Source organism: Mchenga conophoros, linkage group LG22 (genome assembly GCF_057382185.1).
Source record: "Mchenga conophoros isolate Kocher_MC1m ecotype Shallow Benthic linkage group LG22, M_conophoros_male_GT1.1, whole genome shotgun sequence".
Taxonomy (NCBI): domain Eukaryota; kingdom Metazoa; phylum Chordata; class Actinopteri; order Cichliformes; family Cichlidae; genus Mchenga; species Mchenga conophoros.
In genome coordinates, this window is record NC_140546.1 from 21,638,226 (window position 1) to 21,741,079 (window position 102,854).

Sequence of the window (102,854 nt, forward strand, 5' to 3'; positions counted from 1 at the left end):
CAGAAACCATGGTAACTGTAGGAGTGATGATGTCACTAGAGGATCCCCAAGTAGAGAGAGGGAGAGAAATGGGGAGGAAAAAAAGACAATGAAACAAACAAGGGAGAAGTGAGGCAGGCCTGCTGGAGAACTATGCAATATCTATGCAGAGGAGGAGGGAGGGATGGAAATGAGTGTGTGAAACAGTGAGGGGAATACAGACGGGAGGCAAGGAATAGGCTGGTATGGGAGAAGTAATGAATTGGGTATAAAGCAGGGAAGCAAATACAAAGGAGTTTTATTTTTGTTTTGTTTTTTTTAGGTGGGGATGAGCCAGTGAAGGAGTGGAGGGCAGCTAAAGGTGGCAGAGAGGGAGAGGCAGGGATGAAGGCTAACAAAGGTTGACATTTGTGCATAAGAGGATAAATGAGGACATTAATGTTGCAGGAGGAACTGCTGGGTGCTTAAGCCTGTGCTTGTGTGTTTGTGTTCAGCAGTATTTAAATGAGGCAGACTGTTTGTGGGTTAACGGAGCTCCTTAGGCACAGTGTGGACGCCTCTTTTTGTGGGTAGCAAGTTATCAGATGAAAATCATGTCCTCCTAACTGTTTGACTGTTGTTTAGTGTGTATCTTCAGAGGCCTGTAGTCCTTCTCTGCTCCATATCTGCCATGTAATTGACAACAGCAGAAAAAAACCAAAACAGGCTTTTGTTTGAAACACTGACAAGAAGCAGCGATGCTTCACAGGATCCGCTGCAACAATTGCGGATGCGCACAGCATCGATTTCTTTTTCCTAATTGCAACGCTGCACTGCCCTCCCACTGTCTGACATGTGTAACATGCAGGAGCTGGCCATCATTTAGCTATAAAACAGTACAAAGTGATGACGCAGTTTGTGGCAATAGCTATAGCATACCACGGCTTGTAGGTCTGTAAGACAGCGGCAGGTTCTTTGAAATGGTAATGATATCGTTTGAAAGTCCTGCTCTGTGGAGCCTGCACATCATCTGGCTTTTGTGGGGGTGGACAAGAGGAGAGCAGAGCGGGGAGGGAAAGAAAAAGGGTGGGGTGGTCTTTGCCTGTCAAAGCAGCAGAGCAGAAAGAGAAGACGATGAAGTCCGGCCAGGATTGGGAAGCCGCGGTCTCCCCTGACTTTCACAAGACTCTTCCTTCACCTGAGGAGGTGTGCTGGACTGTAAACTGCTTGTTTATGCAGAGCTTTGCCTGTGAAACAAGACCAGGCTGTTTTTCACATGGTAAGCAGTCCAATAAGTCAGCAACCCTATTAAAACTATATTAGAATTTATGTATTAAAAAAGACCTCCAGTATATGATTATGTATTTTGAATAGTCAATAAATATGCCCGGACTGTGTTGCAAAAAAAATAACATCCACACTATTACACCAACTCCAGCCTGAACCAGTCGTACGAGGCGGGATGGATCCATGCTTTCATCCATGCTCTGACCCTAACATCTGAACATTTCAGCAGAAATCGAGACTCATCAGACCAAACAATGGTTTTCCAGTCTCCTGTTAAGTTCTGGCGAGCCCGTGTGTATTGTAGGTTCAGTTTCTTGTTCTAAGGTGACAGGAGTGACACCCAGTGTGATCTTCTGCTGCCGTAACCTGTCATCTTCAAGTCGATGTGTTGTGCATCCAGAGACGTACTTTGGCTGTAACAAGTGGTTATTTTAGTTCCAATCTGCTTGAGGTAATCTGGCCATTCTCCTCTGACTCCTGATATAAAGAGGGCATAGAACTGCCACTCGATGGGTATTTTCTCTTTCATAGATCATTCTCAAGAATTCTCACTCACAAGAAAGCACTTTAAAAATGACTTGGACCTGAATTTATTGAGATTTACTGCTAAACTACGACTTAGCATATGAGTAGAAAATGTGACCTTAAAAAAAGACAGAGAAAAAAAGACAGCCAAGCCCTGAAAACTTGTCAGTAAATAATGCGATTGGCCTCGGGCTGCAGCGAAATAATTCCACGAGTGATATTTCTACAAGTTTGTTTGATTCATCCCAGAAAACTGTGGGAAAGTTGCACTGTTAGGTTTTGAGAGGGCATGCATAACCAAAAATCACTTGGGACCAAAAATAGTAATTCATTCAAATCAGAATAGTTTCTATAATTGACTAGCGCTGAAAGAGTCGTTGACCGTGCATGTAACTTTGACTAATGAAGAAATTGTGCTCAATTCCACTTTGCTAATCAGGACTTTTGCCTTTATTTGGACTCGATTCAAGACTTATTATTCAACGACTCTCTTAAAACAGCGTACAGGAGTGTAGCTATCGCTGGGGAGAAAAGCGCAAGTTTGCAAATGTAGATATTTAAGTGCTCTGACCAGCCACGCTCACCAGTTTTCTTGCCTGTGTAACAATCCTGAATCTGATCTCAAAATGCAAATCTATTAGTTAATTAAAGAGCTGAGTTTTGGCTGAATCTAAACATTTCGGGGAAATTACTTGGAGAGTGTGTGAGAGGTTTGGCCTGCTACTTTGACCCGGGTCTGACATGATGGATCTCCTGCTCTACTTCTGCTGGCTCAACACATGAGAGATCTGATTTCCATTAGTAAAGAGGGCACACGCACATACACACACAGCCTCTCCTTGTATACACACCTAAAGTGACCATCACTATCTCTTTTGCACAAACACACACACAAACACACACTTTTAATGCCTCCTTAGCGAGCAAAGATTCCCTCTCCTAGACTGGTCAGCACTTATGTTGTTGCCTCCTTGCCGAGTTTACACACAAACTCCGGGTCTGACCTGCATCTTAACAACACGCACGCACAAAGGCGCATGTGTGTGGTGGCGTGCGCCGCGCAATATGAATTATTGAGTGTGTTATTTGAGGGACAGCTGGCTCTTGAGCACATTAAGTGCCTCAGTTAGACAGCCAGTTACAGCAGTCTACAGTGACAGCAGTGAAGAGTCACTAAACAGAAGTGAAGAGGGGAAAGAAAGAATGCTAATGCAATTTCACACCGGCTTGTATCAGCAGGCAATTATAAAAGTGTTTATATAAGCTCTCGCGTCAGGGATAAAACAAATGAATCTTTTAAACAGAAACGGAGCAGTAAAATCATTTTCTAATAGTCTAGCTACCATCCTAGTCTGCAAATACATGCATCTAAATGACATTTGAACTTTACAGAGGAAATCATCTGAGCAATGTATCATGGACGCCTTGGCACATTTACTGAGAGAAAACTGCACCAGTTGCTCAGCCTACATTTGGCAGCGTCGTGCAGAACTTCTAAATATAAATATTTGTATATATGTTGTTAATTATAATTTGATCCAATAAGAATTGATGGCTAAATGTGGAAAGAGAGACGCACCCTGCTAGTAATTTCACATGCACAATTATCGCCGCACATCCCTTTAAGCCGCTCTGCTGGTGGTCCTGCTGGTGCGGGCCCCTCCCAGTTGTGCACACCTGGGTCTCAGGGGTGTGTGTGTGTGATGATTCCCACCCGTGTAGGTAAATTTGGGTTCCTTCCTTCCAGCACCACTGGGTGAGAGCAGGGTGCATCCTTTGTATCCCCGCCTTCCCTCTTCACAGGTGTTCCTATCCTGCTTTTAGATGTGATCGTGTGTGTGTGTGTGTGTGTGTGTGTTGCAGTTATGATCCCACAAAGCAGTGTTTATAACTGCCTTTCACCATTCCTTGCTTAGTTTCCCTCAATTCTTTTTAAGGATTCATGGAGGAATGATGGAGACAGAAGGGAAGAGTGGAGAGAGATTTTGGTACTCTGTGTCAACATGTAGCAAAGGGAATACGCCGACAGCCTCAGCATTTTGTGGGCCATCGGTTAAAACCTTAGCAGTGTGCTCGACCACTCAAAATGCAGTATCCTAAGAAAGTTTAAGTTGAGAAACCAGTTACATAAAAGTAAAACTTTGAATTTAATTATTAATTAGATTCTCCTTTATGCTGATTTTGTTAGTGTTCATTAAATAAATATTTACATTTACAGCTCGTCTACAGTTCTGAAACGGCAAAATGTCTTGCTGCGTCTCAAGGACTGAGATAAACGCAGAACAAGAAGATGCAGTAGTTTTAACTTAAGTGGAAACTTTTGATGAAACATCAATATCCACAGATCACAGGAAAGAGATTTACAGAGACATGTGGGAAAAGAAAAGGGTGGGTGGGGGGGGGGGGGGGGTTGCACAGTTCTGCAGTACTATATATATATTACTACTATATACTATATTATACTATACTATACTATACTATATACATGGTATTCAAAAAATATAAGCTGCATTCAAAAAACATCAAATGTCCAAATATACAATTGGGAAAAAAAATTATGCTTCACCCATCCGGTTCTTCCTTTTACAGCAAAGTGAAAATCTAAACTCCAACATTAGGGTCACAAACTGTGAGTGGTTGCCCGGATACAGGAGATGACTTATCGTCAAAGCATTCAGCCTTTTGCCTCGCTTTTCACATATAGGTAAGTGGTTCGTTAGCCCATTCCCTGTTAAAATGTCTGACATCATCCTGTACATTTCACAGCCACTGCAGGTACCCTAAATGTGTGCACTTCTGTGGGGCTTAAATGAGCCATGTTGAGACTGGGAGGTAAATGTCAGCGGTTTTCAGCCGGAAACCTTCGCCACAAGAATGTGACCACGGGATGTCGAGTAAATCAATATGAAAGCCGAGGGAGAGGGCTGAGAGCGGGGGGAGGGACGTTACTGCAAAATTATCACTGCAAAACCAAAGAAAATGAGAAGGGGAAGCGGAGACTGATGAAGGAAGTGAAAGTTGATTTTCAGAGGTTAATTTAACTTCTTTCCTGACTTTGAGGTTAATCTGTGACATTATACTGTGCGTGTAGGTGTGTAGATGTGTAAGTGCCCTAAAGGACAAGGCTGCTGATAACTCACGACTTTGTTATCCCATGAAAAGCAAACAAACCCAGCAATATGTCAGACTATTTTCTCTGGGGACTATTTTCTGGGAACATTTTGTACATTGTGAGTATAATAGACTGTATATAAAAGGTGGATGTAGCTACTGTGATGTCACGCATTAGTCGGTCTGTGGATGCACACTTTCAATCCTTCACTTTAGCTTCATGGCCTTTGGCATCTTGTTTTTTTTCTGAAAACAAAAGTAAGCATATTCACAGAGAGAGGGTTGAGCGTTAAGTTAACAGCTAACTATAGCCTGTATATAAAAGATGGATGTAGCTTCGGGGTCTGAAAAGCCTTTTAAGCTATGGTGGAAGTGCCTTAAACAGCCATTCTTCCCAACAGCTGGCAGGGATATTTTCTCTGGTTCCAAGTCCTATGATTTATGACTTAAGTTACCAATTTACTGATATGGTGGTGCGGTGGTTAGCACAGCAGGAAAGTCCTGGTTTTATACACATTTTTGTCCAAAGACATGCATATAGGTTAACTAGTGATTCTAAATGAATGGATGATGTGTGTGTTAATTTCAAACAAGGTGATGTCATTAGAGTGAAAACAGATGACATAACAGGGTATGCATTAGTGCGGGTCTGACTTGCAAAGTCACCACCACACGGTCTGCTCTCAGTTCATCAGTCAGATCCACTCCACTGCTTGTGAGGAGCGGTTTCAAAACATCAAGATGCCGATGGCCAACCCGCTCAGCTAGAGCTTTAAAAACAGACAAATGAGGGATGCTGTGTTGGCTATGTGCATTTTTTTTTTAAATATACAGTCCATGCAGCATTACCTGTGTGCATCCATAGACTGCAGTGGTGCATGTACAGATACACAGACTAGCGAGTCACTGCCAACATAAAGTAATGAAAACAAAAACAAAACAAAACTGAGCACTGACTTCTTGGAGGGTTTGTTACAGTTCACCACACAAAAAATCCTGTTATCTGTTGTATAAATTGCATTAAAACTGCCCCCCCAGAAAAGCACCACCATATTTTAATAGTCACTTTCATCCATTTGATGATACTTCATGCCGTCAGGATTTAACTGTAATGAACGACTGTCACCCAGCGTAACAATGAAACTCATCAGCTGTGTGCGCGTGTTTGGCTTGTCCTCACGCAAAGAACACGAAAACATAATTTTATTGGCAGTTTGTGCTGCTCAGATTTCTGTCATCACCCCCTAACAGTGTGGAGATGAAGAGGATTTCATGTGTGTGTGTGTGTGTGTGTGTGTGTGTGTGTGTGTGTGTGTGTGTGTGTGTTGCTCAGAGCATCAAATGAACTGCATGGCTGGACACCACATGGATAGTTTAAATGGGAACCTTTTTATTTTTTTACAATTTGGATGCAATTACCCTTTATGTGGTCGTTTCTCGGAGAGTACGCACTTCTTTTCTCGCGCACACCCACGAGTGCACACAAAGTGATGACATTTCTTACTCCTGAATAGAAAGCCATTTAACCTGACTCACAAGAAGCCGAAGGACACAAAAGCAATGGCACAAAGCGAGCGGGAGAAAGACTGCGAGTAGGGGGTCTCATAATACAGTGGAAGCTTAACACATTAGAAGGCATCATTTTAGAAACTTTAAAAACAGACGTGCGCCGCTTCTGTTGTGGACGGACAACACATGCAATAACTCTGTGTCTTTGTCCAGATTTGTGATTATTAATGTGCGTCAGTTTTCTGTGAAAATACAGTCACTGCATTGTACTCCTCTAATTATAAAAACCTTCATCTGCAGTGGAGGCATCTCAGGAGACCTGTGTGTGTGTGATAATTCCCACCCGTGTAGGTAAATTTGGGTTCCTTCCTTCCAGCACCACTGGGTGAGAGCAGGGTGCATCCTTTGTATCCCCGCCTTCCCTCTTCACAGGTGTTCCTATCCTGCTTTTAGATGTGATCGTGTGTGTGTGTGTGTGTTGCAGTTATGATCCCACAAAGCAGTGTTTATAACTGCCTTTCACCATTCCTTGCTTAGTTTCCCTCAATTCTTTTTAAGGATTCATGGAGGAATGATGGAGACAGAAGGGAAGAGTGGAGAGAGATTTTGGTACTCTGTGTCAACATGTAGCAAAGGGAATATGCCGACAGCCTCAGCATTTTGTGGGCCATCGGTTAAAACCTTAGCAGTGTGCTCGACCACTCAAAATGCAGTATCCTAAGAAAGTTTAAGTTGAGAAACCAGTTACATAAAAGTAAAACTTTGAATTTAATTATTAATTAGATTCTCCTTTATGCTGATTTTGTTAGTGTTCATTAAATAAATATTTACATTTACAGCTCGTCTACAGTTCTGAAACGGCAAAATGTCTTGCTGCGTCTCAAGGACTGAGATAAACGCAGAACAAGAAGATGTGTTAGTGAGTGTGTACATTACATGCAGAGGGATGAGCAGAGTGGGAGTAAGACAGAGGGACTTACATCTGTTTTGGGTCAGCAAAAATACTTTATAGCCCTACTTAAAGAGGCAGTGATGATGCTGCCAAAAAGCAATACATCCAAGTGGTTCACCCACACACACCCCCGCACACAAAAACACACAATCCACCCTCCCAGTGTGCTGACATATCAACTGATCGGCCCCGCACAGCATTAACTGCAAAGTATCCTATCCTGCACACACCCGGACACACACACACCTGTGCACTATCCTGGCCCTCATCTCCTCTCTTTGCAAAGCCGGAGATCATCAGATATCGCCCCAAAATCTACACGATAACAAGAATCAATTATCACAGCATCGTGTTGAATCAGCACACATTCCTTCGCTCGACACAGAGTGAATGCAAATGGAGATGCAGATCAGCGGTTTCAAAGTGCCAGCGGGTCTTCGGTGGCGGCGGAGCGCGTCGGATTGCGGGGCAAGGCTGCCGCTCGGTGGATCGAGCAGGAGCTGCGTGCACGCAGAGAAGTGGGGCGTGCTGGTTGAGGAGGTTGTGCAAGGTAAAATCTCAGAGGAGTTAACTGTACAGAGATGAGATGAGATGGGTCCCTCAAGTACAACCCCAGTGCTATTTTTCTAAACACGAAATGCTGACGTTTCTTTTGTGTGTGTGTGTGTGTGTGTGTGTAGTCGTAGGTTGTGGACGGAAAACATGAAATCAAACTCTCAGCTCAGCTTGTTACAAAAGAAAAACTGGGGAGCGCTCATGAAGGGCCTGTTGTAAATATTTTATGGACCCTCTCTGTAAGACACAGAGCAAGCTTGAGAGGTTATTTTAAAGGAGTCTTTTCAGTCTGTTCAAGCAGATTGTAATGCTCCCACATCTGGCTTTGACAGCTGACCTTTTAATAGGACAAAAACTGTATAGTGGAAAAAGGTCTCTGATCACTCTTTTGACCTGCACTCTAATCAAGTCATGCAGAGAAATCATTACCAGGCTGACCTTCAACTGTACACCCTGCTAAGATAATAGAATAAGTGTTTGCAGCCAGCCAGATACTTAAGTGTATTGCTGGATTAGAAATGAACCCAGGATTCTCCTCTGAGGTGGGAGATTTGCGGTGTGAATAACTCACACAGTGGCAGGAGGACTGTCTCCTGCACTTGTACCTTTAATAGCTTCACTTTATTATCCTGTAGTGTCTGATTCTGGGGTCATTACTTCCCTAACTCTCATTTCTTAATAAATCATCTTATAGAAGCAATGCAGCTTAAATTAAACATTAAGGAAAATAACAGTAAAATAAGAAAGTTAACTTGACCTGAAACGCAGCGCTATCTGACCTCATATGTTTAAGCCTGTTAGTGCTTGGGTGGGTTCTACCACAACTGTGACCATGCCCGGTACAGACCATACAGTGAGGCCTGGTGTCTCCACTAGAGGTCAGCAAAAACTTGTGAGCTTGTGCTAGGTTCAAAGGTACAGACGTTTTTTGAAGTCATTAAATAGAAAAAAATAGTATTGTACTCATAATCACACATTGATTAATGTGTAAATACGTCTTCCAATAAATTAATGCATTCTCATAAACTTAGAATTACAAACATAATACGCCAAAGGCGATGGAGAAGAGAACTCCCTGCATCTTCAGACTCAAGATATGAAGGATCATACATGTTTTATCAGCAGAGATGGGGTCCTCTTCACCAAGGGAGCAAAAACGTCAAAACAAAAGCGAGCGCGACTGGCATCTGGATGAAATTGAATCTTCTTCCTCCTCATTGCGACCCCTTATTTCCTGAACTTAAGTCAGGGGTCTAACATACAGAAACGTGCATAAACATGTTTATTTCTTCCTGATATTGTCAGAATGACTTATTGTCAGGACATTAGACGTGACCATCTCATTTTTGGACAGCTGACAGTGAACTGGCTAAACAAAAGTTTCTAAGCTAACATTATGCTAATGTAACTAATGTTAAGCGTGAATGTCTTAAAAAATATCACACTTTCTCTCCGTTAAACAGTTTGAATTCATTCATCACATCAAACATCACAATATATGAGAGTTTATTCACTAAGTTCAGCAATTTCAGTTCCACTTCAAAGTAAATTTCACTAACGCTAGCAAACAGCAGCTAACAGCACCTAACGGGGCTAACAGCAGTGCTTAGCCACAGAAAGGTTTAGGATATCCTCAACAACTCAGTATTGGTGTCACCGATCAGAAGTGAGCTTCAGTGACTCATCGACTCATATCAGACTGTTTTCAGTCTTTTACAGCCTCCTTCAAAGTAAATAAAGGTGGATGCTTCTCACCTGGCATATTGACAGCTAAGATAAACAGTGGACTGACAGTCTGTACAGATAGCAAAACTCTCCAGGGCCACTTCCGTCACTTTGCTATCTGAGTACTTTTCAGACCCGTGACCGGCGTTTTTAAGGCGACTCTGGGGTAAACACATAAAATGCGCCGAAATATTTAATTGATATAGATCTGTGTTTTATTCCTGATTGATTGCTAAGTGTCGATAGACTTATGTGTTAAAATATAATGTGTGTGTGTGGCGGGGTGCTGGGTTGTTTTTCTTAACACAAACAGCAGTAGAAATATCCTATCTAAATTTAATGTTTTGATATCTCCTGGCTGACTAAAATATGTTTTTCCTACAGCCACTGTAGCTAGGATTATGCACTAGAATTGAAAGGGGTAAGGAAAAAGACCTCAGTTGTCTGCAAAACTTACTGACATCTAGATATTTAGCACACTGTAACTTTAAAGTTCTATCAACTCCAAATAAAACCATAATATCAGTTTTTTAATTCTTTCACTCATTCTGTGTTTAAATGACCCATGTTCTGAAATATGGTCCAGATCAATGTATCTGACTGTATTCACTTTTAAGGATGAAGAATTAGCCACTCGGTGTTTTATGTGGCGCTAACTTTGAACCTTCAGCATTAACATTTTGGCCCAGTTTGTTCACTTTTGGAGCCTTAAGTAAGCATATTTGGGCAAGTGGTTGCTAGTTTTCAACTAATGCTGGCAAGCTTGATGAGCAAGTCCATCTATGTGGCTGCATGTGGAGTGTATGGATACATTGCACAGATGCAGACGCCTGCTAATTAGAGCTGCTATGTGAAAAAGTAGAATTTTACTCACCATCACTGCAGCACAGACCTCTTGGACCATCTGTACCTCACAGCAATGCAAATTATTTGTCAAATTATTCAGTTAAAAATGTTCCAAACACCACAAATGAGCAGAGGTGAAACCTAGCTGACAGTTCGAGCCTTGTTTGGAACTACTTTGAAGTTCCACTTTCACATCCTTTAGCTTTAATTTATTCCTGGAGTTCAGCTGCATTTAGGCACAACAGAAAGCTATTCAGCAAGGGTTCATTTGAATTTTTCTGTAGAGTTTTCATCATATCTAAATGTAAGGGCAGCTGCTGATATTCTTAAAAGCACATGTGGATGGTTAAGGTCACTCTACTTTAAAGCTGAAATGCAGCTTGTAATAACAGCTGTCTGGCGGTTTGTGGAGGTCAGACTCTTTGGAGTAAAAGACTGCATTAAAGACAGGGAGGAACATGTGAATATGACCATGTAGTCAGTTACTTTCAACCATCCACCTGAGGTATTTCACCATAGCAAAATGCTTTTCTGTCCATGGTTTATGTGATTTTTTTGTATTAGTGTAGAATAACATTGAAGGTTTCCTTGGTAAGAGAAATTCTTCTTATTGTATTTTCACACTCTCACCTTTTAAGTGTCCTTGTAGGAAAAACTCTCAGAAAATCCTAAATACTTCAAGAGCAAATTAAAAAGTGGAAACCGAGGACGTACAAAGGACACACTGTGGGCACCTTGGAGGCTTCTGAAAATTATTCATTCTGTGCCCATTTCTGACAAATAGAAAAAGAAGGAAGAATAACTTCTCTTTCACCTTCTCCATCTGGAACCAGAAGGTGGTCTTCATCCTTGAGAAACATCAGAGTAGAGTAAAGCTGAGTCGCTGCAGCCTGCAGCTGTTAACTGCTGCTGCAGAAGAGGTCACATTGTGGGAAATTGTAATCTGAATCACCTGAAGAAACAAAAGTACTGCTACTGGAGATGATTGGGCTTGCATCCTGAACATTACAGGGTTGTTCACTTAAACAGCTGAAGCCTGTCCCAGCCGGAAAAAGTGCAATACTAAATAAATTTCTAAATTTTAAGGGGAACATCACACTCTCTCGTTCTGTGTTTGTTTTGAAAATGATATAGACAGAATAAAAGTCTTTAAACTGCTATTTAAGTGCTTTTTTTCACTATATACATAACTGTAGTCTAAATCACAAATATGAGCTGGTTTTAATGCATATTTAGATGCATTTTAATACTCTGGTTAAACACATCTTTTTTCTTTTGTCTTTTTTTGTTGTCATTTAAACAAACTGTTCATTTATGTTTTTCTCCTAATCCTGACATAAGCTGTTCTTAATGCATAAAAAAGGCAGTGTCATTACCCTTTATATCTGCCATATGTATTGACTTTAGTTTGTATTATTTTTATTAAAAAACAACAAAAACAACCACAACTTTATTCACAGCACGAGTCTCCTTATGTAAATGTATAATATCAAGAGTGATAACAGTAACCATCCAGTGGTACAAATGCTACTAAGGCTATGTACTGGTTTGCAAACTATCTACTAACTTTCTACTCATGCAGCACCTTAAATATCAGGAAGCTTAACTGGTGTCATATAAATTTCCAGTTATATGCTCTCTTTATGAGCATGGACACCAACACACCACTTCAGAGAACTATATATCCTCTCTCACCCCAGTTTCATTTAAAATAATGTTTAAAAAGTAATATTTTGAATATTTCAAACAATTTCAAATAATTTGAAATATTTTTATACATCAAAGAAATTGTAATTTTTCTGGGGTTCATTCAAAAACATGAGATTTCCCTGACAGGATCATTTTAATTCTCAAACAAATATTTCTGTATTATACCTTCTTAGAGCTTTTTCTCACATTTATAATGTGCATATTATTTAATAATGCAAACTGCACTATTATAATGCACAATATCGGTCTTACTCTTTGAATAACCTCGTTTTATTTTTATTTTATTTTTGTTGTTTATGTAAAACATGTGGCAGTGTCTCAGTATAAGGATCTATCTAACCACTCCCAAAGACCATTCGTTGCAATGTTTGCATTGTCCACAAGGGGGCAGCAGAGTACCTCATATTTCATGAACAGCCACCACACAGAAAGTTTCTCCATCTTCAGAAAACAGTACTGCATGATTTGTTGTATCCTATTTATTAAGGATTAGAAACACTGAAAAAGACACTCAAAACACCTATGAAAACATGAAAAAATACACATCGAATAGCAAAAGATTTGTATAAACCGCTGATAACACTAATACTAAGGCTATGAAACCTTTTATTGACAATATCGTCAGCTGTCGCTGATGTTGGCACCATGCTAAGATAGTGTTGTTCACATATAAGAGTTTATTCTGTGAGCAGAAACCTGAGCCTTGAGATGTTGGGCCTTTTTTTTTTACAGAGAGGTGTGAATATGCAGCTGCAGCAACCATGCAGTGATTTATTGGTGTATTTTTGGTCCATCCATGTTTCAATTTCAGTGAATGTGGTCTGTGCAGGGTTGTCCCAGTTATTTAGTTTCCTAGAACAGGTTTAGGTGCCTTCCTTATCCTAAGGGTATAAAAGTGGGGAAACAGGGTGCAAAGATGGACAGGTGGATGAAAAAACTATAAATAGCTAATTTAAAAAAAAAAAAGTTAGAGACATGATGGACACAGATCACTGGACAGAGTAAATCATGACAGATGTTTGTGCGTTTAAAGGGCTGGACTGAGCAAAGGCCTGGTCAGGAGAGTGGTGGCAGGGATCGGGTACTGACCGGGCAGTACTTCCCCCTGGATGGTGATGGAGGAGGCTGGGTAAGATGTGGTGATGATGGGAATGGGCGGATGTGTCCTCCATAGTACTCTCGCCCAGTCTCTGAGGCCTCAGCTTCCGGATCCTGAGACCGACCTCTGGGCCTGCGTAGCTGAGGGGGAGTGGGTGAGCAGGTGGGCATGCACCGGAAATGAGAGGGAGAGTGGTGGGAAGACATACGGCAGATAGGGGAAGAATAACACCCGGGAGCTGAGTGGCGACTTGGTGATGGATGGCGACCGGGTGAGCGGTGCCGGCCAGGTGAAGAGTGCCTCCCTCTCAGCGGTTCCTTGGTCTGTTTGGGGGATTTGTTTGACTTAGGAACCTTGGATGTCTTAGGTGTATTGGGTGATCTGGGAATGGGATGAGTGGTGGGGTAAGAACTGGATGAGTGAGAGGTGAGGCCTTGGCTGGGAGAGGCAGGGTCTCCATTGTTGGCAATCTTGTAGAGGAAGACATCATACTGAAGGGGCGGGTTGTTCTCTGGGTGAAGCTTGGCCTCTTTGGGGAGAAGCACTTCCAGGCCAATAGTCACTCCATCCTGATGTTGAAATATGGTAAGTGGAGAAGATTGCAACAATGCAGGAAGAGTCATGAAGGCAAAAACATGAAATCAAATTACATTGACAAGCACAGGGGTGACAGTGGGCCCCTGGGATAGCTGAAAGCTACAGTATTGATTTTTAGATTCTTGGTGTAATTAGCTTTTGGGGGAAAATGATGAGAAATACCAAATAACAAATACTGTGCTGATTTACATGTCCGGCAACTACAGAGCAACATTCAATTAATATTCACTCTCAAACTCCTGTGGCTCTTGTTCTCGATAACTCCAGAATAAGATCAGTGTCTGTTTGCTGAAGAAGGATGTAAGAGGCAGTAGCTCCAAAGAGTTACAGACTAGCTAGCTAAGCAGCGAGCTGAGAGACGCTTTGAGCTTCGTGGAGTTAAGGGAAACTGCACAGTTAGGTAATAATTTCCATTAGATACATAATAGAAATATAATGATTATAGCTTAAACTGTAATAAAATTTGGGACTAAGTGGCTATAAATGTTGAGAATTTATTTTAAACTGTTCTGAATATCAATATTCTTTTTCATAATGATGACATATATACTCACTGGCCACTTTATACAGGTACACTGCAGCAGCTCAGTGCATTTATGCATGAAGACAAGGTCTGCTGAGTTTCAAACAGAGCATCAGAATGGGGATGAACAGAAGTTTAAGTGACTTTGAATGTGGCATTGTTTGTTGGTGAACTGGTCTGACTCTTTTACAAACTGATGATTTGCTGGGATTTTCACATACAACCATCCTTGTTGATGTTCTCGGATGTTGGAGGAGAATTGCGACACCGCTTTGAACTTACATGAAGATAAAAGTAATTCAAATAACCACCCGTTACCACCCATTATCTCTGAACTTTATGTTAAAGCTTGAAGCAGGTGGGTCAGCAGAAGACCACACTGGGTGCCACTCCTGTCACCTAAGAACAGGATACTGAAGCTACAATTCAAAGAGCTCACCATTATTGGACAACAGAAGATTAGACCAGCGTTGTCTGGTCTGATGAGTCTTTCTGGTGCGACATTCAGATTAGAGGGTCAAAATTTTGTGTAATCAACATGAAAGCATTGCTCTATCCTGCCTTGAATCAATAGCTGAGGCTGGTGGTGGTGCTGTAACAGTGTGGGAGATTTACTTTTGGTTGCTGACCATGTCCATCCTTGTTATCCTGAAGTGTAACACACCATGTCACAAAGCTCAATCATCTCTAACTGGTTTCTTGAACATGACATGAGTTCGCAAATAGTTGCCACAGTCACCAGATCTGAATACAACAGAGCACCTTAGGGATGCTGTCATTTCAATATGGACCAAAATCTCTGAGAAATGTTTCAGCACCTCGTTGAATCTATACGACGAAGAATTAAAGCAGGGGCTCCAACCTGGCACTAGCAAGGTGTACCTAAAAAACTGTCAGGTGAGTGTATATGATACTTAAAAACACTGCTGTCAGAAGAGGTGTTTAGCGTAGATGAATAAAAATAACTATGGCGAATTACATTCTCATCAGTGTAAGTACAGAGTGGAAGTTGGAATTTGGGGGGTATTCAAACAGGAACATGTGTACTTCTTAATACATGGAAAGTACAGATAAAGGAGCATACTACATCAAAAATTAAAAAAACAAAAGAAAACTCAGAAATCCTGTTTCCCTCTGCCAGTCTGGTTAAAAAGCCTGCGTTAAATTTCTTCATATTGAACAAAACATGTTTCATTTGAACCTTTTATTGCGGTTTCTATTCATTTGAGGGAGCTGTCCATGGTTCTGAATGGGCAATCACTATTGTGTGTGCAGACGGTGCAATCTGTGAGGAGCCTACTGTAGCACAAAAGCAGGGTCAGCCGAGCATTCAGTTATTATTAGCAGGAGAGCAGCTGGGCAGTAGTTAGCTTCATCATAGGCAGACATGCAGAGAAAGAAAGAAAGAAAGAAAGAAAAGAAAAAGAAAGAGCTGGACAGAGAGATACAGTCTGGAGGAAAGCTCACAACAACACACGGGGACAAGCTGGGTAAATTAAAAAGATTTATTCCAACAACCGTGAACTGCAATCCTCCATGTATACCAAAAAAAGTACAAAAGAATAGCAAGGTACATTAAAGCATTATAAATCACACTGAAAATCAAGACACAGCGTGTGTAATATATCTATTGTATATAGTATATCAACTCCGAGCAGTTACTTTGACCTCATGTAATCTAGACATATCCACTTATTAGCAAACATTAATATTTCGCAAATACAGATCCACTTAATTTCCACGTACTTCTTTTTATTTTATTTTTTGTTGCAAATATTATGTTTTCAGACACTTTTCATTGATAACACCAATGCATGCGGGCAGAGAGCGACAGTAAGGCGGGGCAAGCAGAGGTAAGGGGAAGGAGGGGCTGGGGAAATGTGAGAAAAGACAGCAAAGGATTTCATTGGCCAAAGACCAAGGCAGGGCATCAGCAGAAAGGAAAGTCAGTCAATAGTTGGTCCAAGCCAGAGGTTTTAGTCCAGCATAAGGGGCGGATATGAAAGGAAGGAGGAGGCGGCACCACTATGTGATCAGTGTTGGCATGGTAGCCTTGTAAACAAGACTATTGTGCTTTTCAAGTTGTATCTTTAATTCATGTTGTGCTTACTTTTTACATTAGGTCTCATCAGACTGCTAGAAATGCACAGTATGCACTTTGCATGGTGTAAACGATGTTAGCCTCGGCGCTATGTCGTTTGTGTGTGTGTGTGTGAGTGTGTGTGCACACTTTAACAGAAGGTGAAGCTTTATACCAGGTTGTTCTGGAGCATGTTTACCTCGGCTTTTTCCTCCGTGTTGTTAGGAGTGAGGCCGTGGTCGTGGACGGCGGAGGCCGGGCGGTTGTTCTCGTGCTTTGGGGAGTGAGAGTTGAGGATGTTCATAGACCCCTCCTCCTTGGGCTGCGGGGACTTGGCTTGGTTCTCCTGCTTCTGCGGCTCATCCTGCAGAGAAAGTTGGTTACGCTTCACAGATGCTTCATATGCAGAGAAAACGAAATTTTAATGACGAGGTACAAAACTATTCTGGGAAATACAACAACACTTCCATGGTGCCAGTCTTACAACTTACAACTCAAAGCTTTATCCATCTCACATCTGCACCTACAGGCACCTTAAAATCCCCAATTAACCTGACGCACATGTATTTGGACTGTGGGAGGACAATCCAGCATGCAAGGTGAGAACAAAAGCCTCTGGAAACTTCCAAACCAGACTTTTTCTTTGCTGTAAGAGAAAACCTTTACACCAGTGTGCAGCTAATATGCAAGACATGCACAGAGAGACTTACCAGAATGTAGTAAATGTGTTTTATCTAACTTAAATCATCAAGTAATTAGTGGAACCTTAAAAATCTACAAGTTCTTTTTATTTTGGGGGGAATTTGGTGAAACATTTGAACAATTTTGGAAGATTTGCTTTTAAAAAAGTTATGTCAAGTGGTTCCATACAACTCTTTTAGGTAGCTCCTAAGAAACTGTTTAAGTTTATCTGAGTCATTTGCTTGTGAAATACTTGTCTTATGTAGATACATTTTTTTGAGTGCACAGTATTTTGTTGAAAAATCACAAACACACTCAAGTACATTTTTTAAAAAACTATTTTGGTCAGTAAATCCAGCTAAACAGAATTCTTGTAAAATAATAATAGTGAGATTTCCTTTTTAAATTACTCTTTTTACTCTCTTAGCTGTGCAGATATGCATCTTTTACTGCTTGGGAATATAGATATGTGTACACTTTTTCCCCTGGCGAAGGTAAAGTTATGTTGAGGTCTAATAATCATCCTCAGGGGGGTCTATTTTGTGTAAGATTGCACCTTTAATTACAGAACTGAACTTTTACTGTACTGTTGTTTGCAAGAGTGTGCAATCACTTGCTCAGGCAGTCATTTAACAGGGAAAAACTGCTTAGTGTGTGCTGGGGAAAGATCTAATATAGTGGCGCATCGCTGTGCATTACGATTTTGCAGAGACAACTTAATCTGAACTGGCAGAAATACACTGCCAGACTAGGAGAGACAGACATCGCAGAGTAACTGGCCTAACTGAACTTAAAGATGACATTTATAACTGGTTAAAACAAAAAACACACAAAAAACCCTTCCAGAAAACCCTTCCCCTCTTGCTTGCTCGAGATAATCATTCTTGAAAGTCACGGAAAAACCACCACCACCACCTTCACATCCAGGCCTTTATCTAATCAGCTAATCATACCGCAGCATAAAAAAAAAAACCTGTTGGACCTATGACATTTAAAAGAAATTGCAATACAGGACATGTACCTGCAGGGGCTTTTTAACCCCCCGACCTGACATTTAGAGGATCCGGAAGATACCGAAAAGTAGCTATAATCACTACACTGAAATGCCAGCACCGCTCTCAGAGCAGCAGCTTATTTTTTAAAAAAAAAATCCTAATTTGATCACTTCAGGTAGTTCAGCTAAGTGTCGCTAATGGACTGAGAATCAGAATTCATTTCTGCAGATCAAATGTGAAGTCAGCCCCAGAGACTTGTTTTTGTAAGATGCAAATCCATTGTGTTTCGTGTCCGTGTGTCAGGCTCGTAATTGTTCAAGCTATCCATTGATTGGCTTTTCACTAACATCTGAAGGTCAAAGTCACATCAGGCGGTAAGTAGGGCACAATCGATCAGTTTCACTGGCTACTGTTGTACGCAATTCGCCGAACGCCCTTTCACATCAAAACAGGTTCCGAAAATTTAAAGTCGTGCTGTTGCTGTTGATCTCCTACACCCCCTACGCCGTTTAAGTTATTCTCCTATTATATCCGTCTTTATTCACAAGAATCCACACTGAATTTTAAGTATGAATTTACTCATGCATCAGTAACCTTCTCTATTGCCTTAGTAACCCAGCAGGCGATTGATGGATGTAAACAGGGGAACAAACACATCTTCCTGCAAACACAACACCCCCACAACACACACGCACACACACACACACACAAAAGAATTGTGGACAGAAATGAATGCATTACTGCATGCTACAGAATGCACAACCTGTGGAGGGGTACTGGGGACAAAAGAGGAAACCTGCTGCAGGGGGACCCAAAATGGCTGTTTGAGCTGCATGAAGAGCAAGCAGCTGAGACAAAATGGTGGCTCAATTTCCTCAGCGAGCTTCTCAGGAAGCTGCAGAGGCGCAGGTAGGAGAGGCAGCAAATGTATGAACTCGCTGTTTCTCCACACAGCGATGCCTACATATCTGAACAACTGGCTGCAGGACGCCTGGCAGGGTGTGATTAATCATTACAGCTACATGGAATTCAGCTGATACGAGATCAGGTGCGGGAAGAGGTCGTGGAAGTGACAGCTTGCAGCGTATAAAGTGCAAAAGATTTACAGTACTGTGCAAAAGTCTTGAGCCGCATCTCTTTTCTTGATATTTTGCTGAGATAATGAGAAATAGATGTGGCGATTTATTAAAATGTGCAAGTATTCATGCATATAAGGCAAAAAAAGGAGTTTGTATAATTCTACCTTTAATCCACCTTTATTGTTCAACACAGCCTGAACTCTTTTAGTCAAGCGTTCTTGTAATTTCTTTAACTAATCTTCAGAAATAGTTCTCTAGGTTTCTTGAAGGACATTCAAAGCTTTTCTTTGGAAGAGAGTTATTTAGGGAGGCCAATCCATGACTGATAGTTCTTCACCGTGTGTTTGTCTATTTCAGGCATTTACTGCATTGGAAGTGTGGTCATTGTCATGGTAAAAAAAAAAAAATGAAGCTGTTGCCGATCTAATGCTTTCCAGATGGTTTTGCATGATGAATTCTGTGTTTGGAATTTCATCAGTTTTGACAACAATTCCAACACCACTGGCTGAAATTAATATGCAACCCCTGACGGAGCCTCCACCATGATTTACAGATGGCTGTAGACATTGTTGTACCTCTCTACTGACCTACTCTGTACATGCTGATGAAGGTTTGAACCCCCCAAAAAATGCAATTGATCCAACATGATGGGTTTTGTGACAGGCTGCTAGTAACAAAGTGCTCATACAGATACAATTTAAAACTGGTTCTTTGCTAATTGTCTATGTGTTGAATCAGGTGTCTTTTTTACACTTGAATGCCTCTGAAAATGGTCAGATCCAAGGACTGGACTGAAAATGGGTGAAAACGCAGCCAAATGGAAAAACTCTGAATGACCCTCACAAAGCCTGAGGAACTATTGTTCAAGAAAACTTTAAAACACATGGGAATGTCTGGCTACTTGAAACAAAATATAAAGGAGTAATGGGTGGTTCGAGATTTTTGCACAATACTGTAAGTTTCTAGCAGTTTCACAGTTGGGGACTTTAAAGCAAAGCCAGGGAGGAAGACTAATGTAGGCAATGTGGGCATCTCCTTTGTGCTTACCTGGAGCTGATTATAAGAATTTCTGGGTTTATAGTCCCAGGTAAAGCTGGCTGTTGATGGCCTCTGAGGGGAATTGGTCAGGGTGAAAAACATTAAACACAGACATACGCTACATTTTCATCTATGTCTTGATATAACAGGACAACATTATGGTGTGTTTTGGTGTGCCTGCAAACTTCAGATGGCAGTTTAATAACAAGAACAGTGCAGCAGAAACATACAGTAGACTGAATCATCAAGCGAAGCTGGCAGGGAGACAACACAGGAGAGAACACAATGAGGTGGGAAGGGGGAAAAATATATAGAAAAATGAAATAAAACCTAAGAAAAAGGGGGGAAAGGGGCCAAACATGAGGAGAGCTGGGCATACCTGACAGATAATGTTGTCATAGTACGCCAGGTTGTGAGTATGAGCTTGGGGAGCGGGCGGAGGGGTGTCACACAGTTTCCTTACGTTTGGCTGTGAGCCGTCAGCTGTTGTGGAAACTGAGAGGCCGTCCGTCTGTGGCTCGCTGCTCTGTGGGCGGTACTTACTGCAGGATGGCAGAGAGAGAGATTTGTGTGGTAAATATTTGGAGTAATATGGTTGTTTTTTGCATTCATATCTTTAAGAGCTGCATTTTTTCTCCACTACGTATACCAGCTCGCACAAAACACATGTCACTTCTGTGAAAACCAAATAATTTAGCAGACTGACTATAGACTTCCTTTCACATGTGCTCTGCTTTGACTGCCATGTGCTTGTAATAAGGTTGTCACCTCGCTTTGCACCGACCAAACTGTGAGTCACAGCTCTCTTTTCAAAAATATTTTCTCACTTCCCGGTCAAACGCACACACCTGCGTTTGCGAAGGCGCTTGTTCTCGTTCTTGAGGTGGTGCAGCCTCTTGGCAAAGAATACGATGATCATAAAAAGCAGCAGGAGGACCACGGAGGACACGCCCACCACCACGCACAGCACCTGGAACTCGGTGACGGCCCAGTCGCAACGCGCACCTTTGTTCCACACGTAGTCCTGCACATTGCACCTGGATTAAGAAGGAATATAAAGAGACCATATTAATTTATTATTATTAACTTTCTGTCTTTCTTTCTATCCTCAAAATAAAAAAGCCAAATGCCCAAGAAGGTGTGTGCCTGTGTGCCAGAATTATGCCTACAATGTGTAAGTGTAAACTTGTACTCAGAGCTATTGACATGCTGTCCTGAGGTCTTTCCAGCAAAGCAGGGATTTGGCCTGCAGCCTAGCCCCTTAATGAGATCAAAGGATCAGAACACGTGTGTGTGTGTGTGTGTGTGTGCGTGCGTGCGTGCGTGCGTGCGTTTTCCATATTCCTGATCTTTTTCTGTCAAACTACTTACAACTTTTTCACTGCTGTTTGAGCATATGTAAGTGTGTGTGTCCATATGCATGTGTGTGTGTGTGTGTGTGTGTGCATATTACTCAGCAGGTATGATAAGATAAGCAACAGTTTGCCTCCAGGCTTACAGAGAGGCTGCAGGAGAGGGCAGATGGTGCCATCAAGGCGTGAATGAATGCTTGTGCATTTGCATGAGCAGTGTGCGAGCGCGCGAGTTTGTGTGACCTCAGTGTATTGTCATCTTTCTCGTACTTTCTATTTGTGCATGCTGTGTGTCTCTGTCAGCTGCCAGCAGCCTAACAACACACACCCTCTTTTACGCCCTGCCTCCAAAACCCAAAACTGAGATTATCTCTTGGGGACCCTGCTGTGATCTTGACAAACCCTTGTGACACATCAGGCCAGCCTTCTGTTTCTGTGTTTGTGCGTGCGTGTGTGTGTCTGTGTTTCCAGTGTTCATGCTACATCTTTTCAATTGTGTGGGAGAACAAGCATATTGGAAATTATCCCAAGAAGACAAATTAAAAAGGGGAATATTTTAGCACCCAACGACCCTCTCGGGCACCCCTGCTGCCTTGCACATAATGTGCACACACAAATGCCAGTTGCTCACCAAAAAGTCACATCCTGCCTTTAAATTACTATGCATGATGGAAAAAGGAAGACTGTATGATCCTGTGTTTGCATAGCTCTCACCTGCAGAAGGCTCCCATTCCTGGCACTACGGTGCACACCCCTTGATTGAAGCAGAAATTGGGTTTGACGTCACACTGAGATACACACACCCCAGGCCCAGACTGCACAAAGCCCAGCCTGCAGCCACCCTCCCCCATGGCACCTCCTAAGCCTAGCCCCTCATCCTGGTCTTGCCCTGACATGGGAGGAGCTGGTAAGGGTGGCCTGCTGTCCACGTTAGGCTTGACCTTGTCGGGAACAGCAGGAGAACCAGACAGGAGCGGATTCTCATCCTCCATTTCTGCTGGAGGTGACGGGGAGGGTTCGGGTTCTGGGGTTGTATCGACTGCCGAGGGGTCGTCATCATCGGGGGATAGATAGTCGTAAAAATCAGAAAGGGTCCATGATGTAGGGTCGCCTGGCTTCTGCTTTTGGGGCTTGGGGGCTTTTGCCCATCCCAGAGCAGCATCGGAGGGCACGACGTCGGGGGCAGGACTGTGAAACTCCACGGTGATGACGTCATCGGATAAGGGGTTCCCGGGCTGATCTGGACCCCCACCTCCTGCGGTTAGCTCCTCCGCCACAGGTGGGTCCTCCTCTACAAAATCCAAGTGGACGCGCTTATGTGAGTGGTGGTGTTTGGTGGAGCTGAGTGGGAGTTTGGCACCAAACACAAGGCCTGCTCCAATCAGATGGTCTCTCTCTGCTGAGTCATCACTTAGCACCATCCTGGTGTTCAAGGCCTCCTTGTTGACAGATGAATGGTTGTGATGATGGTGGTGTTTGCCAATTGAATGCCTCCCTGTCAATCACACACAACAAGGGTTAAGAGCTCAACTTTTGACTTTTAACTCTGGAAACTGTGAAGCATGCAGTTCATGCTTTCCATTAAAATCTGTAGCCTCTAGACCCAAGCCATCGCAGCAGCCAAAGAAGACATTAAACAGCTGCTTTAAAAGCCTTTTATTGGGTGAACCTACTTTGATGTGTGAAACTGAGGAACCCTGACATATTTACAAATCATAACACCAAAGAATAACAGAAAACTGAATTGTTTTGGCTTTTATTTGCTGTGGTCTTACTCTTCACAAAAAGTACACACAAAGGTTTTTATAGATAGATTTAACCAGTCCGAAGGTGCTGAGTCTAGTTTTGTATGATAAAGACTGAGGCCCAAGGATAAAGTGTGAATGGCTTTGGTAGATCCACTGCAGTCTCCACCACAGCCTTGTGCAGAGGTGCTTTAGAGTTGTATTAGCCTGGTTTTCTAAGAGAATTCACCATCTCCCTGACTATTAACTCCTCTGAGCTTTAAAATATTATTCAATTATAAACCAAAAAATACAAAATCTATTCAGTGTGAGTGAAAGTGTTACTAAAAACTTGGCTCCACTTTCCCTTTGAAAAGCCAACTGATTACTTGTCAAAGAAATGTCAACAAGAGCTGAAGACTGCATGATGTAGGATTAGCGCCTGAGTCATGTGCTCTAGTGACCGAGACCGGGTGAGGATTAGATTAGGGGTTAGAGTTGTAGGTTAGAAGCCGCCTGGCTGGAAACTTCTCTTGCTTTTAGCAGTCTACAGAGAAAGACGCACACTCATAGGCAGAAAGGCGAAGATATCACCAGAAAAGTCTTAAAATCTTCCAGCAGGCAGCAGACTGCTAATTGGCCCCTCACTGCATGCTCATTCTCGGCAGCCACACATAATTAAAACCCACAGAACTCTCTTTTAAATTCAAGCGGAGACACGTATTTCCAAAAGAATTTGGTAACACTGCAAAAAAAATGCACTTGATATCTTGACAAATTTCCACTTGGTGAAATGGTGCAGCTATAAAACGCAGAGTCTCTGTGATTTAAGCCAGCGTGAGCATTATATCACCTCAGTAAATCTGGCAAATAGTTTAAGCAAGATAAGGAAATAACAGGATACTATCAAAGGCAGTTTCAGCCTCCTACTTTTGGGCATCTAGGAATAATAAGTGGGTAAAAAGGAAGGTAGGTGTAGTAATAGCTCAGAGGTTAGGAAAGCAGGCTTTTAGTTTGAAGATTAGAGGCCAGCTGCTGGGATCTCCTCCTGCCTGTGAGATTCAGTTTGGGGTTGGGGGTTTTTTGTACATGATGTCTGACTAGACTAAGGTTATTACACAAAAACTTAATTTAGATATTACAAGATTAATTTGTTTTATTCCATAAAAGTTGGAGTGATTTTTAGAGTGCAGTATGACTGTGTGTGGAGTCCACTTCAGAGCTGTCTTTCTAAAACACAGTGAAACTATAGGGTGGGCACTGGATGTGTGGAAGGTGGGTTGCAGGCTACCCAGTACTACTTCTTCTTTCTAAGTGATTCCCTGGCTCCTGCTAAGAAATTAGAAACAGCACGGTGCTATTTTTCCATTGGCTGAAAAAATTTCACTTTTTGATTGGGTGAGGAGCACACATGCCTGAGTGAGCTCAGCTACTCCCTGTCTGGCATATGATGCTGTGTTCATACATTTAGATTTTCTTTCTTGCCAGGACTCAAATGATACCCCTCCCACACTGAAGACACTCGGGCCAAATTTTAAGGATATCTGTTTAAACTGAAACATTTTTAAAGCATTATTTATACTAAATTGTAACGTTGTCAGCTTGGCATTCATTTGGGCACAGGGAGAGAAATCAAGCCTGACATCTAAACGCAAAAATTCCCCAAATGTGAAATTCACAAATTAGCACATAACAAGGAGGCGCTGCTGATTGCTGCTGGAAACACACCTGACCAAGAACTGTTTGAGCACTTAAAAAAAACACAACATATCGTTTTTACACATATGTTTTACTGCAATTAAACAAACGAGATACCGTAATTTGTTCCCAGAGTTCATAAATGTGTATTTTTTCTGCAGCTGAACAATAACAGGTGAGCTGATGTTTATCATTTTTGTTCTGAGTTAAACTAAAAGCTTTAGCTTTTAAGTTTTAAACAGACATAAAAGAGCACTAAACGAATCCTGAAGCATATCAGAGGATTGTGCAACAGCATTAATGATGTAGAAGTATAACTTTTACAGAATTAAAAAAAAAACACTTTTCTGGATGTAAAGCAAAAAAACTTTTTAAGTGGTTTTCCTGAGATTTTACTGGTGATCCTGTATATAAAGTTTATATGTGTTGGACACAACTAAAGTTAATGTAGATGGTGGTTCAAAGTATTTCTTTCATTAAAGAAAGAAAGAAAGAACTGGCTGCAGTGTTCCCACAGTTCACTACATTTCAAGAAGCCACTTCTTCACACTTTTCCACTGGCTCGTACATCTGCAAATGGCCAAACATGGCTGGGCTGGACAGCTTCTCTCCCACCAGCACCCTGAGATCAACGTGTCCAATGAGATCCCTGCTTTCAGTGTCTGGCACTTCATTCGGGACTAATACAAAAACCATCTGAACGTGCCTCGAGTCACGGAGACTAGCGGTGGCTGAGGAACCATGAGATTCACCTCACACACACATACACACACACACAGTGCAGTTGCCATGGTGAGATGTAAAGAGGTGCCAGGTTGAAAGGAGGAATGGAGCGAGGGAGTTGCAGTGGAAACAGAGAATCTAGTGTTGGTGCTCTCTCTTGTTTTTCGATCAATCAGCCAGGCAGTCACTCTGCGTTTTATGCCAGCTCCATCTCTGGGAAAACTCAGGTGGCAAGGATTGCGATGCCTCACACTTTGGAGGAGAGACAGGCTCCACCGGCTAAATCTGATTACAATGAATTCTGCTTTCATTTAAAGGTTCAGTCTGCCGATTTGTTCTCTGTTGAGATGCGGATGCTGCGTATCCTGTTAGCAGCTGGCAGTCTTCATGGAGATTACAAGAGCAAAGGGGCACAGGAAGAGATTACAAGGGCAAGATGATCAAATTGAATGCACGAGCCCCAGCTTGCTTAGCAGTCTTAGAAACAGTGCGATTTGTGCCTTTAGCTGCCGCTCGGCTCTTAACCTCTGGCATCACACGGAGCATGTCACCATGGTAACAAGTTTTACCTGAGGTCACTGTGATTGGTTGGAGTGCAGACTCCCAGCGGCCTTACCATCAGGGCACAGTGGGAAGGAACCCTGCACACAAGTACATTGTAACCACCTTTGACCACCAATATAAACCTAAAAGATGCTGACTACAGCTATTATTTTCACAGTCAGCAGTCAGGTAAAGGTGCCTACTGAGCAAAACTGCAACATCCAAATGTAAGACTGTATTAATACTTGAGCCTTATTGATTTATTTTACAATCAAACATTCATTTATGATGAAAACCTGCAGCCTCCGCCCATTGATCCGTGGGCATTCAAGATTTTTTTCCTCCTCCCCATCTCTGCGAAGGAAAGAAAATCAAGGAGATGCTGATGATCTGATGTATTCTGACATATTATGAGCTTTCTGGGGCTACGGGGCAGATGGACCTCACATTATGTACTGGATACACAGAAGCACACACATACTCACATGGAGGAACGCTGGGGTTCTGGATTCAGTCCACATTGTTTTACCGGCATGGCCAACAAGAGAAATCTATTCCCGCAGGAATGTTTGTGTGTGTGTGGATTGACTAGCTTTGAGCTCAAAATGATTAGCCAATTAATCAATCAGCTGACTGCAAGAATAATCTCCAGTTTATATTTGATAATTTATTAAAATCAAGTAAAAGTGACAGATTTTTTTGGGGTGTGACTTTGTATCTTATGATGGTAACTCACCACCACATCACCGTTAGACAAAAATACCTTGACTAAAGGCAGCACTGAACTTGTGAACATTTTATAGACTAAATAAATAAAAACCAATGAAGTCAAATTACCCAGTCATGAAAAAAAAACGTATATTATAAAGACATTAGTCTGCTGAAGCAAACCTCTCTGCGTGAGTAAAAGAACGTATTAAATTTGAGCTGAAAATGACGTTATGACAGCAGGTGCTGCATGTTAAGGGACTCTGCAGGAATACTAAAGCAGTAGTGAATCACTTTACTTGTTTCTTCGTTTTATGTGATGAGCAGGTTACTGTTTAGTGAAAAGCAAAATATCTAAAAGATTTGCATCTCCCCAGGCAGCCAGTGAAATAAGAATCCCCTGTAGGCCCCTGCTACTCTTAATTAAACAAATATCCCCTGGCAAGTGGTCTGCGGGCTTTAAACATGGGGGACAGGATGCCAGGCATATATTTACCGGTCAGTAGATTAGATTAGATTAGATTAGATAGAACTTTATTAATCCCTCGGGTGGGTTCCTCTGGGTATGACATAGAGTTAACGCCTCGCTATCCACTGAGGGCGCGAGACAAGGCTGCATGGGGGGGGGGGGGGGGGGGGAATACAGCTGATGCGCGTGCTCGTGTGAACCCCAACGACCCTCTGCGTGCACAACCCACCCTGTTGCTGGGCAGCGACAGCAGTAGCGCTCATTTTTTATATTTCCAGGATTTTTCACATTTCCACCACTCGGGGGGAGCACGCGGGCGCGTGTCTATGCCACACAGATACACAGACAGACACACGCACAGAGCAGGAACCGTCTGTGTCAGATTTGTGTTCCCACAAATCCCAGGGGATGGACAGTAAACGAGAAGGAGGAGAGGGGAGCGGGGTTGGCCTGTCCAGTCGTCTCGCCCCCCACCCCTCCTTCTCCTCAATGTCTAGAGGAATTCAGTCCTTTCAGCACCATGAATGGGCCTCCTGTAGCCCGGCCACGGTGCACCTAATCCCGCCTTTGTCTGGGGAACGCACCGGCACGGCGGGTCGCAGCTGCAGTGCTGAACTGTAAAATGTGTCTGTCGCTGTGATCGTCCACAGACATCTCATTATTTTTCATTAAAAAAAATGTACAGCCGGGTAGTAGATCTTACATCTTTGAATTAACATAATTACAGGCAGGGGGAGGTCCCCCCCCCCCCCTCCTACCCGCCTTTCACACGCTTAATGAACCTGATACTGGCTGAACCCTGCCCACAGCCACTGGTTCAAGTGTCACTAGTGATCAGTACATATAGCAGCCAATAGGATGAGAGACAAAAAATATAAGGTTTATCTGCAGAATGTAGTGATTGGTTGGACTGAGAATCCAATTTTGTTCGTGCTATAAAAATGTGGACATTTGGGCATTTCTAATGGCGAATGGCCAAACTAATCAATGCATTGATAAATGTGTCCTCACAAAACAGAATTACCAAGCAAAGGCTTAATAATCATAATGGATAATGCCAACAGTGCCCACATTTTAAATGGCATCTATATTTCCATGGCGCATGCACGGACAATTGGATTTGTCATTATTTCTAATCTATGCCAAAGCAAGTGTGATTTGGATTCACGCACGTGCGCGTGCTTCCTTACAGAAATAATTAAAGGCAGCACGCACGCACAGGGTGGGACACGGTAGATCCGCGGACTTACCGTGAGCAGACACAGGGAGGATGACCATTGAGATGGTCAGGAGCACCTGCCAGGTCCCCAAACGGCTGTCAGCGCGCGCCATAACGTGGGCTTATTCCCTTGGATACAGTGATGCAAACTCTGGTCCTCGTTTCGCCGGTCAGACCGTGGACTGTACAATAATCCTCACAGAACTTCAGAGCTTGTCTGTTTTCGCCATGTCGCCTTTATCCTTCCAAACGCCTGATCTCTCTCTCAGCTGCAGTGTGTGCGCGCGCGTGCGTGTGTGTCAACTGTTTAACGGCTAGGGTTCGGTTCCATTGTCCCGGGCGGGTGTCCTCTTCTCCACAGCTTTTGCGCGCGTGCCACTCCGTCGACAGCTGAAGCGTCACCGCGAGGAGTTGTAGTAGTAAAATGCGCGCGACCAGCGAAGGGTCTGCAGACTAGATTCTAATGAGACTGGGTCGTCGAACTGATACGCCTTTTCCCAGCTTTTGGTTACACCGGCGAAGAACGCGCGCGCACAGTGCGCCTCGGTGTCAGAGTGCCAGGCCGCACGCGCACAGACAATCACTCGAGCAAATGCTCCCGGTGTCCAGTCTCTCGTGCAGAATGGGGGTGAGTGGGGGATTTAAACAGCGTCTGCTGTCACTGGAAGTCAATATGCTCCAGTTTACGCCACAGCTAATGTGTGTGTGAGCTTCGGTCCAAGAGTCTCTCTCTCTCTCTCTCTCTCTCTCTCTCTCTCTCTCTCCCTCCCCGTGTGGTTTTTATATGTCACCGGGTTATTTGGGCACATAATGCCTTTGGCCAACAGACAGAGAGAGGTTTGCTCTTCTTTAAGAGTGTGCGTTTAGATAATCCTCTTAGTCTTATATTGAGATATAGACTCCAGACAATAGCAGCTGCTGGTGAACAGCCGCCCCCCCCCCCCCAAACACACACACACACTCTGACCAAGCCAACATACCCCCTTTGGATCTCCTAAAGTATGATTTTCATAATCCCTCCCCAATTGTATCGCTTTCCCCCTCTATCTTCCTAAATCAGTTGCTTCCTAAAACAGTGTAATCACTGCTCTGTCACACGAATCCCTTCTCCCATCTCTGTGTCTGCACTACAGTCACCAACAGCTCACGAAATGGCCTGCGGAGGGCAGAGTATCTGCTCTACTCCTAAATGGGATTATGTCAAATACATTATGAAATAATTAGGACCAAATGCTCTGTTCCTAGTGAACAAATTACACTTTTCCTCATTACTCATTAAATCAGGAGTGAATTGATCCCAGCCAACACTGTGCGCTCCCTCCTGCTGTTCACTATCAATTACCCTAAAAAACACTAAAATCTAAAGAGTCCAAACACAATCAGTCTACACTCCTGACAACAGAACAGTAGAGTTTTTTTTTTTGTTTATTTATTTTTATTTATTTATTTTTTTATATGAGATGGTGCTAGCAGGGTGGAGGGACAGCCACACAAGAGGATGACAGAGAAAGAGAGAGACATGAGGATTCAGGGGCTGGACAGAGATGTGTGTGCATAGAAAAGAGGTGAACCTTTGGTGGTGGAAATCGAGAAACAGAAAAATGTTCACAGATGCACTGCCAAACAGAGCAGAACAAAATTGCTTCCGCACCCAACTACTGCCCCTGCAAACACACACACACACACACACACACACACACACACACACACACACACACACACACACACACACACACACACAGAGAGAGAGAGAGAGAGAGAGATAGATAGATAGATAGATAGATAGATAGATAGATAGATAGATAGATAGATAGATAGATAGATAGATAGATAGATAGATAGATAGATAGATCAAAATAAATGTACACAAGCACATGCATGTCATCTTTCAGTTGTCCCTCTTTCTTTGGTGATTGAATTCATTCGACTGTTTGGATATTTGCAGGGAGAGCTGTTTGGGGACCAAAAGGAAAGGAGTGTATTACTGTGCAGGGTGAACAGATGGATCTTACTGAGAAACAGAATGGAAGAATAACACACCTTAGTCGACGCCAAGCTCTGTGCGTGCATGTTGCGTTCGCTCCACGTTGCTTTTTCCATCCTGTTCCTGGGCTGAACAGTGAGGGGTGAACAGGATGTCCAAAACACCCTCCAAGTGCATATTCTGCGTGTCACTGTAGATGCTGCAACAACCAGTCTACACAGGGCGAAGACAAGACTGCTTTTTGAATTGCATCCACACCCATAAAGCCTTGGGCTTGGTAAGTAACAGTGTGTGGTCCTTTCAGTGAAGCAGTGTTTTTGTCCTATAGAAACTCATCTATTCAAAAAAACTGGGACCTTCATTATATTACCAACACCTTTGTCATCCATGTTATGATCTGGCTCAAAGAAGTTTCACAAAGAAGAGGTTTTATTTTAAATTACATAATAAATTTGCTAAAACTGTTGGTACCGACAAGAGCATAATGAAAAAATCTGGTGTGCCTCTCCAAAGTCAGCCTCAGACATGCATTTATCTACGCCACACCAGGTGTGGTCAGTTTAGCCCAGTAACACCTGCAGACTCTTGCACTGCCACTGCAAAGAGAATAGGGGTTTCAGAGGGTTGTAACATCCATAATCCATTAAATTGTATCACGAAAAGAAGAAAGCTCTAACTTTTACCACATTTCCAATGTTTATTGACCTTGACACGGATAGCCAGCTAAGTCATTCAATGCGAAATCAGTAAAATCTGACAGTTCCCACCTGAACTTTGCACACGTTGTGCATTTGTATAAGGCTCACTTGTTTTATTGTACAAAAATCAGCTGACTCTGCAGGGGCTAGGAAGGAGGCACTCATTTGTTTTGCTTGGAACATCCCAGCTCTGTAACCTGAATGCACTAATAACAATGCAGAGATACAGAAACGTGTCTCATGAATACCACCGAACGGGCAGTGAAGGCTGCCCAGCGACATCCTTTAATTGGGTGGCTTTCTTGCTAAGCTGGAGTCCTGGACTTTACATTTTGGCTTGCTTTTCATTTTTTATTTCTCCTTGAGAAACAGCTTATGCCAAATCAAATCACGTCGCATACCCAGGAACTCATTAGCGCCCCTCCTTTTGCTCCAACAAATTGTTCTTCTGATGCATCGTGCTGAGCGTAAGGGGAATAGGAACATGAGGTGAACAAGCTACACATTTTACAGCTCAGTATGCAAAGCTTATAATTTGTGGCCCAGCATAACCGTCACAGTGTGATGAATATTGTTTGAAGGGATAAGAGATAATAAAGGGTAACAACAGGCGTAGTAAATAAAAAAGCACTCACTGACCTGGTTTCTGTGCATAATGATTGGCTTTAAACGACTTCTTAAACAATGTTGTCAAGAATTTATTAGAGATGAGTTTGAATAATATTGGAAAAATGATTTCTATCATGGCATAAACAGTGTACAACCGCTATAACCTTATAGATTTATCAAGATCTATAAAAATATACATACAAACCACTTCTGATGCTCATACTTAGTAACACAGGCCTCTTTCCCGCTGATGCAGTGCAGGTGCCAGTTCTGCCCTGTTGCCTGGCTCTGCCCTAGACTGGTTTTCTTCCTACTTATCAGACAGGACCTTCTCTGTTAGGACTGATAGGTTCTCCTCTAACACTGCTGCCCTGACCTGTGGTGTCCCACAGGGCTCAGTTTTAGGTCCATTACTATTTTCTTTTTATATGCTTCCTTTAGCTAGTATCATTCAATCTTTTAGCAACCTGTCTTATCATTTTTATGCTGATGACATTCAGCTCCATATGTCCTTTAAGCCTCATCAGCTGGATAGGCTGTCCACCCTAGTCCAGTGCTTAACCCAGGTTTCTGATTGGCTTTCAAGCAACTACCTTGTTCTAAATACTAACAAGACCGAGACCATGATCATAGCTCCTCCTGAGCTACATTCTAAAATCAGTCAGGTTCTTGCCTCTTTCTGTCCATCTGTCAAGTCAAATATTCGAAATCTTGGAGTAATATTTGACTCTTCTCTGGGCCTTGACTCTCATGTAAAATCTTTGTCTCGTTCCTGTTTCTATCATTTAAGAAACATATCTAAACTGCGACATATGGTTTCCTCAGCTGAACTGGAAAAACTCATTCATGCATTTGTGTCATCACGCTTAGATTACTGTAATTCCCTGTTTACTAGCTTGGATAAATCATCTCTCTCTCGCCTCCAGACAATACAAAACGCAGCAGCCAGATTACTAACTCGCTCTACCAAGCGTGTTCACATCACTCCCATCTTATATTCTTTACATTGGCTCCCAATAGAGTTTAGAATTCGCTTTAAAATTCTTGTTTTAACATACAGAGCACTAAATGGCCAGGCTCCAGATTACTTATCCAAGCTTCTTTTAAAATACACTGCTGCTCGTCATCTCCGCTCACAGACTCAGAGTCTCTTAGTTGTTCCCCGTACACGATTGAAGACAAAAGGGGACAGAGCCTTTCAGTCTGTTGCACCAAGGCTGTGGAACAGTTTACGACTACAATTACGTTTGCTTGACTCTGTGGATTCTTTTAAAAAACAGTTAAAAACTCTTCTGTTCAAACAAGCCTTTTGTTGATCTACATATTTTATTTTATTTTTTTTACATTATTTACATTTGATTTTTTACATTGTATATAATGTCTATTGATTTTATTGTTTATTTTAATATTTTAATATTTGTGTACAGCGCTTTGTGATTGCCTGTCTGCGAAAAGCGCTTAATAAATAAAGTTTACTTACTTACTTACTTACTTACTAATAATACATAAAGTATTTGTTCGCTTTAGTGTAAATGTTTATGATTTTGAAAGTATGTGGTTCTATGCATTATATGGGTTACATATGAAACTGATGTACAAGGTCATCCTGAGGCTTTTAATTAGGAAGATTCGGTTATACAACATTGCAGTGTTGTTGCTCATCTTGATTTTAGTAGCTTGCCATTTGTGTTGATGTGGCCTGTTTGGGTTCATTGGTGGAGTTCACTTGTTCCCTATTATTGGAATTTTTGTCCTGTATAAAATATTCAAATGAAATTTTATTTAAAAAAAAAAAAGGCATGAGAAAGATTTGAAAGGTTTTTGTTAACACGATCTTTTTGAAACTTTGCTCTCGGTTTCTAGTTTAAAGGGATAACACAGGTGTAGCCTAAAATGAAATTAGGACACCTGATATGTCATATGTTTACAGACTAATAAGCAGTAAGCAAACTACAACTGTCACTAGTTCATGACCAAAGCTATCTACCAAGCAGCTGAAACATTTCTCAGAATAATGCAGTCAATTCAGCTGAGAGTTCAGTCACTTACGTCACTACATGAAGCTATTCTGTGTGTGGATAATAGCCTGCTGCCACAGTCTTAAATCTTTAAATGTTTTGTTTTTACTGCCTTGTGGGAATGCAAGTCTGAATTTATTATTATCTTTTGGTTGTTTTTTATGTTGTCATTTTTGGACAGTTATAGCTCTTACTTTTGGAGGCATGACTGTGGAAGTAGCATGTGAGACAGTTCCAACGTTTGAAGCTGTGGCCGTAACAGCAATAACCTCCCTGGTCTTCCTTGGTTACTGCGAGGTGACTGAAGGCATGAAGAGTGAGTCTACATCTGTACACATTTTTAACCATTTAGTTTAGTTTTTTTTTCTCATTGACCCTCGTATGGGGTCAAAGGGCAGCCTCCCTCTGCCAATACCTTGCTGATCAGTTGTTATTTTCTTATTTTATAGAGTGATGACCTGATGCAGGTGTTAAACTGTAGTTTTCTTTCCCGTCTGCCTGAAAGGCCCTGTGATTTGCTTGTTATAAAATCTCCCCATGTAATCATTTTATCTTATTAGACATTTGAGTGAACATTTATTTAATTCACATAATCCCTCACTGGTGACTTTAGTATGTAGACCTCTTCAACTAATCGCCCAATGGCAGCAGCTCAGTGCATTTAGGCATGCAGACATGGTCAAGATGATCTCCTGAAGTTCAAACTGAGCATCAAAATGAGAAAGAAACTGAACTGAGTATTTCAGAAACTGCTGATCTGCTGGGATTGGGCTGATACGAAGACTATGGTCGCTCAAATAACCACTTGTTGCATACCATGCTATACAGAAGAGCAACTCTGAATGTGCAACATGTTGCACCTTGAAGCAGATGAGCTACAGCAGTAGAAAACCACACTGGGTGCTGCTGCTGTCAGCTAGAAACAGGAAACTGAGGCTATTTAATGTGGTTTATAATGCATTATAAAAACACAGAAAATAGAATTTAAAATTAATTCACTTTTTTTAAAAAATTGTCATGAAATTGTTAATAAAAATCTATGACAAGAAAATCTAAAGCATTAAATTCACCACTGATCTGAGCCTCTGACTCACATTTTTTTACTGGGTCATGACTCAATCAGTTAACTTGAAATGATGAACGTACTCTTTGCCACAGGACAACAATCGTGTCAGTTAACATTAAGAATATTGCTTAAAGAAAAAGGAGAAAATGAGAATATAGAATTTCTTTCTCTTGCTACTTTGTAAAAAAAAAAGATTTAGTCTGTGTGGGTTCTCTCCAGGTACTCCAGCTTCCTCCCACATTGCAAAGACCTACAGTTAGTGGGGTTAAGTTAAGGTCTGGTATAGGCTCCAGACCCACCGCGACCCTGAATAGGATAAGTGGAAGAGGATGGATATATCCTTTATTTAACCAGATAGAAGCCTCACTGAGATTACAAAATTCATTTTTCCAAGAGAGACCTGGCAGCAGAAATTACAAGTATACCACATAACAATATAAAAAGTAAACGAACAAATACACCTGACATATATTACAAATTACAAGGCAAGTGAATGCAAACATCCGACTCCTACGCACTAACAAAACATCGCAAGAGAAACAGCAAAAGCAGTTTCACTGATCGAGAGAATTATTTTCTCTAAATGCAAAGAGAGAAAAAAGGTCGCAGCCACTGCAGTGTTGTTAGAGAACTCCTATAGGCTGCATCATTTCTACCATGCAGATGCCTTTAATTGGAAGAGGACGTGTGCACTTTCTTTATGATACACATGAACACAGAACAGCCATCACTGACTCTCAAAGCTCTGCCAGGATTACGGGACTGTAGAATTCAGGTGATCAGGTTTAATTAATACACACATAATTTGATCCAGCTTTTTCATAATTATCAATCATATAAAAACATGTAACATATTTACCTAAGGGTTCCTGAAAAGGGTATGCATTCACTGGACACTTTAATAGGCACACCTTGCTAATGCCTGGGTTGGACCCGCTTTCACCTTCAGAACTGCTTAAATTCTTCATGGCAGATTCAACAAGGGGCTGGAAACATTCCTCAGGGATTTTGGTTCATGTTTATATGACAACATCACACAGTTGCTGCAGATTTGTTTGCTGCACATCCATAATGTGAGTCTCCTGTTCCACCACATCCACAAGGTGCTCTGTTAAACTGAAATCTGGTGCCTGTGGGGGCCGGTTGAGTGAACTGAACTGATTCTAGAAACCAGCTGAATTAAACTTTGTGATCTATCATATGTACAGTGGGGCAAAAAAGTATTTAGTCAGCCACCGATTGTGCAAGTTCCCCCACCTAAAATGATGACAGAGGTCAGTAATTTGCACCAGAGGTACACTTCAACTGTGAGAGACAGAATGTGAAAAAAAAATCCATGAATCCACATGGTAGGATTTGTAAAGAATTTATTCGTAAATCAGGGTGGAAAATAAGTATTTGGTCAATAACAAAAATACAACTCAATACTTTGTAACATAACCTTTGTTGGCAATAACAGAGGTCAAACGTTTACTATAGGTCTTTACCAGGTTTGCACACACAGTAGCTGGTATTTTGGCCCATTCCTCCATGCAGATCTTCTCGAGAGCAGTGATGTTTTGGGGCTGTCGCCGAGCAACACGGACTTTCAACTCCCGCCACAGATTTTCTGTGGGGTTGAGGTCTGGAGACTGGCTAGGCCACTCCAGGACTTTCAAATGCTTCTTACGGAGACACTCCTTTGTTGCCCGGGCGGTGTGTTTTGGATCATTGTCATGTTGGAAGACCCAGCCTCGTTTCATCTTCAAAGTTCTCACTGATGGAAGGAGGTTTTGGCTCAAAATCTCACGATACATGGCCCCATTCATTCTGTCCTTAACACGGATCAGTCGTCCTGTCCCCTTGGCAGAAAAACAGCCCCATAGCATGATGTTTCCACCCCCATGCTTCACAGTAGGTATGGTGTTCTTGGGATGCAACTCAGTATTCTTCTTCCTCCAAACACGACGAGTTGAGTTTATACCAAAAAGTTCTACTTTGGTTTCATCTGACCACATGACATTCTCCCAATCCTCTGCTGTATCATCCATGTGCTCTCTGGCAAACTTCAGACGGGCCTGGACATGCACTGGCTTCAGCAGCGGAACACGTCTGGCACTGCGGGATTTGATTCCCTGCTGTTGTAGTGTGTTACTGATGGTGACCTTTGTTACTTTGGTCCCAGCTCTCTGCAGGTCATTCACCAGGTCCCCCCGTGTGGTTCTGGGATCTTTGCTCACCGTTCTCATGATCATTTTGACCCCACGGGATGAGATCTTGCGTGGAGCCCCAGATCGAGGGAGATTATCAGTGGTCTTGTATGTCTTCCATTTTCTGATGATTGCTCCCACAGTTGATTTTTTCACACCAAGCTGCTTGCCTATTGTAGATTCACTCTTCCCAGTCTGGTGCAGGTCTACAATACTTTTCCTGGTGTCCTTCGAAAGCTCTTTGGTCTTGGCCATGGCGGAGTTTGGAGTCTGACTGTTTGAGGCTGTGGACAGGTGTCTTTTATACAGATGATGAGTTCAAACAGGTGCCATTCATACAGGTAACGAGTGGGGGACAGAAAAGCTTCTTACAGAAGACATTACAGGTCTGTGAGAGCCAGAGATTTTCCTTGTTTGAGGTGACCAAATACTTATTTTCCACCCTAATTTACGAATAAATTCTTTACAAATCCTACCATGTGGATTCATGGATTTTTTTTCACATTCTGTCTCTCACAGTTGAAGTGTACCTCTGGTGCAAATTACTGACCTCTGTCATCATTTTAGGTGGGGGAACTTGCACAATCGGTGGCTGACTACATCCAGAAATGCATATACTATTATATATTGTACATATATTTATTAGTTTCAGATGTAGCCATTCTTGTATCTTGCTTGTTTACATTATTGTATTTTGCACAACTCTGTTGCTTGTGAAGCTCGCACACAAGAATTTCACTCACATGTGCTGTACCAATGTACCTGCACATGTGATGTGACAATAAAAGTGATTTGATTTGATTTTGATTTGACTAAATACTTTTTTGCCACACTGTAGCTTCAGTTTCCTGTTCTTGTCTGGCAGGAGTGGAACCTGGTGTGGTCTTCTGCTGCTGTAGCCCCTCTGCCTCAAGATTCAACATGTGTATTCAGTGACGCTCTTCTGTATAACTTTGTTGTAGTGAGTAATTTGAACTGCATCCTTCCTGTAAGCTTGAATCAGTCTGGCCATTTTCTTCATTATTACCTCATTATTCAAAGCAGATGAGGCGTTTCCACCCAGAGAACTGCCACTAAATGGAATTTTTTTTTTTTAACTCTAGAGACGGCTGTGTGGGAAGACTACCGCCCCCCCCAAATTCACTTTAAACTTCAGCAGATCCTCTTGACGATTAGGTGTTTGCGTTAACAAGCCATACACATAATGATAATGATTTCAAAGCTCAAATCACAGGCTGTAATTTAATTTGAAATGATATTCTGGCACATGTGTACCACCAACATGCCAATGGATTGGAAGGTGGACCCCTGCAAATAGCACAAAGTCACAAAGAAACCAGCTGAACGAGGATAAAAGCTCAAAACTGTTTCATAAAAAAGAACCTTTAATGAGCAGAGTTCAGTCTACAGATTTCTCAACTCTGACATCAGAGCACAAACAGTTTACAAAGAGTGGATGAGCTGCACTGTTGAACAAATACACATCAACTGTGTCTACCTGTTTGCGAATCCTTCAGTGTTGAAATGAAACTACTGAAGCGTTGCAGAGTTGAATTGTGAGCAGCTGTTCCAGATGCTTGGTTTAGATTGAAAGACGAGTGATGTATTCACACCTGCACGTGCTGTTTTCAGATTAGTTCAGCTGTGACTGGATGATGGAGGACCAGTGGGAGCTGGTGCTATCCCATCAGGTTGTGAGGGTGGGTCTGAGATAGTGACAGAAGAACTTTGTGTCAGTACACTCCGAAATAATATAAAATAATAAATCTAGGACAACAGCGGAAAACACTCACACATGCCATTTGGAGCTCCAGGGTGTCGAGGAGCCATCGTTTGGGCATTTCCTCCTGCAGGCATCATTCGGTTAGGAATGGACTGGCCTAGGGAGGAAAAGGGATTAAAATTCATTGGCAGACTAACAAACAGCACTGAACCGATTTCTGTGACAGTGGATGCACCTTACAATGTGATCATGTTATGGGTTTTATATTAAGAATTGAAGGGTTAACCATATTTATAGACTGATAGGATGCTTTCAGTGTCCATGTTCAGACCTGAATGCTGCATTGTGTAACCCGGCTGCCCCTGCTGCTCCCTCTGCTGGCGAACCTTCATCTCCACCTGCTTCAGCTGCTCAGTGTGGAAAGTCTGTCTTTCCGTCAGCAGCTGTTGCCGCTGCTGCTCTAACTGCATGGGACACGCATATGCACAGGTATTAAATACTGTTTTTGGTTTCTATGTGGACACAAACCTTTCAGAGATCTACTGGAGTGTGGAATTATAGCTCACAAATGAGCAACAAGACATGGAGTAGTTAAGTAAAGTTTCCCTGTATAATAGAAGACATCGTTATCACTCACAGCCTCTTTCTCGCGGTCCATGATGGTTTCAAGTTCTTCGAAGTGTCTCAACTTGATCTCCAGCTTCTTCATCTGGGTCTCCACCAGCAGAGCAACCAGCGACTTGATCTTTCTCTCTTCTACTGCTGCCAAATGCTTCAAATACAGAGTAAAAAAAAGCCAGTGATAGAAGACAACAGTAGTTGGTATAGTGGTTGTAATAGCTAAGAATGTAGCACAGGTAAAACAACCACAGGAAGCGGAGACAAACACTGGGAAGTATACAGTATATTCTTCATATATCCCCAATCAATTATATGCAAAGTGGGAGAGTTTCCTTCAAGTAACCTTCAAGATATTTTACATCTGTTTTGGTTGCTAGGAAACCTGTGGAATAAATGGAGAAAAAAAAAAACCCAAACCCTCCACTTAAGCATTTCTTTAGTTTATATATGCGCGATTGGTTGGATTTTAAGCCAGTGGGTGGGCTTTACCTTGGCCTTCGTGGCAGCCGAGGACAGAGCTGCTGCTGCTGCCGTGGCAACGCTGCCCTCCACCAGCTCCAGCTCCATCACTCTCCTCCCGTCGTCCCCATCCCCCTCCCGCCGGCCTGCGTTCTCGTCGCCATCTCCCCTTACTGAAGCGCACACGAGAAAATTTCGTTATTAGAGCCGCTGATGCGTATATGCATACATACGATGCAAATTCACTGTAGCGCACATATTGATGTACCATCTCTCTCCTCAGCAAGTATATTTTCAGCATTTTCTCTTTTGACTCCCTCCACTTTTGGCAAGCTGGGTTCCACCTGGAGCCCGTCAGTCCTGACAGTAACCTGAAATGCAAACACACGCTCAAGTTAAGCAGCATACTCCACCAGCACACACAATAAACTCTCTGAGCTCCTACTGGTACATTACCTGATGAAGGTTAGAATTTGGCTCCAGTTTTTCTGCATCTACCGCTTCTATAAGATACAAAGCAATGAAATGTTAGATTATGAGAGCACAGTGAGAGAGTAATGTGCAATTTTGCCTTTCTATATTTCAGTATTACCATTCTTTTCTGGCTGGTTCAACATTTCAGAGGCTTTTTCCGTCGATTCCTCCTGCACTTTAGAAAACTCCTCTGAAAGCAGAAAGCAACAGTCACAACACACATTTCCCCTGTTTTGCAAACATTGTGTATACGATATACTATCTCAGAGGTACTTAAAAACTTAGATTACACAGAAATGAACCTTCTTCCCTCTGTAGTCTTACCCAATGCTGCCTTAGCTGCGGCTGATGCCACACGAGGATCCACCACAGATGCCAGAAAGGCCACGGTGCTCATAACAGGGTTCTCTGATTGGCTGAAAGGCACAGGCTGAAATGCCAGTGGACCAAGAGAGGCCGAAGAGTCTTCTAGGTAAGGGTCTTCTATCGGCAGACGGAGGAAGTGGAGGATACATTCGTCCTGCGTTCTGGAGCCCACGTGCTCTGAAACTTTGTTCCAGTCATCTCGGTAAACCTCTAAGGCCTGAGAAACGTAGAGGTGGTAATAGAGAGACCAAGACGAACAAGGCTTAAGGGCTTGGGTAAAAGATCTCATTACATAAAAGATCTCATAAATAAAAAATGCAAAATGCATGTGACGATAAAGTTACTGGTCTTACCTCTAACAGCAAAAGAGTCTCCTGCTCTGTCCACTCTCTTCCTGCGCTCGCTCCTTTAGTCTGAGACAAGTATCACAAATATGACAATAATTTAAGAATAAAGCTTGTATGACACTGTTATAAAACACATTCTGGTCTATTCTATGAGACACAGTGGAAGAGTGTCTCTTTTAAGGAATTTTGAGACTTGCTGTTAAACAAACCTCTCAAATTAAGACGTATCTTCAAGATTCATAACACTCCGCAAAAGTCTTGAGCTACACTTTAATACTTTGCTAGAAAAAATGGGATGTGGATGCAGCGATTTATTAAAACATGTACACATGCATGGAAAAACTGACTTTGTACAATTATGATGAGCTTCGAAGTTTATATTCGGTATGACCACCTTTATTCTTTAACACACCCTGAACAGTGTGTGAATGTGAGAGTGAATGAATAGTGGAATTGTAAAGCACTTTGAATGTCTAGAAAAGCGCTATATAAATGCAATCCATTAACTCTCTTAGGCAGCTTTCTTGCAGTTTCTTTAAGTAGTCTTAAAGAATAATTCTCCAGGCTTCTTGAAGGACGTTTAAAGCTCTTCTTTGGATGTTTGCTGCATTTCATTCTGTTCTCTATCAGGCCTCCACTTGTCCGGTTTGCTCAATTTCTTTAAGGACACACTGCACACCATGCTTTGAAACGCCAATTCATCAGCTAAAAGCTCTTTCAGAATCACCTTGTTAGTGTAAAAACACTATTTTATGCCTGTCAAGCTGTGTTATCTTTAGCATTTTTCACAGATTCGACTAAAGAAATGAGAACAAATTCTGTATTTTTGCGTCAGGCTGCAAGACACAAAGTGCCTGAAGATACTGGTTGTGTCAGACACAACACTGGTTCATCCCATGAGTTTGGTGCCTTTTTATTATTCATATGTCAAGTGGTTTAAGTGCCTTAAAATGCTCTAAAAATAATCAGGTAAGAGGACTGGACTGAAAATTGTTGAAAAAGTATCCACTTTCCAAAGAGAACTTTGGACAGAAAGTCTGGAGAACTATTTCTCAAGACTTGGCACCATGGAAGCACAACATAAAGAAATGAAAACTGGATCAAGACTTGTACTGAGCTGTAGTTGCTCTTTACTGTAAGCACCATTATAAACTATTTTTTTAACTTTTTGTATTAACAGTGTAAGACCTTAGGGTGTTTCTTGGCATAGATGTCAGTACGCAGACCAAAGTTTTGGCAGTCTGAAGGTTTCTCTCTGCTCTTTTCTGGGAAATACAACATGTGCTGTGAAGCTGACACCTGCGGAAATAAGTAAGAGTTTGTCAGAAGATGTTTCACATGACAAAAACTGCGTTTTAAACTTGTCTGTGCTGAGAGCTTTGCGCAACAGCATCACGACAAACCTGTAGCGGTTTGTGTTGCAGGGGGGCCAGCCCAGATGGCGTGTCAGCGAGTACGTTGAAGTGAGGGGTGGGTGGAGGTCCCATAGGGAGAGGCCTGCTCTCTGCATCCACTTGGTAGTTAATCAAACCCCACTGCTCCAAGAATGCATGAACCCTGGACACAAACATTTGTTTCATATTAATTCTAATCTGCTGTAGCTGGAACAGCCCCCATAGCTCAAACACATGTAAATACATTAACAAACTCAACATGTTTTAGACACAAATACTTATTAACTACAGAATCATTAACGACACATATACCACCTACTGCTCCTTTCCAGCATTAACAGATTTCATTTACTAACACATTCACAGATAAACACCTACACACTAAACCTAATTTAGCAGATGCAGCAGACACACATGACAGCAAACACCCACACGCACAAAGTTATACCTTATGAGGGCACAAACGTCTCCAGTCAGGTTGCGTCTACAGGATGTTGAACTGAGGTATTCCTGGGGGTTCAGCCGGTATGTGTCGATCATGAAGTTACGATATGCCAGGTAGCTGCGAAGGTGTAAAGAAAGCTATACTGAGGCCTTCTCGATCATCTGTAATAGCGGTAAAGTCTAAACATCAGCAGTACTCACATTTCAGGAGTTTTTGACTTGTTCTTCCCATTGAAGAATTCAGGGAGTGCACGTTTCTCTATCGAGTGAATGCTGGACAAGATGCACAGGGAGCTTTTAGGTCTTTTGAATAAAATTAAGAGGTTCAGCATACAGGTAAATGCAAATACATATTCTTACCAGTTGTAATTGAACCATGATGTGTAGCTCGGTATTATTATGTGATGTGTTTGTTCTGTGATGTTTTCCTCTCCCTCTGATAGGCGTGGGATCTCTGCTCTTCCATCCTCATCTTCCTAAATAGAGATGAGCAATACACAGAGAAATATTACTTTTTGCAAATCTGGAAACTAAACCCAAAATTCCTACAATTAGAAAAGTTTTAAGTGAGAGAAATGACATCATATTTACCCGTCCTGGGAAATCATCCTCCTGGTCATCTGAAAAAAAGACAGTGGTTACAAGGATGTAAAAAAAACAAAAATCACACATAAACATACGAATGACATATTTAAAAAAATTTATTTTAATGTTTCGAGACTTCTCTGTATGCATTTACGATGGCACAAGCATGCCTACCTAGGTCAGCCATGATCCCTCCTTTCACTGGAGTGTTCTCACTGTCCTTCTTAAGGTTGACTACATAGATCGGATAAGAAAATATTAAACACATTTAAACACTTTAGAGGAAATGTACACATTTTTAATGAGTTTTGGACACTGTCTTCAAGAGTTTCACCATTCTTGGGTAGTATGACCTCCTCCATGTTAGGCACAGGAATCGGGTCTTCCATGTCTTTGGTCAGGTCCTCTTCTGGCTCCTCGTCCTGTTGTCCACGCCTTCTCCTGTGTGTGAGCACACAAATCAACAGTGATACCTTTTGTGACAACCCAAAAGCACAGCCCCGTATTAAAAGAAACACCTATGTCTTACCCTTTCTTTCCTTTCTTCCTGCCTTCAGAGGAGGGAGGGGACGGGGAGCGCCTTCTCTTTTTGGAGGGTGTAGACTTTGGATCCTGTAACAAAAAGTTAAAGGCAGATGGAGAAAAACTAAAAATGGAATAGAGACTATTTTGAAACAAAAGAGCAGGATTTGCAACTTTGTGTCTGACAGCTGTTTTTCATCTGTAGGAGAATTGTCTGAAATGGGAAAAGAAGCGTGTCTGCTTACAATTCTGAGAACAAAAGAATCACACAACAGGATCACACCTGCTTTTTGCAGTTGATTAAACTGTTAAAACGTAAGCATGCATTAATAACAGGGGAACTCCTTCCTAAGCCTACAGACCAGTGCCATTTTTTACTACTTCACACAAACCTGGTCGTCTTGGAGGTGAATACGCTGCCGGAGGATGACTGGCACATTCCTTTCGTCCACACAGTAGTCTTCCTCATTCATCCATTCGTTGAAAACATCCGTGTCCAGAATCCAACCAGCATGGACCTGGAGAACACGCACGCACACACACACACCCACACAAATTGAATATTAATGAGTGATGCATACTTCGGTATCTCATCAAGTGTAAGAAAGGAATACAGAGCATGCTAAATGAATAGGATTCAGTCAGCTGTAAAATTTCTGTAAATTTTTTAGACATTATATAAAATCATCTATTATTTATAGTACGCGTGGTTCCTTAATGTCCCCGCTGACAATCACATTCTGTCTGACAAAGAAAACTGAAGACAAACATCACTCAGTAACTGCAGCAGTAACTAACTCCTGACAGCGTGATGTATGTGGTGCCACACTAACCCTCCAGGGCCTTTCTGGATGTGGCAGCTCTTCAACCTCTCCCTCAACATCACTCGATGACAGCCAACTATCATAACTGTAAGAGACAAGAGACGTTGTCACTTCATGCTGGTCAAGTGTTGTGTGTGTGTTTGTGCTTGCTTTACCTGTCAGGGTGCATGCCCCAGTGTACCAAGACATGCTTGTCTTTCCGCATGACAGGACGCATCCATTCATCTAAAAACAGATGTGTATACAAAATGTATTTAAGCTAAGTGGTAGGCATCATAACATCAGCAAACACATATACACATACAAACTTTAACTAACCTTCCTCTGTCGAGGGAGGGCAGGGGTATATGTGATGACTGGCAAGCGTTCTGTCCTCTGTAACAGTACCCTGCAGGGGGACAAACTGTGAATCAGTAGCACTGAAATCCAACTACTGTATCAGAGCTACATACATTTAGTCTCACTCTGAGCTACAAATAATCTTCTACTTATTTGCAGTACTTTACCTGATGTTTGGTGATGATGCCAGTTAGTCTGCCGACCAGATCCTGATCCAGTGTAGGGTCCAGATATACGACAGGCAATGACATGCAGTTGTTCTGTTGTGACAAATATTCAAGTTCGTGAAGGAACAGTCCTTGGTGTGTATGTGTGTGCAGTTGTGTGTATTGAGATTTGCAGTTTTCACCTGGATCAGTGCTTTTTCAATTGTACCAAACATCTCCACGTTCCTCTCAGTCCTTGATGGATTCTGTAAGTCAAACCTTCGCCTGTGTGAAAATAGGTAGAGAACAAAGAGATATTAAGGACACAGGTGGAAGCAAATGAGATCTGTTAGGGATCATATTAGGAAACTACCCACCAGCCCTGATCAAACTTGAACTTGTAAGCTGTGCCAAGAATGTGGCAGAGTCCATCACCTGGTCGCAAGTCAAGGAAGCACTGTGCCTGTAGAGAAATCAACAAGATTTTCTTGTGGGTTTGGGTCATGGACATGAACAACTTTCATTATTTGGGTGTTGTTGTTGTTTTTAATCCTCTTCACTATTAAGTGTCACGCATACTTAGAGGCAAGCATTTGCTTCCACAGTTTTAAACTCATCAATCAATAATCAGTCTACTACTACTTTAATAGTGAAAGTACACTACAAAGTGAGGCACTTACAGCGACTTACAAGCCAATTCTATCAGGCATTTTAAAGTCACTTGTGACGACAATTAGATAGACAGTGAGAGATAGACTCACAGGCAGCTTGGTGAGTGCAGGGCTGGTAGCTTGTCGGCCAAATGCATCCTCTTGGAACTGGAGAAGCTGCAGGGTGACTGCAGCCAGGACCTGGCAAGATGGGGCATCCGCCAGAACATACTAACAAATAGAGAGGGTTTGAAATTAGATAGGAGTAGAATTTTTATTTATCGTGCCACTCAATACTCTATTATATACACAAGCTTAGGGCTGTATTTACATGTGATACGACTGCGCTAGATTTGCACTTCACGTTTGTATATCTTTCCTTTTGTGCAGGGTCCGCTGACTTAATTTCTCTATATCTAGACAGCCAGTGTGAACACGTAACCGTATGTTTACGCTGTAACCCACTGGGCTTGCTAACAGGGAGGGGGAGCGGCTAGCATCTTGCTTAGCTTCCTGGTCGGCTAACTACCTTTTTGTAGTGCTTCCCGATCCACTGTCTCACCACTTCCAGCTGGGCTAAAGTATCCGGACTCTCCCAAAACCTAGCGGACGGGCTGCTGTCTTTTTTTCGGTGTGCAAATGCACCGGGGGTGGCTTGGCTTGTCCCGGGAATCCCGAGGTTTGTTCCTCCGGACATTGTGATCGTAATAAAACGTAATTATTTTTCAAACGTGAGAACAAAACTGGCTAGCGCCCTCGCTAGCGTTTGCGTTCTCGTGTTCCCTCGCGAGAACGCAAACGCAATTTAGCGTAAGGCTTTTCAAATTAATTAAAATTTAACTGTCATTATTCAGTGTTGTGGCTTTATTTGCGCGTGTTCTTTGCTGATTTTTTATATAGAGGAAAATTAGATATTATCGTGTTTACAGAGGAATACACACGTTTGTTACTAGCCGGGAACTTTATTTTGAAGTACAAGGACGGAACTGCGCAAGACAGAAAAACACTCGAGCAAGTAAAGAGAAGAAAGTGTCATTGGTTAGTAAAACTCGTAAACATTTACTGCTCTACTAAATACGGCTGATTCTGGATGTCATTTGTCGTCAGTTACTCATAGTTTTATGTTGCAATAACTTCCGATGAGTCTTAATTTTCCAGCCGACAGTCTCTGTGTCTCTTACTTCACATTGGAGCGAACTGTGACTCCTGTCATTTTCTGGCAGTTACCTTCCGTTTATTGCACGATTGCACAGAAACTGTCTTTCGTGCATTTTAACCATCGTGAGTACCATTATCTTATACATCATCTCACTCTAGGAACTCGTCCACGCCCTGAGATGTAATGGGTGTCCATGGTCTGACGACCTTTGTAGAGGGGAACAGACACTTCCTACAAGATGTGAAGTTTAGGGACAGTCGGCTCGTTATCGATGGCTGCAGTCTTTATTTCCGCCTGTACTTTAGCCACGGATTGGATCAGCTACACGGAGGGGACTACGATGCCTTTGCTTCCCTGCTCGCCCAGTTCCTCACTGCACTGGCAACCTGTAACATCCAGCCATATGTGGTTCTGGATGGAGGTAAAGATGCTTTATACAAGGCCGTCAAGTTAGGATGTTTCAAGTATGTACTTTTCTAGACATTTAAAAAAGGGGACAGCTTACATTATTTCTTTTTATTCTTTTTCTTTTTTTTTTAAAGTTCTCTGTATTTGGGTACAACATCATCTAATATCTTCAATTTAAGTACTCACCTCATTTAGTAAACATTCCCCTTAATTTCAATAGGACATCTTAACTTCAGTCATCTTTATATTGCTTTTCATTGTAATAACAAATAGGTCTGCTTATTAAATCATTATATCATTGAACTATATTAGATTTTTTTATCCTTTACCTTTTCATGAATGCTTTTGTTGCTTATATCTTTAATCTGCACAAACCTAAAGCAAAAACCACTTTTCACATTAAATAATGCTATAACACCTGCAAACATCTGTTTTCCTATCTTTTTATTATTATTAGGGATGGACCCCAGTAACAAGAAGTTTGATACTCTACGCCAGCGCCTGCAGTCCAAGATAAAAGAGGCAGACAACCTCTCTCACGGCCGCAATGGCTCTGTTCTCCCCATTCTTACAAGAGACGTCTTCATTCAGGTCCTCATCCAGAGTGGAGTCCCGCTCATCCAGTGTCCAGCTGAGGCTGACTGGGAGATTGCGTGCTTGGCACAAGAGTGGAAATGCCCAGTGCTGACAAATGACAGTGACTTTTATATCTTTGACCTTCCAGGTGTGGATAGTCTCTGGACTTTAACACAGATGCAAAATAGCTCTTTGGTGGTAACAGTATTTTGCAGTATGTATTTTCTCATGTGGTATCTATCTCAATTGTTTTCTGATCTTAGGAGGTTATCTGCCATTCCGTTTTTTCCAATGGACCAACCTTAACGGTAAAGCCTCGCAACGCTACATCTTAGCTCGCTGCTACACCACTGCAGGCCTGTGTCGCATGTTCGGGGGCATGAACCCCGAGTTGCTCCCTTTATGTGCTGTTCTGACTGGAAATGACTACGGAACTCCAAAAGATACTGAAACCCTTCTTTCTCTGTTAGATGCAAGTCTGTTAAGGAGAGGTGGCGGCAGGGGTAAAGGTAGATCACCCCCTTCTCGTATTGAAGGCCTCCTTCTTTGGCTGTCCTCTTTTAAAACTGTGACTGAGGCCTTAGAAGAAGTGAGCAGCCTAATGGGGGAGGAAGCTTGTAAGGGCAAAAGAGGGCAGAAGGGTGGTCTCGCATCCAGGCTGCTGGCATGTATGCAGGAGTACCATATCAAGGCTCCGAGCTCTGTGGCCCGCTGGTTTTCTGGAGGTAAGGCATTTCAGGGAGGGCAGACCTCTGGGCCGGCACAGCTGCCGGAGTGCCTGTCGACAGCAGCACTTCAGGGTCGGCTTCCTCCCTTGGTGCTTGATGCTTTGGTGATGCGCAGGGTCCTTCTCATCCCGCAGGTGGAGAACAGTAAACTAGCTAGCAGCCACTGTAGTTCTAGAGCCATTCGGCAGGCTGTATATGGGATATTACTGCACAGATCTCAAGATAATGTAACTGAAGGAAGAGTTGGTGGTACACAGTCAATGAAGGGGCCAGGAGGTGAAATACAAGATATGAGGATGCAAGAAAACAGACAGGGAATGAGAGGTGGGAGAGGGCGAGGAGGAAGGGGGTGTGGAGGTAGGGGTCAGAGCATAAATGCAGCATTCAGCAAGGAACAAGCAGCTGGGTCATCAACAGTCCAGGCTCAGGGCGCTCCCATTTCTGTGGAAGAGTATGATCGCTTGGACCTGAACTTGAAGAAGATGGAAGTGGAGGCAGTCCCACTCAGAAACCATGTACACCTGGCTGGACTTGGTCAGGTAAACATTTTTCAGAATCAGTATTTGTTTTGCATTTGTCTGGAGTTAGAAGTTTTCCACATGATCTGATTGTATTTTTCAATATTTTTGTTCCAGGCTCCTGCAGCAGTCCGACTTGGTGCCCTGTTACAAGTTTTGGGCGTGAACCAGTCAGCCTTAGTTTCCGTTCCTTTCCACCTGCAGCTGCCTGTAGCTGTGACAGGATTCTGGTTTCGAGAGGCCACACCGACACCCTCACAGCCCCAGGTGCAAGCTTTGGTCCTAGGCATGGTTTATGGAGAGGTCTTCTTGAACACACAGCTTGGAGCTATCCACTATCAACACACTGGTTAGTTGGATTGTATCCCTCCTGGTTTCTTCGACATGGTTAAAAAGACTAATATGCCTTAGTAACATGCCAACCTTTCATTTTTCTTGCCATTACCTAAAAGCTTGTATTTGCTTTCAACACTGCAGTCCCGCAGCCAAACTGGGCTCTGGAACATAAAGTGTGTGCAGGGCTGGATCGACAACGTGTGAGACCAGGTGAGAGACGGGGAGTAGATATTGGAATGGCTCACAGTTTCAGCCAATGGCAGGCCTGCCTTTGGAGTGCACTTTGTCTAAATCAGCTACTGCTGCTGCCGCTGCCAGAACCTCATCTCTCATGGTAAGTACTGTATGTCAGGGACATACAGTAAAAGAAAATGGTACTCTGTATGCATTAGAACTAGAGGTGCAACCAACAAACAGGAGCTGGCAAGGAAAAAGAGAATTATCTCTAGATTTACATGTAGAAAGCTTTAATTACATTTGAAGTGAGTTTGGGGTTTTTCTGCTAAGCTTACACAAATGGGATGATAATAATTATATGTGATATCTGTCCACAGTTATACCACGATGGTAAAGAGTATTTTTTTAGAGTACATTTTTGCATCTTTGTTGCCTTGTTCTCACTCCCTCTGTCTCTCAGGTTGTTCAGTGGTACGCTGGTGCACGGCCTCGTCAGGTATCTGAAAGGAGGCCGAAATGCTGAGTCTCTGCTGCCTGGGGGATCTTTGTCTGCGCAGCTCTACTCCTCCCTGCTGAATGCTATGAGGAACTGCAGTTCCAAAGCCACTCACTCATCCTCAGAATCAGGAAGGAGGGGGAGAGGCAGAGGGCAGGGAGGGAGAGGAAGAGGAAGAGGAAGAAGAGGGAGAGGTGGAAGAGGAAGAGGAGCTCAGGGAGGGGGGAGAGATGCTAATGAGATAAACAACCGGTTTGCTCTCCTTATGAGCGAGGAAGAGTCTGATGATGACGATGAGGATTATTGATAGGGAGACAGAAAAATTAACAGATGGATAAAAAACACTTGCTCGGGGGCCAAATTAAGGAAGGCCAGTCAGTGGTCTACAACAGTTGCTCAGGGAAAAATGACAGCTCTTAATGTTTACCACTGTGTATGTTGCACTAATTTAACTTCCTCTAGTCATAATGTTTAATTGTGCATTGCCATCTTGAGTAATGTCTGTAAAGACATACGTTCATATCAGAACATCAGTTTTTCCACAAATTACACAATTTTAGCATCATTATGCATCATGAGCTTTTATCAAAGTAATCTTACTCTAATGAATGCACTTGTTTTCAGCTTCCCAGTTTTATTTACATATTCGAGCACAACATTTAAACAGTTGTCAGTAACATGAGCAGAAAGTTGTATGGCAGCTAATGAAAAAGTCTGGAGCATTTTATAAAATCTTACATTTTCTTCATTTCATTGCAGCTGCCTTATGTTTCACTAACTTGGTGCTCTTATATTTTTAATCATATTTGTATTTGAAAAGGAATGGAAACGTGTTTTGTAAACCATCACATTGAGCTATGTGTTTTAATTGTAACTGCTTATAGCTAAGAATAAAATGTTAACGCTTTCTCTTTAAAGGCACAACACAAAGCTACTGAACAGTAAGATGCTACACTAGTGTTAAATCAGCACACAGCCAAGAGTTAAGTACTTACAGATGCTGTATCTACACTTTGACACAGAATATTTTACAGCCTATAAAAAAATCTAATTTTACAGTGTTTTGTATAAGGACCAAACCAAATAAAATAAAATATAAACCCAGCCAATATTTGACTGGTTTTTCTTTCACAAACTGATTTACACACATTAAATTCAAACAGCAAAAAAGTTACATCGTAACAAGAAAATGACATGTGAATATACAATATGAAATGCTCACACAGCAGTTCAATGGCTAGCACTGTCCCCTCACAGCAAGAAGGTCCTGGGTTTGAATTGACAGGACCTTCCTGTAAGCAGACAAACTACAGAAGTGATAAAAAGATAAGCAAACAGAGTAAACCACATAAACTAAGAAAAACATTAAAAAGCATAAGAACTTTTTTTTTCGATGAATTTGGGAAAACTTCCCGCTGGCCCTTGAAAATTTGCACATGTCCCTCAAATGCTATTTTCTGAGCACTGAAAAAGAAAGAAAAGTGTTTAAAATTACAGTTAGGTCCATAATTTGTTGGATAAAGAAACAATTTATGTACTTTTGCTCCTGCACACCACTACCACCACATAAATCAAATAATCAAGATGTGACTGAGGCTCAAGCCTTCAGGTTTAATTCAGGGGGTTTAACAAAAAGTTTGCATTAACTGTTTTGGTATTGCATTTTTTTTTTTTTTTTGCGCAGTCCCCCATTTTTTTAGAGGTTCAAAAAGTAATTGGACAATTGGCGATCATCTAGTTTCATCACTAGATGAGCCCTGTTCCATTTCAATTTCATGACATGTGACACAGTCATTATATCTAAAGTTGATTCAAAGTCTCAACATTTGTATTTTATAACTCTTCACTGTTTTTACATAATGAGGCCCAAAGAGATGTTCATACTAGTGAAGTATCCAGAAACACCAAAATACACCTATCAGAGAGATGGCAGAAACTTTAGGAGTAAAGTTTCTGCCATCTGCCATTTACGGTAACTAGCATTTGTTGCTGCTGTCACACCTGAAAAAGCATCACTAAAAGACGTTAATTACTTAGGCTGCCATTTTCAGAGGCTCCAATGTATGAAAATGTAAACCCCTCTGAATTATAGCTGCCAGTCTGATCATCTTGATTGTCTAATTCAAAAAATACTGGAGTTATTGTTATGTTGCTGCCATTCACTGAGCAGTAGGTAGAGACAGGTCAACAGTGTGACAGCAGTAGAGTTGTTGGCAGGCTTTTTAACAGGCCTTCAGATGAATATCTAAATCCCAAATTTTAAATCCTACTACCTATCCAGAGAATGGATAGATGAAACTAGTGTCCAGCCCAAAGAATTAGGACATAAAATTTTGGAGTAGCCAAAAGGAAACTGCCTACTTCACTGGTTAAAGAACATAACCACTTTACAGCCTAACCCTTACTATGAGCTCCTTTCTGAAAAACAAGCCCACAGAAATCAGTTGACTGGCTGTCAGAACTGTCGACAAGCATCACAACTCAATATACGAGTACGCTTAAACTACCTCTACTGCTATGAGGATGATGAGGCTGAGGAAGATGATGCGGCAGTGGCTGCAGCATGTGGCTGAGAGTCTATGAGGTCCATGTCTTCGTCTTCGTTGACTCCGCAGGTGTCGACCACACAAATCAGGCAGCTTGTGACGGGAAACGCTCGCACCTTGTTGCAAGTCACCCACCTGAGCGAAGAAGAAAATCAGAATATTTCGATTCAGCGTTTAAACAAGTTACTACTTAACTGTATAGATTTACAGCCTGCGTTGCCCAGGTGACTGAATTGAACAATGTTTTGTGAAGAAATGCAACTCAAATGGTTTGACAGCATGTTTATGAGTATTTTTTTACTAGTATGATTATTAGCTAATACGCTATTACACCTATTAGCAATATATACCCAGCTACAGTAACCACCAAAAACAACTAAGGAATTAATGAATGAAATAGCCAGACCTGAAAATTTAATGAAAATGTCAATGAAGAAGGTGGTCATGCGGTGTTCACATACTACTGATAAAGACTCTTCAGCAGTATCAATCAAATTGTATTATTTGGGTAGTATTCAGTTAATAACCCAACCTGTCAGTATCAGTGTGGTATTCCAGGGCGTGTCCAAGGCGTCCCACTCCTTGGAATCCTGCCAGCACATAGATGATATCACCAACTGCCGCACACTTCACAGTTACACCTCGCCACGGCATAGGTGAAGCGCCACGCCACTCGTTAGTTGCAATATCATAGTATTCAACCGAGTCCAGTCCACCTAGAAACACACACACAGACAGTTGTGCATATGATTGCATATTAGGGCCACTGAAGGTAGGAAAAAAATGACGGGGAGTGGATGGGCGGTATAAAAATCTGGGGGGACGATGAATTACCTATTGCTCCCTGCCCTCCAACAGCATATATCCTGTTGTTTACAACCACCAGTCCGTGGTTCTTCCTGGCCTCTCTCATCCCACATAACTCCCTCCATCTGTGAAAGGCAAAAATTGAGTGGAACAGGCCAATGGCACTTTAAATGGGCACATTAAGAAGCGTTGTATGTTAAATGTTTGTTGACTCACTGTTGCGTGTTGGGGTCGTAGACCTCACAGTTGTTGAGCACTCTGCCAGAGACATTGTTCCCCACCGTTCCTCCACAAACATAAATGAGCCCGTTGGCCTCCACGGATCCATGGCTGCAGCGCGCCATCAGCATACTTGTTTTAATCTGCCATGACTCTGTCCTGGTGTCGTAGCATTCGAAAAGGTCCAGGGCTGAGCTGCCTGTAGGCACATGTTGGTGGTCGGTCAACCGTGAAGAAATCATTATCTATGCTTTAACAAGACATCTTTACTATTTAAATGTTCCTACTTTTTTAGAGAATGTAATAATAGTAGCACAAACCAGCTTACTTTCCCCATCACATGTCTGCATCTCTTTGGGTAGTTGCACAAGATCCCAGAGTCTCTCATTTTTAAATCTTTTCTCCCCTCACTTCATGCTTACCTACTTCTGATCCCCCAGATGTATAGATCTTTCCCTGGGCAGCGCAGGCAGCCAGACTGTCGCGAGGTGTGGGTGGACCCAGCTTGGAGTACCAGCTGTCCTTCAGGACGTTGTAGCAGTCCATACGCTTGATGGGAAAGAGCTGTGAGCCACCCAAAATGTAAACCACATTGTCCCAGAAGATAGCTGTGGCGTCACGGCGCTTTTCAAAGGGGCAGCGGATGTCAGTCCAGCTAGAGTCCTGTATGGAAAACCATTGTAAACATTCCCAAATATGATTTCAACAGACCTGACTAAACTCAAGTCTCATAGAGTGTTTTGTGAACCAAAGAACAGATTAGGTGCCTGTAAAATTAAAACCTTAAAAAAAACAAAAACAAACAATCTTATCTTTAGCTTATTAATTATACTGTAATACTCAAGAGCACATATCTGCACTCCCTTTAATTGTTCTTTGGTGTGATTGCCCCTGTGACTATAACTCATTAGCATTTGCAGCCCGGTACCTTCGGGTTAAAGTAGCGGCAGGACTGAGGCTGTGAGCCGCCAAACAGAGCAATGCGGTAGTCGTGCTTCTTGCGTCGTGGCCGACTGCTCTCTCCCAGGTCTTCACGGTCTTCCAGGGAGAGCAAGTGGTAACGCATCCCACCTTGGAGAAAAGCACTGGTTATTTTGTTTTGTGTGCGTGCTCAAGTAAAGCGAGCAGCCCTTTGAGGTAATGAAATACCCAATATATGTTATACATCTATCTTTTGCTATCATAATAATGTCGAATGTAGATCATTTAGATTAAGATTCAGCACTTCTACGACTCCAGGGCAAGTCTTTCAAGTATTTCACATTTTGTTTTAGAGGGTGTTAGACTTGGATAAAATTGGAGTGAATTTATTTTCCACAATTAATCAAAATGCAATAATCCACAATGACAAAGTAAAAGGAAAGAGTTACGAAATTTCCCATTTACCGAAGTATTCAGATCCCGTATTATGAGCTCTGGTGCAATCTACCTGTTAGTGGTTTATACAGTTTAACTCGTCCCTCTACAACCAATATAATAATTGGACTGGACACAATTACTAAAGACTCACACCCGTCTGAAAACAAAGAGGTGAAGTTGAGTTGAACTTTCCGCAGACCTGTGAGACAGGACTGTGCCAAAGTATAGATCTGGGGATGGATTACAAATATTTTTAAAGCACTAAAAGCAGCCTCAGCCATGCTTAAATTGAAGAAATTTGGAATAACTAACAGGCTTCCTGAGTAATGTGAAACAGAGCGTCTTAGTTAAACAGGTGGCTAAGACCTCAAGAGTAGGCCTGCAGGGAGTTCACCAAAAAGCACCAGATACAGTAAGTGCAGTGTTTTGGGGAAAGAAGTCACTGAGCAACTAACCTTCTGAACAATTCTGCTGAGAAAAATTTGAGAAACTTCCAAAAGCAAGGGCTCTAGGATAATTCCAAGTAGACTGGACCCAAGGGTGCCGCACGAGAAGTCTAAATACTTACATATAAATGAGATATTACTCCTTTAATGCATTTATAAAACATCCTTAAAACCTTTTTTTTGCCAGTGTGAACTGCTTGTGCTTTTTTTGTCCATCGACATGAACGAGACAGTTACCGGTAACTTTGTCTGCTCATTTTGTTCACTTGAAATGTAGAATTTGTACATGCGTGCACGTGTTTTTGACTCTTCCTGCTCACCGATGACCATCTTGAGGCACTGTGGATTGTCCTGGATGAGGGGCTCGGCCTGGACAGTCTTGGAGAGGAATGTTTTGGAAACCAGTGGAAAGCGAACACACCCCAACACCTCCACCATGTACTGCTTTCTGTTACACACATCATACTTCAGCCAGCGCACTGCAGCATCATAAATCTGAGCACAACGCAACAGAAGAACATGTTAACAAATTTTTGGTGACAGACGTCTTCTTTGGCACAAATATATTTAAAGGATGTATACACGCGTACCTGGGCCTCAGCACGGACGGTGAGTTTGTCCTGGTGCAGCAGATGTGTGAGCTGCGCAACATCCAGTTGCAGAAATTCATCCAATTTATAGACTTCAGTGAAGTGAATCTGAAAAAAATCATCTGCAGCCACCTTCAGCTCTGGACAGTCCATGCAGTCTGCAAGGGCTGAAATGCCTACAGGAGAACAGAACAAGAGTAAGTAAATATCATGTGTAACACAAATGGAAGGTCTGTATTTGTATTTGTGCAATCACCTAGGCAGTTTGTTGCATCAATCTGTCCTTTAAGGAATTCCACACACATCCTCTTCACAGGTTCAATCTGATACTGATTGGCTGCATCCAGCAGTGACTGGACATTACTGCTGTTCACGGAGATTCTGACACACACACAAACAAAAAACAAACATGCCTCTCTCAATAAAAATGCTTCTGTTTTTTTTATCTGTAATAATTAATTTGATACACAATTCTTACCTTGCAGTGTAGATAAATTCAATCAGCAGCTCAATAATCTCAGGCTCAGCACTCCTGAGCTCCACCTCGTGGGACATTGACTCCATCATTCTGGCTAGAAGTGAAGAAAATATAACAAACACAAATATAACAAGTGTACTAGCACTATATGACAACATCACTGTCGGTGTGTCAAGATGGGAAGCAGTAATAAATAGATTATGCATAAAAATACATAGTAATCGTTATAGGGGTGGTTATAAACTTTCAGGTTTTGTGCCATCTTTATTGAGAAACACACAATCAATGTAATTACTTAAATAGACTAATTCCTATGTTTGCCTTTATTAGATTAGGAGTGGGCAGATGACACTAAGTAAAATATTCAGTTTTTCTGCAGTGAGGACACAGCCTTTGGGGTGTGGAGATGCAGTACATGCTCGCCTGGCATATACTTTTACATTTAAATTTCTTTCCTTTTGCTCATTCAACTTTTAAAAGCCAAAAACAGGAATCCACAATTCTCATTATTTATGCAACATACATCTGCATCTACTACCTTCTAAAATATAATAAGAAATCACACTCTTGCTCCCCCAATATGCCGCCATTGGTCTTGATTTGTGTTTGTCAGACTTACTGGTGAACATGAGGCTAAAGAAGTGGCTGGCAGCAGCAAGCACCACTCGGTGGGCTGGGAAGTGCTTTCCCTGAACCACCAGGGTCACATCACAGAGAGTACCCTGCAAATCACACGCAGTAATCAGGTGTCAGAACAGAGGAAATGCCTAATGTAAAGCCCTCTTAAAGATATTCAGCCTGGTACTTTTGGTTCGTGTTCCCTCTCTCTCTCCCGCACACACACTCACACCTGTTTTCTCAAATTGTTCATGACTCCCATGATGCTGGACAGTTGCCTGTACTCCTCTTTGGTGGCACACTTTCTCTCGCCCTTCTTTTTTGAGCTTGACGCCTTCTCTGGAGAAGCCATCCCCGTCATGTCAGTCTGACTACTTGACGGAAAACGAAGGAAAAAATGAAGGATTTTGGCACCAACGCTAACAGTATGACTACAGCGTACAGCTGTAGTCTCTTTGTTGTCGCTTAGCTACAGGCAGTTTGCCTGCAAACCCCGACAGCAGCTTGTTGTGAATGTATGAATTTAAAGGCCGACAACTTCACGGCGGCTTCTACATATGGATAAATTAATTTGTCTGCCAGGGGTTAAAAAACAAAACAAATAAGCACAACGTGTTAGCTTAATTGTTCATTCGTGTAGCTAGAACTCAATTTTTTTCTGGTTGTTGTGATGCTCTTCTTCTGCTTCTTCTTTTTCCGTCTTTTTCGCCTTCTTCTGTGGTCTGCACAGAATGTCGTAATGCTGCCCCCTGTAGCCTGGACATAAATTGTATTACAACTCTGAGACCAAGAAGAGTTGTGAAATAAGCCCAGCAGTTCCCTTTGGTTTTCATAAACAGCAGGTGTGAATAAAACATAAAAGTTTCTCTATAGCTCTATAGTACAGTTGGGATACAGCTAATTTCACCTGGATGAATAATATGTCAGTGTCTCCGAGTGACTGTAGAAAAGGCTGTTTCTTACAGTCATCGGTGTCTCCAGAATAGGTGGGACGATATATATAGGTTATAATAGGTTGTGGACTAATTATAATATAGGGGGTTTTTTTTTTAGTCAGGGTGTTTGTTTACTGCACTAGTTATTGCTCTGGTTGGACTTTAGCTGTATATTAACTGTATATTTCTGCGAACTCTGTTATTCAGAACAAAACTGTAGTTTTATATCCTATCGGACAGGCATATCAAAGCTGCTTCAGCTTTGCGGCATGCAAAGCACCGCAAAGCGCATGCGCTGTAGTAGCTCACCTGTCGTTGCACCTGTTGAATTCTTATCTGTACAACAATGTAAAATACAAAACCAGGAAGCTTTTCTTTCCTCGACTCTCATGACGCTGACGTCACGGAGAATGCGGACTACAATTGCCTTGTTAGAAATAAGTGACCTGAAAACAAACTGAGAGGCCACAGAGCCGCAGAAAATGTTCCGTTTATGCTGTTGCTGCTTCTCTGGCGATAACTCCAACAACAATGAGGTATGTGTTTATGCGCTGCACTGGGTTTTATGGTGTCTTTATAAGAGCGTAAAGTGGCTTCCTTAGAGTTTAGCAAGGAAACTATACAGCTTCGCTTCGCTCGATTTTTCCATTGCAAGTAAAATGATGGGATCCTCTTAACTGCCGTAATGTAGCATTACTGGGTCTTCACCTAATAATCTACTTTTGTTGGGGATTTGAAACATAATTATTATAATATTGAAGCTGAGTTTATGATCACATCGTTGCACTGGTACACGTGATCAAATATGCCTAATATTTGTGGCACAAGAAGAAGAAAAGAAAAACACTATGTAAATAAAACCAACTTTCGCTGTTTCAGAGACGGCCTCTCCTGGATTCCCGACGCTCTGAAGTCAATAGTGCTGAATCCGCCAGGCTGAGCCGTTCATCAGCGGACAGCGGCAAGTCATCTCAGACTTTTTTTTAATACTTATAAAAATGACAGATGAATTTGATCCACCTGTTTTTCTTGCTGTGTTACTCGTGCTTTCTTTTTTCTTTTTTTCTACTCAGATGCACAGACTGTGAGACGGATTGGACGGCTGGTGATGAGGCGAGTGTGCGTGCCTGAGCTGGATCAGAGGTTTTTGGAGATGGCTGAGACCTTCAACAAGCAGCAGGAAGGCTACGAGGCCATGGTGCAGCATATAAGAAACCTCCAGCAGAGCTGTGACTGTTCCCATGATGACACCCTTGCTTTTGTTCAGTGTTTGGGGAAGATTAGAGAGGAGCAGGGTGAGTGACACATACTTTTTAACACACGCTTCATGGTAGCTGATGCCTCACTCCCTCCCCCATTTTTTAAAAACTCATGTACTTCCAGAACCAACATACCAGGTCTCTCTTAAGATGAAGGGCTACGACTTCTTCCTCAGTGCGGTTCCTGTGTGGTCTGAGGGCGCAGGTGAGGGGAAACCGCTTCCTCCACGTCTGCAGAGGGCTCAGAACGAACTGAAGGGTGCTTCTGACAGCACCAGGATGACCATTTCAAAGGGGACCACCCTTCAAGAGCTTATCGGCTGGTTGCTCCGTAGCCATGATAAAATGGCTGAGCAAGTGAAGAAGGCAGCAGAAACTTACCAAGAACAAGGGAGACTTAGTGAGAACCTGGAGGAGAACATGAGGGAAGTGAGGAGGGCCAAAGAGTTGTCTCAAGGATACAGACAACAGGCCACGGCAGTTCTCACTGAGGCTGCACAGATAGCAGGGGCTCAACTGTAGTGCACATATCTTTCTAAAAGTTTTGTTTTAACCGACAGCAATGCGGAAGTACAGCATTTCCATGGGTTATCTCCATAAATATCCCCACCAATCGTATCAAGACTGTCATATCTCCTTTTATTATTTGATTATAATAGAAATGTATTCTAACACTTTAAATAGGTTTAAAGTGGTTTTTTTTATTTTGCGTCATTACATTCTGTCATATGTATTGTTAGAGTGGTAGATGCTCATACTTAACCTGGTTTAAGGTTCTAATAATGAACTCTCGATGTGTGTAACTGTGTAAAAGCCAAAAGCTCAAGCTTCAAACTGTGTTAAATATTCCATTTTAGAATTTTTTTTCTTTTAGATTTAGCTTTGATGATGTTCTTCAATGTAAATTGTGAAGACTTTGAATATATCTGTGTATCTACAGTGCATAATGCCATCAAAGGTTTCAGAGAATCTGGACAAATCTCTGTGCACAAGAGACAAGGCTGAAAATCTGAATGCACGGGATTAAACGCACAGTCCTGTCATGGAAATCACTACATGGGCTCATGAAACACTTCTAGAAATTATTGTCTGTAAACATGCGTTGCCATGTCATTCACAAATTTAAGTTAAAGGCGTATCATGCAAAGAAGAAGCCATATGTGAACATGATCAAAAAACCCTGCTGTCTTCCCTGAGGCACTTAACCTGGACTGAGGCAATGTGGTCAGACAAATCAAATCAAAAACAGGAAAGCTCCATCCTCTGGACTAAAGAGACAATTGTTACCAGTGCTCAGTTCAAAAGTCTGCATCTCTGGTGGTATGAGGATGTATGAGTGCTGTGGAATTGGCAACTTGTGCAGTTGAAAATGAGCACTGCAGGTCCCCTTTTCTCGAATACATGTAATTTCCCTAGCCAACATTAGGGGGCAATGCCGCTTCACTTTTATCTAACAACCGCTCATCGTTTCATCCTCATCAGACTTTTAGAAATAGCACCGCAATGACAAAGCTTGTCTGAACTCCAGAATTAAATTTATAAACGTGCCACTACTTTGTGTGTGTGTGTGACTTTTACCAGAATAGGTTCACTGATTTCTGCGAAGCTTTCCCACAACTCTGCCTGGACTCTGCTTTAACAGATTGCGAACTTCATGGCTGGTATGTTTCCCAGACATGACAGAGCTGACATGATATGACATGAAAGCTCACTGCAACAGCAGCTGAAAACTAAACTGGAGGTTTGTCGTGATTGTGCGTGGGATGTTTTACTGTTTCAATATACAGACTTCTATTAACTGATTAAAAACCGCAACTTTCCCACTGTTATTAACCTAAAAGCCCACCAACACATGGTCATATGCCATGTTGATAATTAATTTCCAAAAATCCATTGTTCTAAAGGCTATTGTCACATGGTCATTTATTGTTTACCAGAGAGGGACAGTTTTGGAGCAGTGTTTCTGTCTTTGGCTTTGGATTAATTAGGTGTAAAGTGTGATGTAAAAGAGAAGCAACACCAACACTTCCTTTTTTATGAAAATACTCGGCAAATAAAAAGAACGAGGATCAAATAGAGCAAAATCTTGAATATAGGCCGTGGACCCAATTTTAGTGAAATATAATGGTTAAAAATGGTAACTGGATATTTTTATAGTTTACTCATTAACATTCATATATTTAGTAAATAATCAAAATCGATAATTAATATCCTGCAAACTGTATGTTTTCTTATACATACAAATCTTCATTAATAGCAGATTTGACAAATCACTTGGCTGTCAGAGAGCGGCGACTGACTGGGACAACCTACCGTGATCGTGGAAATTATTAACTTGCGGTCCTCGTGTCTAATTTGATTGGATGGTTTAGTTGGGCGTGCGGCAATTGGATTATATACTTCTCTCTTATTGGCTGAGAAGCCTGGCATTCAGTGTAGAGCGCGTCCTCTTCTCTAAAAGGTAGTCTGAGTGGAGAAAGTAATGAAGATGGAAGGAGGTGATGTTGTTGAATTATTGAGGAGATTTATGGAGTAGCGAAGTGATAGCCGTTTACTCGTCCTAGCGGAACGACGGAGGACGGTGATAGCAGGAAGCTGACAGATAGCATGCCAGTAAGTAAACAGCAACTTCCTCAGTTTGCCTAGAGTCGCCCCTTAGCTGAGCCAGCTAACTAGCTAATCTGTAAGCAACCGTAGTGACAGCTCGAAGTCATTCAGCAAGGCGATATAGAGAGAGTGTGACGGCTCGGGATTAATTTTAGGTCTCTGGCTCATACGGGCTAAAAAATGCTCTGAAGTGAACGGCGGGAGAAAGCTAATGTAATTTTTCCATTGCGCTAACAGTTCACCGGGACAGAAATTCTCGGGTTTTTTTTGTTTTGTTTTTAAAAAAAAAAGAAGGTGTATAACCAGTATTGAGGGTGTGAGACTAGCTGGTTAGCAGCGCCCAGGAACAGGTAGGATCCTACTTAAATCAACTAAATAATATGATATGACACAGCAGGCGGGGGGGCTTTCCAACTTATCATAGTAACGACATATTCTTTGCTACCATTTTGCTTCTGTCCCATCAGTCGTGGAGGCAGACTTTGTACCTGTCTTTATCCTGTTTGGTAGCAGGTGTGTGCACTTGTTATTCCTCAGGTGATTTGTGTTCGTGACAGGGGAAGAGAAACCACCACAGACGGGCATATTGGATAATGCGTTGTTGGGATTTTTCTAATAGCTGTCATGTGATGCAGCTTTTCTCCACACCACTCGTCCTGTTCTGGGGCTTCCTGTATAGGGGGGGGGCTGGTGTGAAGCCACAGAGCCTTGCGAGTACGTGCTCGAAGTACTCGAAGTTTAAAGCTGCTCGTTTTACTTCTCTGTGACCTTCGCAAAAAAAGGCTTCTGCTGTTGTGGCAGTTTTTTGTTTTAGCGTTTAATTCGTTGTTGTCCTTTGCTTACCATATGTGTGTGTGTGTTTACCTTTGACCTTAGGCGGAGGCTGTGCCTAGGGTTTGTTGGTTGGGTGCCCTGTCAGTGTAATGTCGTGTGTGTGTGTGTGTGTGTGTGTGTGTGTGTGTGTGTGTGTGTGTGTGCGCGCGCGCAGACACAAGTTTAGGCTTGTTGATGTGTGGCACCCATGGCTGCAAGTGTCTTAGGGCTCTTAATGCTTTTTGACAATGAAGCACAGCAGGTCATGGAGCAGAAAGATCGTGCAGGCTCTGCTGTCATCTGGCATCATGGACAGTCGTTTGTGCCAGAGGGCTCATGAAATTTCCTGGCAATTTGAGTGGTGAAAACTGTTGCAGTCTCTTCCATTTTTTTTTATTCTGTATCTTTTGCACACACAGGCATGGCATGGGTTAAGCTGTATTTTGTACTTATAAATGCCATTATATGTAGCACTTGAAAATCAAGCTAATTGTATGCAGGAGGCTACAAGTGAGTTGCCTAACTGTAACAGGATGAGCTGAAACAAAGCATGTGGTGGGGAAAGAAAAGGAAGTGTTAAAAATGGAAGGAAAAACAAAACCCTTATTTTAATCACTTGCTGCGGGAGGATGGAGAATTGGAGGGGCAAGATGAGGGATACATCACTAGCTTAGAGGCAAGAGAGGAGAGCGTAGGCTGCTATAAGAGGATTCCTCGCTGTTGGGTCTCTCTCTCTCTCCCTCAGCAGTGAAAACCACACACAGACCACACACTCTGTTGTCATTTCTACTTAGCTATATGTTTGCATGGATGAAAGAAAATAGAAGCAGAAAAACAGACCTCCGCCTATCCCCTTTCCCCCAAAGCTACACGAAACCTCCTATTGAAGAAGACTTTAGGGGGAGAGCAAGGTGGGAGTCAGTGATGCAACAGAGTTAAGGTAGTCCAAATAAAGAAGATGCCAACAGACAGTGTAAAAGAGAAGTGATATAAACTGAAGAGAGATGTCAAAATAAAATGTTAAAGTCTTCTGAATGGTGTAAATTACTCTTAGCGGGAGGTGGGGTCAAACTGTGAGCTCTGGGCATGATGGAGGCTCTTTCCTGTCTTCCCCTTTTTTGACCACAGTTGCACAACACTGCCTTTAACTTTGCTTTTACAAACCACAGTGTAGATTAAAGTAGTTCCTTAATAACTTCTGTTTCTGTTCTTGTTTTTTAGTTCCTCTTTTTGATACTAGTTGCTTAGTATAACAGTTAAAGTGTATCTGAAGTCAGGTGTGGGTAATTTTCTACTGTAGGTTTTATTTTACTTTATTACATTCATTTTTATAGTTGTCTTTCATTCCTTTAGCTTTTCTTCCTTGGTGTAGCAGTGTAAGTAGGATTCTCATTGTTTTGCTAAGCAGCAGTTTCTGTAACTAAACCCTGTACCACAGGAAAAAGCAGCTGGGGCAGCTCAGTCACTCTTAAAACCACCCGCTTCGTCATTCTCTTTTCTTCTCCCTTCCATTTAAACGTCCACTCCCATTGGCCTAAACAACTTCCACCAAAAAAAAAGAAGAAAAAAAAAAGGAGGTTCCGATTCCGAAGTATGTGTGTAATGGGAAATGATGTAATCAACAGGCAGATATGTATACACATGTGTGGGTGTCAGCCTAATTCATTCTCACACTTGGACATGCTTCATCTCTCTCACTCTCTCTGCTCCAGCTCTCCCAGACTGTGTGTGTGTGTGTGTGTGTGTGTGTGTGTGTGTGTGTGTTCCTTTTCTTTTAAATGTGGCTTTTGTATGAAACCATGTGAAGGAAATACTGGGCTATTGTATGTCTGCCTCAGGTGTTGTGCATCAACGCTGTAAGATCATCAAGCTCACAGCAAGGATTAGAAATGTAAACTCAAAGCCTTTGTTTTGAAAGAAGTCCTTGGAAGGAGGAGTCACAAATAAGCTCATTTAGACTGGCAGCCCAGTGTGTGTCCGTGTGTGTGTTTGTTAGTTCAAGACAGTAGTGTAGGTGTAAAAATCACAGGGAATGAGCTGTCAACTTCTGCTAGCTCACAGGAACAGGTTTTGTCAAACCAGACTTTGAATAAACACACTTGCACAGGCACACTTGTACAATCCATGACACATCCTCTGCTGCTTTCTGCCATGTAGCTGGCTCTGTCAGCTTTTTGCATTTCTATGGTTAAACTACTTAACATGTAGGATATTCCTTGAGCTCGTCTAGGTCACAGGGACATAGCTGTGTATGTACCGTATGTGTGACAGTATCCTTCCTTATCTCATGTGTTTCTCAGAGGCTGAGAGGTTGCCAGGGGCAACAAACATCGACCCCTGATGAAATCTCTGCTTTTATAACCCCCACCAAGGAAGTTTGGCAGTTGGCATGACTGAGTAAAATCTAGCTGTTTCTTATGAAGCTTAGTGAGAAAACTTTCACTGGGTATATTATTTTTAGTTAGTCAGTTTGCAAATAATCCATTGCTGTGCCTCCACATTTCCATGTGAGGAAGTATTGTAATGTTGTAATGAGCATTGTTGTCACAGAGTAATATTTTAAATTACTAATGTTAGATCAGAGGTGTCTGCTCTCTGAATGTGCTTCTAGTGCACCCTGGTGTCGCACTTGTCTTGAGTTATTCACCCCTTGAGATTTCTTTCATACCAAATCACAGATGTCACTATCCCGCTTTTAATTTAGTCATTGATTTCTGCTCTATTTATCTTCCTGGACTGCCCATCTGCAACTCTTCTCCCTTTATCTCACATCTACTTCTTTAGCACATCATCGATTTGTTGCTGTTGCTTGTCAAGCCTGCTCTGCCGCCTTATCTTTGACGCTGGTTTATTCATGTGTTTACTGGTCAGCGTGATTGAGTTGCACAGAGAAAACTCATCAGCTACTGCATCATTTTTGTTCAAGGGTGCTCCCTCCAGTTTGTATTGATTTCTGTCTTGATTAGGGAGCCTGTAATGACACAGAGACCACTAACAAGTTAGCCAGACCTAGATGGAAGGTAAACACCTGCTTAATGACATAATTATGCTCAATAGTGTACTCCCAAGACAATTGCATTTCTATTTTCCTCCACCAGATGATTGAGTCTGCCTGCAGTTTGTCAATAGAGGCTAGAAGTCTTTGAAACAGGTTATTATTTCCTGTGTGCATCTCTGTCTCTTGTGGTTTTAACGTAGTTTCAGATTGAGTTATCATTATATCTGTGTGTGTGCGTCACTATAGCATAATATTATATGTTGCTTTGCAATATTATATCAATAAAGGGACATCAAATATCAATATTTTATAAAATAAATAAAATTACTCTAAAAATACCCATCTCATGCCAACCATCCTGAGATAACATTAGCCAAGCAAAGTTGCATTAAGTCAGCTCAGCTGAAAAGTAGGGCTGAACGATTATGGAAAATAATCTAATTGCGATTTTTTTTTGCCCCAATATTGCGATTGCGATGCGATATGCGATTATTTTTTAAGGTCTTTGTCTTCTGTATTATTAAACAAAGACAAGCAATACATCATATAGTATGGCCAATACTATATTACATTAATTTTAAACTGTTCTTTCCTGGAAGACAGACCTCTGTTATGATGACATGAGGTGATGCATGAATTGATGACTGACATTTTTATTTAACTTCTTCAATCACAACAGTATATTTGAACATACACAATAGTTTATTTTTAGCTTACAAACATCTGAGCATAAAGTGCTGACAAGGAACCCTGGTGTAAACATTAAAATGAAAGTCAGTGCAATGTGCAGATTGCAGAAATATACATAAACAAAATCAGTGGCTTTACCACACTCAGTTTTTCGACATCTGTGAACTACTAGACAGTCATTCAATTAAAAAATAATATTAAATAAATAAAACTAATAAATAAAAAATACACACATCTTACTGATCTCTGCAGTCAGTAACATTACACATAAAGTGCAAACATAATAGCAATTGTATAAACACACACACAAACACGCCTTTAAAGTTTAAAGGCGTGAAATTGGACGGTCTAGCCTTCTGATTAGCGTCACCGCTGTCTCGGTGGAGTTTAATAAACTCGGCCGTCTGCTTCTTGCTATCTAAAATATAACCAGACACTGGCGTAAATTCTCGACTGTCTCATACTTCTGTTTAATAAGTTTTCTGTTTGACGTTTAGTCAGCTGTGTGAAAACCAAGGAGGAACCCACCCGGGGGATTAATAAAGTTTTATTTTATCTAATCTAATAACTTTAATCTCAGCCAAACCGATTTACTCACGAACAAACAAAACACTGAAAAAAGCCCAACAATAACATTTTTAGGTTGTCTAAGTGACTTATATATTACGTTTAACCCGAGCAGCGAAACTCCGCGGTGATCTGAAAATGATGTGCCGGGAGTTGTGCCGTTCTCGGCCGCATCAGTAACCCTTGAGCTCCCGGCTAGCTGTCGAGCTGGTGGGTAGCAGACACCTCTGAAAACGTCGAAGCACTTTTGTAAATATGGGATATCTTGATAAACCGAGCAGATATTTGATGTTTACACAACTACTTTCTCGCCTGAAAATATGTTAAAAGTTTATTTTGTGACCCAGAAAGATTAGTATGAGTAATTTTAAAACTTAGTAGCGGCCGCCATTGCTGGAAACTGGAGTTTGGCTGGGCCGCGCTATGAATTCTGGGATATGGTAGTAATTTGGACAGCCTTCGGCGCGTCGCTGTGACGTAATCGGTCTACAAATGCGGCCTCAGGAGGATGCAGCCCATGAATTTGGACATGTCCAGAGTATAATCGCAGCCTTTGCGGTTAGAAAATTGCACTTGATCATGTCGCGATATTATCGCAAATGCGATATATCGTTCAGCCCTACTGAAAAGCCAACACACTTAACTTGACAAAGCTACCTCCTAATTCAGAGCAAGGTAATAGCTGAGTCACATGAGCAAAAGATAAGATGGCAACCTCTTTGCATCTAGAAAAACAATCTTGTCTTTGTTTTTGTTTTTCCCTATATTCTCCGACCTGTTGCAGTTTGTGTTAAGTAAACGGTTACCCAGAGCTTATGAGCGTTTCACATCCACTACCACTTATGATCGCAACTAGGGCAGGGCAATATGGCCAAAAATATTTATCACTATATATATTTGAAAATTTGCGATAATGATATAATTGATGCAAGACAAAATACTTTACAACTCCACAACTTTATTAGTGCAAAAAAAAAACCCATTAATTTATTTTCACTTAAACAAGCAGCTGTTTTTATGTGCATTAAAGCTGTATAAAAATGTAATGGTACAAATACAAATTCCTTGCTGACAGTTTAACCAAAAGGCATTTCCAGTGGAAATGGGCTGACATATCCTGAGCCTAACCATGTATAACAGGGGTGTCAAACTCAAATACACAGTGGGCCAAAATTCAAAACTAGAACAAGGTCGCAGGCTAAAATTAATATTTATTGAAAAATATCTTCCTCCAGATTTAAGAATGAATCTCTTCTTATGGACTCAAACAAGTTTTGCTGAAAAACTGAATGTGGAACAAGCAAAGCTTAATACTAAACAATGTATATATTAGCTGTATAATACCAGTAGGCCAGCTCTAATAGTAATTTGGTATGGCTTCGCGGGCCAAATGTAATTAGGCTGCGGGCCAAATTTGGCCCGCGGGCCAGAGTTTGACACCTATCATGTATAATATCCACAAAAGTTAAAAAGAGGTGCTTTGCAACATGAAACTCCACAGTGCCAAATAAATAAGTCAAATACATATCTTTCGGACCATAAGGTGCACGGGATTATAAGGCGCATTAAGCAAAATAAAGCAGTCAGATAAGTCTACCTTTACTCAACTCATTCTTCTTGCTTCCTCCACTTCTGTACCATTGACTCATTAATGCTGAATTCTCTCACAGCTGCTCTCTTCCCATGTTCTACTGCGTGACTGACTGATAGCCTTGTGTTTAAAATCGGCTTCATACGCATGTCTCTTAACAGGTGCCATTTTGGAGTCCTTATACACATACAATACGGTTATATTATGTTGAAGCGCAGTACGTATTACTCTGTGAGGCTCTTGACTATGGTAGCCGTAATGCTCCGACAATCCATCAAGCGGTGCAGCATTGTAGCTTACCAAAGTTGTACTAAAACATTTTTTGACAGATTTCTGAGCGCTGTGTACCACATAAAATCGGTTTGAGGTCAGTAAGCAAAACAGAATTCATACATAAAGCCCACCAGATTATAAGGTGCACTGTCAATTTTTGAGAAAATTAAAGGCTTTTAAGAGTGCCGTATAGTCCGGAAAATACGGTAATAGCGACGGTCCACTTGCATGTTCTACAAAAAAAATGTGCTTTGGTGGCTATCTGACGGACAAAAACCAAACCAGTTCCACGTATCTGAAGTTGCACGTTTTTACAAACCAATTCTGGTTCATCCGTTTCATTCACTGATCCGCTTTTTCACTTCTCATTCTCCGTAGCCGCTATGCTTTTTCCACCATGTGCGTACCAAAACAAAAGCACTGCGCATGTGCATTTTACCCATATTCTATCGTGATATTTAATTTTCTTGTCATTGTAGCTTGGCTGATAGGAGGCAACCTTTCTGCAAACAGTTGCTGTCTGACTTGGATTGACTAAAATCACTCCCAGAGAGATTGTTTAAGGTTTGAAAATAATTGCTGTCTAATGTATAAATGCAGATGGATATCCAACATGTTGTCATTAGTCTGAATGAGTCTTTGTTAGTGAGCACAACTTGAAGGGACTTGACGCAACAGGCTGTCAGCTGGTTGCATTCTGATTGTATTCCTATAGAACATTAAGGTTGTTGAGCACAAATGTAATCGTTAAATATCAATGTCTGCCTACGCAGACAGCAACATATGTCTGATTTCTGATGATTTATCATAATTAATTGTTACATTATCAGAGAAATTGCATGTAATTGCCATCTTGACGCCATTTATTTGCATGATGATATCAGATTGATTTAGTGAAATGTTGGTATTCCTGGCAATCTCATTATATCGTGATAAATATTTTTGGTCATATCGCCCTGCTCTACTGATAGGTCAGTACTGTAGATTTCTGGATCACTGTTATAAAATGGCAAGAAATAATAAGCCATGTTGTGAACATGACCCATGTTCACGTTTGTGCATGAAGATGAGAGAAGCACAGGGAGGATTTTAAAGCACAGGGTTTTAATAAAAATAAAAAAAAACAGACAAAGGGAGCTTGAAAAGGTCTTTCATATACAGTTTATGAAATAACTGAATTAAAAGCCTGTCACGTCTTCATCACACTGGTTAAATGACACAGACGCAACAGAAAAATGGTGATCAACAAGGCCGATATCGGCTGATGCCAATGTTCACCTGGCGCGTCCATGAGTCCTTGGTATGCTGATCCTATCTTGAACTACGTGAGTCATAAAGTTGAAAAGATTAACAATGTATGACTGATGCGTCATTTGACTGGAAAAAAAATTGACCTGAGTGTTGATTTGAACATGTTATTCATTCATGTTTTGTTTTGTTTTTTTCCAGCCTCCTGTTTTGTAACAGTTTCTGTCACATGTTTCTGCGAAGGCTACTTGTAAGTTGAGCTGGCTACTTCCTTATTTGGCTCTTTGGAAATTATAAATGGCCTCTGTTCTCCATTTCTAACTGGTTATTAGACATATTTATTGATGTGGTTTCAATGACAAGAATAATCTGCATATTAAGGGTGGTCTGACTTCTTCCTCTTAGTATTACTTAATTGCGTGTATCCTTCAATGTTGAGCTGATTTGACTCTTAACCCTTTTCCATTGTCTCTACATTATTATTCTTTCTGTGTATCTTGTTACTGACCATGCATCAAACTTTGTCACTGCAGTTTCTTCCTGCTGCTGGGATTGAAGGCAAATATATCACATAGATAGGCGGCAAGGCTGGCAGCTGGTGATTGTAGCTTTCACGTGTCTTTTTCTGGAGCCATATGATGCAGATGACATGCCCCAGACGCCAGTGTGGACACAGTAGTTGGGTTAAAAGTGATTCTGTAGGAGGAGGAAGAAGTCCTCTGACAAGTCTGACTCATCCTCAGTGTAATCACACTCTTTATTTTGTTACTCAAGTTAGTCTGCCATTAAACAGCATATGCTGGCTGTCCTCGTTGTCCTCATCAGTGTTAAAGAGCAGAACAACAGGCTACCACAAAGGACTAATTTCTGTAAATGGAGGCTATTCTGCGTTATAATCCTTCCACATTTTATGAGTCACTGGCTCCCCTCCCCCCTCGTCATTCCTGTCATTGGTGGAGTCCATAAATAGACACCTGGCTGCCATGAAGGGACCAAGCACTGAAGTAATACAAAAAGAAGCATTTGAATGGATGAAAAAGGCATCTGGAGGCAGAGAGCATGAGGAAAGAGAAATGATGTGTGGGAGGATAAGTGGATGGGTAAAAGAGGGACAGGGAAAGGAAGGCACAAAAATCAAATAACTATTTTTTTAAAATTACCATTTTATGCTATTTGTGCTTGTTGGGAGATTTTCTGATTAATATCTGTCCAATAATCTATAGAATGTGGGTTTTGTATTTATTTTAAAGAGTATTTTCTTTAACAGAATATGTTGCGTAATGTTACCTTTCAAAGCCAGCCTTCTACCTGAGGTGAAAGTAAAGACATTTTTAATAACCGCTTGTGTATCTTTTAATCTAAGAAGTGAAACATTGGAGTAGTGTTAAATTGAAAATATGCCATCTTCCCTGCACCAAATTTTAGCACATTTTTCTGTGTGACGGGTATGAGCATAAAAGGACTCTTTCCTTCCCTGTTTTTCTTTTTCCTCAGCCTCTTTCACCAGACATACCAAACATGGAATTTGAGTCTGCATTCAACAGTCAATTTAGCCTTGTACTTGCAGTCTCAGAGTGCGCACACAACACAGGCACCATTCACTGAAAACACAGGATTCATCAGAGAGGCACAGAGGTGGTATCTGGCCTGCCATGGTCTTACAGTGATAGTCACACTGTAGATTTGGTTAAGGGGTCGTCAACATGTACATATGTGTTGCTCCAGTGATACAAAAAAAATGTGACATTTAAGAAGTAAATATTTAAATGTGATTTATGCAGATGCCTCTAAAGAGGATGGTGTTAGGCAGACTCTCACTATTGGTTCATTAGAAAACTGCTGCAGGGATTTCCATCACATTAATGGTCATTGTTAAAATTGAGTTTTTCCTTCTGTAGCGCCTGTTCAGCAAGTATCTGCATTCAGCCATGCCATATTTCTTATTCTTGTCAGTGCTTGAAAAGAGAAGCCAGCCAGGTTTCTCTGTGTGGGTGATTTATGATTTTTATTTATTTATTTTTTTCGATTTGTAAGCCTAAGTTGAGAAGGCGGCGCCTGCAGAGGTGTGCGTCTGGAGAGCAGTGAGCGGGAAGGAGAGACTTACTGTTTGATGTGTAACAGAATTTTTCTTTTTTTTTTCTTTTTTTTTCTGAAAGTTACCAAAAATAAAAAAGAAGGCTGATAGATTTAGTGGAGCTTTGTTCAAGTGTGGACTGTTTGTATGTGTTCTGTATATTTGCGGTCATAAATGTTAACATTTATTATGCAGAGTGTGTGTTTTTGTTTGTTTTTGTTTTAATCAGGGTTTCTTTTTCCTTTTTATTTTATTTTCTTTTATTTTTTTTAGGTAGAGGTAACTCCACTGCAGATGAAGGAACATGTTGGCTATGGACCAAGGAGTGGTGGAGGAATGGCTGTCAGAATTTAAGGTAAAGCTTCATTTTCTGTATGAAAGTGTTTGTTTGGGCAGGGAAAAAAATACTAAAAAAGTCATTTACCTGTGATCTGTATACAGTACATACTCTGCTTCTTATTATTGACAGGATTTATTTCACACATAAACAAACACACTTTGAAGTGCTTCGCTACCAGAAAATTGCACGCTCCTACTCAAATATGAGCATTTGCTGTTAGGTGACCAGTACTAGAGCTGCGGCTTAGTGACGAATATTAATGAAGGAGCAGATGAGATTTTTTTCTCTCCTGTGTGAATGTGTGAGGACCAATCTGCTGTCATGTCTGTAAAGTTGACCTAATATAACCAGCTCAGTGTGACAGACAGTGATTGTGGTTAAAGAAGCTGTCAGGGTCTCTGCAGGATTTCACTGCTATTAAAACGTCATTTCAGAAGCAGCAAAACCAGACTATCAGTCTGCTTTGCTGCTAAATGGCAGATTTTATTAATAAAAATAAAAAAAGCAATGATATATATATTTTCTTTTTTTTGCAAATCAGTGTAAATAATATGAATTTGTGTTTGCTTTTCAAACTGAAATGCTGTAAGACCTAAATGTGTAGCATGTTAAACTTCAGCTGGTTACATATGTGTTTCAGACCCTTCCTGACAGTGCCGTCTCCACCTATGCTGCCTCACTAAAAGACAAAGGTGCCCTGGTCCCTGCACTTTACAAGGTCATCAGAGAGAACTACAGTGACGTATGTAGATATAAATCTTTTATTAACTTGAAAATTAGATTGTAAAAGTTTGACCACCCAACCTTTAACCAGTACTTAGTATTTAGTCATGTGTTCAGTCCGACCATTTACCTGCTTTGTTTTTGTTATTGTTATATTTTTGCTCAGGCTTGATAATCTTGTGTTTATGGATGTGTCAGATTTGCAAACACACTGCGTCCCTCAAGCAGTGCTGTGTTTATACCCTGATCTTATCGTTGAACCGTAGATGCTAGTTGCAAAATTTGTTGCAAATGAGTTGGCAGTTCTTGTCTCATGATTTTTACTTTGTTTTTTATTTTAAATGTTGTGGCCTAATTGTATGCCATGTGTTTTTTCTCTTTTGGATATGTGTCCCATGCAGTTACTAGAGCCAGTGTGTCACCAGTTGTTTGAGTTTTACCGGAGCGGTGAGCCGCAGCTGCAGCGTTTCACGCTACAGTTCCTGCCAGAGCTCCTGTGGAGCCTCCTGTCCGTCAGCGCAGCCAGAGACCCCCACACCTCCGGCTGCATCGAGGCCCTGCTGCTAGGCATTTACAACCTGGTGAGGGAGAGGGTGAAGCACTTGTTGCAGTTGTTTTCTAGTTGCAGAGATGAAGCTCACGGGTGATCGGTTTTATTTATTTTTTACTAGAGGTGAGCTGCTCTGGTTGACGGCAATAAAATGTATCTAGTGTTTTAAGTGCACAGTAAGGAAAAACACTAGAAAAGTCCTTGATCCTTACCAAGTGGAAATTATCATGCAATTTGCCAACAAAGAGGACTTAACTGCTCAACTATTTCAGGGATCTGCGTCATGAGTTTTGAAAGATTACTTTCTGCCCTTTCTGCCATGTTAGACAGCCGTGACAGGAAATACGGGGGAGGAGTGGTGGAAACAGTGACTTTGCACATATACACTGATGGACAGCACCTTGCAAATGCCTTTTTTCATTTGCAGATAGATGGGAGTATTAGAAGTGATTAAAGTTTGAGTTGTATTTCATCCTTTTCAGCTCCGAGTGATCTATCAGCAAAGTCCACTGTCTCCTCACTTCCTCTCTGAATACCAGAATAGGTCAGCTGTCACTCAACATACTGGCTGGTTCCCATTAATCTGTTTGACATTAACATGCACATAGAGGGGCACCAAAACCCCGCGGTTTGTGCCTGTGTGAGCATGCATGCATACATATGAGTGCACACCAACAAAGTGTCAGTAGGGAAATGAGACCCTCAGGTTTATACACAGCCACCCACACATGACGGATGACTGTGCTCAAAGAGATCAGCACACGCTCTTTAGAGGTTTGAGGGCAGACGCAGATGGAAAAAGGGCTTTTTTATTTTTGCTTTCGCCCACATAAGTTTTCCCTCTTCCTGTCTTTCTCTTTTACAGGAAATAGTTGATAAGGATGGACAGAGTAAGGTGTTATCTTTTACCGTCCCTTCCCTCTCCAAACCCTCAGTTTACCATGAGGTGAGTGTGTCCTTCATTCAAAGTTGTGCCAGGGTTGTTTCTGCAGAAATGTACTTACATAAACTGTATCCACCTCTAGCCTTCAACTATTGGCTCCATGGCCCTTACCGAAGGAGCTTTAGCTAACCATGGGCTGAGCAGAGTGGTGTACAGCGGGCCTCACCTCCAGAGAGAAACCTTCACAGCACAGAACAGGTAAGACAGTCATGTTGGTTTTAAAATGTGCTTTACCTGTAGCAGGATGTCAGTCTGTTCGTTTTCAAAGTGGCAGCAAACACCAGCTAATTAACAAAATAAGAATGCACATAAAGGAAGATGGAAAATCTGATCAAAAAAGGTACTTTTACTTATTCATTTGTGAATGCATGCTTTGTATTATAGCCTAAAAAGGACATATTACCTTTAATAACAAACTGGCTAAAACAGATTCATGATGACTTGTGTACTGATGGGGAATTAAGCTGCTGCCATGGTTTTTATTTTAGGGTAGCTTCAGCTGTGGCCTGTGGCAGTTGTCTCTGCCTTGTTACATTTAAACTTGTTATATTGCCATTAGGGTTTCTTAAATTATTCTAACTGAGATGAAAGACTGGCGGCCATGTTGGCCTGAACTGAACGTCCTCTGCCTTAACCATTTTTAATTTTAACAAATCGCTTGTTTTCCAGTAGGAGAATTCTTATTAGACAAAAAAGTGGTGCATTTAAAGATCCCACACAAATATTATGAATGTTTTGGTTCTTGTTATCCTAATCCTATCATATCCTGTACAGATGGAATTTCAGGTTTTAAGATTTTGGTGTGTCTTGCGTAACGTGCCATTTCAAGGGTTTGTTTGTGTTATTGAGATTTGAGGTGCTGACCTTCCTCCTGCTTTGCTACAACGCCGCTCTCAGCTACATGTCCTCCACCTCCCTGCAGTCCCTCTGCCAGCTCAGCTCCAGGTAAAATATATAAACACACACACGCCCACGAGCATTAGCATTTGTGGGTCACTACAGCTGGGTCAGACGCACACAAACTGCTTTCCAACTTTATAGCTTGTGTTGCTGAAGTTCTAGGTAATATTTTATGGAGGCAACTTACAAACACACACCCACACACGCATGCGCGCACACACATACACACACGTTTGCAAGTTGCTGCTTATCTGATCCTCTTATAGACTTTGCTGCCAGAGAGAGCCAAGATATCGCTATTTGGCAAAGAGCTGCAGTGTACACACATCCCAGCTCAGTAATCTGAGCATTGGTCTGCTGAGCTAAAGAGAAGTCATCGGCCTCGATTTCTGCCTAACTGTTTGCTGTGTTAGCAGCGCTGTACAATGCATAAAGCTTCTAATATACGGTACAGGTGTTACCTCATGCTTTTTGACTCCTCTGAAGCTTGTTAGATGCATGGTGTGTGGGGGTGTGGGTGTGGTTTAACTTAGAATCTTGCTTGGTGAGTTTCACATCAGCTCAGCTCGCCACACAGTTAAGTAAATGGCTTTAATGGTGCTGCAGCTAAGTGGCCCACTGGAGTGGTTTCTCTGCTTCCATTCTTACTCATCTAAACCTCTCTAATGTGTTTTTATTGGTTATCTACCAGGGTGTGTATTTGTGGTTACCCACGGCAACAGATGCGGCGGTACAAAGGCATTAACGCACGGCTCACAGTCACATCAGAGTTCCTGGTTCAGCTCATCACAGGGATCCACTACGCCTTGTGAGTACAAACGCACACGCCAGCACACAGTGAAAGTTCTCATGGCGTCACAATGTCAAAGTTGCGTTGTTAAAAAGATTCCACAGAGATTGGGTACAGGAAGCTCCTGATACTCGTTAAGATAATTAGTGCAGACAGTTTATGTTCCAAGCTTACATTTTATAAGTGATGTGAAAACGTAATTACAATCTTTTCTGTTGTCTCAGCTAATTTCTTTAAATTGTACTTATTTCAGCATGTCAGATTAAAATAAAATGATAATAACAATAATCCCTTAATCTGTTTTAGACTAACAAACTGTGTGTGTGCGTGTGCGCATGTGTGCGCGTGCGCATGTGTGCGCACATTTCTGCTCCTGTGTAGGTGTAATGGTGAAGTTGACCTGGGATCCAAAGCACTGGATGACGTTCTGTATCGAGCCCAGCTAGAGTTGTTCCCCGAAGCCCTGTTGGTGGGTGCAATGATATTTTTCTGCCACTATCACACCTCCTCTAAGTGTGTGTCTGTGTCTTTAAGTGTAAGAGAGAGGGGAGAGCATGTGATGGTTGTGCACATGCTGGCTTTTGGTTTTGTTTCATGCACGGCACAGTATACGGCATTGTCTTGGTGTGTGTGTGTGTGTGTGTGTGTCAGTCAGAGTGCAAGCAGAGTGTAATCCCACGAGATTATTTACATGCTTTCCACTCTGCTCCGTTAAGCTATAATCCTTGCGGCCCAGGGAGTAGAGGATTGAACCCGCACTTACAGTATTACTACACAGTTCAAGGTGTGCTCCTTCACAACAATCAAAACAAACAGCATTTACACTCATATTAGTAACAGTGGTGATGGTTTATTTTATTTTTTTCCCGTGTAAAGGAGTTGCACATGTGATACTGTGGAAAGTTTAAAATGTCAATTTTGTGTTGTCGGTTTCTGTGTTGCAAGTGGAATACACCAGGTGGCTGCTAGCTTAGCGTGCCGTGGTGGCGTGTCCCTCATGAGACCAGTGTGCCGAAGCCTCACAGACAAAAGACATGTTGTGTTGTGATTATGAGTCTTTCTGCCGTGTGTTACATGCTCGGCTGTTAGGAGATTATTAGTGCAAGTGCCCCGTGAGGAGCACTAGGAACAAAGATTATTGTATAAAGACTTGTGAAATCCATTTCAGTGTGACACACAAGTCTTTGTTTTCCTTCTTTTTATTTTGCTTCTTCCGTTACTTAATTCCTGCATGTCTACTATGTGCAAGTGAAATTATTGATGAGATGTTGTTGGATTAGCCACTTGACAGAACATCAGCGTGTACTTCATGTCCATCCTGTGCTTGGTTGATGGGGTCAATTTTCTAATGTGGTTGAAGCAGGGATGCTCTGACATAGTGTCTGAATATCATATGTTGGCTGATATTGGTCACCAGGAGCAGAGCTTCTCCTGTTTCACATCAGGTTTTTGTTGGCTAAGTGAAATACTTAAAACTGATTTATTATTATTATTATTATTATCATTATTATTACTATTATTATTATGTTAAGTAGAATAAGTTAGTATCAACATCAGCTATCAGCCCAATTGAAGGCTCGGTGTGTATACATCCTAAGTTGTGCTTGCTATACATTGGTACTGTTTTATTTTTTTGGTTTTTGGTTGTTGTTGGTTTTTTTTGGGTTTTTTTGGGGTTTTTTTGTTTTTGGTTTTTTGTTCCCAATAAGGGAAAAAAGATATGGAAATGAAAGTAGAAACTTTCTGTAATTTTTGGAGCTGTAAAATGGCATACACTTATAATATCGACAGCTTTGTAACTTAGCTTAAACTCTAAATTTGGCAGTGCACAGTAAATCCTCGGCACTTGATCTTGCATAAAAACATAATTATAGTAAACACTTTTAAAATGGTAAAAATTCTGCTTATGTTATTTTTGCACTAATGCAAATTCGCACTAGCTTTCGATAACAGTTAGTTGTAGTAAAGCTGCTTCAGAGTTTTATGCCACCTGAGCCTGAATGCAACATGAGACTGCTGTATTCTTCCATCAGTCTCAGTTCACTTCATACTAAGATTAGTGTGTGTAAAGATGTTGGGGCATAAATCCTTTTTTTTCTTTTTTTTCTTTTTTTTTTAATATAAAAAAATGTCTGAATACAGCTGGTGTTAAGTGTAACAGGTGTCTGACTAATGGTTAACCATGACCTGGGACATAAATTTACCATTGCCTTCATAAACCATAACTCTCTTTAAACCCAGAAATTTTAAACATTACCAAAAATAAAACTTGAACTTTGAAACCTAAAAGAGCAAACATAGACAACAGGCTGTAGTTTGTCTATGAACTTTATTACATTGTTAGATGATTGTAATAATATAACGACATCTGCTGTGCAGCTAAGGAAGCTTTCTGGCAGAATAGGAATCAATTGAACTATAATTAAATTTAAATTTAAAATCTATAATAAAATTATGGGTTTTTGGGTTATTTTTCCATCTTGATGGGTGCATAATTTCAGTGTGGCCTTCATCTGTGTGCTGGCTTCTTGAACTATGCACTCAGTCATCAGAACTTTGAGAACCCCCATGATCTAAGGCTCAATGTCTTTCTCCTAAAATGTGTTACAGAGTAATAGACTGAACTGTGAAGCAGTAAATGTGTGATTCTTGTTATCTCCAGGTGGGTAACGCCATTAAGTCATCACTGCACAGTGCAGCACTGAAAAGCAACAATAAGGAGGGTGCGCGGAGTATTCAGGTGGAGATCACACCTACCTCCTCGAGGATCTCCCGCAACGCTGTTACCTCCCTCTCGATCAGGGGACACCGCTGGAAGAGACATGGTGAGACGCATACACAGGCCTAACGCAAACTTGCCAAACAAGAGTTCCTACACGCTTCTCTCATGTTTTAAAAGAAAAAGGTAAAACCAACAAATGAATTTAACACCAAAGGAGAGAGCAAGAGGTTTAGATCTCATCATGCGCTTTCCCCTTTTTCACTGTGTGACAGTCGACGTGTTGTTGTCATCCCTCATGGAGCCCCTCAATATCATAGATTGCCCATCCTCAGCTTTCTAACTAGTGCCGTCCCTCTCCGTCTTAGAATCTGCTCATTGAAAACCACCGCTTCCTGTCTGATTTCTGAGAATACTCTTGAGATGCTGGCAGCACAGGGACAGAACAGCCTGCCAGGCAGACAGATTCAGCATGCCACATAAATCAGATCAGACAGAGTGCAGGTAGTGTTTTTAAAGTAGGATACTGGTGGAAAATTTGTGTGTGCTTATCTTTTGTGCAGTTTCAGCCTTGTGCCGAAGACTTTTATTAATATTATAATGACCACAGAACAAATGAATCAGACTTCCATTACCCTCTAGAGTAAATGATGGCAGCGTCTTTGTGGTGCAGAATTAGGAGAGGGCTGTTCTCTTTTCCCAGTGTAGCTACGTCTGGGTAAATTACAGCCTTGAGCTAGTTTAATAAGTAGGTTTCACATTGAGTCTAACGCCTGCTTTTTCTGTCACAGATCGTACTTTTGTGAAAATATATATATATATATATATATATATATATATAAAAAAAAAAGCTTTTGTTATGAGCGGATGGAGGAAAACGGTATTAAGTATTCATTTATTTGCGAGGATGCACAGTGATCTATGAACAGTATTATTTCATTTAAGTGCTGTGTTCGTATTCACTCCCATTTAGCATGTACGTTGACCATGTGTTATGTTCTGATCACTATGATTTATTTTTATTTTTCTGCCATTACATTGATTACCTGTTTGTCTCTGTGTTTTTTCTGTTGTCTGTGATCTTTTTTTTTTTTTTTTTTTTTTTGTGCAACCTTTTTTGTTTTTCATGTACCTCTGCATGAAATGTGCATGTGCGTGCGTGTGTCTATATGTTTGTGTATTGTTTCACTACCCCGTCCATGCACCCACCCACCAGCAGAGAACCAGGAGGTGTGTGTAGACGGTGAAGCTGCGGTGGGGGGCGTGGCCATCCCAGAGATCAATGTAACGGGCGTGAGCGGTGATCGAATGCCCAACGGGGACTCCCTGCGGCCACGCCCCGATGGCCGTTCCCCGGCAGACGGCGACATGATGGGTGCCACCTCTGAGGTCAGCATGGACCCCCGAGGTCATGACTCCAGCATACGTCTGGAGGTCAGGAGGCAGAAGTCTGTGAGGCGAATGGTGGAGAATGAGGGGTCTGGGTCAGCCTCCACAGGGAGGAACCAGTACTAAGGTCCTACCCCTCCTTCCCCTTGCCCCACTCATGGGGTAACCTAGGTAACCAATTGTGGGGTCGTGGTCTAAAAAAGCTGCATGATCTTTTTTTTTTCTTTTCCCCCCCTTTGTACCTGTTTGCGTTGGGTTCTACCCTCCTCTCACTGTGCTGCTCCTCTCATCTGTCTATTAAGCATCATTCATTTTTACTCTCTCCTTTGTGGCTAAAGCTTCTTCATAAAGATCTCCTGCTGGAATTTCTAAAGGGCAAATGAATTATTTAAGATGCCACTGAATAACAGATCGATAACCTAATAAAAAATGCATTAAAGTCAAAGGAATGACATGTGCTTATGATGAGCGAGTTGATGACATTAAAAGCAGAGCATTAATCAGAGAGGGGAATAGTAACGGTGTTAAAATGAGACTTTCCTGATCAGTGAAGGTCACCCCAAAAGCCTATACTCACTGTTAAGTCATGATGACCTTGAATAAAAAGACCTAGATATCTTTGTTAGCATATCGAGGAAACTCCTGTGTTTTCGCCGCAGTTATCAGAGACCTTCTTGGTCTGTTTGCCTCGACACATTACCCCAGGTTGCACCTGGTCACAGATTACTTCCTTCTGACTGGTAGGTAGGAACTGAGAAACGATACGTTGGTCTTGAATTATGTGCTTTCGCCATATTTAAATTTAGAATCCAATGAGTGCATATTTGTTTTGAAGAGGTTAAATCTGAGCACGAAAGTAAGTGTAACAAGACCTGCTTATCTGTTTTTCAGCTGTTCTGGTGTTTGTGTCACAGTGGTAGCATCAGATTAGAAATGTGTGTTTGTGAATGTGAAGGTGGTTGGAAGCTCACACACAGTTGTGGATGCATGAATTCAAGAAAACAGGAAAAGTTTTCTTGTGTATTTAGAGTTAGTGAAGAGAGAAAAAATATTTAGGGTGTGCCTTGGTTTGCTTCCCTTACTTTCCCTTCATGGTCTTTCATAGGTTTTGCTCTTAGATGCTGTCCTTTCCTGCTTTTGGGATCAAACATGCACTCCTCTGCCACTAAATTACTGACCGTTGTCTCACAGAGCTGCTGGGTCTCTCAACCTGTGTACTGTACCCGGACTTACTGTTTCTGGTCAGGTGGTGAAAGATTGCAGTGTGAGGTCGCCACCTGCTGGACAGTGATGGACCTCCTCTGTCATCCAGCAGCATGATATTGCGCAAAATTCAAACAAGCCTCTAAAGGATTGAATGGATTAGACTGGATGACAGATGAGGTTCTTCACTTTTGACACGTGTGCCGTTTTCTCATGTTTCTCTTGTTTCCTCTCCCCTTGTCTATCTCACAGACGCAGTGGATCTGGGTTCCCCGGATGAGCTGATGGATATTTCGGAGGTGGATGAAGGGGTTTGGCCAGGTGGCGCGGGGCCTGACATGACCCCACCCACCATCACTATCAGCAACAGTGTCACAACATTGAACCTGGGGGCCAAAGCCATGAAGAAGTGTCGGCTTGGCGGGCGGACCAGCAAGGACAAGGACAAGGAGGCGGGCCCTCTGATGCCAGGCCGGGCCGCCAGCGAGAACGCAGAGCTGTCTGTTAAGCGGCTAACGCTCACTTCCAGCCAATCGGTGCCCAAAGCGGGAGCCCTCACCAGCCTGACGCGCACCGCCAGCGCCGTTTTCTCACGCTCCTTTGAGCATGTGGCCAGCGGCAATGCCCCTCCCTCAAGCAACCACACCACCTCCGAAGCCGGCCGCTACTCCTGCAGCCTGCAGGAGGAAGGCTTGGCGTACTTGAGTCCAGCGCCAAATCACACACAGCGCTCCCCCAGCATTAGCGTTCATCTCGGCTCTGACCTTTGAACTCAAGTGTGACTCTTGACTCGTCTCTGATCCTGTGACCCCATACCTGTGACCTGGAACTCCAAGCCATGCTAACTGCAGTTGACTGCAAAAGAAACACTCCAGCGGTTTCCCCCTTGTCACTCCATTTTTTTTTTTTTTTTTTTTTTTTTTTTATCCCCCCCCCCCCCGGTGTCTTTAACTCTGTGCTGTGAAATGCCGAGCGCAGTCAGAGGCACGAGGACGCCGCTTACAGCTTTGTCTGACTTTTAGCAGTGCGCTCATGACCTGGACATAACTGTGGTCGTAAACGAGCGTGCTTAAAATTCAAAATCACTAAGAAACTATGTGGAAAAGTACTTCAAAAGTGATCTAATCTGTATTTGTTGCCCTCTGCATGGCTTTTCCATACATCCATCCTTACCGCCCAGGTTTGTTAAAGGGCACATGTTGAGTGCGTGAGCATGTTTGTGAGTGAGTGTGTGTGCGTTGACTTTATCTGTACGTACAACTGTTTTTAGATAAAAAGGCTGCTGATTGATGAAGTGAAATAGTTGATTCTCCTAGTTGGAACACTGTTTCTACTACTTTTATAAAAAAAAATAATGATTATAATAATGGATTCCTTCCCATAGCAATACAAAACTGTTCTATTCAGTGGGGTTTTTTTTTTTTTTTGGTTTTTTTTTTTTTTAATATTTTGGGCTGTTTACTGAATCTTCCTTCTGTTGGCACTTATCAGAAGTTATGCCTGTGCTTTATTCGTCCTAAAGAGAAACAAAAAACCTACAACTAAAACATTAAAAATCAACCAGTATGATAAGAATCTGGTCTTTATGTTTACAATCACACAGTATTCTCATTAAAGATGGAGAAGCAATATTACCCCTGCCCCACCAACCCCCCCACCCCCCTCGCTCCTTCCTGAACTGCTGTGTATTTGATGGCAAAAATTTAAAACGAAGACAAAGAGGATTTGGGTTTTTAATGGATGATGGCTGTGTGTGCGTGCGTGTGTGATTTAAGTATTAAATTTTGCACATGGAAGAACAAATGAGTTGTGTTTTTTCAGCGCTGGTATTTTCTTATTCATGAGAAAGTTTTGACTCTCAAACATCGTCTTTCCCTGTAAGAGAAAAATGCTTTGGAACCTTTAAAAAAAGAGCAACAAAGTGATTAAAGAATTTGGTACTTCACAGTGAAGTTCCACTCTACCTTAAATGTGGAAGATCGTGGAAGATCGTCTGAAGCAACAGGGCATCTTTCCCGTCCTGTGATCCACTCACCATTCCAGCTGTTTGTAGTGCTTTAGTGACGTGTTTCCTGTGTCTCCTCTTGTCGTTCATCACTGCACAAGACATGGTGATATTCTCTTGTACCAGCAAACAAATAAAAACTCCAACCATCAGCTAATTTTGATGTCTTAAATCAAGCGTTCATGCTGCTCGACCCCCAAGCAAACTTGTAGTCTGTTGTCTGTATACTAGAGCTGTGTGTCTGTAGCGTGGTGGGACAATAATCATGTTTTTCTGTGTGTGGTTTAACAGAATGTGAACGGGTAAGCTGTTGTTGTACATCATACTGTTGTACTCAAGACCGGTTATATTGGCCTTTCTACGTCTGAAAATAACTCATTGCTACAACTTCTGGGAATAAAGTGTTTCTATATTTCACTTTTCTGCTCTTGTGTTTGTTTTTTCTGCTCATCACTAAACATCACACTAAAGTCACCTGAAACCCTTTCAAGTTTTTATATAAAGCATGCACATACAGGACTGTGACAAGTCTGGAGTCACCCCTCACTTCTTATTTTTAAAGTGATCTTGAGCAGTAGCTCTCTAGCCATGCAGGGAGAAGGCATGCTGAGGTACACAAGAACTGGACTGAAAATCAGTAGATACTGATGACCCCAAACACACTGCCAGTGCAGTGGAAACATACCTGAATAGAAAAAGACACAACACAATGCTGCCAGTGATGGATTACTAAAGCAGTGTGGGATCATTTTGACAGCGAGCAGAACAAAATGTAGCCAACATCTGGAGAAGAGCTTTGAATGTTCTTCAAGAATCCTTAAGACTACTTCAAGAAAGGACAAGTAAGCTTGCCTCAGTGTCTAGGCTGTGTTAAAGAATAAAGGTCCTAGTACAAGATATTGACTTTCAAGCTCTGTTTGCCTGTCTTACTGTATTTCAGTGTGTCTTTAGGATTTTGTGCATCTGTCAATAAATAACTGCTCCCATTTTTTTCTAGCAAAACTGCTCCATAGGTACAGTATATAAGTTTAAACCATGTGTGTGATGTGATTTGCTTTCTGCTGATCTTTATGGTTGTCTACATCCACAGTGGAGAAGAACATTGCTCCAAACTATTGACTCTGGGAGGGCCTAATGTTAGTTAAACGGTCTTATTGACTTAATAAAGTTTTGGCTTTAATTAAAGCCAAATCCGCTTAAAGAAAACTGGCATAATCAGTAAAATCATCTCATCGAGAACATGCTATCTGTTTCTAAACTTAAAGTGTGGCAGTTTAGCATGTAAACTCCAACCAGCCGCCGCCACACGCCCATCCACAAGGAGGCGTCCTATGACAGCTGGAGAAGGTAAGTGTTTAGCTCTTCAACGTCACTTCCTTTTTCCTGCCCTTGGAAGCAGCACGAGACTGTCTGTTCGGGATCATAACATGGCTAAACTGAGCAAAGAGAGCAAACAGCGGCTGCAGCAGCTGTTCCAGTGCGGCCAGTTTGTCATCCGATGGGGTTTTATTCCAACCGTGCTGTACCTCGGTCAGTATCCGAATAGGAGTGAGGGGTATGCGGCGAGATGATGCTAATGCTAACCGGTTAGCGCAGCTTCTTAGCATTAAACTGTATTTTCTTCTGTCCCGGTGAGGTTGACGTGTTGTATTGGGGCCCTCGTTAAAACAGCATATCAAACATAACATGATTAATAAAATGTTGCGAGCCCCAGTTTTATTTTTAAAAAACTGAAGTGTCTCTAGTCTATCAGCTATGGCTTTGCTGTACGTTGTAGAGGAACTCCTGTAGCATGAACTCATGCTATGGATTTGTATGGCTAATCAGTTTTGCCTCAGATAGACAGAAATATTATAATTCTGATCATTTATCAGTACTGATACATGTGAGACTTTATCAGAGGCGTGAGCATTAAAGCAGATACCTTTGTGTCAAAGTAACTGAGAATAAAACAGAAAAACATGAAGGAGATTTTCCTGGCCTGGATTTTTATAGCAGATAACCTTTAAAATATTCTGCAATATTACATAATTATAAAAAAATATGTCTCTCTTCAGTATTGAACATCAGAAATTAGGCTTTCTGGTACGAGGTGGGTAATAAGCAAATGAATAATGCCGAAAACAGAGATTTGAGATGGGAAGCTGTTCTTGAAGTACAGAGAGAGATTTTTATCGTGGTGGAAGCCAAATAGCAAAAGTCAGAGGAAATTAATGACGACATTTATCAAATTTGAAGCGTAGTTTAGTTTAATACTCAATTCCGATTTTTTTGATCAAATCCGATTTTTTTTTAGTCTGGTTGTTCACACTACAAATAAAATGTGACAGAAAACGTGCTCTAGTGTGAACCCTCAAGCGGCCCGCATGCGCAAAAGAAGACGTCACACACAACACGCTCTGTTTAGACCCAGACCAAACAGTATTGTTTGACTGATGGCCCTAAATATAAAGACTTGTTTCGGACTTTATGTTTCCTAATTTTGCTTTAAATTATAAAGTTATTTACATATGGCCTAATAATTATCCCTATTGCTGTTTTAGTGAGGAGCGGTGCTTCAAAGGATAGTTGCAGATTTCTGTCAGAATCTGCAGATTATACAGTACAAATAAAACAACGTTTCTCCAATGTTGTCTACCCAACAGTTTCACTAACATCTACACTAGATGGTCAGGAAGTGTTCGGGCGCTTCTCCGGCGCCGATAATTGGCGTCTGTCTTGTGTCAGTGACGTAAAAGACGGATGTAATGTGACACGACCATTCAAGCAGCAGTCACTTTCTAAAACATCAGATATGTATCGGATTCAGTACCACACACGAAAGTGACCTAGGTCGGATTTGAAAATATCAGATTTGTGCTGTTCAAACTATTATACCATGATCAGATATGGGTCCCATAGGGTCAAAAAGTCGAATTTGATGCGCTTTCGCCTGCAGTGTGAACGTAGCCTTTGGTGGGTTTTTTTGTTTTTTTTTTTAAACCAGTGCTGATAAGGCAGGAAAAGTAGGTATGGAGATGTAGAGCTGCTCTAAACACGTGTAACATATATTCACATAGGCCGTATATAAATATAAATATAAATGTCTCTTCTGAATTTTAAAGCAAAGCAGGCCAAGAAAATATGAGCGATTTTTTTTTTTTTTTTTTTTTTTTTTTTTTTTAAAAACAACAACCCAAAAGCCCTCAAGCAGTCAGCAACAAAACGGGGTCTGAATTTTAAAGGCGAAAGGTTATCTCTTTATCTTACAAGAAGACCCAAAACACATCGCTTGTCTGTATGTAAATCAATAAGATTTCAAAATTGCCCAAAACGGCAAGTTTACTGATATTGATATATCTGGTATAGGCCAATATTGGCTCTTATTTGTTGCCCACTCGCAAACATAACGCCAGCGGTGGAACCCTACTTGAGGTTTTTAGAAAAAGGGAAGGATGATGGTTTATCATGGCATTTACCACACATAGAGTTGATTGGGTGGCCTGCCCAAGTAAATTAACAGACCCCTGGTATATTTTCTGACTCATATTTTTTTTAAATTTTTATTCTTTTAAATTTGTGGACAGTCCCTTCACTCTTATTTTGAAAGTTAAGTTTATGCTAACATGCTAGGATTCCCATGTTGTGCCCCCACCTCCGCCACAAATGCATATCATTCTGTTTGCAGCACTTTGCTGACTATGCGAGTTGAGTTCCCTTCTGCTTTAGTGATGTAAACTGTGACCTTGTGTGCCTTACGGGTAACACGTCCCTGTGGTAGTAGATTCAAAACAGTTTTTCTTCAGACATTTCTGTGATCCTGAAATAGCTGGCTGTGGTTTGAAGGAGTGTTGGGGAAGACCTGTCCATCACTGTATTTGGGAGCTTTGATGGGGAAGTTGAAACTTTTGCATGGCTGTGGTTTGGATTATGTGGGGGAAGTTGAGACTTGTGCATGTGTGACCATACGCCTTAAGAGATTCCTCTCAGTATATTGGAAACACCAACAGTGATGTCACACTTTCTCTCATTTCCCTCTTGCTGAGCCTTTTCTGCATGTGCAACTCATTTACTTGAGGAAGAATAGTTTTAAATTAAATACATGCTGCTGTTGGGTTACCACCATTTTCTATATATTTCAAGCAAGTTAAACAACTAGTATATTAAATGATGAATGTTTTCACGCTATGGCTATACCACATATATTGTGTCAGATAATATTACGCAAGAGCAAGAGTTGTGCGTCAGCCTCTGATGACAATTTGGTGCCTAAACATGGGGCTACTTCAACAGCCTCCAACATCTTTGCAAAAGATACAAGAAAACTGAAAGAGGCAAACGTGTTTCACCACTTGAGGCAAAAACATAGTCGATATGCACTACGAGGCTACAAAGGAGATACTAGCAGCTGGTGATGTACCACCCAAATGGAAAACCATTTACAGCACTGCTGGAGCGATCACTAGTTAAGACAGGAAGAGCAAGTGGTGTTGTGAAACAAACTGAAGTAGTTACATGGTGGAAAAGCAGGACTTGACAGTGGGGGAGTCTGGCTAGGCCACTCCATGACCTTAATATGCGTCTTTAGCCCCTCCTTTGTTGCCTTGACAGAATGTTTTGGGTCATTGTCATGCTGGAAGACCCACCCACGACTCATCTTCAGTGTCCTGGCTGAGGGAAGGTGGTTCTTTTCCATGATTTTACAGTACATGGCCTTGTTCATTGGACCATCAATGAAGTGAAGTTGTCCTGTACCCTTGGCAGAAAAACATCCCCAAGCATAATGTTTCCACCTCTGTGCCTGACTGTGGGGATGGTGTTCTTTGCTTCATACTCAACATTTTTCTTCCTCCAAACACAGCAGGTCGAGTTGACGACCACACCACTTTCTCCTAAACCTTCTCTGAATAATTTAGATGTTCACTGGCAAACCTTAGACTGACCTTTAGATGTGGCCTCTTGATGCCAGGAGCGTCTGTAATTGATTGGCTGTGTGGCATACAGAAGACATTCTGTGGGAGCCCGAATTCTGGATGGGTTGTAGGGGATCAGCATCACGGGCTGCTTTTGTGCTTACATTTAACTTAGGCTGTGTCACTGGTGTTGCACCATAATACTGCTGCGGATGCTATCGGCACCTTCTTTTAATAAATTCACACTTCAGATTAGGAAGTGTGTCATCAATGACAGCTCAGTGGGAAATGTCTATCATATGCTTCCACTTGTGATTGCTGCTGCCTGCAAGCTGCAAGTGGAGCAAAAAAAATTTTTTCTACATTTCAGAAATCTTGTTACGGAAAACTTTCTTGAAATATCGTGATGTAATTTGAAGGCTACGTGGCCCATCCCGGTTTCACACACGAATGAATACCTTCCTGCACTTAGCTCAAATCAGGACACTCTGGATCAGAAACATTGGTTAAGGCGAGTGTGCTGAAGGGGTCGAAGCATACAGGAGCTGTAAAGTTGGTGACGATTTCACCGGACACCTACGTGTTCTGTTATCACATGGAAACAATCACTCTGACTTTGCACTGGATAAATGGCCTGTATTTATATAGCGCTTTACTAGTCCCTAAGGACCCAAAAGCGCTTTACACATCCAGTCATCCACCCATTCTCACTCACACACACACACACACACACACTGGTGATGGCAAGCTACGTTGTAGCCACAGCCACCTTGGGGCGCACTGACAGAGGCGAGGCTGCCGGACACTGGCGCCACCGGGCCCTCTGACCACCACCGGGCAACGGGTGAAGTGTCTTGCCCAAGGACACAACGACCGAAACTGTCCAAGCCGGGGCTCGAACCGGCAACCTTCTGATTACAAGGCGAACTCCCAACTCTTGAGCCACGATCGCCCCACGATAGATTCTGATACACCCGTATGTAATTAAACTTAGACACAGTGATCACCTGACGGGTCTAAACAAAACAGCCAAAGAAATCAGGTTTTACCCTTGATATTAGGAGAGTGGTAACAGGAGGCTATTTTTCGCCTTCTGGGATCCTCTTATCTTTTTTTTTGGAGAATGTCTTGCGTCAGGCTCAACTACTTCCTTGACTTTAAATGAAGGCAGAAGTATTGATATCAGGGGATATGAATTTGTAGTCTTCTGCTGCTTGTGGAATGATCTGATCTAAGCTAGTTTAATGAAAGCAGGATGTTTTGCTGGGTCTGTTTGCATTCTGCTGACACACTGTAATCACTGAATTAGCAAATGATTTGCTTCATTAGTTCTCAACAGGACAGTATTTTTACTCACTGTGGCTCGAAACTAGTTATAAACCACAATATGAGTAAAACCGGTGCTCAAATTCATATCTCCAAATTTGAGGGACCACCCCCACCCCCAAAAAAATGCTTTCAATAAGGGGGATTTATGTTTAGATCTTGCCATCATCGTATTTCTTTTCTCATCTTTAAAGTTTCGGTATATTCTCTTTTCCTCTGTCATGTGTGCACCAGCGCTTCAGCACTAATCGAGCCCCACTCATTTGAGCTTTAACATTCAAGTGAAAATAAACCTACATGGTATGGAGCTGAGCAGTAGAATAGTGCACTTTACATGAGTTATTTACACATTATAAAGTGTACAAAAGAAGTTATGTTCAAGGGGTACAATGTGGTTTTGTGTGGGGAAAAATATTGCACACGAGGACTGCACTGAAATTCAAAACTGTTAGTTGGTGTCTTGTACATTTGAGCGTGCCTTACAAGAATCACCTCGTAATTCTTATTTATGGTTTTGACTTACAGGTTTCAAACGAGGAGCAGATCCAGGGATGCCTGAACCTACTTTCTTAAGGTAAGACGAATCGGTCTGAGATATGTGTAATAAAATAAAGCATCCTACTCCTAGATCCAAAGTCAAATAATACATCGGGGGGGTTTTTTTTTTGGGGGGGGGGCGAACTCCTGACCAACAAGATTTATGTCCAGTCTCATGAAGTAGGGTCATTGTAGGGATTATTCATGTACACTTAGACCATGTACATAAGGATGAAAATACATTATATGTCAAAACAGTTCATTCTTTAAGTAAAACTGCCCATTTAACAAAGTTGAATGATAGCTTGAAGAGAAAAGGATGTGTGATGTCTTAATACCCGCCTTGGAATACTGATGTGAGGCTATTTTTAGTCCTGTAAGAATCTCTTATCTTTTTTATTTCTGTTTTTTTAATTTCTTTTTTTTTTTTTTTTTTAAGAACCTATTGCATCATCTGTTATCTCAGTATAGATAAACAGGAAAAAAGGTAACCTATATTTACCAGAAACTGAGCTGCTTGTTGCGCCTCCTCCGCCTCCCCAGTCTCAACAGCCCGTTGCTAATAATATCAGTGTGTTTGTTTTTACTTTATATAGAGATTTGATTTTGTTTAAATATGAGAACAAGCAAATAATTCAATATGAAATTATGACTTTAGTTAAGCTGTGGTCATTGTTTTCAATATTTTAGAAATTAACATGTACATTTAGTGTCTTTTTTAGCATGTATGACGATGCTGGTCAGGTACAGGGATGGCACTGAGAATAAGTGAAAAAAGCAACCTATGTCCAAGGAAGACTTTAAAAGACTTTCAAAAAACTTGGAGAACTGTTGCTCTACACCACTTAAAAAAGTTACAAGAAAGTCAAATATAAAGAAATGAGAGTCGGCACAAGACTTTTGCACCGTTCTGCAAAGCATTTAAACATGATGTACAAGTGGTATGATAGCAAAATTCTCTATTTTGCATTTTAGTGGATTATCTTAAAATCATGAGATGTAAATTTTTTTTGTTTGTTTTCCAGGACTTTAAAGCCCCTTTTCCATCAGTACCTACTCGGATCGACTCGGCACCGTTCGCCATGGTATACAGGGTTTTCCATTAGGTCATAATACCTGGGTTTTTTTTAAGTACCTGCTTGGCCCGGGTTCCAACGATCCAAACACATATTAAAATGTGACATCATCAGACTGTATACCACCGATTGGCTGGTCAGCAGCGTCACTCGATGGAGTCTGACAAAAAGCCACGGACCGAGCAGTAGGTTTATTCTTGCCTCGACATCCACCTTTTAAATAGCCTTTGTTTTGCATGTTAATTACATCGCGGGACGCTTTGATGCGTTGCTGTGATGACAACCACACACGCTGCGTAGTACTGAATATAAAGGAAAACCAGTCAAGTCGTGGCCGATCCATGGCGAGTCGATCCAAGTATGTACTAATGGAAAAGGGGGTTAACTGTTTCATCCCATGGGGGGATGTGGGGGTTTTTTTTTGTTTGTTTGTTTGTTTTTTAAATGCACTGCATTCTGCTGAGCTGCGCTAAACAACATCCTGTACAACTCAAAATTGTTGTACAGGCCCATGTAACATAGTTACATAGTGATAGTTGTGATAACGTTTGTAAGCATGTTTTTTTTTTATACATATATATATATTTTGGCAATGCTGTTAATACATCACACTATTATTTCCTCACTATGTCAGTAACATATTTCCAAGGATGTTTTAATATTGATTTTCTTTGTTGTCTTCTAGCTTGCTCTGGGGCTGAGGAACATCTTCACACGACCAATCCCTAACCATCAACCAAACCATGTGACCCACCTGTGACTGGACGAAATGGACTTCTTTTGCTTTCCCCTCTAAAAATAATAATGATCAGATGACATTTGTACATTGTTTCTCACTATCTGTAAAGTATTGATTGGATGTTATCCATTTCCATGTAGTCTGTAACTATGGTACATGTACAGAGATGTGTGAACAGGTTTGTCCCTTGAAATACACGCTGATTGGACTATCAGTTGGAGGGTTATTTTTTGTTAATGCGAAGCACTGATGTTTGTTTCCTGTTTTTTTCTTAGTTTTTATTTGTAATTTAACATTTCTGAAAATAAATCCTCAAAGAAACGACTCTTTTCTTCCTTAATATAAACAATCCAGTCGCTTTCATGCAGAAGAAACTGATAGCAAATATTTTACTGAGCAATTATAAAGTTTTGATATATCAAATGTATCAATCTTACATGGTAATGATGAGTCATAGTCATAGATTAACGGGAACATTTTCCGTCCACCTTTAAATGTGTGTATATAAATGTGTTGAGTTGACTGATCTAAATCTAAGTGTCAAGATTCATGCATTTGCAGAATGCGCTGCTGCGTTGAAATGTGTGAAATGTTGGGGAAAGAATAAGTCCTTGCTTTTTATGCAAATGATTTTTTTTTTTATTTCAGCATATGCAAAAAAATAAAGTCAGTTGTGTTACATAAGAGATCACTGTACTGTAAAATTCTTTAACAATAAATAGTAATCAGCACCAGAAATGCTAATTACAAGTACAGTGCAAATTGTATTTACACTGCATTTCTCCTGCACAATAGATTTTTCTCTAATAAATAATCTCTACCAATTATAAATAAGATAAATAAGAATAGCACAGCAGGTGATTCTACATACACAGTATGTTGCTGTGGGGCCTGCTGTACCCAGAGGAGGTTATGATCTTGAGAAAGTAGGAGTGTCAAAACCATCCAGTTTTCCCTGAGTTATTATTTCATAACTGAATGTAATTTGAGCATTATTCGTCTTTTTAACAACTGGTATCTGCTGATTGGTTCAGTTGCTTTTCCATTCTACAAACAGCTCTTTTCCCCTCACTCAGGAAGGCTTTGAGGGCTCTCAGGATGCTGTAGGCGTTCAACTTGCTGTGGTAAGGATCAGGGCTGTTGACCTCCTTGAGAAGCTGCTCCTCCTCACTGCTGGTCAGCGGTGTGACTTGATTGCTGTTTTTCATCTGTGGGTCAGAAGAGATGGTAGAATGAGGTGTTATTTAGGAACAGGACGCAGAAGTGAAAATGTGACAGTACTAAGACAACAGGCATTCTGGTGAAACAGTGATGTAGTATGAGAGGTGATGTATTTAATTGAGATTTTGTGCTACCTATCACTTCTGCTCCTCTCACATTTACAATAGAAATGTTGTTACTGGGCTTTGTGACAGCTAAAGGTAGAGAAGTCACCTTTTATTGTGAATTTTACTTTTAATATCTGTATGTAGTGGATTGTTTTTTTTTTCTGAAGTAAATCTACTTTATCTGTCTTCCTAACATTACTGACAGGAAATACCCAAGAGACTGCTGAAAAGTCAAATTTGACTTTTCCTCGGAGGATAGTTAAAGACGCGTGTCAAACCCACCTTTCCTTTGACCATGCCGGCCAGGTCGATCAGAGTGCCGATGTTTGACGGAGCGTCGGAGAAGTTCAAACTGCCGCGGTACTCCTTCTCTACGTGCTTGAGTAAAACCGAATAGATGAGCAGACCCTTGGCCAGCGTCTGGAGACAAGTCTCCTGCACAAAGGAGAGAAGAACAGCCCGAGTTATCGAACTAACCCCAACCCCTCCTTCCGACCTTTGTTAGTGACAGCATTAGAAAAAGAGAAAGGAGCTCTCACCTTTCTGAACTTGGTAATATTGCAGTGCTTCGGGATAGAGGCGGGGGTGTGGGAGTCCAAAGCTTGATCGCGATTCTCCAGAGTCTGGAAATGGTGCTCAAACTAATAGAAAAGAATTAAAATACAACTTAAATAGGCTGGAAGTATTTTAGAATCCCAGGGGTCCGAGGGAACCCCAATCGGACTTGATGACACCTGTTAATCATAGTTAATGAGCAGGCCCTTACCGCTTTCTCGTATTCTTGAGCTGAGTCAAAGAGTGACCTCCATATATTAAAAGGCTTGACAGTGGACATCTGCGCCTCCTCCGTCTCTTCACCTGAGAAGTCACCGGCCACACTTCCGTCTTCAATCGGAGCGCCGGAAGCGCAGAGAAGCAGAGCGGCCAGCATCACCGCAGAGAAAACGTGCACATCTGCTTGGGGAGACAGAACAAGAATGAACGAATGAATGAATGAAAAGAGGAAGATACGCAGGAAACTCGCGCACCACAGCCTGCAAATTACTTACTGAATATAGAGGGCATGGTGCGCTGCTGGGAAGCACTTGTCAAGTTTCCGCTGATGCTGAAGGCTGCCAGGGCCAGAAGGATTTGGCTTGTATCTGAGATGCGCTGTTTTTATACATTCCTCAGACGAATGGGATTTTCCAATCCCGACTTGCAAAACGGAATTAACAGTAACTGCGTCATGAAGATTTGATGAAGATTATGAGTGTCTTCAACAGGACCAGTTGATCCTTATTATTATCATTATTATTATTATAATTTTTTTATAAATTACTGTTGTTATTATTATTACTGTTGTTGGTGGTGTGTGATTGCTATTATAATGTTGTGAGAATTTGTTTTATGTATTATATATTTTATATATACCGGTTAAATGGCACTTTTATAAATAATAATAAATACACAATAAATTACATATATATATATGTATATATATATATGTATATATATATATATATACACACACACACACACACACACACACACACACACACACACACATATATATATATATGTAATTTATTGTGTATTTATTATTATTTATAAAAGTGCCATTTGAATGTGAGAGTGAATGAATAATGGCATTGTAAAGTGCTTTGGGTGCCTTGAAAAGCACTATATAAATCCAATCCATTATTATTATTATTATTATTATTTAAGTAATTTTTTTAGCAAAGATTGGAGAAGTTATAAAGCACAGAGAATCATCATGTAAAAAAAATCCCTATGATATTTTCAGCTCAAGAATTTAAAGGGAAAATCCTTCTAAAACCAAACATTTGCATAGCAGCATTCCAGTGCATTTAGCTTGTAGCAACTTTATATATCAAATGATATAATGAATAAATAAATAAATGAATAAACAATGCATAATTACATACACACATACATAAATACACTGCACAAGCAGATGAAATGATCAATAGATGTAACCCCATTCATTATCATGTACAGGAATTATACATTTATTTGCATCACATGAAAATGAGTCTAAACATATAAATGTACCGTTGTAACCAATGTAATGGGAGTTATCTGAAAAAAAAATACACACTCTCTTGTGTTAGATGTGTGAAAGCAAAAGGAAAGATTAGAGATTCACGAGGTAAAGCTATGATTTGGCAACTACTTAAGTACATTTTGACAATTGGTGTGACAAAACTGGGGTGTCACTGAACATAGTATTTATCAGACAATCAACTGAGTACTAACATGCATTTGAAGTTAAAAGGCGTTCTGCCTTATTTTCCCTATAGAATAATTGTGCCCTATATATCTGATAATATCATGCGTCATAATAAATCAGACAATTTACAGAACAGCAATTTTTCATACCTTTAATACAGTTTGCTTTACATGCTTTCAGCCATAATAATTTTAGCAAGACTTTAAACATTAGTAGTTTGCCATCTTTCATATGTACACATGTAGACTAATAAAATTGGTATTTATTTATTTCAAACATTAACATTTTATTTTGTATTACTATAAAATGGGGATTTCACATTTTCAGTGAAAATACACAGTAAAAATCCTGCGAAATAAAATTGCTTTCTGTCTCTAAGGAAGCTGTGCTAAGTCTAGAAATTTCAATAGAGTGACCTCAGTGAAGCAGCTCGTTAAAGGAAGAACTGCTGAGAGATTTTACTGTTATCACGGACAAGTGTGTAACTAGCATATCCTGAAAATGCAATGATAAAGCATGATGACCTAAATATCACAAATATTTCCCATCAGCAGAATATAAAGGTTGGAAAGTTTAAAACCCATTAAATCATTTAGTGCTTTGATAAGACATGTCATTGCTCAGTGATGTTCAAAAACGACAGCTTTTCAAGAAAGCCAAACCTTTTGAAGATAGTGGTGGGAAAGATTTGTAGCTATGCATCGAGTAGATTAGGCTGTGACTTCACAAAAGGCCACTCAGAGGTTATTAATGTTACATTAGACTCACATCCAAACTTTTAGGAAACCTTTTGATTTCAGCTTCTGCGGTAGAAACAGCAATCCAAGATAAATCTACTTCAAATTAAATATAAGCCTTATTTTACCGTCATATTGATATTACACTTTTATTAACTTTGCCGAGTAAACAGTACTGTGGAGTGAAGAGAGAGTGTGGACCCAAATGCAGACACTGGCAATGGACTTAACTGAAACGTGCCTTTAATTGTGGCAGAATCAAAACACAAACAAAAGGGAAGAAAGACAAAGACTAAACTGTCAAAGCCTAAACTGGGAGGAAACTAGAAGCAAGTATAAAGAAACTAAAGACATGAGACATGTGACATGGGACATAGGAAATGCAGCGGTTGCAGAAGATCTGGCAACAAGCAGAGGATGACATATACGCACAGGGAGGACTAGGAAATGAGACACAGGAGGAGAGCACAGCTGGGAGAAATCACATACAATGAGACTAAAAACACTATCATAGCACGAGACCGTCAAAATAAAACAGGAAACATGAGACAGACTTGACACTGAAACCAGGAGAAGCACAGACATAAAATGATAACTAGATGAGACGTGACACAAGGAACACAGGGGAAGCACAGAGACAGAAATCAAGAGATGGAGTGATGAATCCAATTAAGAACTTTTTGGATCAAATATTCATCAATATATATAATAGTACAATGAGGTACAATAGTGAATGTCTACAGCCATCTGTAAAACATGGAGGCTCTGTCATGGTTTGGTACATATCAGACAGTAATGTTGGAGATCTTGTCAAAATTGATGATAAGAATGGATAAAAGTACCATCAGAGTTTGCATAACTGAACAGAAAACACGCAGTGGAGCACTATCAGTCATGGATTAGCCTCCCCAGAACCAAGACCTTAACATCACTGAAGTAGTGAGCGATCATCTTTACTGAGAATAGAATAAAAGGCAGCAGGCATCCAAAGAAGAGCTTTGAATGTCCTTCAACAAGCCCAAAGACCACTTAAAGAAATTACAAGAAAGCTTGCCTCAGTGTCCAGTCTGTGTTGAAGAATAAAGGGGTTCAAGGCAAATGCTGACTTTCAAGCTCATTAGAATTGTACAAACTCTACTGTTGCCTTACATAATGAATTCCCATTTTTCAAAAAAACCACTGCAACTATTTTCCAGTTTCCTCACAAATAATAAAGAAATGACCAATGGTTCAACTGTCTTCCACAGTACTGCATGAGCCTGTACTTACATCTTCACTTCAGAGCTTTGCTGGAGCAAAGTGCTCTAATGGGGTGATACAGTACTATAAGGTCATTAAAATAAGATGGGGCCTGATTATTCAGAACCTTGCATGTGATGAGAAGGATTTCAAATTTAATTCTGGATGTAACAGGAGCCATTGAAGAGATCGCAATATGCTCTCACTTTCTACTCCCTGTCAGTATTCTTTCTGTAGCATTTTGGATCAGCTGAAGTATTGTCAGGGAGGTTTCTTTTTTTAGGACATCCTAATAAGAAGTAATAAATGCATGAACTAGTTTTTCAGTGTCACTCTGAGCCAGGATATTTCTAAATTTTGAGATATTGTGGAAATGAAAAAAAGAAGCCCTACATATTTGTCTAATATGCAATTTGAAGGACATATCCTTAAAAAAACAATGGCTCAAAGATTCCTCACACTGTTACTCGAGGACAAGGTAATGCTATCCAGAGTAAGCATCTGGTTAAATACCATATTCCCAAGGTTTTATGGCCAAGTACAATAACCTCAGTTTTATCAAAATTTAGAGACAGAAAATTAGAAGTCATAGAGGTCTTTATGTCTTTAAGACCTTCCTGCAGTTTACCTAATTGGTGTGCATTATCTGGGTTCATGGATAGATAGAGTTGGGTGTCATCTGCATAGCAGTGAAAATTACTTGTAATGATGCTGCCCAAGAAAAGCATATTACGTAAACAGAATTGGTCCCAGCATGGAACCCTGTGGAACTCCATAATTAACCTTAGTGTAGAGGACTCTCCATTTACAAGAACAAACTCTAATCGCTGTAATAAAATATTAGGTAATAAAATAAAATACTAGTATATAAAACACTGTTAAGAAGATCATTTGTAACCTTCACTGAAACTGTTTCTGTACAGTGATTCGCTCATAAACCTGACTGAAGCTCTTGAAAATAATTAAGTTGTTAATTAGCTGTTTTACAACTACCCTATTACGAATTCATGGTTTGGAGGAAATAATGGAGAATAATAGAGTCTATATAAATAATTGTGTTATTGAAAGTAACTGTACATAATGTTACACCAGCCTAAAATATGAGACTCATCATCTTATCAGTAGTTCTAATGTTTTTTAGTTGAAATTCTGTTTGTTTTAACACTTTGTTACCTTTTTTCCCACAGATGGATATCTGTTTAGCTGTGCCTTATAATAACATGAAAAACAGGACGTCTCTCTTTGAGGCCTCTGTAATATTTATCTTTCTTCACTTTCTCTCGTTGAGGTTCAATACAATTGAAAGATTTACTCTTTGTCGCAACAAGCTTACAACAACAGTTACCACTGTTCTCTGTGTTCAAATAAATTAATGTCAGAAAAATTGGTGAATTTTACATTTTTTGTATGTGAGTGTGTTTTATCCTTTGTTCTCTGTTCTTCGAGAATTTGGCCTGGAAGACAAAAGATTTTCAAATCTGTTCAGTACATTGAAACCTGGCTGGAATATGATGCTCATAACCCCAATCTAGACATGAGCTTTGTTCTTTACATGGAATGTGTGTCAAAATCAAAGATTTAATATTGGCCATATATGTCATTTCCTTTAAAGATCCCAACTTTATCCACCAGCGTTTGGTTTGTTTTTACAACTTTCTTGCTTTCTTAATCTTCTCTTTTCAAGGACCAATTACATGCAGATACATTTCTTGCATTCACCTCAGCAAGCTGTCTGGAGCGCTTCAGTTCACCAGCTCAGTGTGAGGTTTATAGTCAAAATATGTCATTCTTTCTAATTTTCCCCTGTTACTATATTTGGAATGAAACTTTCCCTCTGTCTGCTAGGATTACTCAGTGGAGAATCAAATGAGAGAACTCCTGAACTGGCTTAAAACCAAACAAACCTAAACAACAGAGTACATGTAACATGCCGCTACATGTTTTTGGCCAGAGATGTTGTAAGAATGGGTTTATTTCCACTTTTGATTTTGGTACTTTCAGTGGACATTCTGAGGCTTTATAATAGCTCAGTGGTTGTGGGGTCGTGGGTGTAGTTATTGGGAATTGCCAGTCTTGACATTTGCATCCCTAATTTCAAGACACGATTTCAGATTGTTAAATCTGTAAGGTTTGGGGGAAATATAACTGCCACAATTCTCAGATGCATTCACCGGGTTTAGTTTACATGTGATTATCCTGGTTGGTTTTCTCTGGAAAGAAAGTCTTGCAAGCTATTTCTCTCATTTCTGCTTTTTTGTAGTTGTGACCAAAGTCACTTATTTTCTACCACAAAAGTCCACAGCACACCACAGACATCTTCTACTTGGGAAATAAAAAAATCTACATTTTATTTTATCCTTTATCTAAATATTAAACAAGCGCTTATAATGCCACTTCTTGCTGTGTTGTAGCTGCCCAGTACGTATTGAGATGATTTGTTTAGGATGTGTGTGTGTGTGTGTGTGTGTGTGTGTGTGTGTGTGTGTGTGTGTGTGTGTGTGTGTGTGTGTGTGTGTGTGCATTTGGAAGTTCTGTACCTTGTTACTTTGCATTTTATAAGGAGTTTACCATCTGCTACACTAAGCACCTTGGAGTACATTATGATTTAATGCATGCTTTTCCTGCTGCTCCAAGACAACCATTTCTTATATTTTCTTAGTTTGGCAGTCTAAATCTTATATCTATATATATAGATATATATATATATCTATATATATAGATATATCATATATCTCTATATATCTCTATGTGCTAAATAAGGTAGTAGTTTTGAAGTAGTGTATGTCACGTTCAAGCTAAAGACATAGGGACTTCCTGTGTGGTTTGTACTGATTTACATGGAAAGAAAAACTACATCAGCAAAAAACAGGTAAGCATTGTGAGCTAAATTTAATTTAGTGAAACAATCTTTGTATAAAACCTGCCGACTAAACCAACCAGGTGTCTGCTTTGAAGAAAAAAACTAAAACTAGAATCATATGTACATAAATTATAAGAAAATAGCAGAGAGCAAGTCTCGTGTAAAGGGAAGTGAAACTGTTAAATAATTTGAGACGCTGACTCAATGTTCGACATTCATGATTAAAAAAAAAAGAAAAAAAGTCGGTCCTGGGGTCAAGTGGCCCATGGGTCATGCAACTGATGATGCAGTTGTACCTCCTCTTTACATCGTTAAGTCACATGTCATACGTCTAGTTTATGACAGAGGACAGAGGTTGCTAATCCTTGTCAGATTCTCAAAAAACAAAAACAAAAGTAAAAACAAAACAAACAAAAAAAATTTATTATCCAGAATATTTGCTGGCCATCATCTGCAAGAATCCTTTGGAAGTTTCCTGTCTCTGTCACACTTTGTCTAAAATCTAAAAAGATCAATAAAATGAAAGCAAGGAGTAATGAAATTGGTTGCAGCAAGCACTTTTTTTAACTTCCCATTTTTTCATTACAAAAAATAACAAGAAAGGATGTGACAACACAAAAGGAAATGAGCTTTCCTTCTCTCGAGTGCATCAATCTGTAAATGCGAAAATAAAATGAGTCAAATAAGCTGATCTTGGGAAAACTATGGCAGTGGAATGATTTAACTTGAAAATGATTTAACTTGAAAATTACTCATTCACACTCATAGTGGTTGCCAGATTTTCTTTCTTTTGACTAGTCTTAAACCTGCAGCTCCTTCTACTGAAACCACTTTGAGTCAATGCTGAGGTGAAGACTCAAGCTGAAGCTAATTACTAATTATGACGAAAAGAAACATGCATGGCTTATCGTAACATTTACAGTTAGGGACATAACCTTTTGAACTCTGCATCACCAAAGTGGATACTATTACGCTGTAACTGAAGTGCAGGCTTTAGTTCTTTAATAAAAGTACTGCATCAAATGAAGATGCAGCTATTTTTTTTATATACAATCTGCCATTTTCAGAGGCCAAGTGAGGGCTGTTCCCTTTTATGTCATGGCTAATAAAGATCTGGAGTTGATTCCAAGTGTTAAAGATCCAAATGGTAGCTGAACGAAGTCCCAAGACATGACGGTGTAAATCATGGGAGCCATCAGTAAGCTAAAAAAAAAAAAGAAGGAAAAAAAGAAAAACAAATTTTACCTATCAGAGAGAAACAAAACAACAACAAAGAAACAAAAAACTTCAGGAGCGACAAAATCAATCATCTGCTTCATCCATAAAAAGAATAAATGCACTGGCCAACTCAGCAACTCTAAAGGACCTGAATAACCACTGAAGATCACTTAGTTTAGTGATCTTCAGTGGTTATTGAGTGATGGCAGAATTATTTCCTTGACAAGAAACCCCCCACAGCAAGTCAAAAAACCCCAAAAAACTAACTGTTGAGAAGGCAGCTGTATCATTGTCAAAGTCTGAAAGAAAAACAAATCACAAATGGAAATACGGAGGGTTCAGAATAACATGCAAACTTCTGGTTACACTGAAGAGTACTTGAGAACAAGAAGGCCAGATTAGACAGAAAAAATCCAAATAAGCCTAC

General features: G+C 41.2%; 8 protein-coding genes across 17 annotated transcripts; 4 read left to right on the plus strand and 4 right to left on the minus strand.

Annotated features, from left to right (window-relative positions):
- Window positions 1-12,642: 12,642 nt before the first annotated feature.
- Window positions 12,643-29,435, minus strand: cspg5b (chondroitin sulfate proteoglycan 5b). Of its 4 annotated transcripts, none has more exons than XM_085262288.1 (7): window positions 28,738-29,435; window positions 22,337-23,117; window positions 21,119-21,307; window positions 20,734-20,812; window positions 20,280-20,342; window positions 16,677-16,841; window positions 12,643-13,846 (listed from the first exon to the last, which is right to left on the minus strand). In XM_085262288.1, the coding sequence occupies exons 1-7, from the start codon at window positions 28,817-28,819 to the stop codon at window positions 13,235-13,237; spliced, it is 1,971 nt and encodes a 656-aa protein (XP_085118414.1). In that variant the 5' UTR covers window positions 28,820-29,435; the 3' UTR covers window positions 12,643-13,234. The 4 variants fall into 4 exon arrangements, with proteins under 4 accessions (XP_085118414.1, XP_085118416.1, XP_085118415.1 ...); XM_085262290.1 differs by having other exon boundaries at window positions 20,650-20,812; XM_085262289.1 differs by lacking the exon at window positions 20,280-20,342 and having other exon boundaries at window positions 28,738-29,433.
- A 9,200-nt stretch (window positions 29,436-38,635) lies between these two features.
- On the minus strand, window positions 38,636-46,946 carry smarcc1b (SWI/SNF related BAF chromatin remodeling complex subunit C1b). The gene is made up of 28 exons (XM_085261455.1): window positions 46,694-46,946; window positions 46,276-46,395; window positions 45,892-45,977; window positions 45,718-45,799; window positions 45,536-45,628; window positions 45,348-45,417; window positions 45,185-45,254; window positions 45,039-45,114; window positions 44,598-44,723; window positions 44,213-44,295; window positions 44,018-44,124; window positions 43,858-43,917; window positions 43,690-43,718; window positions 43,459-43,574; window positions 43,300-43,371; window positions 43,103-43,216; window positions 42,664-42,817; window positions 42,449-42,559; window positions 41,267-41,326; window positions 40,872-41,130; window positions 40,666-40,737; window positions 40,530-40,576; window positions 40,342-40,444; window positions 40,104-40,246; window positions 39,631-39,765; window positions 39,325-39,457; window positions 39,064-39,150; window positions 38,636-38,976 (listed from the first exon to the last, which is right to left on the minus strand). The coding sequence occupies exons 1-28, from the start codon at window positions 46,859-46,861 to the stop codon at window positions 38,909-38,911; spliced, it is 2,844 nt and encodes a 947-aa protein (XP_085117581.1). The 5' UTR covers window positions 46,862-46,946; the 3' UTR covers window positions 38,636-38,908.
- aste1b (asteroid structure-specific endonuclease 1b) lies at window positions 46,525-51,669 on the plus strand. 2 transcript variants are annotated; one of them, XM_085261457.1, is made up of 7 exons: window positions 46,525-46,843; window positions 47,482-47,744; window positions 48,189-48,455; window positions 48,571-49,574; window positions 49,671-49,902; window positions 50,031-50,223; window positions 50,527-51,669. In XM_085261457.1, exons 2-7 carry the CDS (start codon window positions 47,507-47,509, stop codon window positions 50,867-50,869), a joined length of 2,277 nt encoding a protein of 758 aa, XP_085117583.1. In that variant the 5' UTR covers window positions 46,525-46,843; window positions 47,482-47,506; the 3' UTR covers window positions 50,870-51,669. The 2 variants fall into 2 exon arrangements, with proteins under 2 accessions (XP_085117583.1, XP_085117582.1); XM_085261456.1 differs by lacking the exon at window positions 46,525-46,843 and adding an exon at window positions 46,944-47,202.
- klhl7 (kelch-like family member 7) lies at window positions 51,177-58,314 on the minus strand. 2 transcript variants are annotated; one of them, XM_085261460.1, is made up of 13 exons: window positions 57,858-58,314; window positions 57,627-57,729; window positions 57,008-57,101; window positions 56,786-56,910; window positions 56,530-56,705; window positions 56,260-56,434; window positions 55,063-55,205; window positions 54,557-54,797; window positions 54,132-54,333; window positions 53,943-54,040; window positions 53,641-53,824; window positions 53,070-53,243; window positions 51,177-52,026 (listed from the first exon to the last, which is right to left on the minus strand). In XM_085261460.1, the coding sequence occupies exons 1-12, from the start codon at window positions 57,984-57,986 to the stop codon at window positions 53,078-53,080; spliced, it is 1,836 nt and encodes a 611-aa protein (XP_085117586.1). In that variant the 5' UTR covers window positions 57,987-58,314; the 3' UTR covers window positions 51,177-52,026; window positions 53,070-53,077. The 2 variants fall into 2 exon arrangements, with proteins under 2 accessions (XP_085117586.1, XP_085117585.1); XM_085261459.1 differs by having other exon boundaries at window positions 51,177-53,243.
- Window positions 58,315-58,888: 574 nt separating this feature from the next.
- Window positions 58,889-61,361, plus strand: LOC146549428 (uncharacterized). Its single transcript, XM_085262397.1, has 4 exons — window positions 58,889-59,096; window positions 59,440-59,521; window positions 59,634-59,855; window positions 59,944-61,361. The coding sequence occupies exons 1-4, from the start codon at window positions 59,043-59,045 to the stop codon at window positions 60,339-60,341; spliced, it is 756 nt and encodes a 251-aa protein (XP_085118523.1). The 5' UTR covers window positions 58,889-59,042; the 3' UTR covers window positions 60,342-61,361.
- A 902-nt stretch (window positions 61,362-62,263) lies between these two features.
- Window positions 62,264-84,659, plus strand: hycc1 (hyccin PI4KA lipid kinase complex subunit 1). Of its 5 annotated transcripts, none has more exons than XM_085261842.1 (12): window positions 62,265-62,432; window positions 70,808-70,856; window positions 72,954-73,035; window positions 73,661-73,762; window positions 74,145-74,324; window positions 75,159-75,239; window positions 75,319-75,434; window positions 76,086-76,181; window positions 76,828-76,944; window positions 77,308-77,395; window positions 79,589-79,751; window positions 82,490-84,659. In XM_085261842.1, exons 3-12 carry the CDS (start codon window positions 72,985-72,987, stop codon window positions 83,005-83,007), a joined length of 1,512 nt encoding a protein of 503 aa, XP_085117968.1. In that variant the 5' UTR covers window positions 62,265-62,432; window positions 70,808-70,856; window positions 72,954-72,984; the 3' UTR covers window positions 83,008-84,659. The 5 variants fall into 5 exon arrangements, with proteins under 5 accessions (XP_085117971.1, XP_085117968.1, XP_085117970.1 ...); XM_085261844.1 differs by lacking the exon at window positions 70,808-70,856 and adding an exon at window positions 80,862-81,205 and having other exon boundaries at window positions 82,490-82,628; XM_085261845.1 differs by lacking the exon at window positions 70,808-70,856 and having other exon boundaries at window positions 62,264-62,432; window positions 80,865-82,631.
- Window positions 84,660-85,607: 948 nt separating this feature from the next.
- Window positions 85,608-93,133, plus strand: tomm7 (translocase of outer mitochondrial membrane 7 homolog (yeast)). The gene is made up of 3 exons (XM_085262913.1): window positions 85,608-85,772; window positions 90,986-91,034; window positions 92,759-93,133. Exons 1-3 carry the CDS (start codon window positions 85,670-85,672, stop codon window positions 92,772-92,774), a joined length of 168 nt encoding a protein of 55 aa, XP_085119039.1. The 5' UTR covers window positions 85,608-85,669; the 3' UTR covers window positions 92,775-93,133.
- A 588-nt stretch (window positions 93,134-93,721) lies between these two features.
- Window positions 93,722-95,086, minus strand: LOC146549431 (interleukin-6-like). Its single transcript, XM_085262664.1, has 4 exons — window positions 94,907-95,086; window positions 94,680-94,781; window positions 94,423-94,575; window positions 93,722-94,020 (listed from the first exon to the last, which is right to left on the minus strand). The coding sequence occupies exons 1-4, from the start codon at window positions 95,069-95,071 to the stop codon at window positions 93,817-93,819; spliced, it is 624 nt and encodes a 207-aa protein (XP_085118790.1). The 5' UTR covers window positions 95,072-95,086; the 3' UTR covers window positions 93,722-93,816.
- Window positions 95,087-102,854: the final 7,768 nt, after the last annotated feature.

Excerpts from the sequence above, each read along its gene's own strand:
- cspg5b (XM_085262290.1), bottom strand. The coding sequence starts at position 28,819 with ATGGCGCGCGCTGACAGCCGTTTGGGGACCTGGCAGGTGCTCCTGACC. Across the intron at positions 23,118-28,737 it reads CCTCCCTGTGTCTGCTCACG|GGAGGCATTCAATTGGCAAA; the intron begins GTAAGTCCGCGG and ends TGTGATTGACAG. Across the intron at positions 20,343-20,649 it reads ATGACAACATTATCTGTCAG|AGGCCATCAACAGCCAGCTT; the intron begins GTATGCCCAGCT and ends AATTCCCCTCAG.
- smarcc1b (XM_085261455.1), bottom strand. The coding sequence starts at position 46,861 with ATGTCCGGAGGAACAAACCTCGGGATTCCCGGGACAAGCCAAGCCACC. Across the intron at positions 46,396-46,693 it reads TCGGGAAGCACTACAAAAAG|TATGTTCTGGCGGATGCCCC; the intron begins GTAGTTAGCCGA and ends TCTATTTGTTAG. Across the intron at positions 43,372-43,458 it reads TCATGGTTCAATTACAACTG|CATTCACTCGATAGAGAAAC; the intron begins GTAAGAATATGT and ends CATCTTGTCCAG.
- aste1b (XM_085261457.1), top strand. The coding sequence starts at position 47,507 with ATGGGTGTCCATGGTCTGACGACCTTTGTAGAGGGGAACAGACACTTC. Across the intron at positions 49,575-49,670 it reads ACCTGGCTGGACTTGGTCAG|GCTCCTGCAGCAGTCCGACT; the intron begins GTAAACATTTTT and ends TTTTTGTTCCAG. Across the intron at positions 50,224-50,526 it reads CCAGAACCTCATCTCTCATG|GTTGTTCAGTGGTACGCTGG; the intron begins GTAAGTACTGTA and ends TCTGTCTCTCAG.
- klhl7 (XM_085261460.1), bottom strand. The coding sequence starts at position 57,986 with ATGACGGGGATGGCTTCTCCAGAGAAGGCGTCAAGCTCAAAAAAGAAG. Across the intron at positions 56,706-56,785 it reads TGATGCAACAAACTGCCTAG|GCATTTCAGCCCTTGCAGAC; the intron begins GTGATTGCACAA and ends GTTCTCCTGTAG. Across the intron at positions 55,206-56,259 it reads GTGCCTCAAGATGGTCATCG|GTGGGATGCGTTACCACTTG; the intron begins GTGAGCAGGAAG and ends CTTTTCTCCAAG.
- LOC146549428 (XM_085262397.1), top strand. The coding sequence starts at position 59,043 with ATGTTCCGTTTATGCTGTTGCTGCTTCTCTGGCGATAACTCCAACAAC. Across the intron at positions 59,097-59,439 it reads ATAACTCCAACAACAATGAG|AGACGGCCTCTCCTGGATTC; the intron begins GTATGTGTTTAT and ends TCGCTGTTTCAG. Across the intron at positions 59,856-59,943 it reads GAAGATTAGAGAGGAGCAGG|AACCAACATACCAGGTCTCT; the intron begins GTGAGTGACACA and ends ATGTACTTCCAG.
- hycc1 (XM_085261842.1), top strand. The coding sequence starts at position 72,985 with ATGTTGGCTATGGACCAAGGAGTGGTGGAGGAATGGCTGTCAGAATTT. Across the intron at positions 74,325-75,158 it reads TGCTAGGCATTTACAACCTG|GAAATAGTTGATAAGGATGG; the intron begins GTGAGGGAGAGG and ends TCTCTTTTACAG. Across the intron at positions 77,396-79,588 it reads TGTTCCCCGAAGCCCTGTTG|GTGGGTAACGCCATTAAGTC; the intron begins GTGGGTGCAATG and ends TGTTATCTCCAG.
- tomm7 (XM_085262913.1), top strand. The coding sequence starts at position 85,670 with ATGGCTAAACTGAGCAAAGAGAGCAAACAGCGGCTGCAGCAGCTGTTC. Across the intron at positions 85,773-90,985 it reads TCCAACCGTGCTGTACCTCG|GTTTCAAACGAGGAGCAGAT; the intron begins GTCAGTATCCGA and ends TTTGACTTACAG.
- LOC146549431 (XM_085262664.1), bottom strand. The coding sequence starts at position 95,071 with ATGCTGGCCGCTCTGCTTCTCTGCGCTTCCGGCGCTCCGATTGAAGAC. Across the intron at positions 94,782-94,906 it reads CTCAAGAATACGAGAAAGCG|TTTGAGCACCATTTCCAGAC; the intron begins GTAAGGGCCTGC and ends CTTTTCTATTAG. Across the intron at positions 94,021-94,422 it reads CCGGCATGGTCAAAGGAAAG|ATGAAAAACAGCAATCAAGT; the intron begins GTGGGTTTGACA and ends TCTGACCCACAG.